General features: G+C 45.8%; 13 protein-coding genes across 24 annotated transcripts in view; 2 read left to right on the top strand and 11 right to left on the bottom strand.

Moving 5' to 3' along the window:
- The window catches only part of LOC139201244 (myoblast determination protein 1 homolog), a 2,785-nt gene extending 630 nt beyond the window's left edge, over nt 1–2,155 (top strand). Inside the window, exons 2-3 of one of the 2 annotated variants that reach the window (XM_070830517.1) lie at nt 479–545; nt 1,068–2,155. In XM_070830517.1, coding sequence (XP_070686618.1) covers nt 479–545; nt 1,068–1,282 — 282 coding nt within the window. In that variant the 3' untranslated portion in view covers nt 1,283–2,155. Of the gene's footprint in view, nt 1–478; nt 546–1,064 lie in introns of both variants that reach the window. The other variant, XM_070830516.1, reaches the window with a different exon arrangement.
- Nucleotides 2,156–2,969: 814 nt separating this feature from the next.
- On the bottom strand, nt 2,970–13,288 carry LOC139201982 (troponin T, fast skeletal muscle isoforms-like). 4 transcript variants are annotated; one of them, XM_070831439.1, is made up of 13 exons: nt 13,135–13,288; nt 11,920–11,960; nt 11,687–11,697; nt 10,559–10,723; nt 7,981–7,999; nt 7,838–7,883; nt 7,630–7,746; nt 7,403–7,480; nt 7,183–7,296; nt 6,884–6,996; nt 6,655–6,745; nt 6,241–6,281; nt 2,970–3,307 (listed from the first exon to the last, which is right to left on the bottom strand). In XM_070831439.1, exons 2-13 carry the CDS (start codon nt 11,937–11,939, stop codon nt 3,271–3,273), a joined length of 852 nt encoding a protein of 283 aa, XP_070687540.1. In that variant the 5' UTR covers nt 11,940–11,960; nt 13,135–13,288; the 3' UTR covers nt 2,970–3,270. The 4 variants fall into 4 exon arrangements, with proteins under 4 accessions (XP_070687540.1, XP_070687541.1, XP_070687538.1 ...); XM_070831440.1 differs by lacking the exon at nt 10,559–10,723 and having other exon boundaries at nt 13,135–13,287; XM_070831437.1 differs by lacking the exons at nt 11,687–11,697; nt 11,920–11,960; nt 13,135–13,288 and adding an exon at nt 11,148–11,211.
- Nucleotides 13,289–14,561: 1,273 nt separating this feature from the next.
- Nucleotides 14,562–21,142, top strand: prr33 (proline rich 33). Its single transcript, XM_070830201.1, has 3 exons — nt 14,562–14,678; nt 14,938–14,982; nt 17,955–21,142. Exon 3 carries the CDS (start codon nt 17,970–17,972, stop codon nt 20,880–20,882), a length of 2,913 nt encoding a protein of 970 aa, XP_070686302.1. The 5' UTR covers nt 14,562–14,678; nt 14,938–14,982; nt 17,955–17,969; the 3' UTR covers nt 20,883–21,142.
- Nucleotides 16,946–35,394, bottom strand: lsp1a (lymphocyte specific protein 1 a). Its single transcript, XM_070830202.1, has 13 exons — nt 35,242–35,394; nt 31,191–31,301; nt 30,215–30,593; nt 29,311–29,444; nt 28,458–28,698; nt 27,722–27,856; nt 25,012–25,055; nt 23,957–24,038; nt 23,684–23,809; nt 23,226–23,321; nt 22,387–22,473; nt 22,120–22,225; nt 16,946–17,491 (listed from the first exon to the last, which is right to left on the bottom strand). Exons 1-13 carry the CDS (start codon nt 35,298–35,300, stop codon nt 17,469–17,471), a joined length of 1,623 nt encoding a protein of 540 aa, XP_070686303.1. The 5' UTR covers nt 35,301–35,394; the 3' UTR covers nt 16,946–17,468.
- A 7,633-nt stretch (nt 35,395–43,027) lies between these two features.
- Nucleotides 43,028–47,123, bottom strand: LOC139200863 (troponin I, fast skeletal muscle-like). Its single transcript, XM_070830004.1, has 7 exons — nt 47,026–47,123; nt 46,057–46,089; nt 45,699–45,735; nt 45,235–45,363; nt 44,347–44,436; nt 44,092–44,265; nt 43,028–43,389 (listed from the first exon to the last, which is right to left on the bottom strand). The coding sequence occupies exons 2-7, from the start codon at nt 46,062–46,064 to the stop codon at nt 43,312–43,314; spliced, it is 516 nt and encodes a 171-aa protein (XP_070686105.1). The 5' UTR covers nt 46,065–46,089; nt 47,026–47,123; the 3' UTR covers nt 43,028–43,311.
- Nucleotides 47,124–49,960: 2,837 nt separating this feature from the next.
- On the bottom strand, nt 49,961–54,294 carry LOC139200861 (troponin I, fast skeletal muscle-like). Of its 2 annotated transcripts, none has more exons than XM_070830000.1 (7): nt 53,742–54,294; nt 52,505–52,536; nt 52,310–52,349; nt 51,665–51,793; nt 51,260–51,349; nt 50,774–50,947; nt 49,961–50,312 (listed from the first exon to the last, which is right to left on the bottom strand). In XM_070830000.1, exons 2-7 carry the CDS (start codon nt 52,510–52,512, stop codon nt 50,235–50,237), a joined length of 519 nt encoding a protein of 172 aa, XP_070686101.1. In that variant the 5' UTR covers nt 52,513–52,536; nt 53,742–54,294; the 3' UTR covers nt 49,961–50,234. The 2 variants fall into 2 exon arrangements, with proteins under 2 accessions (XP_070686101.1, XP_070686102.1); XM_070830001.1 differs by lacking the exon at nt 53,742–54,294 and adding an exon at nt 53,659–53,675.
- An 868-nt stretch (nt 54,295–55,162) lies between these two features.
- Nucleotides 55,163–58,314, bottom strand: LOC139200860 (troponin I, fast skeletal muscle-like). 2 transcript variants are annotated; one of them, XM_070829999.1, is made up of 7 exons: nt 57,843–58,314; nt 56,450–56,480; nt 56,277–56,316; nt 55,998–56,126; nt 55,810–55,899; nt 55,428–55,601; nt 55,163–55,335 (listed from the first exon to the last, which is right to left on the bottom strand). In XM_070829999.1, exons 2-7 carry the CDS (start codon nt 56,455–56,457, stop codon nt 55,258–55,260), a joined length of 519 nt encoding a protein of 172 aa, XP_070686100.1. In that variant the 5' UTR covers nt 56,458–56,480; nt 57,843–58,314; the 3' UTR covers nt 55,163–55,257. The 2 variants fall into 2 exon arrangements, with proteins under 2 accessions (XP_070686100.1, XP_070686099.1); XM_070829998.1 differs by lacking the exon at nt 57,843–58,314 and having other exon boundaries at nt 56,450–57,030.
- A 2,731-nt stretch (nt 58,315–61,045) lies between these two features.
- Nucleotides 61,046–68,821, bottom strand: LOC139200862 (troponin I, fast skeletal muscle-like). 2 transcript variants are annotated; one of them, XM_070830002.1, is made up of 7 exons: nt 68,711–68,821; nt 67,379–67,417; nt 67,183–67,219; nt 64,592–64,720; nt 64,090–64,179; nt 61,454–61,627; nt 61,046–61,362 (listed from the first exon to the last, which is right to left on the bottom strand). In XM_070830002.1, the coding sequence occupies exons 2-7, from the start codon at nt 67,384–67,386 to the stop codon at nt 61,285–61,287; spliced, it is 516 nt and encodes a 171-aa protein (XP_070686103.1). In that variant the 5' UTR covers nt 67,387–67,417; nt 68,711–68,821; the 3' UTR covers nt 61,046–61,284. The 2 variants fall into 2 exon arrangements, with proteins under 2 accessions (XP_070686103.1, XP_070686104.1); XM_070830003.1 differs by having other exon boundaries at nt 68,715–68,789.
- Nucleotides 68,822–78,208: 9,387 nt separating this feature from the next.
- LOC139200859 (troponin I, fast skeletal muscle-like) lies at nt 78,209–85,301 on the bottom strand. Of its 2 annotated transcripts, none has more exons than XM_070829995.1 (7): nt 85,192–85,301; nt 81,293–81,328; nt 80,609–80,645; nt 80,412–80,540; nt 80,229–80,318; nt 79,728–79,904; nt 78,209–79,129 (listed from the first exon to the last, which is right to left on the bottom strand). In XM_070829995.1, the coding sequence occupies exons 2-7, from the start codon at nt 81,301–81,303 to the stop codon at nt 79,049–79,051; spliced, it is 525 nt and encodes a 174-aa protein (XP_070686096.1). In that variant the 5' UTR covers nt 81,304–81,328; nt 85,192–85,301; the 3' UTR covers nt 78,209–79,048. The 2 variants fall into 2 exon arrangements, with proteins under 2 accessions (XP_070686096.1, XP_070686097.1); XM_070829996.1 differs by having other exon boundaries at nt 78,209–79,123; nt 85,192–85,298.
- A 1,377-nt stretch (nt 85,302–86,678) lies between these two features.
- Nucleotides 86,679–88,848, bottom strand: LOC139200858 (troponin I, fast skeletal muscle-like). 2 transcript variants are annotated; one of them, XM_070829993.1, is made up of 6 exons: nt 88,821–88,848; nt 88,593–88,629; nt 88,178–88,306; nt 87,974–88,063; nt 87,518–87,694; nt 86,679–86,881 (listed from the first exon to the last, which is right to left on the bottom strand). In XM_070829993.1, the coding sequence occupies exons 1-6, from the start codon at nt 88,826–88,828 to the stop codon at nt 86,786–86,788; spliced, it is 537 nt and encodes a 178-aa protein (XP_070686094.1). In that variant the 5' UTR covers nt 88,829–88,848; the 3' UTR covers nt 86,679–86,785. The 2 variants fall into 2 exon arrangements, with proteins under 2 accessions (XP_070686094.1, XP_070686095.1); XM_070829994.1 differs by having other exon boundaries at nt 86,679–86,875; nt 88,821–88,844.
- Nucleotides 88,849–93,778: 4,930 nt separating this feature from the next.
- Nucleotides 93,779–97,825, bottom strand: LOC139201546 (dual specificity protein phosphatase MPK-4). Of its 3 annotated transcripts, none has more exons than XM_070830890.1 (4): nt 97,385–97,825; nt 97,225–97,305; nt 96,262–96,446; nt 93,779–96,023 (listed from the first exon to the last, which is right to left on the bottom strand). In XM_070830890.1, the coding sequence occupies exons 1-4, from the start codon at nt 97,473–97,475 to the stop codon at nt 95,169–95,171; spliced, it is 1,212 nt and encodes a 403-aa protein (XP_070686991.1). In that variant the 5' UTR covers nt 97,476–97,825; the 3' UTR covers nt 93,779–95,168. The 3 variants fall into 3 exon arrangements, with proteins under 3 accessions (XP_070686991.1, XP_070686994.1, XP_070686992.1); XM_070830893.1 differs by having other exon boundaries at nt 97,225–97,334; nt 97,413–97,825; XM_070830891.1 differs by lacking the exon at nt 97,225–97,305.
- A 3,914-nt stretch (nt 97,826–101,739) lies between these two features.
- Nucleotides 101,740–105,779, bottom strand: syt8 (synaptotagmin VIII). The gene is made up of 8 exons (XM_070830365.1): nt 105,668–105,779; nt 104,987–105,159; nt 104,209–104,304; nt 103,780–103,947; nt 103,339–103,506; nt 102,875–102,992; nt 102,401–102,534; nt 101,740–102,130 (listed from the first exon to the last, which is right to left on the bottom strand). The coding sequence occupies exons 1-8, from the start codon at nt 105,777–105,779 to the stop codon at nt 101,894–101,896; spliced, it is 1,206 nt and encodes a 401-aa protein (XP_070686466.1). The 3' UTR covers nt 101,740–101,893.
- A 5,702-nt stretch (nt 105,780–111,481) lies between these two features.
- On the bottom strand, nt 111,482–120,193 carry dldh (dihydrolipoamide dehydrogenase). Its single transcript, XM_070831147.1, has 14 exons — nt 120,085–120,193; nt 119,317–119,392; nt 118,391–118,470; nt 118,006–118,074; nt 117,687–117,756; nt 116,182–116,282; nt 115,950–116,093; nt 115,115–115,216; nt 114,630–114,820; nt 114,387–114,557; nt 113,480–113,669; nt 112,482–112,619; nt 111,939–112,028; nt 111,482–111,654 (listed from the first exon to the last, which is right to left on the bottom strand). Exons 1-14 carry the CDS (start codon nt 120,121–120,123, stop codon nt 111,589–111,591), a joined length of 1,527 nt encoding a protein of 508 aa, XP_070687248.1. The 5' UTR covers nt 120,124–120,193; the 3' UTR covers nt 111,482–111,588.
- Between the last annotated feature and the right edge of the window lie 12,307 nt (nt 120,194–132,500).

The raw sequence follows: 132,500 nt of genomic DNA, 5'->3' as shown, positions 1-132,500 counted from the left end.
GGGGGGCTGGGAGCGTCCGGTGGCGCCTCCGGTGCGTCTTTACGCACGGACTCCGGTTCGGTTTAATCCCCACTAGAATGTAGACACAGTGATTGATTTATTGATCAGCTGATCGGTAGAGCTGCAGAGTTACTGATTTATTGATCTGTTGATGGGTTCAGATCTGAACTGTTTCTTTTCAGAAGTTTCGTTTAGTTTGAGACACAGAGCCGCTGAGCGGAACGGAACTCTGAATACTGAGGGTATTGATCATATTGAGGGTATTGATCATATTGATAATTATCTGCGGTTTATTTAAAAAACGAAAGGAAGCTGAAAGTTTGTCTGTGTGATGAACTTTAGTCCACACAGTGTGTGTGTGTGAGTGAAGATGGAGATCAGAGATCAGGTCAGGTTTATTCTGGGGGGGTGAATGAAGATGACTGTGGGTGTTAAACGGTGTTTCAGGTTAAATTAAGTTTGTTTTTCTGTTTTCCAGGATTTGAACTGTCAGACCGACAGGAGGAGGAGCTGCAAACTGAGCCAGAAAAATAACAAGGGCAACGGTGAGAGACCGAGATCAATAGTCAATAATAATGATGATGTCAATATAATATTCTAATTGTTCATGATGGTGTGAATAAGCACAGCCACAGTAATACTAATAATAGAAGTAGTAAATTCTTCAAAACCAGGAAACAAGAAAAACATTTAATAAAACTGCTTTAAATTTAAAACAGCGTGTTTGTTCAGTTATCAGGAAATGATCCGTTTATCATCAATATGAATGAACATCAACATTATTATTGTTGTTATTGTTTAACAGGACTAATTCATTAGGAACCTGCTACTAACTAACTAACTAACTAACTAGGAACTAAATTAACTGGATCTCAGTTCATAATTTAAGATTTTCAGTTTCAGCTATTTGATTAAACTGAAACTCCCTAACTAACCACTTTAGGTCCAGTTAACCTCTGGTCTAGTAATCCTCTGGTTTAGTTAAAGTCGGTTCTAGTTAACCCCTGGTGTTGTAAAATCTGGTTAAACCCCCCCCCGTGGTTAACGGTCTGTCTGGTGTCCAGCAGGTGGTCTGCAGACGGACGGGGTCTCGGTGGTCTCCAGCCTCGACTGCCTGTCCAGCATCGTTGAGCGGATCTCCACCGACATCAGCAGCCTGCCGCCCGCCAACAGCCTCACCTCCTCGCCGGCCGCCGACCTGGAGAAGGTGGGGACCCCGGGGCCCATCGGGGGCCCCTCCCCCGCCGTCCAGGACCCCAGCCTGATCTACCAGGTCCTATAGACCCCGACAGCTTCCTGTCACATGACCCAGAACCACATGACCCAGAACCCCACCTTCAACAGGAACACGTACGGAGGCCCAGAGCTGCCACAAGGATAAAACTACTCCCAGGATAATAATGATAATCTTTCTGATGACCACTCACTGACCTTTTCCTGAACTTTCTACCACTTCACACAGTCTTCATCTGGATGGAGTTCGATTAGTTTAATAATTTATAGATTTTATTGTTACTGTGTAGACTTCATGCGCTGATGAAGACCATGAGGTACAGCTGAAAGCTGTGGGCCTGGAGGTTTTAATCTGAATTCAGTCTAAATCCAATAAAACTTTACTAGATAATAATTACAGGTTTATCCTCCTGGTCCGTCTGAGCCTCTGAACCTTCAGCGTATCTGCTGAGTACACAAGCTCATTTTAACCACTTGAATTGTAGTTTGACTGAACAGGAAGCAGTTGGTCTATTTTTGTTTTAACTTATGAAATCTGATTTTTTTTCTGTCTTTGAGTCTGTTTGAAGGACGGAGGCAAACAGAAAAAAACATCCACCACATTCCTCCATTTCCTCAAACTGACGTCCTGAACGCCAAAAACCGCAGCCAGACACCATCGAATACTTCTGTAGAAGTACTGCAGTTTTCTGTAGAAGTACTGCGGTTTTCTGTACAAGTACTAGTTCTAGATGAGAGAACCCAGAGGTTTGTCGTGTCCCGTGAGAGAAATGTTTGCTTTGTGTTCGCTGACGCAGGAGGACCAGTTTTATGTTTCTGTACATATTCTGTAAATAAGTGAAAGTTTTAATTATGTATTTAATGTTTAGTTTGTTGTGAAAATGTTAAACTTTATATTTATACATCTGAGATCTGAGTGAGAATAAACAACCTGCTTATTTATATTAAAAATATGACGACTCCTGTTTATTTAAAAAAACTATTCAGGAGTATTCAGACACTTTAACATTTTACTCAGAGTGAAAAAAACTACAAGACCTGACAGAACATTTTAAAATCATTTCCTGCATAAACCTTTAATTTTTACAGATGGAGGTTTTATAGCTGCTTTGATGGAACTCATTTAAATCCGTGCAGCTCTGCTTTAACACATCTGTAATCTAGTTTAGCAGCAGCTCAGAGCTTTTATTCTGTGAGTGAAGGTCAGTTTAAAACAACGACGTCTGTTTAAAATACAGAAACGGCGCCAAAATAAAAGTCTGACTTTTATTCAACCTGCTGAAGCGCAGCAGCGCCGCCGCCATGCAGTCACTATGGAGAACTGCAGCTCCTGTGGAACCTCCTTCCAGTTTGGGTTTTGGGGGCAGACACCCTCTCTACATTTAAGAGTGGGCTAAACCCTTTACCCCCCCTCAACCAACACGACGGACCCAACAGAACCCCCCCCAATAGATTGATCGATTGATTACCTCTGCTGGTCATGCTTAACCTACCAGCTATGCTGAGGTAACTTAACTTAACCTGTGGAGCTGAGTTGGTCATTTCTGTTTAGTTCATCAGCACCATCACCTCCATGTACGTATCCTCCTCTTCCTCCTCCTCCTGCTCCTCCTCTTCCTCCTCCTCCTGCTCCTCCTCTTCCTCCTCCTCCTGCTCCTCCTCCTCCTGCATTTTTCCTGGTCCTTACAACGTAGTGAATGAATAATATCATAACAGTTGACCTCAAACAAACCGTCCACAGCTAAAACACTGAACTTTATTGTTTTCTGAATGACAGCAGATCTACAGACACGGCTGGAGAGTCACTTTATTTACAAAAACACGGAGAACCAAACAGGAAGCGTGGCGGCGGGCAGCTTTCTACTGTTCCTTCCTGCTGACGGCAGCTAACGGCTCCAGGTTGGATGTTTGAGGACGTGGCTGATGGCGGCGGAGTAAATCTCGGCATTAGCCTTTGAGGCTTCCTCTGAGCGGCCTTCCTTCAGGCGTGAGGCGGTCGCAGTTTGGCTCCTGAGCGGCGGCGGAGGCCGAGCCACTCTACTTTCTGCGGCGGGCGGCGGCTCCTTTCTTGCTGCTAGAATACGAAACAGGAACAGACAGAAGCTTGTCAGAAGAGTTCGTTACACACCTGAGCTTCCAACAGAAGTGAACATTTAGTTCATGTTTGACTAACGATACTGAAACAGGAAGTAGCCTCCACGGCGCTGACTCCTCCTCCTCAGTGTGGTAAACATTAAAGCTTGTTTTATTCATCACACTAGGAGACGACACAGATGTTTAAACTGAAAAATAATCTGACAGAAAACGAAGAGCTCAAATATTTCATTTCATGAAATCCTATTTTTGGTTCATCAGAAAACAACATGAAATATTAAATGTTTTCAAGCTTCATGCAATCAGTCAAATGTCAGATGTACAATGTTACATCATCACATCACGCTCACTCATGCGGCGCTTACCTGCAGAACAGGATGGTTACTGAACACCTTCAGGGTTACCGCGGTAACGGCTCTCACACAGGTAGAGTTTCAGGATGAAGACGAACGCACCATGTTGGGACGTAACCGCATAAAACGCTTTCATCCGTCAGCCCACAGAGGACACCAGCCTCCCAGACCACGTGGTCACATGACATCAGTGACACGCAACATCAGCTGGTCGTGACGTCAGACTGATGATGTCACTAAACCCAGCAAACGCTTCGGTAACATTTTCTCTGAGCAGGCGGTCAAAGCCTCTGCTCGGTTTATTCGTCGTTAACTTTTTGTTTAAAATCTGTTCTGAGGGCTTTGGGGTAAAAACCGTCCATGAGTCGTGCGGTCGGCGCTCTAGTCAACCTCCCCGAGGAAAGGACCGAACACAGCGGCGCCTCTGTAGAGACGGGCGACGGCAGCAGCTTCAACATATTCATATATTTACATCAGACACTAAAGACCCGTTTTTATGAGTCAGAGTTGAGTCAAATGTTGCTTTTAAGGTTTTAACCTGCTGAAGAAAATAATATTTCCGATTTAAGTCAGAGGACGGTACACCTGCAGGTCACCTCCGGACAGGTGACCAGGTGACCAGGTCTGAGTCTGAACGGTCGCCGGTGTGTTAGTGAGAGTTTGGTGTTTGTGGCTGTTTACACAGAAAACTGACAGCTGTTCAGAACGCCGTCGTCCTGAACGTCTTTGTGCCATAAACTGACGTGAGCCGTCCTTATTAGTCAGCCATGTGGGGGGTTACTGGGTGTCAGTGAACACATCATGGAGTGTTTACATGCACACTGGTATCCTGGTCATGTTGTCCACGTAAACGTCACGTCTTGGATCAGAACCTGGACAAAACCTCACCCTGGTCTGGAATCCAGGTCCGAGTCTGTGACCCAGATAGAAACGGGGATGCCTTTATCATCTGATACACAGAGACACTAGAACCAGGTCCCTCATGATCCACGTAAACACCACATCCGGAATATGACCACAACCACAACAGGACCAGGATGTGGGAACCGGATGTGGGACCAGGATGTGGGACCAGGATGTCGGCGTGCATGTGAACGCCTCGGCGAAGGTACTTACTACTTCTGTAACTGGTCGATGCGGTTCCTGTACGTGAACACCTGGAAAACGACACACAGCAGCAGCTTTAAAACACACCTGGACAGGTTTACCTGGAGGAGGACCGTCTCCCCTCTGCTCCCCTGACCTCCACGGGTTGCAGGACTGAGGCATCATGGGAAACCGGGATAGGGGGGTGATGGGAGTTTCTCTGGTTTCACTTCGGTCTGAACCAGAACAGCTGATTGTTTTCATCTGAATGAGTCAACGGATAAAACTAAAGACTGAAGGTCAATGGAGTCTGGAACCCTTATTGATCAGACGCTTATCGATCAGACCCTTATCGATCAGACCCTTATCGATCAGACGCTTATCTATCAGACCCTTATCGATCAGACCCTTATCGATCAGACGCTTATCGATCAGACCCTTATCGATCAGACGCTTATCGATCAGACCCTTATCGATCAGACCCTTATCGATCAGACGCTTATCGATCAGACCCTTATCTATCAGACCCTTATCTATCAGACGCTTATCTATCAGACCCTTATCGATCAGACGCTTATCTATCAGACCCTTATCGATCAGACGCTTATCTATCAGACCCTTATCGATCAGACGCTTATCTATCAGACGCTTATCGATCAGACCCTTATCGATCAGACGCTTATCGGTCAGACCCTTATCAGTCAGACCCTTATCGATCAGACCCTTATCGATCAGACGCTTATCGATCAGACGCTTATCGATCAGACCCTTATCGATCAGACGCTTATCGATCAGACCCTTATCGGTTAGACGCTTATCAGTCAGACCCTTATCGATCAGACCCTTATCGGTTAGACGCTTATCAGTCAGATCCTTATCGATCAGACGCTTATCGATCAGACCTTTATCAATCAGACGCTTATCTATCAGACCCTTATCGATCAGACCTTTATTGATCAGATCCTCATTGATCAGACCCTTACAGTCAGAGGAATTGGTCACTGATGCCATCTGGTTTCACGGAAACAAATGTGAACAGAGAGGTTTGGCTCTGAAACCTATACGGGCTCTGACTTACCTGTTGGATGGTCACTTTGGAGACTTTGGTTCCAAAACAACATCGTTAATAAAAACTGAACCATCAGAGGAAGTGAATTTTTTCTCTGACTACAGCATCCTGATCCTCTGATCGTCATGGTACCTGTGAAAACGCTAACGGTGTTTGCGATAAAGATAATGGACACGACAGTCTGATCACAGTGTGTTTGAAGCAGTTTTAGCTCCTCTGGTGTTCTGCCCTCTGATTGGTTGTTTGTCACCTTTGGAGTCGCTGGAGACCCTCCAGCATCTCTCCGTTGCTGCGTCTCTGGGGTCGTGTCCTGTGGCGGCCAGCGGGGGCGCTCTGCCGCTCTGACCTGCCATCATGCTAACATGCAGCTGACCTAAAGCCAAACGGCGGCTCAGCTCTACTTACAATTTACTGAGCTCCTCAACTCTCTTACGCAGGGTTGTAACCTGGAGGGAATCAGAGAGCACGTTCAGATGGGACAGGTACACTCAGATGACCCTTGGGTACGCCCAGGTACACTCTGGTACGCCCAGGTACACTTAGGTACGCCCAGGTGACCCTCGGGTACGCTCAGGTGACCCTCAGGTACGTTCGGGGTAACGTTGGCCTCCAACACAAACACTGAGCACAGGTCACCTAAGTTCAGGTCAGCTGATACTAACAGCCGGTGCCCAGGCTGAGGATCAGTGGGTCATCTGTTGTGTGATGTCAGACAGGTGTTGTTTCTCAGCAGTAAAACCAAACTCTGCTCTCTAAAAGGAAGCTGTTAAATGTTTAAACAGAAGCTATTTAAAAGTTCCTATTTCATAAAAACCTCACCTCGTATTTCTGCCTCTTCAGTCTCTCCATGTGGTCGAACTTCTCCGACTCCAGCTGAACCATCCACTCATGGAGCTCGTTGATCTTATCCCTGAACAGCCGAAACAAGGAAAATCAGCATCAGCATAAAACCATAAAAAACATAATTGGTGATATCAATACTGCTGCTTATAACAATAAAGTTTCATAATAAATAGGCGTGTTTCAGCGTTTAGACGCTGCGTCGTACTTCAGCTTGTCTTCGTTCAGGTGGTCGATGTTGAGCTGTTTGCGTCTAGCGGCCAAAATCTTCTTCTTCTTCTCTCTCTCAGTCTCTTTCTTTCCTCCTCTCTTCTGGTCGGCCTGATGGGCGACACACAGGTTACCAACCACAGCAAGGTTACACAAGTACACTTGAGTATCTATGAATACCCACAAGTACACACAAGTACCCATGCGTACAGACTATAGAACTGTGTAGTACCGATTATAATACTGTATTTATTCTGTAGTACTGTGTGTACTGACTGTAGTACTGTGTGTACTGACCCTCTGCAGGTGGCTGCTGTAGTTGGAGCCCATGCTGGACAGAGCTGACTTCTTCTTGGCTTCCTCGTCCGCCTTCTTCTTGGCATCGCTCTCCTCCCTGATCCGTCTCTCCTCCTGGTTCACACAGACCAATCAGAGTGAGACCTCCCAGTCCTCCCAGTGACCCCAGTCCTCCCAGTGACCCCTTGGCATGGTAAAGTAAAGATGGTGGTGTGCTGACCTCACGCCTGGCCTGGCGCTCCTTCTCCTTCTCAGCACGAACCCTCTGCTGCTCGGCCCTCTCAGCACGACGCTTCTCCTGCAGGACGCCACACACACACACATATCACACACTTTATTCTGGACTACATCACCCAGCTAAAAGTCTAAAGTTAACGCTAGCAATAGCATAGTGAAGCTGAAGCCAAAGGTGTGATGCTTAAGGTGTAACACTGGCTGAAGACCCACAATCCTCTCTTTGAGGGCGATCAGCTCCTCTTCCTCCTTCTTCCTGCACTCAAAGTGAGCATCGATCAGGCCCTGCAGCTCCATCAGATCCTTGTTCTGACGTTTCTTCTGGATGTCCTGCAGGAAGTCCAGGAGACAACAGTCAGACAATCAGAAACTCTCAGAAACACCGGGGATGTGGTCATGTGGTCGCGGCAGGTCCACTTACATCAAAGTCCACCTTCTCGCCATCGGGGATCTTGGGAGCAGTGGGCCTGGGGGGGAGATGGCGGGTTTATTAGATTAGGATGCTGCTGTTTGTTGGCTCACACAGAAATGATCAGAAGTCACATGACATGAGAGGACACTCACTTGAACTTTGGCTTCTCCTCTGCAGGTTAGGAAATGAAGAGGGGACAAGTACATGTCATCATCGGGTTAGAGACAGAGCACATTATTTCATGTCAAACTGCATGGAGACAAGTTAGACTAACAATTTATGATTAAAGGTTAAAGATGGCGTCTGTGGCCTAACAGCTGAATCCTGTCAGAAAACACGTCAGTTTCCATCAGCCACAGCACCTCTTCATCACTCTGTTATCATCATCATCATCATCATCATCATCCCTATGAACCTACGACGTGTCATGTTTCTTTGGCTTGACCCCCAACTCATTCAACTGAAGCAGGACTGAGCCACCGTCCTGTCTGAAGGGCGGAGGCAGCGGCGCCATGCCATGCAGGAGACGACAGGTGTAGCAGGTGTGCAGCAGCGGGGTCGCTGCACTGAAGCACAGGTTAGCTTCTCATATTCCTTTACCCTTTTCTCCACTAACACTTTCATTTCTCAGTAAACGAGTGGGTTTCTCAGCAGGTTTGGATTTGAAATTCTCTGAGCCAATCGGGTGGCAGCGCTCCTGGATTTTTGACAGACAGGTTGAATTTAGACAGAGATGTTGCAGGCGTTCCCGAGTACAGACGTCAGACCTGGACTCTGCAGTCCTTCCAAAACCAGAATGACAGATTTCAGATTGGTCAGGAGTGTTTGGGTCAACATACCTTCCTCTTCACAGGCGTCTGCATGCAGCAAGCATCCGAAACAGAAGCAGAACAGACAACAGCGTTAGCGGCAAACAGTCACAGAGACACATTATCAAACGTCCGCAGCTTCAACACGTCTAAATCCTCAAATATCCGTCAAACAGCAGCAGCCAGCAACACAGAGTGAACGCCGGCCGCCGCTGAACCTCACAGACCAACAGGATCCGCCACTTCACAGAAAACATAAACTGGAAGTGAAGTGGCTCACTACAATAAAGCAGACTGGAGAGGGTTTCAGTTAGAGGCCAGAGTTTGAGAATTTAGAGTCTCAGTGTGTTGAAGCTTAAAAACATTTAGCTCTGCATTCATGGACAGTTTTAACTTCATCAACATGGCAGAAAATCACTGTTTATTTAGCAAAAGTTCATCAAGCTTTATACAGTTTGGCATTAAATCACAAATAAGAAATTTAATGGCATCAAAATTCAAAGCACAGCTTCTTTCATAACACGCAAATCAGCATTTAATATAATATAATATAATGGTGATATTGTCCATCAGGTGTGTTTAAAAAAAGATGAGCACAGTCCACCTTTTTCTCTCCTTTTTATTGGTTCAACATGATTATTTTCTTGCTCAGCAGTAAATGTTATTCTAAATATTTCATATGATGTTAACCTTCAGATACCAAAGTAATGAAAAGCAGTCATGTACGCTAAATACAAGTACTCAGAGTACATGAGTGCAGTAGTATAAGTAGGGTAAGGCTGATCAAAGAGGCCAATATTTGTCTTTTTGATTATTATACCCTCTAATCATCTCTATAAAATATTATTCATCGGTTAGCACACAGCATGACTGGCTAAGGCGCTAACGCTAATGAACTGTGTTTAAATGTAAAGATGTTTCCTTGAGGACAAACAGTGTCTCTTCTTGTTGGACTTTAACCCTTTATCGGGCAAGGGACCATATTTGGTAACTGAAGTGGGAGGTCAAAATGCCCCCCCCTTGCCTCACCATGAGGCAGCAGAACTACCAGACCTGTAGACAATCAGGCTCCATGACAGACCGGCAGGAAACCATTATGGTGCCTTCACTGACCCTGATTTTCACCATAACACTGATTCTTTTTAAAATCTCACAAAAGTAAAACAGTCTTGTAATGACCACCAGTGATGGTCTAGGGTTGAAATTTAGATTTTCTAAAGTATTTCAATGAGTGCCCTATGAAGGGTTAAATATAGTTTGTTTGCTTCTAAAATGATCCTGTGGGATACTGTTAGCCTCTGATGCACTTGCTGTATTATACTGTATGCTAACATGTTAGCATGAACACTGGACAGATGTTACTACAGAGACTAAAAGCCAATTCACCTCAGATGTTTGACAGACCCCTACAATACGTCTCAGCTTCTCAGAGATGTTTCATGAATAAACGGAGGGTTTAATGAATGTGGGAACAAAACTAACAGGACAGAAGTTAACATGCGAGAAGCTAACGGGAAAGAAGCTATCGGGACAGTAACTAACAGTAACTAAGTAACTAACTTAAGTAACTAACTTAAGGGAGAAAAGCTAACGGGACAGAAATTAACAGGAGAGAAGCTAACGTAGCAGCAGGGCAGGACTTGGGCTCTTTATATCAACCTAAAACTTTTCCTCAAGTCACAGATTAGTCAGACGGTGGTCAGATCATGTCAACATATCTTTATATTTCTACACAAACCGTGTCCATGGAGATTAGGACTTTGTCCAGAGGTGAAAAGAAGGTAGCATTAGCATTAGCATTAGCATTAGCAGACATGGTGGACATGACCAGGATTAGTGGGGTCTGGCTGGCTGGCTGGAGAGCACCTGTTGCCTGGGAAAGGATGATAGAATATCCCCTACCCCCCTCCATGCCACATACCTTCATACTCAGGCTCAGGCTCTGGTTCTGGTTCTGGTTCTGGTTCTGGTTCTACCACTGGTTCTGGCTCTGGCTCTGGCTCTGGTTCTGGTTCTGGTTCTGGCTCTGCCTCAGGTGCCGCCTCAGGGGCCACCTCTACCTCCTCTACTACCTCCTCTTCTACAGCTACACAACATGCAGCGGATCATAAGGGAGAGGAAGGACGGTGAGAGGGTTAATGGAGGCGGGAGGGGAGAACAGGTGAAGGAGGTCGGGGTGAGTGGATGAAATATGAGGAGGTTCATTACGGAGCAGTTTGCCACCAGATGGCGCTAAAGCAGGTGAGACAACAAGCGGTTAGAGGAGGAGAAGGTCAGTGATTGGTGGATGGAACGTGATGGAGTCCCGAGACGCCTGCACTGCTGGACAAAGACAGTGAGAGACACATCCTGTCCTGGGGGGGGGGACCTGAGTCCTGTGGTCGATCTCAGACCTCAGTGTTAGTGTGTGACCAACATGCCGCAGACAGAACATGTGGAGAACAGAGCACACGTGTCCAGAAGGGACCGACAGATTAGTACCAGTGACAGGAGACCACCCGGAGTCTTACCATCGTATTCTTCAGGTTCGCCCGGGGGAAGAAAGGAGCAAAAGAACATTATCAAAAGATCCCATTTGTACCCATTTTTGACAGAAAACACCAAAGCAAAATGTGGGTACACTGGGGATCCATGCTAAGCATTCACAGCAGGGTCGTCCTGGCGCGCACATTAAAGCGGCCGCTCTGGAGTGGGCGGCTTCTTGCTCAGGACGACACACAGTCATGCAGAGCTACAGGACGCGCTGCCAGCAGGTCACCGCGGGTCAGTCCGATTCACGGCGGATACATTTAGCTTTTCCCGCACAGGGCAGAGTGTCCTGAAGGCAGCGATGTCCTGCAGCCATGCAACATACAAATGCTAACAAATGTACAGCTTCTGCTTTATTACACAAGTGGAATCTGGAGGAGTCAAGCCAAACGCACCAATGCCTCTACAGGGGATGGAAAATCAGTTAGATTCAGAGAGAATAGTGGGATTTAGCATGGAGCTCCGGCCTCTACCTGGACCTCATGTGGGCTTTTATTTTGAAAAGGCAGATTGAACTTACCCCCGGCATCACTGTAGGACAGAAGGACAAGAAGAAGAGATTTAGACTTCAGGATCATCAACGTACAGGGTGAAAACTCACACTGGTGGAGTCAGACTAAATAACCTGAACTCAAGGTCCTTTTCCAGAACTTTCAGCTGACCTCAGATCAGGTCTCATCGAACCAACAAAAAGCCAGTAAGTGGACCTTGAGTTGAGATCAATTTATTTAATGTGTGAAAGAAGAAACTTACACTTCCTCAGTGTCAGACATGGTGACGGTGGACGATACAACCTGGAGACGAGAAGAAGAAGAAGAAGGAGTCAGAGTGAGTGGCTGTATTTAGAGCTCAGGATTGAGTCACACATGTCTGAAATATTTGCTGCAGCCCCACCCTCACCAAACCCCACCCTCACCAAACCCCACCTGCTGGCATATTTCTCACACATTCACCACCATTCCGATGAAATAGTAATTATTTCACTGTATAGAGTTGCCCCCCCCCATCCTCCTCGTCTGATTGGTGCAACATGTTGCCGTTATAATTAGCGTGGAGGCGTTGGGGTGAAACCGGAGCCTCGGCCTGAATCTGCTGCTCTCATCAGGAATCTGTTTCAGCTGCTGAGGACGGAGGAAGTGGTCCTAAAGGTCGACCTCCTGCTGCTTCCCATCACTCTGTGCCCCCCCCCCCCCCCCCCCCCCCCCACGGGATGTTTTATCTTTAGAAACCCACAGAGCAGCCCCCAGCGTCTCCAGTCACACCTGGACTGAGTTGCAGCCACAGACACCCTGAGCTGAGTTTGTTCTGACCCTAATCTGGCGTGCTACCGGGTGGGTTAGCACCCGTTAGCCTCACTAGCCTGACGCCCCCCCGAAGGCGTCCTGACATCACAACTATTTCAGCAGACAGCTGCAGATCTGGTGTCAGTGGACCTGATGCTGAAGATTGGGTTCCTGCCCCCGGACCTGGACCTCCTCCCATGTTTCCTCCAATCGCCCCCCCACATCCCCGCTCTGGATTAATATAAACTGAGGGTCAAAGGTCTGAAGCCTGGAGCTCAGTCTGGCCCCCCAGCAGACCGAGGACCAGCAGCCAGGGTCAGTTCTGTATGTCCAGTCTGAGGTTCTGACTCCTGTTCAACACACTAAAGTGTTTATCCCCCCCACTATGAGCCCGTCATGCCACACGTGCCACGCCTGCTCAGACCTCAGAGGCTTCAGCCTGCTGTAAATCCCTCAGGTATGAACTCCCTCAGGTATGAACGTCGGCTGGACGCTGACCAGACGGCACCAAAACAACAACAGAGACCTGACGGGAGCCTCAGACGTCACAAGCTTTGCCACAAACTCTGGGAGACTCAGACTTAAGAAGCCCCCAGAAAGCAGAGGAGCAGTGGTTTGCTGAGCCGTCCTCAGACTGCTGCTCTCTGCCCCCCTCCCCCCCCGAGCGTCCTCTCCCCCATCTTACCTCAGAAAGCTGGAGAAGCGAGCTGCTGCTGGCCGAGACGGGCTGTCAGGTTCTGCAAACTTGCCGCGCTGATTATGTCCTTCTGTTATAGTGACACGCGATCCGCTCGGCCTCCCCATTGGCCAAGGAGTCGGCCTGGAGGCGAGGCCGGCCTGTGGAGGGGGGGGCAGGGACCGGGGCCCCTTCCCCCTACCTCCACTGGTGCTCAATAAGGAGATGGAGGGCCGAAGTCTGAGGAGGGAGGCTCAAGTTTGGAGACGGAGCAGCCAAGACGCCACGATGCTATTCTGGGGAGGCTGCATTAGGCAGCACATTTCACATGAGGGGGGGCAGCTGCCGATCCCTCCAGAAGCTCTCACAAACATAATGTGGAGGATGGACGATCACGGCCGTGGTCGACCGATGTGATACAGACGCACCTGGAAAACAAACAGTTCGCTGTGACACTTGAAGTCTTTGTGAGTCAGTTTGAGCTTCATCTGACTCCCCATTCGTTTTGACCCCCCAGCAGTGATGTAGTGCTCAGGGACCCTGAATGGCCATCTGATGTCCTCCAGGGGGCGCCACCGCAACACATTACAGAGTCTGACTGTGGGCTTGTGGGGGGGCGTCAGAGGTCTCGTGTCACAGAGACTCTAACAGACTTCACAGGTTTCACTGGCTACTCGATGAGATCAGACTGTGGGAACAATGAGATCTCTTCTCACTCTGTCTGATGTTTGACTGTGTTGTGTGTTTATTTGCTCCATAAATAAATCTTTATATATTTTTTGTACATCTTTTCTCGTGTTGGCGAGTTTAGTGTCCTGATAAACCACACAGACATGAACATGTTCCCCTACTGAGCCCAATGCTGCCTTCAGGGCACATGGGCTGTGTGATTACAGAGTCGACATCCCTGAAACTCCTGCGGCCATGTTTGTTTCCCAGGTACGTCTGTATCACATCAGCTCCAGTCTCCAGGAGCCACCACGACTTGGATGTTTTGAACATATTTTAGTTGGAAAGTCGTCACCATGAACTCTGGTGCGGCATGAACGCATCATAAGAACTCCAAACCACCCATGACCCCCACCCACACACACACCTATAGGCTGCGTTCACGTCACATCGGACGTATGAATATCTGACCTGGTACTTATGTCACAGGCCTCTGAAAAACAACAAATATGGCCGCAGCACGCCGGCCAGACCTCGGACTCATGGAGAGGGTGTCCGGTGGCTCCAGACCTCCAAAACCACAGACACTGATCCCTGGTGCCCCCTGTCGGCTGGCCCCCCTGTGGCCCCCAGTGGCCCCCTGGCGGCCCCCGTAGCACCCTTTCTGAGCCCTGAGGGGAGGGAAACCTAAGGTCCCGTGTCCCTCTGCTGTCACTCTGAGCAGCCCACAGGGCTCGGTTATTTTTGGACCGCCATGGCGTCTGATCCTTCCATTTGTAGGCAGGGGGGTCGAGCTGGGCTCAACATGAAGCTGCCGCTCTGACACTCCGGGCTGGGACAAGCAGGCAGCAGCCGGCCGGCGCCCCCGAGCAGCCGTCACACAGGTAAACACGCCACAGTTATGCCTTTTATTCTGCAGGTAGAGGGCAGAGGGCTGTTTGCAGCGTCTGGGGGGCAGCTGTTGACGGCAGACCCCCCCCCACCTCGGCAGCCCGGGACTAGATGTGTTGGGGGAGCTGTTTGTCCTCAGACTAACAAGGGCTAAGTGTTAGCATCTGTTAGCTCTGTTTCTACTGCAAAAAACAGTTACCATGACAACCACATGTGTCCTGCGGGGGTCTGATGTGTTGTCTCTGTCTGCAGGGAAGCTGCCTGCAGCTCTGACCAGCAGCACCAAGACTTTACCTGGTACGTCGCTTCATTTTCCAACTAAACTCAATGTCACTGTGTGTGTGTGTGTGTATTTGTAACTTTACGGAAGAAAAGGACTTTTTGGGCCTGATTCTTTGCTGGGGGGTCATTGTGGAGCAGCTTGTCTTTTATTACACAGCTATTCTTACCCTTTCCTGTTTTGAAGCTGCGTGCTGAACGCGCTCCAAATAGCAAAGCTACCAGAGCCTTAAAAGGACGACCAAGCTCATGTGTTGGTGGGGGGGGGGCGGAGCTGGCCTGCATTTCACTGAGGTGACACACAGCGCAAGCTGAGGATATGAAACAGTTGTTTTGGGCTCCTTCATAAATTGGCCGACTAGTATTTTCAGCAATAACGTTATAAAGTTTCGTCATGCTCGTCTTCTGTTTAAAGAAGAAGAGGGGAGGGCTTGGGGTGGGGGGTTTGCGTGGGGGGGCTAGACATTAAAAACCCACTTATCCATCCATTTATGTTGGACTGCTGTCCTGCCATGGCATTGGCTGTCCACAGTGACGAAGCCCAATCCTGTGTCCCCGGCCTGTGATGTCATGAGGTCAAACGCTGTGCAGTCACTTTCCCTCCAGCTGATATTTATATTTGTCTATACGAGCGTGTGTTTATGTGCGATGCCGGGACGTCACAGCTCAGCCTGCAGATATGTGACGTTTGATGTCCTGATCAGACACTCTGTGCTACAGTGCCACCATCGGGGCAGTAGATTGGTTTGATGTTTTCTAATTGTGTGATCCGTGTCCCCAAAGGATGAACCGTGTGCATGGTTCTCAGGCTCCTCCCTCACGATAGGCCTCTGTCAGAAACCGGGAATTAAATCAGTTAAGGTCCCAAACAGACTGTCTGTTGTCTGTTGGACAAAATGAAACCTTAAACGGATCATTATTGTGTTGAAGAAAAGAGGCGGCAGACGCTCCGTCTCTGATTTATTGTTTTGGGGAAAGTGATGCAGTCTGCAGAAAGCCAGGAGTCTTAAAAAGGGCAGCAGGTGATTGGCCGGCCTCCTCTCTGCCTTCAGACTAAAATTAGGTGAAGTGAAAGATCCCAGTAACATCATCCAGGAAGAGCTTGACTCTCTGAGCGGAGTCTTTAAAACCAGCTGAAACACACTCAGGACACATGTGTTCGCCGGCTTCATGTGTTACACACCTGACAGCACCTCAGAGCTCCTTCGTCTTTACTCTGAGCTTTTACTGCATTTGTTCCACCCTTAAATTTAATCTTTATGCGATTCTATTCAAATCTGGTCTAGAAGATTAGATTCATATGGAACTCCTCAGAGAGACAACAAAAAATACAGAACAAACCAATTTCATCTTTAAAAAAGCCTGAAAATAAAACAGAAACAGCCGGCCCACTGACAGGCTGCAGGACACTTTAAATTAAGAGGCAGAATCAGCCTAGAGATTGAACAGCAGCTGTGTGCAGGTGAGCTTCAGGTGAGCAGCTCTCAGCCCCCCCCAACACTTTAGTTTAGGACAGACGTTCAGTCTGAGGATCTTGCCCTTTAGCTTCTCTTATTCTGCTTTCGCTGCTGAACATACACACAGTTCTCACTTTATCACATCAGCAGGTTAAAAACTGATAAACACGATAATCTTGTCTTTTTTTGTTTCTGATGAATTCAGAATTAAAACCCTTCAGGCATCTTCATGTTTTTCTCATCCTGCTTCATCCATGAGCAGATCTGACTCATGCAGGACCTGAACCATGAGGTTTGTCCTCTGAGGAGCAGGAATGTAGTTAGGACGCTGATAGTTCCCGTGGCCGGATGATGGCACTGCAGGAAAGTTCAACAGGTCACCAGAATCATTAGTGATCATCGTCTGGGGACCATGAATGTTGAGATATTTGGCGTTGGACCACTGACTATTTCAGGAGTGAAATGATAAAATGTGTTCAGGCTGCAGCAGTTTGATCATTTTTAGGAGAGTAAATCACATGAAGTGAAGGAAACATAGAAAATTAATTTATTTAGGAAACAGAAAACACGAGGCTAAACGGATCAGCTCGGTGAGATGGAACAAGGTCCTCCATTTCATGAGCCAAAACACGATCAGAGTCAGTGTTACCATCATCATCATCATCTTCATAACCATTATCAGTGAGAACTCACATTGTTCTACATCAGAGCTGAATCATGTGCTCCAGTCATCCTACATGACTTTAAACTGAAAACTTTTCTATTTCAAACACTTTGAAGTTTTCCCATCAACCATAGTAACCATGGTAACCACGGTCCAAACACAGACTGACATTCACAGAAACATGAAACACTGCAGGGGGAGGATAAGAAACATTAAAGTTACATGACAACAGAGAGAGAATGACAGAGAACAGAGTCAGAGAGGAGAACATGTGATGATCAGATGTTCTGGTGTGGAATGAGTCAGAAAAGGGTTAGATTGGATATAAATGAAGCACTGAATGTGTCTTTACAGGCAGCAGATGACTGTGTGACGACACCTCCTCAGTGATCACCATGATACAAATCTGCAAAGAAAGACAAGGAAAACATTATAAAGGTTTAGTTTCCTCTCAGACTTCAATGAAATGAAGCCTCTCTGTTGGTTTGTGTTTGTTCCCTGTGAGCTGATGACCACTACCAGAGTCACACTTGAATAAAATATCCTGTTCATGGTGCGAAAATAAAACAGAAACAGCTGACCCACTGACAGGTGTTGCAGGACGCTTAAAGACCTACCAGTCACAAAAAACACATTTTCAAACCTAATGAACCTGAATTCAAAATGAGTTTAACTTTATAAAAATGGAGCCTAAAGACTTAAACAGAACACAGATGGATGGACCGATGGTTGAAGTAAACTTTCAAGTTCAAGAAACAACGTGAAGCTCTCCAGTTTTAGTTCAGATCGTTCAGACATTATACCTGACCGATGCCCTGACTGTGACTCAGTGAAACTCTTTCCTGACTGGTTTATTTTTTCATCCACAGGGTGCTGAAGTGCTCATGGCTGTCGCTTACGGTGCTGTGGCCTCGCCAGGCCTGCTTTCCCAGCAGTACCCCCCGCCCCTGCTACCCAAGCCTGGAAAGGAAAACGTCCGGCTTCAGAAGCTGCTCAAGAGAACTGCTAAGAAGAAGGCCGCCGCTCAGGCATCACAGACTGCCATGCCTTTCCGCTCCAGCCTTTCCCCTGTGAACGAGGCAAGCCCCGACCTCGAGCACAGCGACCACTCCACCCCCCCCAAGACTCCGGAGACGCCATTCAGCCTCTACAGCATCCAGCAGCCTCCACGCTTCACTGTCAGGCCACTGTACCAACACGTGGCGTCCCCATACCCACAGCGAGCAGCTTACGGCAGAGCAGCGAGGTTCTCTCCTCAGACGGTGGCGATGCCATCGTACTCGTACTCGCAGCATGTGACCACTGTTTCTTCATACTCAGCATCCACCCTCTCTGGAGGCTTGTCAGCTCCGGGGACTAAATCATCTCTGCCAGCTTCAGCTGCGCTGGAGACAAGAGCAGCTGAAGGGAAGACGCCAGTGTTTAGCACATCTGCTGAAACACCTGCCGGTCTGACATCTTCTACAGCTGCAGGACCCCCCCAACCAAAACCCTCCAGTCCTTATCCAGCAGCAGGGAGTCATTCTGTGGTCCGTCCTCTCACCGTATTGACTCCACTCAACAAATCCAAAAGTCCACGTCCAACATTTAAAGCAACCGAACCCTCAAGATCTCCCAAACTGATGTTCGATGTCCCTCAAATCAGGATGTACACGGCAAGCACGTCGTACTACGAGACATCCAGGACTCCACCGGTGTACGACTCAGCTGGACTGACCGCTATTGGCAGTGCAGTACCTCAGAGTAAAACAGCGACAGACACAAAACAAGATCTGATTCCAGCATCTGAGCTCAGAAGAGGAGCAACTCTGATGGCTCAGTCTCCTTCGTTTGGCCCCAATCCTCTGACACTGACTGCAGAAGCTAAAAGAGGAATCACACCAACAGCAGAAATAAATTCAACCAGAACCTCGACACCTGAATCCAAAAGAGCCACTCCGACACCTGAAACCAGAGTTAAAACACCAACGTATGACTTCCAAACACTGAGGACGTCAGCAGGACGGCCAAAGACTCCGGCATACCACATGAGTCGGGCGGCAACACCAGTCTTTGAAATCTCAAGGCCAAACCCTCTCTTGTTTGCCGTGTCGCCAATCACTGTTGAGTCTGAGAGATCTAAAACACCCAAAACAGACTCTGCTACAATGAGTTTTCCTGCTTCTCAAGGTGTGAAGACTGCCGAGCCGCAGCTTTCTGAAACCGTACCAAACGGGGACATCCATTTAGATGTGACCCCTGCAGTTAAACCAGTTCAACAGAGTGTTGTGAAGTCTAAATCAGAGCCCAACCTGAGCAGGGAAAAGGTCCAAACTGCTCCAGCCGCCTTCCAAAGACTTCAAGCTCCCACATCTGCGCCAACAGCACCAGCAGGGACTTCTTATGGTTACCAGAGGCCCAAGACACCAACATATGAGGCATCCAGACTCATGACAACATCACCCGGCTATAAAAGACCAAAGACGCCGACATACGGGGCATCCCCCTCTGGTGCATCACCTGTAGCCTTTCAGAGACCTAAAACCCCAACCCAGGTGGCTCAGAAGTCAAACTCTGCCTACCGCGGCCTGACTCCAGCTGAGTACGCTGCTTATGGTGGAATTAAAACCTACTCTCCAACATTCGGTATCTCCGACTCTATGATGCAAACCGAGGAGGGGGTTAAAGCTACAAAAGAGGCATCAGCAGAAGGTAAAACAGCCAGCCAAGAACCTGTGGGGCGGGGGCGATCTAAGGCCGAGGGCTCTAAAGAAACCCCCAAAGACATAGATAAACCCTGTCAGAGAGAGGAGGAGGCTGTCAGCACCCCCTCAGTCCCTCTTATCATCGTCTCACAAGCATCTGACAGCTCAGGAACTACGATAGCACGAGAACCAAGTACAGTGTCCAGTCAGGATTCAGATAAACAAAAACCAACAATTCAAGAGACACCAAAGGCTAAAACTCCAACAGCGGAGGGGAGAAGTCCTGTGAAACAGAAGATGGAAACAGCAGAACCAAAGACAGAAACCAGAGGTGATGAGCTGATCGATCCTCTGAGGGCTGTCAGAAAACTTTTAGGCAAAGATAAAGTCCAGACGGCCAAGCAGACAAACGCTGATGCCTCAGATCAGAAGCAGCCAGTAAAACCTGCTGCTGCCGCCAAGACTAAAGCTGGAACCTCCATACCGAGAGCTGCAGCACAGAAATCAGCAGGAAGTGAAGACAAAGGAAAAGATTCAGCAGGTACGTCTGCACCTGAGAGGAAGGACAGCGACAACGCCTCTCTTACTGTCCCTCTGAAGCCAAAGGGACTGAAGCCCAAACTGAGTGGTTGGTCCCGACTCAAGAAGCACATGGTGGTGGAGCAGGAGGAACCGAAGTTTCCAGAGGTCAGCCCTCAGAAGGAGGTAACAGGGCCTGACCACAGTGAGGAGAAAAAGGCCAGTGAGAAAGCCGGCACTCAGGATGAGAACCAAAACAAAGACGCTCCCAAGGCAATGAAGATGTGGGATGCGGTCCTCTTCCAGATGTTCTCCAGCAAAGAGAACATCATGCACCAGATCGAGCTGAACAAGAGCGAGCCCGAAATGAAGGAGGACATTAAGGATGAGCTCAAAGAGATCCCGTCGTTTGCGTACCGGCTGCCCGTGCTGCTCTTCAGTCCGAAGTTTGACGCCAAGCGACTGAAAGAGGCGGCGTCGAGGCCGGTGACAAAGATCTCCACTGTGTTTGAAATGGGTCTGATTGGACGGAAGGGGAAAGAGGAGGAACCAAAAGACTTTAACAGAACCGCGAGGGGGTTCACTGCTACTTAAGCTATCGTATAAAACATAATAATAATAATAATAATAATAATAAAAGGTGTAAAGAAAGAGTTCTGATACATGTTTGATGTCCAGGAGCAGTTAGCGTGTTAAACCAGCAACGTTGTAGGAAACTCAACTGAACTTTATACTTTTGCGTTCGTGTGACTGTCTGGTTGTCTGGATGTTCAATGTTTGTGTTTGTGGATTCTACATTTGTCTTAAAGTCATTCAGACATCACATCAGATTAAAGCCGTCATGTTTTAAGTAACTTCAGAGCTTCACGTTTGTTCATTTATTCATGTGCAGCAGCAGACTCAGCATTTAGCTACACACGATGAAAAGGTGTTTTTATAAAAAAAACTTCTTATAATATTTCGCGTCTGTACAGATAGAAAAACATGATCTAACTGTTTGCTCTTCTTGACTGTTGGTCCTCAGGATGAGACTGACGGTGGACGTCTCTGAACACAGCAGTTTATTTTTACAATAAAGCAGTATTTATACACTTCCTCTTCAAACAGGAACACCAATCATTTGTCAAAAAGACAGTCTGATTGGATGAGATTGGACAGTGAAGAATGACAGATGAATGGATGAATGTTCAGAGTAGTGATGAAATCCTTCGGTCCCTGATCACTTCGTAAAGGTGCCCTGCTCCTGAACTGTGATTGGTTCTGATGTACCAACAGGAAGTAGGACATGAAGAGGACAAATCTATCAGATTCATCAGTCTAACAAAGACTAAAAGCTAAAGGCTAAAAACTAAAGGCTAAAGATTAAAAGCGAAAGGCTAAAAACTAAAAGCTAAAGGCTAAAAACTAAAAGCTAAAGATATAAGCTAAAGGCTAGCATCGGCAATGATGGAGGTCAGGTAGAATGGGACTGAGGGGTCAAAGGTCGAGACGCTCAGACTGATGACAAAACTAACAGGTGACGTTTTTTCATGTTTATTATTTATCCAATGTACACTGGAGGTATTGATTAATATGATCAATAACTGATCATTTTTGATTAATTATTTTTGGAGACTCTCTCAATTACCGATAATTAACAATCATTAACCAATCAGTCCAACCAATCAAAATGAACTTCCTGGATTCTTTTTTGTTTTCTAGCTTTGGACTGAAAAACGAGAAAATCACAGAAGAGAATGTCAGCACGATTGATTGATTGATTGATTGATTGAGGTGTAAAAATGTTCTCATGTTCCCGTGGCGGGAAGTGTGACCATACTTTCTGCTTTACCTGACTTCCTGTCAGTGAGCCCTCCTCCGTCCTCGCTGGCCACGGCGACCTTCTCGTACTTTCCGTGACCGGTGACGACGAATCTGTACTTTATACCAACTGCAGCCTGAGGAGGCAAAAAGAGAGTGTCACCAAAAGTGTGTGTGCGTGTGTCTGTGTGTGCGTTTATATGTGCGTGTGTGTCTTTGTGCATGTGAGTCTGTTTGTGTGTGTGTGTGTCTGTGTGTGTGTGTGTGTGTGTGCATGCGTGTGTATGTGTGTGTTCACCTTGGCTTGTCGTCCAGGTGACGGTGAAGAGTCTCCGATCACCTCCCACATGTTCTTTTTGTGCATCACATCTCCAGACTTCACATCCTGACACATCAGTCAATTATGTCTAATCAATAATCAATACATAGTGGAAACAGTGACATCAGATAGCTTAGCTTAGCATTAAGACTAGAAACATGGGTGAACAACAAGCTTAGCATAAAGAATGGAAACAGGCAGAAACAGCCAGCTTAGCACGAAGAGTGGAAACAGACAGAAACAGATAGCTCAGCTTAAAGTCTGCCTCCTGAAGTCTTGTCGCAGTGTAGTTGCCAGATTTGGTAACCCACACATCACAGAAGTACAGGCGGATGGATACACTGTTGTTTGTCAAGATATAGTGCCAGCAAAAGAGACGTCCTACCTTTAAAAACTCTGATAACTTTAAGAGCTTTTGTCTCTACAAGTTAAAATATTTCATTTCAAAGAAGAAAAGCAACAAACATTCAGAACAGTCAGTGAAAGCATGTTCGTCCCTTAACATTCTTCTGAAGCTACTTTTTCTTTTCCTAGAAGTTGTGAAAGAGCAGATGTTTGTTTCTCGTCCCGTTTATTTTCTGGATGGAGGAGAAACGCTCACAGCAGGAAGCTCCTCTCACGTTGTTGTTCCTCTTTTCTCCACAAGAGGGAAACCTCACATGTCCTACTGTTAACGCTACACCTCAACACATCATACTACTATATTAGTCCAGAGGGGCAAACCTGAGGGTTGGGCTCCACCAGAGGCCCCCAAATACACCCTGAGGGGTCGCCCCATGATTAACAGGAGAGCAGAAGAAGAAGAGGAGCAGACTCACGGAGGCTCTGCAGGGCAGCGGCCTGCTACCGTCTGTTGGGCCCTTCACCCACTGTGTGATGCGGTCAGCCACGCCCACCTTCAGCCCGTCAGCGTCCTGAACACAAACAACACAAACAACATGCTTCACCGGTCTGACTGACACAAACCGGTCTGAAACGTTACTGACAGTAACATCATGAGCAGCAGCAGACTCTTCATCCGTCTCCAGTTCAGATGCAGACCCAGGACTAATGATGATGATGGTGATGATGATGACAATGGTGTCTATGGGTCTGTTTGGTTCTGTGTTACATTTATTCTCATCTAATCTCCTCTGTGTTCGTCTCATTCAGCCACCCAGAGTCTGCAGAGTGTGAAAGGTTGTTAGGACCAGGTGATCCTGGTCCAGGTGGTCCTGGAGCAAGTGGTTCTGGAGCAGATGCAGGAAGTGATCCAAGACTCTGGGGGTGTTCTTACCTTGCAGGTGATCCCCCTTGTGGGACTCCAGGCCTCTCTGGCTTCAAACAGGTTCTTCTTGGAGGCGATGGCCTCAGGTGAGCCGGGCAGGTCGCTCAGCGCCGCCTTCACTGACTGCGGAGACGTCTGCAGCACCACCACAACAACAGCGTCAATACAACAACAAAGTCAACAACAGTCAAGATGAAAAGACGAGCCTATCAGTGTACAGTCATGAAGTCATGTGACAGCCTGTGTCAGTGTGCGTCAACGTGTGTGAATGTGTGTTCTGACCTCCACAGCGTGGGCGTACTGCTCCATCTTGTCATCAATCTTTGGCAGTAGGACGAGCGTCTTTGTCTTCTTGAGGCTGTTACTGGACGACACAAATAAAACCAGTTCAGACCAGTTCAGACTGGTCCAGTCTGATGTTTTGTTATTGATAACCTGGCAGATCTCCAGTAGAACCTAAAATAAAGTTAGTTCTGACCCCACAGCTCACCTGTCTGACTCCAGGAGCCCCACCCCCTCCTCTGCTACCTTACATTCATCGCCAGTTTGAACACGCCTGGGTTTCACCTCGTGGCGTCTGACTGAGGGAGGGAAACAGCTGGGATGATGTCACGGTGACTTCATCTGTCTGGATCCAGACTGTGACGGTTTTTATGAGCTTTACAGTTTTTATGGGGCTTAAAGTCATACAACATTCAGAAATATAAAATAATTAATCAGGAGTGACGCTCAGTGCCCTCGGCAGTGTTTGATCTCCCGATCAGATTCATGTTTCGTTCACTTACCTGTTCAGTGTGCTGGAGAAAATGTGTGTGTGTTTTAGTGTGTTCTGAACTCTGAGCCAATCACAAGCTTGTCAAACATTTGGGGAAAAGTAAAATTTAAAGAAACAATAGTTAAATTTTTGGAGAAAAGTTTAATCTGACTGAGTGTCTGCAGGACCAACACCTGTTACCAACATGCTCCTCATGGAGCCTGGACACACTGGACAGACCCATCACCTGACCTCAGTCTGATCACCTCACTTCAGTTCAGTGGCTGTGACTCACAGGTAGAGTGGGTCGTCCATCAATCGAAACTAACCCAAAGTCAGCAGTCGAAGTGTCCTTGAAACCCAAAGAACAGTTTCCTCCTGAATGAACGAATTAATGTGAACGAGTGTATGAGGATGTGAAAGTGCTTTGAGTGGTCGACGTGACTAGAAAGGAGATAAACAGGTGCAGACCATTTACCTGACCTCAGTCTGATCACCTGACCTCAGTCTGAGTGTATTGATGAGAAACTGATGGGTGTGTTTGATAGATTAGAGTATCAGTGAGGGTATTGATGATGTTCACCTTTTCTTCAGTGAGCGGTTCAGTGACTCCGTTCTCTCAGTGATCTGAAAAACAAGAAGTTAAAGGTCATTACTGTTCTTGGAGGAACAGTAAGTTTTCCATGTTGCTGCCGCAGTTCAGAAGCGTGTTGATTGCAGCTCGCTCTGCTCAGATGACTCGATGCTGCGTCGGCTGGCGTCCTTCAGACTGTCCCCACAGCAGCATAGCATGATGGGACACGGAGCACACAGCTCAATTCTCTATTTTCTAGTGAAAATAAGAGTTTTTCAGCTTGTTGTTGGGACCTGAAGGCCAGGACGTCAGGACGTCAGGCTGCAGTCCAATTTTCCTCCGTCCTCCATGAGGCTTCATCTCCCATCAGGAGCGTTTCTCCTGCTGATCAGTGTTCCTGCTCAGGTTCAGCTGATTTGGTCCTTAAACTGATGTTGGAGCTTCTAACAGGATCAAACAGGCTGCGTTTCTTCTTCTGCTGCTTTAAATGTGTTTCTAACAAGATCAAACAGGCTGCGTTTCTTCTTCTGCTGCTTTAAATGTGTTTCTAACAAGATCAAACAGGCTGCGTTTCTTCTTCTGCTGCTTTAAATGTGTTTCTAACAGGCTCAAACAGGCCGTGTTTCTTCTTCTGCTGCTTTAAATGTGTTTCTTGGATGTACTTCCTGCTTTGTTGTGCTGCAGCTACAGACAGCAGCTAAAGTCAAAGTCAGTGTTTCTCCATCCCAGATGAACCTCTGGTCGTCATGGTGTTAAAAACCCTCTGAGCGGCTGACGTCTGGCCTGGTGCCCCCCCCCATTAGAAAATAATACTGATGTGCTGCTGGAATATACCACTGACAGTCTGCACGGGGGCTTTTATTTTGAAATCTGACCAGAGACGCTTCTGAAATGCACCACAGCAGATTTGATGTGTTAACTACAGGGGACGCCCCCTGGTGGGGTGGGGAGCCACACATGCATTTAGTGAAATTACATCAGCAGGACGAGCCGCTGAACATCTACACTACACCAACAAATTATCATCTCCAAACTTTTCCATCGAATACAGTCACATTTATGAAACCCGTCTTTGTAAAATCCGATGGCGAGCAGCAACACGTTAAAAACAACCAACTGGATATCAAACATGCAGCATCAAAGACATGTCATGGAGGAAACTGTGTTTCAGACTAATCCTGACTTTAAACTTTAAAAGTGGCCCGAGTAACGTCTGTCTGTCTGTAAACGTTCAGTTTGATGGAGGTGAGGGGAAACGGTGCACTGTGACATCACAGAGGCATGCGGCGGCGTGCTCATGAACATCCAACATCAGCAGGTTAACGTCCACACAAAAAACAACTAATACGCCCCCCCGTCAAAGCAAATCATAAAAAAACATGAGAAAACACACAGCATGCACACACACACACACACACACACACACACACGTACACACACACACACACACACACATGCAACTTACACGCTGAGCCTGAACCAATCAGCTGTGAAGACAACACACAGTTCATTTAAAGTCAGATCATCAACGGACAAGCAGTTAAACCAACGTAACTAACTTAACTAAGTAATAGATCACAGTTCATCCAGAAAACACCCAGACCAATACCCTGGTGACCAATACCCTGGTGAGTAATGCCCTGGTGAGTAATGCCCTGGTGATTATTGCCCTGGTGACCAATACCCTGGTGACTAATACCCTGGTGACCAATACCCTGGTGACCAATACCCTGGTGACTAATACCCTGGTGACCAATACCCTGGTGAGTAATGCCCTGGTGAGTAATGCCCTGGTGATTAATGCCCTGGTGACCAATACCCTGGTGACTAATACCCTGGTGACCAATACCCTGGTGACCAATACCCTGGTGAGTAATGCCCTGGTGATTAATGCCCTGGTGACCAATACCATGGTGACTAATACCCTGGTGACCAATACCCTGGTGACTAATACCCTGGTGACCAATAACCTGGTGACCAATACCCTGGTGAGTAATACCCTGGTGACCAATAACCTGGTGACCAATACCCTGGTGAGTAATACCCTGGTGACCAATACCATGGTGACCAATACCCTGGTGACCAATACCCTGGTGACTAATACCCTGGTGACCAATACCCTGGTGAGTAATGCCCTGGTGATTAATGCCCTGGTGACCAATACCATGGTGACTAATACCCTGGTGACCAATACCCTGGTGACTAATACCCTGGTGACCAATAACCTGGTGACCAACACCCTGGTGAGTAATACCCTGGTGACCAATACCATGGTGACTAATACCCTGGTGAGTAATACCCTGGTGACCAATACCCTGGTGACTAATACCCTGGTGACCAATACCCTGGTGAGTAATGCCCTGGTGACCAATACCATGGTGACTAATACCCTGGTGACCAATACCCTGGTGACCAATACCCTGGTGACTAATACCCTGGTGACCAATAACCTGGTGACCAATACCCTGGTGAGTAATACCCTGGTGACCAATACCCTGGTGACCAATACCCTGGTGACTAATACCCTGGTGACCAATACCCTGGTGAGTAATGCCCTAGTGATTAATGCCCTGATTAACTAATACCCTGGTGCACAATACTCTGGTGATCAATACCCTGGTGACTAATACCCTGATGATTAATGCCCTGGTGACTAATACCCAGAGACTAATGCCCTGGTTAACTAATACCCTATTGTGATGCATGCTGGGATAGCAACCTTGTGTGTCGGCGCTCTGGGACTGAAAGGACTGCCGTCTGTGTCCGTGTTGCTCGATGTACTCAGGCTCTTCATCCTCTCTGCTGCCTCCACCCTCCTCCTCTCAATGTCCTCCGTCATCCTCCTCCTCTCCTCCTGGGAGTCACATGACAAACACACGATTAGCCTCCGCCGCCTTTAAAGGTAACACAGTCAGTTCTTTAGCCACTAGAGGGCACAAGAACGCCAGCTAATCATATTAGCCAGCATGCTAGCAAACAGCAGCATCACCCAATCAGAGAGCCGTTTATGTCACCTGACACTGTGTCTCTGTTATCTTTGGGTTTGGTCTCCACCTCCTGCTGCCCTGCTTTCTGTTTGTTTGGAACCAAAAGGGGAGCTAAAAGAGGCTCAAAGAGGTGCTGATGATCTGTGGGGTAGTAATCACAAGTCTTTTTTATTTTACATGTTATTTGATCAGCTGTTAATATCGAACTATTGATTAGCTGTGTTGCTTAGCAACCATACTTATAGTTAAAGACCCTGATGTTGTAACAGGAGCCTCAGACGTGTCTGTCAGAGAGGATCTGGTGTCTGGAGGAGCTGCTGTGCCTCATAAACTCTTTATGAATCTTTCTGCTTTTGTTCCTTTAAATTTCACCAAAGCAGACCTGACAGACTGGTTTTCTTAATCCTGTCAAGGTTAAATATCAAGGACCTCCACATACAGTTCAAGCCTTCACTAGGGTGTGATCACCTCCTCTTTGGCCATCCGTTGCTGCCCCTCCTCCTCCCTGCGACACTCCTCTTCCTCGCGGACTCGGCGTCTCTCCTGCCTCCTCCTCTTCAGCTCCTCCACCTCCTGCTCGGCCTTGGCCTGTCGGCGTCTCAGCTGCTCCAGCTCCTGGCTCTCCTTCAGCTGGAGACTCTGCCGGATCCTCTCCAGACACTGCTCCGTCTCCAGGATGGCCTCCGCCTCCTCCAGCTCCACAGAATTGCTGCTGCATGCACCAGTCACATGTTACTGGGGAATTCCCGTTTCTCCCCCTGGGTCCTCTCTGTGTTCACATCCTGGTGTCTGAGTGACTGGTAGGTAGTAAAAGTGTTGGAACTGGTCCAGTAGATCACCTCAGCCAGCAGCCACCAAACGGGCTGCAACGTGATCCTTTGGGACAACTGCACCTGATCACAGTAGGTCCACTAAAAGAGCTTGTTTTTTTACCACTGACCCACTTTGATCAGGTGGCTGCTGGCTGAGGTGATCTACTGAACCAATTCCAACACTTTTATTGTTAAAAACACTTCTAACCCTTTTCTGTTGGGTGGACTCCTGTCAGAACAAACTGCCCTCGCTCAGTCAGCTGGTGCTGACAGTTTCTATGAATGTTTGATATGTTCTGACACTTTGTTTTGTCCTGAGTCTTTGCGACCATTAGAGTCCACTGTACACAATGAGGCCAAAACTATGTGGACGCCCCTTTAGTCAAAGTCGAACTGAAACTGAATACTAAACATACTTATTATATACTTATTATCTACCACCATATTGGCTGATAAGAGTTAACACAGATAAGAATTCACCACAGCCGTAAATAAAACACACTACACACCCTTTTGTCTTGCTGCTCATGTATGATGTCACTTCCTCTTTGGTTGCATCGCCATTGGCGTTGCCGTGTTTTGGCTCTCGGTGAAGGAAAACCTTGGACGTGCAGGAGATTTTAACTTCTTTTCTTTTCTCCACCTGAACATGAGAAGTTGGACAGAACAAACCCTGTGGTCATACGTGTGGTGTGACACATTTAAGAGCTTGATGTTTAGAGTCAGTTGATCTCTAGCGTCTTAAATAAGGCGAGACTGAATATCATAATTCAACCTCAGTCAGGATTTTTTTTTACTAAGTGTTTTATTCATCTTTAGGTGTGAAAAACAAGGTCTGGACTTTTTATTTTCAACCCATATTTTATACAGATATATTTACATGTCCAGTAGTTCAAATATAGCTAGTGATGCATGGTGTACAATTCAGTGGACATGTGATTGATCATAATTTCCTCCCAATATAAAATCAATACTTGGAAAATGTAGCAATTGCATGTCTCCTTAGATGTTACTTGATGTCCCCATATTTTTCTTACCTGCAAGGGTCTCTTTATATAGAAGGTTTGAACAGAAAAAAAATTAGCAACTTGGTGTTTCTGGCTGTCTGTTGGCCATCTTGGCTTCCCACTGGGTAGCAGTCAGTGTATGAGATGATGCAGTAGCTTCCACTGTAGTGGCTGATGTGCAACTATGCCATCAAAACTCATGCATATACAAGAAAACAGCTTCTGAATAGCTGAACACTGTAGTGACCTCTATGCATGAAAGGGTTAAGAGAGAGCAAGACACTTTGAAGGACTTGAGACCTGGTGTGGACTCGTCTCTGATGTGTCTCAGAGGATGAAGGACGTGTATTCACATGTTGGACTCTGACTCGTTCGAACTGATTTGACACGAATGGAGTTCGCTTACCTCTGAACTCATGGTCATCACCTCCTCTGCCTTCCTCCTGTCCTCTTCCTCTTCCCTCTCTTTCTTCCTCCTCATCCTCTCAGCTCGAATCTCCTCCTCCTCACATTCCTTCCTCCTCTCTATCTCTGTCCTGCTTCTGTCAGTCTCATCCTGCTCGTGTCTCTGGAGTTGCCTGGAGGTGGAGGCCTGGGGGGTCTTTACAGGTACTGCTTTGTTTATCAGCACCTCCTCTTCGTACTCGTCCTCATCCTCGTCGCCTCCCTGGTTGAGTTCCTGCAGGCGCTGCTGTCTCCGTCTCTCTTGGCGCTGAGTCCAGTCACTAAAGCCTTCGTCCTCCTCCGGAGACGTGGAGCCGCAGGGCTTCAGGCTGCCGTCGTACCTGAGGAGGAGACGGGACAGACACACGTGAAGCAGCAGGTGTTCAGGTGTTCACCAGACTTAATGAACAACCATGTTTTTAATGTTTAAATTGCACCCTCAGCAGAATTTAGTGTAAAGTGCATCACAATGGCAGAGATAATACAGAAAGAAATTATTAATAATTACTGCATGGTGGGAGTCTCTGAGGGCCTGAGATTATTAAGGCCTGAGTACTGGTCCAGCTGGACAGGTCCTAAACTGGTAATAAACTGGTCCTAGACTGGTCCTAAACTGGACCTGGACCAGTCCTGAACTGGTCCTAGACTGGTCCTAAAGTGGTCCTGGACTGGATCTCAACTACTTCTGGACTGGAACTAAACTACTCCTGGACTGATCCTGGAACTGGTCCTGGACTGGATCTAAACTACTCCTGGACTGGAACTAAACTGCTCCTGGAACTGGTCCTTGGCTGGATCTAAACTAATCCTGGACTAGATCTAAACTACTCCTGGACTGGAACTAAACTTGTCCTGGAACTGGTCCTGGACTGGATCGAAACTACTCCCGGACAGGAACTAAACTGCTCCTGGATTGGTTTCAGTCCGTTTGAACTTACGTGCTCTCCTCTGCAGACTCCTCACTGGTCTGGCGTGAAGCCTGGCGAGCTCTTCTGCGGCGCTCCCTCTCCACCTCCTCTGCGTCCTCGATGCTCCTCTGAGCAGTCAGCCTGGGGGGGGGGGAGTTTTTCATGAGTTTTTGCTTGAAAACTGAAACAATTAATCAGTTAATAAACTGGCTGGAGGTTCATCCTCTGATGATCGACTGAAAGAAGTTTAAAAACTACAAATGTGCAAAAGAAACATAATGAATTCCATTTTTTATCACCATGACGACACCTCGTTAACAGATGTTAGCTAACAAGCTAACTGTCCATGCTAATTCAGGCCATAGTGAGGTGAGGACTGTGGAGACGCCAGCTGCCATCACAGCTTCTCCTTTTCCTACCTCTACACCTGATGAAGCTTGGCTAGCAGGGGGGGAGGGCGCATCATAGCTGTGGACAGCAAGAGACTGGACAAGTTCATCAAGAAGGCCCTAGCTCTATCCTGGGTTTCCCCCCCGACCCAGTGATCCATGAGACAGAACGACCCCCACCCCCATGTAGGACACTAGAGAGCTCCTTCGGTGACAGACACACACCCCTCAGTGTGTAAAGGAGTGACACCACAGGTCCTTCAGCAGCTGCAGACTTTAGACCAGCACTGCTCCCAGTAGACCTCACTGCTCCCAGTAGACCACAGTGCTCCCAGTAGACCATCCTGCTCCCAGTAGACCACCCTGCTCCCAATAGACCGCAGTGCTCCCAATAGACCGCAGTGCTCCCAGCAGACCATCCTGCTCCTAGTAGACCACCCTGCTCCCAATAGACCGCAGTGCTCCCAGTAGACCATCCTGCTCCCAGTAGACCACCCTGTTCCCAATAGATCACAGTGCTCCCAGTAGACCACCCTGTTCCCAATAGACCGCAGTGCTCCCAGTAGACCACCCTGCTCCCAGTAGACCTCACTGCTCCCAGTAGACCTCACTGCTCCCAGTAGACCACACTACTCCCAGTAGACCTCACTGCTCCCAGTAGACCTCACTGCTCCCAATAGACTGCAGTGCTCCCCGTAGACCTCACTGCTCCCAGTAGACCTCACTACTCCCAGTAGACCTCACTGCTCCCAGTAGACCACAGTGCTCCCAGTAGACCATCCTGCTCCCAGTAGACCACCCTGCTCCCAGTAGACCACAGTGCTCCCAGTAGACCACCCTGCTCCCAGTAGACTACACTGCTCCCAGTAGACCTCACTGCTCCCAGTAGACCACCCTGCTCCCAGTAGACCTCACTGCTCCCAGTAGACCACCCTGCTCCAAGTAGACCACCCTGCTCCAAGTAGACCGTAGTGCTCCCAATAGGCCGCAGTGCTCCCAGTAGACCACACAGCTCCCAGTAGACCACCCTGCTCCCAGTAGACCTCACTGCTCCCAGTAGACCACCCTGCTCCCAGTAGACCTCACTGCTTCCAGTAGACCACCCTGCTCCCAGTAGACCACCCTGTTCCCAATAGACCGCAGTGCTCCCAGTAGACCATCCTGCTCCCAGTAGACCACCCTGCTCCCAATAGACCACCCTGCTCCCAGTATACCACCCTTCTCCCAGTAGACCTCACTGCTTCCAGTAGACCACCCTGCTCCCAGTAGACCACAGTGCTCCCAGTAGACCTCACTGCTCCCAGTAGACCACTCTGCTCCCAGTAGACCTCACTGCTCCCAATAGACCACCCTGCTCCCAGTAGACCTCACTGCTCCCAGTAGACAACCCTGCTCCCAGTAGACCACCCTGCTCCCGGTAGACCTCACTGCTCCCAATAGACTGCAGTGCTCCCCGTAGACCCCACTGCTCCCAGTAGACCTCACTGCACCTAAACTGATCATAACGGCACAGCTGTTGACCTCACTGCACTATGTGCAGAACTTTCTTAATGTTTTTTTTTTTAATAATCCCCCCATGTATAATATATTGTTGTTATTTTTCTACTTCCTCTGTCTTAGTGCATATTTTTTATATCTCTTCCTGTCTGCTGTGACATTGAAAATTTTCCCTTCGTGGGACTTATAAAGGAACATCTCATCTTGTGCTAAACTAAGCTAAGCTAGCAGGACGTACAGAGATGAACCTGACGTCCACCTTCCTGTCTGACTGTGGAAAGAAGGGAAATGAATGGTGTCCAAAGTGTTGGACTGTTCCTTTAGTTAGCAAACAGTTTCAGGGACGATGGGATCTGTAGTTCTTTGGCTGATAAACCAGAGACTCAGATTTATTCACAGATTTATGTTTCAGAGAAACGAGTCTTCAGCTCGATGGTCGCCAACGTCAGCAGTCACAGTCAGAGGTCACACGTCATTGTCTCTTGCCAGGCGTCAGAGTCACCAGGGCGACTTTTGGTAAGAACGGACTCAGTAATAACATGTTTCCTGTCAGAAAGCCCGCTGGGCTCAGTGGGACAGACAACGACGATGGGAAGACGCTTGTGAGATGAAGTCACCGCTGAAACAAGTCAGGACGGCGGCGGGCTGACTCATTCTGACACAACACCAACAACACGGAGGCGCCACTTCCCAGAAGGAAAGAAGAAAGAAAGAGAAGAAAGTCAGAAAGTCGCTCAACGAGTTCTGAGGACGGGGCCTGTCATATCTGCTGCTGGGCTAATGAGGGCCATGTTACCCCGGCAACCACTATACTACTACCGCAGTAACTGTACTCTTGTTACAGTGGTAATGCAGCTCCATATTCCCACCAGTTAAAGACTGTTTACTTTCCCTGTGGCCTATTAATGCAGACAGCCTGTGGAGGGGGGGCCATCACTCATCAGCTGACCCCCCCAGAAACATTCCTCAGCCTCTTATCTCTCCGTACCGTAAACCCACCGACTCCCAGCCATGTCAGGGGCAGTCAGGGGTCACAGGTCGCAGCTCTCCGTTAGTTTTGAAGCAGGTATGTTTCTGGGGGGGGGGGCGTTCTGCTGCCATGAACGTCACATGGTCTGATAACAACATCAAGCCAGAGGCCCCAGCATGACGCCATCAGATACACACAGTACTGCAAATACCGTAAGTACAAAGTACTGCAAATTCTACAAATACTCAGTACTGCTACTGCACAGTAATGTGCTGTATTGAACTGTATGCACAACACTGGATAGTCAGGACTGTGTGTAATCAGACCAACAGACGAGAGAATCAAACTCTGAGGTTCTGTTTGTTTAATAAGTTTGTGAGTTCAGTCATCAAAGCAGCAAACTGGAGGAAGTCTGAAGTCAGTAAAGTACAGTAAAGTACAGATACCACATGAGGAAACCCTGAGTCTGGATAAAGTCAAATTTCAGGTGTGAGAGTAGGACGCCGCCTCCTCCAGCTGTTATCTACACACAGACCGACCTCCTCCCATTGAGGTTTACTGCAACTCAACCCCCCGACCAGCCATCTGAGACAGACCCAGGATCGGATCCTGGAGTCAGTCTGACTGATCACCTCGATATGTCACAATGAGTGACAGCAGCAGAACCAGTGAGGAGTCCGACTGGATCCAGGATGAAAAAAAAACAGACGCCCTACCACAAAACAAAAGAGTGCCTCAGGTGACCTTTGACCTCTGACCCCGGCCAGCAACACTACTTCCCCTCTGAGAGAAGCCACCTTGGGCGTCCAGCTCACTGCGAACCTACCAGTTAGGGTTCCCAATGGAAAATAACTTTTCGTGCTAGATTTAGCTCATGTAGACGCTAATTAAAAATGCTCCTAACTGGGCTTTTTACGGGAAAATAATAAAGATTACTGAGTGAAATTCAGTTTTCCTGCTGTTCCTTTGTTGTGATGAATTCATGTGAGTGCAGGTAAGTCGACTCAAAACCAAACCCCAAAATCCCCCCAAACCCTTCATGACCCACAAACTCCCAGTAATCCCACTGTTCCCATTCACACAGAGAAAACACTCTTTCACACCCTCTTCTTTGTCCTCCTGAGCCAGAAACACATTCACATTTTAACACTGACATAGTGTGTGTGTGTTTGAACATTAACCTGAGCTGCTCCAACATGAACAAACAAACACATCGACCACGTACCTCATCAGGTTCTGTAAACCCTGTTTACTGGAGTTTCTCCTCAGAACAGCGTTGGACATGTTGGCCTCCTCCTCCTCTTCTTCGTCCAGTAGAAACAGTCGTCCTCCTCTTCTTCTTCTTCGTCCAGTAAGAACAGTCGTCCTCGTCGCTGAAGGCAGCTGCTCAGAGCTCTGATGACTGTAAGCCGAGGCTCTTTCTGTTGTGGATCACACACAGTTTCCTCCCCTGCAGCGTTTGTTGGAATGAGCTCAGAGTGACTCCCCCCTCTCTGCCTCGGAGCCCCCCCCGCCAACCCCTCCCACTGTCCTACATGTGGTTTTCATTGAGGAGCTCAGAGCAGCGGGGCCCAACATCTCTCTCAATCCTCCATCTTTCTTTGCTGCCTTCCTCTGTTATGCCGGGTCATGTGGTCTCCCCTGAGGGGGCTGAAAGACGATATCCCCCCCCAAAAAAGAAAAAAAAGAAAATTCACTACTGAACCATCCCGCCCCTTCCCTCTGATTACCAAGGCAGCAGATAAACAGAGAGCAGCTGGAGGAGCAATGTACAATTCTCCAGCATGTACAAGTACTTCAAAAAGGTACTTCATATAGAAATACCATCAGCAATAAATGTACTGCAGTGTCTCCAGGGGAAGTCAGTCTGAGTGTTCAGGTCAGGGTTCAGAGTCAGAATGTGGTTAGCCTAGCTTAGCATAAACACTGGAAACAAATGGCCTGGCTCTGTCCACAGGAACTAACAACACCACAGTGGCTGTGGCTCTGAGGTGGTCGTCCATCCATAACTCCTCGTCAAAGTGTCCTTGGAGACACTGAACCCAAACTTGCTCCTGAAACAGCTTCAGTGTGTCAAAGAACAGTTTCCTCCATCTTAGATTCCATCTGTATAATGATTTGTGAATGTAAAGGTGCTTTGAGTGGTCGAAATGCCAAGAAAGTAGATAAACAAATACAGACCATTTTACCACGCCCAGAAACGCATCAATTGTGTTTCATTAGCCTGCACAAACAGGAAATAATGCTACAGCCACAAGTGATACAGCTTGACCAGGTGTTTCATGTGTTACATGACGACAAGAGGTCAGTGGAGTTACAGATGTTCCAGGAAGACCAGAGGTTAATGGTGTTACTGTATTGGGAGTGTTTAGGACCCAAAAGCAGCACAAAGTATCGGTGAAGCAGCAGGTCTAGAATCAGGTGAGTGCTGGGAGAGACAGATGAGCCGGGAAGGAGCAGGCGGACAGTCAGGAAACCAGCCGGGGAATCAAAGCAGTCAGGAACAGACTGTTATGATCTTGGGTTTAGTTATTGTTGTCTCGTCTCATGTCGTCTTGTCACTTCCGGTTTTATTTTGAAATACCCTGTCTTCCTCTCGTTTCAGATATATTTACTTCCTGTCCTCCTGTGTCTTGTCCTCTGTGATTGTCTGGTCCCGCCCTGATTGTTTCCACCTGTTCCCCATTACCTTGCGTATTTAAAGTCTGCGTCTCCCCTTGTCCTGTGCCAGTTCGTCATGTTCTCAAGCTTTGTCTTGCTCTTTTTGTTGTTACTTTGTACGTAGATTAGTCTGATATTTTTTCTTTGTTCACTTTGTTTCTCATTCTTGTATAGATTGCCTTTGGCCTGAGTATTTTGTTCTATGTTTTTTCGCTTCTGCTTTTACGGAGTTGTCTTTTGTTACCTTAGTCTTAGCTTATTGCCACCGTGCTTGTTTATTTTGTCTTTTGGTTAATAAAGCTTATTTTGATACTTTATTTGAGTCGTGCGTGTGGGTTCTGGTCCTGTTCGCCTCCAGGGACAGGCCGGGTCGGGCAGTCCAGGAATGAGAGCTAGAGAGTTTCATCAAGGAGCGAAGAACAACTTAAAGACTGACTTAATGAGTGATCAAGAACAGGTGAGGGGAACAGGTGGCTGATTGGTGACATGTGACAGAGAAGTCCTCTGTCTGATGCCATAAGGAGGTGGTTTGTAACCTTCACCAGTGTCTCTGTGCTATGGTTCACTCTAAAACCTGACTGAAAATCCTCTAATAGACTATTAGAGTTCAGAAAGTTACACAGCTGGTTGGCTACTCATGAGGTCAGATTATACATCTTCAGCTCTCAGAGCGCACTAGCAGCACAAAGGCTCTGTGTTCACATCCAACACGCTGCTAATGACCATAAATTATGGAACATGTATCACGTAGGTATCATTCAAAAAGGAAAACAATCACAATGAATGTACTTCCCAAATTTCTATATTGTTTCAATGTATTCCACTTTATCTTCCCAAGTCTTTCTTTAAATCTATTGATAGGGCTTTCATTTCATTCATGTGGAATGGCAAGAGACCCAGAATACGGTTAGATTTACTGCAGAGACCCAAATTGCAGGGTGGCTTAGCTCTTCCAAATCTCCTTCACTACTATTGGGCCACAAATGTTCAAAAAATCCTCTATTGGCTCCATGCTCCTGATACAGACTGGTGCTGCTTTGAAGCCAGATCCTGCATCTCGACATCCCTTAATGCCCTGGTCACGTCCAGTCTTCCCCTGTCTATTTTTAATTTTACTAGTAATTCAGTTGTTATAAATACAATCAAAATATTGATCCAACTTAGACAGAGCTTCAGGTTCAATAATTTTCTTCACGTCAGTCCTATTTGTAATAATCATTCTTTTCCCCCCAGCTAGATTAGACTCTGAATTTTCTCTTTGGCTAAGACAAGGCATTTTTAAATTTAAAGACCTGTACATAAACGGTCTATTTGCTAGTTTTGATGAATTATTACATAAATTTGACCTTCCATGATCCAGCTTATTTCAGTATTTCCAAGTCCGCCATTTCCTTCAGTATAGTGACCCTAACTTTCCGGGTTTAGATGATATGTTAGATATTTCTTTTAACACAAAAAGACTCATTTCAAGGATCACTGACTGTATAACTTATCTTAACAACAAATCCCTTTTAAAAATCAGGGAGGACTGGGTGGAGGAGCTGGGGGAGGACATAGAGGAGGATGTGGAATCGTGCCCTACAAAGAGTAAATGATAGCTCTTCCTGTGCAAAGCTAAACATAATACAATTCAAGGTTGTGCATCGCGTTCACTTTTCCAAGGCAAGACTGTCTAAATTATTTCCTAATATAACTGCAAGTTGTGACAGATGTCATAATGCCCCAGCTGACTTAACCCATATGTTTTGGTCATGCCCTGTTTTAGCTCCCTATTGGTCCGTTATTATCCGTTTCAAAGGCACTTAATATTGATTTGCAACCCAGTCCAGCAGCAGCCATATTCGGTGTTATAGAGACATTATGCAATATCAAAAGGACATGAAAATATAATTGCTTTTACAACATTACTTGCATGGAGAAGAATACTTTTACATTGGAAATCCAAATACCCACCTAAAGCACCTTTGTGGTTGAGTGACCTCATGCGGTTTGTACAGTTGGAAAAGATAAAATACTCACTCAGAGGTTCTAGAGATAAATTCTTCTCCACCTTTGGATGGACTCAAAGTTCTGCCTAATACAACCTAGCAGTAACTCCTGCGTATTTTCCATCTTATTTACTTATAGTAGTAGTAATAATAATAATGATAATGATTGTTGTTGTTGTTTTTTTTTTTCCTTCTCTTTCTTCTTCGTGCAAGCTACAGTATGTCCACTCAATAATAACACTGGGTATAACATTATTTATTAATTTTTCTCTTATTATTCTGTACTTATATTGTCACCTTCATGAATTCTATGTTTGTTGGATCTGTAAGTGTCAGGTGTCAAGTACTCTATCTGCTAATCTAGGTGAGGTTCCTCCATGTTTCTTTTACATGCAGACGCTGTGACGCTACGACCAGACGATAAGTACTGATTTAGGGTACCCACAGCCCCCTCAGACGTACCCACAGCCAGCACAGACGTACCCCACAGCCCCCACAGACGTACCCACGGCCCCCACAGACGTACCCACAGCCAGCACAGACGTACCCCACAGCCCCCTCAGACGTACCCACAGCCCCCTCAGACGTACCCACAGCCCCCTCAGACGTACCCCACAGCCCCCTCAGACGTACCCACAGCCAGCACAGACTTACCCCACAGCCCCCTCAGACGTACCCACAGCCCCCACAGACGTACCCCACAGCCCCCTCAGACGTACCCACAGCCAGCACAGACTTACCCCACAGCCCCCTCAGACGTACCCACAGCCCCCACAGACGTACCCCACAGCCCCCTCAGACGTACCCCACAGCCCCCTCAGACGTACCCACAGCCCCCTCAGACGTACCCCACAGCCCCCTCAGACGTACCCACAGCCAGCACAGACGTACCCCACAGCCCCCTCAGACGTACCCACAGCCCCCTCAGACGTACCCCATAGCCCCCTCAGACGTACCCACAGCCCCCTCAGACGTACCCACAGCCCCCTCAGACGTACCCACAGCCCCCTCAGACGTACCCACAGCCCCCTCAGACGTACCCCACAGCCCCCTCAGACGTACCGCACAGTCTGCAGGACTGAGTCCATGACTACAGTGACAAGTTGGCGAATCTGACACAGAGAAGTCTTTGACACTAAGTTACATTACAAACACCCGTCGCTGAGTCTGCTGTAATGAATAGAGCCTGTGTGTTCTGCCGTGGGAAGAAAACTCAACACTTGTACTGGAAGGAACCGTAGACCCTGACCAGAGGAGGAACCGTAGGCCCTGACCAGTGGAGGAACCGTAGACCCTGACCAGAGGAGGAACCGTAGGCCCTGACCAGTGGAGGAACCGTAGACCCTGATCAGAGGAGGAACCGTAGGCCCTGACCAGTGGAGGAACCGTAGACCCTGATCAGAGGAGGAACCGTAGGCCCTGACCAATTCAATTTTTTTTTTTTCAATTCAATTTATTTGTATAGCCCAATATCACAACAGAGTGTCTCATAGTGCTTTACAAAGTTCACTGAAATAACAAGTGTAAGCGAACAAACAATCTAATAAAGAGTCCAGCAGTCGATGAGGCCAATGGATCAGTCCGGTGGATCAGTCCGAGGCATCACCTGCCCTTTATGACCCTCCTTCTTCGGGAAGGAAAAACTCAAAAAACCCAGTGGGAAAAGAGAAACCTCCGGGAGCACCACAGTGAAGGAGAGATCCAGCTCCCAAGGATGGACAGGCTGTAGCCTTGGACAGACGCACATCCATTGGCTGGTGGAGAACCACATCAGCGGGACCAGGACCAGGATCCATAGGAACCAGGGAACCACATCAGCAGAACCAGGACCGGGATCCACAGGAACCAGAGAACCACATCAGCGGGACCGGGACCAGGATCCACAGGAACCAGAGAACCACATCAGCAGGGCCAGGGCCAGGACCAGGATCCACAGGATCCACAGGAACCTGAGAGATGAGAAAGCACAGAAACGCTCCGGGGAAGATAGCAAGTTAGAGGCAGACATTTGACTGACATGAGACATAACGATGGAGAGGAAGAGGAGGATAGAGAATAGAGGAGCTCAGTGCACCATAGGAGTCCCCCGGCAGTCTGAGCCTATAGCAGCATAACTAGGGGCTGGTCTAAGGCCTGATCCAGCCCTTAAATATATGCTTTGTCAAAAAGGAAGGTTTTTAGTCCACTCTTAAATGTAGAGAGGGTGTCTGCCCCCCTGAACCCAAACTGGAAGGAGGTTCCACAGGAGAGGAGCCTGATAGCTGAAAGCTCTGCCTCCTGAACTACTTTTGGAGACTTTGGGAACCACCAGTAGACCTGCATTCTGGGAGCACAGTGCTCTAGTGGGGTAGTACGGTACTATAAGATCTTTAAGATATGATGGGGCCTGACCCTTAAGAGCCTTGTAGGTGAGGAGAAGGATTTTAAACTCTATTCTAGATTTTACTGGAAGCCAATGAAGAGAAGCCAGTACAGGAGAAATGTGGTCTCTTCTTTTAGTTCTGGTCAGAACAGGAGCAGCAGCGTTCTGGACCAGCTGGAGAGTCTTTAACGACTTATTGGGGCAGCCTGATAATAATGAGTTACAATAGTCCAACCTAGAAGTGACAAATGCATGGACCAATTTTTCTGCATCATCAGTGGATATGATGGGCCTGATTTTAGCAATATTACGTAGATGGAAAAAGGCAGTTCTAGAAATCTGTTTAATGTGGGAGTTAAAGGACAAATCCTGATCAAATAAGACTCCCAGATTCCTCACAGTGGAGCTGGAGGCCAGATTAATGCCGTCCAGAGCAGTTAAGGTAGTGGAAAAGCTGTCTCTGAGGTGTCTGGGGCAAAGCAAAATAACTTCAGTTTAGTCTGAATTTAGCAGCAGAAAGTTGCTGCTCATCCAGCACTTTATGTCCTTAAGGCAGATTTGAAGTTTAACCAACTGATTGGGTTCATCTGGCTTTATTGATAAGTATAATTGTGTATCATCTGCATAACAGTGGAAATGAATGGAGTGCTTCCTGATAATATTACCAAGAGGAAGCATATATAAGATAAACCAGTGGAGGAACCGTAGACCCTGACCAGAGGAGGAACCGTAGGCCCTGACCAGTGGAGGAACCGTAGACCCTGACCAGAGGAGGAGGAACCATAGATCCTGACCAGAGGAGAAACCATAAACCTTGACCAGAGGAGGAACCATAGGTCCTGACCAGGTGGGAGGCGTTAGGTATGAACAGGGGCGGGGCTGTCAGCGTCATGCTATGAGTTGGCTTTGGGTTCAGTTTTAGATTTGTTTGGTCCTCTGAATCTCATGGCCTCATTTGAACTCTCAGATCCTAAGAAACAACAACTCTTCTGTGCTTTAGTTCTGTTTTAAACACAAACTGAATAATTTATCTGGAATATTCGTCAGAAGAATCTCATCTCAAAGTCCTGCAGTATGACTTCAGCTGTGGTGCTTTCTGTTTTATCAGCAGATGTTTGCTGTAGAATAAAAATGAAAGTCTTTCACGTGTATGATTTTCTCGGCCTCCTTAATTAATCATGTGTTCATCAGGTTGTGTTAATGATGTTCGGTGTCCCACAGGCTCCTGTTTGAACCTTTAAACCCGACCGGCAGCACAGGAAACAACCTGATCCAGATTTAGCTCTGAGGTGTCTCCTCGCATTCCTCCAATGGGATAAAGTTAGCGGCAGAGGAAACTCTAGAGGCCCGGAGCCTCAGGCCCCAGCAGGCCAATCATCAGAGAACAAACTGATCAAACTATTGATCCGTGATCAGACTGAGACACTGGGTCTGTCCAGGTCAGACTCCTCATCATCATCTGAGCTTCCTCTCAGCGCCACCATCAGGACAAAAGACAGACATTCAAACGCAGAGGCAGATGTGACTCATGTCATGTGATACCTGTTGCACGTGACAGGTGTGATGTCCTGTAGTCTTTGATCTGTCCTGTTCACTGACATTATGAAGTGCACTGACGTACATTAATGAAGGTGTTTTTATTGATTCGCTCACACAGCATTGTGTGCTGATGTCGACATGTGATTGAAGGGAGTGTTCGATGTTTTAAGTCAGACTGTAATTCTGTGGTTTTATTGTCTATATGACAAACACACTGCAGGGATAAATGAGGAGAATCAAATCGTATCCAAGGAACATTGTGACTCTTCTACCAGGACCATAATGCAACAGTTTGTCTCTAAACACTTCATCACTTTGTCAACATTTTATTAAATATATAATAAATACATGGTTGAAACATGTTTGGAATAAAAGTGAAATGATTGTGCATGACTAAAACTTGACTTTGGTCAGTCTGACCTCCGGGTGATGGCCTGTTAATAAACACGACTTCACACCTCTTTTCATCCACATTTGACTTTATTTTTTCAGTTGAACATGGTTCAGTTTGTGTGAATGTTTTCCTGAATGTGTGGAGTTTAAGACTTGATGTTGTGTGTTAGAGACTCTCCACCCCCCCACCCCCCACAGACAAACAAAGTGCCAACAAAAAAGAAAAAGAGGCGTTAATGTCCAGCAGAGACTCCTGTCAGACAAGCTAACATGAAGCAGTCGTGTGGTTTCACCAACACACAGAAGACACGCGGAGTTCATATAAACACAAGGACACGCAGCAGCGATACATTTAGGAAGTCTCGAACATCTTCTTCCTGTCAGCCTTGTCCTCGATGTTCTTACGCCAGTCGCCCACGGCCTCCGTCGGCTGCAGACAGACACACAGTCAGTTTCTCAGACCAGGTGCTCTCATTACGACACGGTTTGTTTTTGGATAGAAAGAAACTCTCTTAACTAAATCAAGGAGGTAAAATAATAATTGTTAAGTTAGTTTTAATATGTTTTTCTGAGTTTTAAGTCAGAAAACAAAAACTCAGTCAGTGAAGCACATGACGCTTGCCGTGTGTTCGGCTGGAGTGACCTCATCACATTATACTTCATATTCAGATAGCAATAATATTGAAATACAATTTTTTTTTTTCTCTCTTAAATTTTTTATTTCAAAGAATATTCAAGGTTTTTTCTCGTACATTTTTGAGAATTTTCTCATAAATGTACAACTTAAATCTTCAGATTCCCATCTGGCTCTGTAATTCCTCTCTTTGATCTTACATGGCCCAAAGTGCTGTGATGCTTCCTGTATTAATGTTCAGCTGCTCTTTCAGAGAGAAGAAACCCGTTCAAAGTGTTGTTCCGTCTGCTGTCTCATCATAGACACTTTACTCAGTGACAAACTAACGTTATTATCATATTGTTATTCACTGAGTTGTTCTGACAGCATGAGCATACTGAAGCTCTTTCACAGTCGATCAAACATTTAGCTCAGCTAGCATACAACAGCAAAGGTTCATTCTCACAGGAAGATGTTCAGTAGCTGACTAATGAAACGAATAAAAGCAAGTGGACTCACCTCCTCCTTCACCTCCTTCTTGACCTGCTTCAGGTTGGACCTCAGGTCCATGTTGACAGTGTGTTTGGAGCCCAGCAGAGCCTTCAGCATGGTGTCAGCGGACATACGCACCTTCTTCAGGGCGGGCTTCTTCACGCCTCTCAGATCCACCACTTTGATCTTCAGGTCTTCGATCTGTCACAAGGAAAAAGGTTAGACTCCAGCTTCCTGTCCTGAAACGTCCTGATGGTCCTGATTGTGTCAGACGGCCTTTACCTCTTTGTCGGCCTTCTGTACTTTGGCCTCGATGTCGTACCTTTCCTCATCAATCTTGTCTATCACTGCTTGGAGCTTCTTGCAGACTTCCTGTCGACATGTAAACAAACACACCTCTCATGTTACACACAGGTACAACTAATAATATCTACTACAGTTTGCACCACTTTACACCACAATTGGGTTCATTTCATACATGAGACACATACGCGTCAGTGCCACTAACAGTGATGCTTACAATGTTAATCATGGTGGCAAAATGCTGTAGGAGTGCTGCTAACTCTTCATAAATGCTTGGAGAGCTAAGCTAAGCTAGCTTGTTGTCGCTTTTTCAGTTCCACAGGTTAATTCCTCAAATGTCTTCAAGTGTAACCCATAACCTATAACTAAATAATGATTGTCAGTCACATTTCATATTGTTTAAAATAAAACAGAACTGAGCAGGATGCTAACGCCGTTAGCCCAACTTAGCTTTGGCCAGTAACTGCTAAAAACTAAACCTCATACCTACCTGTGAAAGCATATAGTTGACTTTTCATTTAAATACAAATCAAACAGGTCTGTTGGGTTTGTTGGAAGATGTATTTTTCTCTTTTGGTAGTGTTAGGCTAACAGCCCTTCCTGCTTCCAGTCTTTGTGCTAAGCTAGGCTAAACATGTGAAAAGTAAACAAGAAGAAAATTATTTCAAGAATAATTAGGATGTATGCCATAAAATGATTTTCTTTTTGACAGTTCTTCAGCTAGCCACATTCCTACATTTCCCTTGAGTGCCTTTTAACAAAATTAGGGGTGTGAACTTATTCCTCTAGTTAAAACTGGGTGTGACTGCATTAAAGCCAACTGTTCAGAGACCCTGTATGGTATGGGGGAGTTTGAGCGCTGCCCACCATTAGGGCGGCCTGGTCTCCGCTCAGCTCTGGCGCCGGACAGTTTTGGGCCATGTAGGCCTCCTTAGCTGCCACGTTGTCCTTGACCTCCTGATCGAGCCAGTTCTGAGCGATCTGCAGGATCAGACTCTGCAGGACAAAGAACAGGGAGGGAAACGTGTCACTCAGGTGTGATGCTGATGACTCAAACGTGGATTCATCCTCCGCCGATAGTAGTCCCCAACTACTGCATTATTACCTCCTGTTGGTCTGATAAAAACTACAGCGAGCAGCTGTTGGAGGAAATCACTGAACCTTTAAACATGAAACTACAGATTCACATCTTCAGGAGGAACCAATGGGCTGAGAGCCTCAGACAGGAAGTCAATCCAAAATCCATTAACGGACCGACATGTTGATGGATTTTGAAATTTGTCATACTCCCTAATTTCAGAATGTATAAATAAATAATTAAGATGTTTTACCTTCAGGTGATGCCTGCGGCTGGAAGTCATCTTTTTCCTGTTGGGAGGAAGTCGTCTCAGATTAACGTGAAAAAGAAAGGAGTTTTAATATTTACTAACTAATAATTTAATAACTAATCTCACTAACAACAAGAGGAAACTTGATGTTGATGAAAGATCATTTCAGATTTGTACTGTTTGGACTCAGCATCTTGAAATAGAACACATTTCTGTCCTAATTTCACCACCTTAATTCCTGAAAATAACTTGTCACTAATGATGTTTTTTACACCAGTTTTCAGGAAAAAGTGACTTTGGGCTCCATAATGAGATGATGTTTGAACCCTGAGGCAGGTGGATCGGATCAGACAGTACTTACTCAGACATCTTGCAGTTTTTTGCAGTTCACAACCTGCATGAAGACATGAGAGGAACAGTTTGAGTGTTTTTGACCTCTGCTGAATGCCGTAGTCGTTCAGGTTCTCTGAGATCAGCATCTTCTGCTGCTCTGATGGACAGACGGGAATTTTTGTGCCGTAATGCGATCCGAGACCACAGCTGAAGCCACGTCAGTAGAACTAAACTGGGATGTCGGGATCGGGTGTCGCCTATTGGCTGTTTACGACTTGTTCATGTGAGGGGTTAATCAGAGACAGCGGTCTTTGGTGGAATCTCATTAAATAAAGTGAAATGACCCTTTAATGACCAATTGGCATCCCAAATGTGGGATTTTGTGGTAATGTGGGAAATTTCTGACTTTCTTCCATACTCCATTATCTGTTTGTTTTAACAGTGAACAGTAATGATAACCTACACACCTTTAAAGATTAATAAAGTCAAGCTGTTCACCGTATTGTTGAGTCCTGCAGACAAATGATTTATTTCCCCTGCATAAGATCATCAGCCTGATGCCTGGGTTACTGAAGCACTTAATTAAACACCAAGTATCATGAAATCTTTCCAGAGACAATTTTACAGCCAACAAGCATCAGACAACTTTTTGACTCCCTCCGTAAGAGAAACAGGCTGAAATGTGAAGGACAGTGTCTAAAATGAATAATGAGCTCTAATCAGAGGCAGTGGTGGAAACTCTGTAGGCAACAGATTCTCTACAGCTGAGCTCATAAAAGACAGGCAGCTCAGTCAGGAAAAGGTCAGATGTCAGAACAAACATGTAGAAAGTGAGTTGAGGATGTCAGACGGGTCAGAGGTGGACGGACCAGTGACCCTGTTAAAAGAGGACTTTTAGGCAGAGTCTGGTCGAGAAGCAGCTGCTCTGAATAAAATAAAAGATTCTGCTGTCAGAGAGGCTGGAAGATGCTGCAAAATAACTAAGAAGATTTCTCACCTGTTAAAAGGAAGAAGAAGACGAAGAGACCCGCCGGGTGGAAGAAAAGGAGACACCACCAAAGCCACCACCAGAAACATGAAATAGGGTATATATGGTGGCTTACGATGCCTCAGCAAAAAGCCCAGATCCTCTTTATGGAAATGGATCCTGGCAGACCAATAGGCCGACGAGCTCCTGAAATACACCCGGCCCAGCCCTGCTCTGCAAACCGCCCCCCCGGTGCACCACTGCAAGGGCTCGATGGGGGGGGGGGTATAAAAAGAAGCACTAGCTGGACAAATGGTGGCCGTTCTGAACCACCTGAAAACCTCCTGAGCAGCTTTAATGGGTTTCTAATTAATTTACTGAGGTTTCCTCCCTCTGTAATCTTTAAAAGGAACAGTTGAACATTTGGGGGACTACAGAGTGAGAGAAGAGGGTCTCATTGTTAGCTTAGCTTAGCATAAAGACTGGGAGCAGGTGGGAGTAGCAAGTCTGCGTCTGTCTAGTTAGTTTGTGTTCAGTTTAAACAAACTGAGCCAGGCTAGCTTTATGCTAAACTAAGCTAAGCTAACCGCTGAAACTGATGTGATCCGTAGCTCCCTTAGAGAGGAAGATCAACACTGTCACCACTGGAACTGTCCCTTTAAGACAGCACATGGCATATTGACAGATTTTAAGGATCAATAACAGATGCCAGCTATTCATCAGTAACATAGCAGTTATCGATCAGTAACAGATACCAGCTATCGATCAGTAACAGGTACCAGTTATCGATCAGTAACAGGTACCGTTATCGATCAGTAACAGGTACCAGTTATCGATCAGTATCAGGTACCAGTTATCGATCAGTAACAGGTACAGTTATCGATCAGTAACAGATACCAGCTATCGATCAGTAAAAGGTACAGTTATCGATCAGTAACAGGTACCAGTTATCGATCAGTAACAGGTACCAGTTATCGATCAGTAACAGGTACCAGTTATCGATCAGTAACAGGTACAGTTATCGATCAGTAACAGATACCAGCTATCGATCAGTAAAAGGTACAGTTATCGATCAGTAACAGATACCAGTTATCGATCAGTAACAGATACCAGCTATCGATCAGTAACAGATACCAGCTATCGATCAGTAACAGGTACAGTTATCGATCAGTAACAGATACCAGCTATCGATCAGTAACAGATACCAGCTATCGATCAGTAACAGGTACCAGTTATCGATCAGTAACAGGTACAGTTATCGATCAGTAACAGGTACCAGTTATCGATCAGTAACAGATACCAGCTATCGATCAGTAACAGGTACCAGTTATCGATCAGTAACAGGTACAGTTATCGATCAGTAACAGATACCAGTTATCGATCAGTAACAGGTACAGTTATCGATCAGTAACAGATACCAGCTATCGATCAGTAACAGATACCAGTTATCGATCAGTAACAGGTACAGTTATCGATCAGTAACAGATACCAGCTATCGATCAGTAACAGGTACAGTTATCGATCAGTAACAGATACCAGTTATCGATCAGTAACAGGTACAGTTATCGATCAGTAACAGATACCAGCTATCGATCAGTAACAGATACCAGCTATCGATCAGTAACAGGTACCAGTTATCGATCAGTAACAGGTACAGTTATCGATCAGTAACAGATACCAGTATCGATCAGTAACAGGTACCAGCTATTGATCAGTAACAGGTACCAGTTATCGATCAGTAACAGGTACCGTTATCGATCAGTAACAGGTACCAGTTATCGATCAGTATCAGGTACCAGTTATCGATCAGTAACAGGTACAGTTATCGATCAGTAACAGATACCAGCTATCGATCAGTAAAAGGTACAGTTATCGATCAGTAACAGGTACCAGTTATCGATCAGTAACAGGTACCAGTTATCGATCAGTAACAGGTACCAGTTATCGATCAGTAACAGGTACAGTTATCGATCAGTAACAGATACCAGCTATCGATCAGTAAAAGGTACAGTTATCGATCAGTAACAGATACCAGTTATCGATCAGTAACAGATACCAGCTATCGATCAGTAACAGATACCAGCTATCGATCAGTAACAGGTACAGTTATCGATCAGTAACAGATACCAGCTATCGATCAGTAACAGATACCAGCTATCGATCAGTAACAGGTACCAGTTATCGATCAGTAACAGGTACAGTTATCGATCAGTAACAGGTACCAGTTATCGATCAGTAACAGATACCAGCTATCGATCAGTAACAGGTACCAGTTATCGATCAGTAACAGGTACAGTTATCGATCAGTAACAGATACCAGTTATCGATCAGTAACAGGTACAGTTATCGATCAGTAACAGATACCAGCTATCGATCAGTAACAGATACCAGTTATCGATCAGTAACAGGTACAGTTATCGATCAGTAACAGATACCAGCTATCGATCAGTAACAGGTACAGTTATCGATCAGTAACAGATACCAGTTATCGATCAGTAACAGGTACAGTTATCGATCAGTAACAGATACCAGCTATCGATCAGTAACAGATACCAGCTATCGATCAGTAACAGGTACCAGTTATCGATCAGTAACAGGTACAGTTATCGATCAGTAACAGATACCAGTATCGATCAGTAACAGGTACCAGTTATCGATCAGTAACAGATACCAGTATCGATCAGTAACAGATACCAGTTGTCGATCAGTAACAGGTACAGTTATCGATCAGTAACAGATACCAGCTGTCGATCAGTAACAGGTACCAGCTATTGATCAGTAACAGATACCAGCTATCGATCAGTAACAGATACCAGCTATCGATCAGTAACAGGTACAGTTATCGATCAGTAACAGGTACCAGCTGTTGATCAGTAACACTTCCTTTCGACTGTGTCTAAGACTGAAGTGAATTAAAATCAAACAAACCTGTTCCGTGTTAATAAACGTAACAAACAAATTAATCCTCATTTCAAAACATTTATTTCTACTGACGCTGTAGAAACATTATTATCATTATTGTCTCTGTGATCTATAAATAACACGTGTTATTATTATCTGAAATATGTACCAAATGATGAAATAATGTTTCTGTCAGACTTTTAGCTGAACACATGATGACGTTACTTCACAAAACAATCAAAAAGTGTTTGAACTCTGGTCCTGAGTGTCTCGTTCAGTCTCGCAGACCTTCGACGGACACCTTTCCTCGCCACCATCCTTGCCACCACGGGAAAGTTTTAAGAGGTCTCAAACATCTTCTTCCTGTCAGCTTTGTCCTCGATATTCTTACGCCAGTCGCCCACCGCCTCTGTGGACTGCACAAAACACACAGACAGAGCCTGTTTTCAGCCTGTTTTCTGTCTATTTTCAGCCTGTTTTCAGTCTATTTTCTGGCTGTTTTCAGTCTACTTTCAGCCTGTTTTCAGCCTATTTTCAGCCTGTTTTCAGTGGAGGTCAGCGGTGGCTCGCTATAACGCCATTACGTTTCTGCATCCATCCGTTAGAGATATTATTAAATGACGTGACTGACCACCGTTGCACCTACAGGGGGCGCTACACTACAGTTAAAAGTCAAAATGTCGATCAAGTAACTGAATTTTGACTTGATTTTTGTCATTTCATTTATTTCTTCAATAAAAAGAGCATAAACTCTATGACAGCTTTGGTTACTGGTTACTTTACAAAGGACGGTTCCACCACAAACAAAAAAGGACAGAGCAGGTTGGCTCTGTGTCATGTGACTTTACCATGTAACTCCGGTAGTGCAGAGACTCACCTCCTCCTTCACCTCCTTCTTCACCTGCTTCAGGTTGGCCCGCAGGTCCATGGTCACCTTGTGCTTCCCCCCCAGCAGAGCCTGCAGCATGGCGTCAGCTGACATGCGCACCTTCTTCAGGGCAGGTTTCTTCACTCCGGCGAGCTCGACCACCTTCAGCTTCAGGTCCTCGATCTGCAAACATGGATACAAACACTCAGAGTTCAGTTCCTGTTTCCTTTGTGGTGCTGAAATAAACCGTAAGTTCACCTGTTGGACCCTCAGTCATGACCCACCTGAGACCTGTTCCAGTTGAGACCATCACCTAAGACCATCACCTGAGTCCTGAATGGCCTGTGAGCTGATTCACCTTAGTCCAGATCTACTTTAGTCCTGACCCACCTGAGTCCTGATTAACCTGAGTCCTGACCTACCTGAGTCCTGACAAACCAGAGTCCTAATCCACCTGAGACCATCACCTGAGACCATGGAGTGACAGAGTCTCACCTCTGCATCGCTCTTCTGGACTTTGGCCTCGGCGTCGTACCTCGCCTCGTCAATCTTGTCGATGACCTGTTGGATCTTCCTGCACAGTTCCTGGAAACAAACGAAGCAGCTGTAATGGAGTACTAATACTACAGAGTAGAGGTACTAAAACAGAGTAGATGTACTCTGGTACAAATACTGCATTCAGAATTCACTGTAAGAACTCATTCAGGAGAATAATCTGATCATTATTGATTGTAGTTACTGATCATTCACACGTTCATCAATTTAATTGAGCAGCTGATCAATATGGAGCTCATGTAATCACCTTATGTACTGTGGTACTTTATCTACTGTAGTACTCATATACTGTAGTACTTTATGTAATGTAGTACTACGGGGCCATAGGCCAGACCAGGGGCTCACCATGAGGGCGGCCTGGTCTCCGCTGAGGTCGGGGGGGGGGCAGTGCTCGGCCATGTAGGCCTCCTTGGATGCCTCGATGTCCTTCTTCTCCTGCTCGATCCAGCTGGCAGCGATCTGCAGCATCAGACTCTGTGGGGGCAGACAGACAGGCAGAGAGAGAAAGACAGGCAACGAGAGAGACAGGTAGAGAGAGTGAGACAGGCAGAGACAGACAGAGAGAGAGACAGGTAGAGAGAGAGAAAGACAGAGAGACAGGCAGAGAGAGAGACAGGTAGAGGTAGAGAGAGAGAGAGAGAGAGAGAGAGAGAGAGAGACAGGCAGTAATGGAACATTAAAGGGGCAGTCCATAGGATTTAGATCAGATCACTGTGTGTTCAGTCAGCTCAGAATCAGCTGTTATATCCACACAGTCCACCATGTTGTTTCTACAGGAGCCCAGAGGGACAAACTGAACCATTTGTGTTTTTACTTTGACTCTGGGGGTGTGACAAATGGAGGATCAGACTGATTATGTCCCAGAGGGCCACCGTAGTTTCCCCTCAGGGAGGCGTGAGGTGGGAGGGTTCTGCTGGTTATCTGTAAGCTGACCACTAGATGGCACTAAGTCATACAGAGTGGCCTTTCAATGGTGCCTCGTTTACTGACCTTCAGGTGATGCCTGCGGCTTGATGTCATCTTCTTTCCCCTGTGAAACCAAAAGATCAGAGATCCATCATGTGACTCCTGTTTTCTGTCTGTCTGTCTGATAAAATATACTGTGGGACCGTTCCTTATAGAGCCAGAAATACAGAAGGAGAAGAAGAGGAGGAGGAGGAGGCAGTAGCAGGGTGGGGTACTCACTCAGACATGTTGGCGGTCGCTGACCTTCACACCTGTTGGGGACAGAAAACGGTCAGTTAGCGGAGAGCCGACATGAAGCACAGCTGAGATTTGCTACCGATCAGCGACCTTTGACCCTCAGCAGAAACATGAGATGCCTCACTGCCATGGAAAGTGACTGCTGGCGGCCACAAACAGGCTAATTTGGGACGGGCGGGGTCAGATGGCGGGCCATCTCCCCTGAAGACATTCTGCCTGGAATTTAACGTCTTCCAGTGAGCCAAAGACTGGAGCACGAAACACTGCCACACAGGAACCAAATGTGGCGCTGAGAGCCGTTAACAACGAGCCAACATCCTGCAGGCACGCAGAGCAGCAGCTGTGCCTGAGGGGGGGTCCACAGACCAAGGACTACACCATCACACCACCAGACCACCAAACCACCAGACCGCCAGACCACCAAACCACCAGACCACCAGAAAAAAAGAAAACACTACACCATCAGTCCCTCCTCAGAAGGTTCCTCCTAAAAACATCCAACCTGTGGAACTTTAGAGGAGGCCATAAAAACAGTAGTCAGCCAAAGACTGAAGGACCAAACCAAAGCGTTCAGGGACAGACAGTTTATTCCACGTGTGTCACTGAGAGTTTCCCTCAGAGATCAGAATCCAGTCAGCTCACTGAGATGAAGAATCACGTTTACAGGAATGGCCAAATGATTGACACACACATATCTACATGTTTAAAACAAGCTTTTCTTTTAAGGAATTACATCATTTTTTCCAGGAAATGATTATGAAATCACCTGGATTCATGATTTTTATTTAAGAATGACAGAAGAGAAGATAAAGCTCCGGAGCTTTGGCATCTCTTACTTTTGGGCATTTCTCCCAGATTACATGAAACAAAGTGCTGCTAAACCTGCAGACCTGCGCCTGCGACAATGACATTCACTATTTTAGACATAAAACCTGAATATGTTAGAAACAGCGTGCAAACTGAGCGTCTGGCGTGACAACACGCATGACAAACTGATTTAAAGACAAAATACAGCAACAACATGACCTGAACGTCCTGTGCTCACTTTCATCAGTGACCCCAATAAGTCTCCTCTGTCTGATTCTCCCTGCAGACACCTGAACGCAGCTCAGAGGTCGCAGGTCACACCTGCACACCTGTAAACACCCGACGAAGCCCTACGTCCACCTGATGACCAGACTTCAGTGGACCACTTCCTACCGGCTGCACAGACTCTCACCTACTGAACGTGATGAGGAAGACGAGGACGAAGAAGGGAGGAGACGCTGCCAAGTCCAAACAGTAAAGATTAAAGGGGGTATATAGGGTGTGAAGTGCTGGCTCAGCAGGACCGTCCGCCCTCTTTATGGTAGCAGAGCCTGTCAGACCAATCGGCCGGCAGTCTCCAGAAATACCTCCACAACTCTCCCAGGAACCTCGTAAATTCTGCTGGAGGACAGATCAGGTTCCTCCGCGGAGGAAGGAATGGATGAAGCGATTGTTACACAACAGTCGACACGATTAATGCTCTCAGGTTCTGTGCGACCAGCAGCGTGACAGCCGGGCGGCGGGCGGCGAGGTCACAGCTGGGAGGCTTAAAGTTCAGCTCGAGCTAAGGAGACGCTCCAAAGACGGATTCAGGTCTGTGGCCCTCAGATGGCCTCCCATCAGCCCTGGTGTGGACAGGACGTCGACTACAGACACGCTGGTGTCACTGAACTCTTCGTGGCGCCATTCTGTTGTACAACCATGATACACAAACGCGTTCCTCAACAAAAAACAGGGAAGCAACAGAAAAGCTGCTTCAACATGTGGATTCAGAAAGCAGTTTAACGTCACTTTGAAATGTGTCAGAGTGAAGCAACATGAACCTGACATTTATTCCATTTTAAATAAACCATTAAAATGTTAAGAAACTTAAAGCTGGTTTGTCAAAATCAATACAATGGATTCTATTACAGATAAAAACATTAATTACTCATCAGGTGGGACTGATGACGTCCATCATTACGTGTTAGAGAAAAGCAACTGTGACTGACTCGACTTCTATCATCATCTAAACAAACCCTAAACTAACACGACCAGCTGATACATGGATCTGACCTACGAGTGTTTAAGGCAAGTTATTAGAATAAAAACAAACCAACGTGAAACCATGAGAGTTCCAGCTTTTTCAAAGCGTGTTCAAAAACACGTTCAATGAATTTCTCTTCGTTTCACTTCCAGAGCTACCAAACCAGTGAGGCTCTGTGTGTGTGTGCATGTGTGTGTGTGTGTGAGAGAGAGATGACATTAACAGTAAAGTGAGGAAAAAATCAATTTACTCACCATTTGTTGAACTTCATGACAGCGTCAACAAAGGCTCTCTGCTGACACCTGCTGGTTTGTCAACACTCCCAAGACCAACGGACACCAAGACCAATCTTTCTATCTGCTGTTGTACCACAAGTTAAAATAAAAACCCTGGAAGCCGTGACTGGACTTAGGGTCTCTGTTTGTGTGTAATTGGAGCTTCGGGCATCTCTACTTAAACAGCAGGAGGAGAACGTAACAGGTCTTAGATTAAAAGAGAATCAAAGCAAAGCCAAATCCCAACTAGAAACAACCTCTTTCCCTCTAAACTTCCAAACATGGTCTGGAAAAAACTGCAGTATGACAGCATTGCCTTATTCCAAAAACAATTTAATGGCACGAGTCCAATTCCATGAAAAAGGTGAGATTAACAGTGGAAAGAGCTGCAGACGCCCAGAAAGTCTTTAGGAAGTCTCGAACATCTTCTTCCTGTCAGCTTTGTCCTCGATGTTCTTACGCCAGTCGCCCACTGCCTCTCCGGCCTGAAGGACGAACGCATCAGATCACGCATCCGACTTCACACAGCTAACAAATGTTCATATGTTAAACGTGTGCTCGTGCAGACTAGACTCACCTCCTCCTTCACCTCCTTCTTCACCTGCTTCAGGTTGGACCTCAGGTCCATGGTCACCTTGTGCTTCCCCCCCAGCAGAGCCTGCAGCATGGCGTCAGCTGACATGCGCACCTTCTTCAGGGCAGGTTTCTTCACTCCGGCGAGCTCGACCACCTTCAGCTTCAGGTCCTCGATCTGCAAACATGGATACAAACACTCAGAGTTCAGTTCCTGTTTCCTTTGTGGTGCTGAAATAAACTGTAGGTGTTTATTATCCAGGACAACAACGCGCTGACGTCTGCTGCTGTTTCCCCATCTACCACAAATCCATCAAATGATGGAGGGAAAGTTCACAGATACAAGACAAAGGGTTTCTCACACATCCACACAATACTCTTCACACCTCTTTGTCTGACTTGGCCACTTTGGCCTCGGCGTCGTATCTGTCCTCGTCGATCTTGTCAAGCACCTGGTGCAGCTTCTTGCAGATTTCCTGTTTGTGAGAACGGAGAGGCGTTTTCAGCGGCTCGTTTTGACCTTAGGAGTGAACATTGGGCTTAGATTTGATCGGGCCACTTTTGGGCTTTTTACCATCAGAGTTGCCTGATCGCTGCTCATGTCGGGGGCGGGGCAGTTCTCCGCCATGTAAGCTTCTTTGGCGGCTGCGATGTCTTTGGCTTCCTGCTCCAGCCAGTTAGCAGCGATCTGCAGGATCAAACTCTGCAGGACAAGGACGCGGTGACTCATTAGACCTCGTTACCACTACAAAAAGGTTTCTTTTTGCTAATGTTAGCTGTTTAGCTAACATGTTAGCATGTGACGTTCATTAATGTTTATGTCCAGAGGAGGAGACAGAAATCTGGTTCTTACTTTGAGATGATGCCTGCGGCTCGATGTCATCTTCTTTCCCCTTTAATTCATGCAAGAGTCAAATTAATGTTAATAACGTATTTCTTTGAAGAAGTTTCTGAGAATCAAAGAGATGGAAAAGATGATTATTGGATGATTACTTTAATGATCCAACAGAATAAAATCAAACTTACTCAGACATCTTGGCGTCTTCTTAGTTTCAGACTGAAAAGAATCAGAAAAACACAGTCAGTGAAACCCTGGTTCAGTTACTTTGTAGACACTTTGACTGATTTATGATACAAACAGACAAACACTATTTACTGAATTTAATCTGATAAATTCATTAGACATCTTCCCTTTGTAACCCCACAATCAGCTGAACAAAAAATGTTATATTCAAATTATTTTTTAAGTCTGTAATCAAGAAAATCTTCAAACCAATAACATTTGATTTCATTAGTTTGATTGATAATCTTCTTCATTCTAATATGACTATTTTTATTTCTCCCTTATTAAATTAACTAGGGGCCTGTGGGGGTCTCGTGTCTCTTTGGTCATTTCCCTGTTTTAAAAATAGGAACTTCAGCGCACAGTATCCATGTTATTGACTGAACACCTGAGCCAATCAGGTCAGAGCTAATCCTGGCTGCAATTCAAAGGTCAGCAGTGACAGTCAAGATGATTTCTTTATGAGCAAGAACACGAAGGAAAGCCAATCTGACCACCAAACTCCATTAACACTTGGACTGATTTTATCTCAGCTGACTCACTGCTGGATAGCTTAAACACTTATTTACCAAAAAACGGATTTTAGAAGGCTCACAATAAAAAAATATAACAATAATAATGATAAGCACTCAAACTCTGATTTTAATGTTTTTGCCATTTAACTTCCCTTCAGGGTTTAATAAAGTCTATCTATCTATCTATCTATCTATCTATCTATCTATCTATCTATCTATCTATCTATCTATCTATCGTCTACCTCTCAGTTCTCTGCCTGTAATCACTTGTCGGCAGTAATGTGACATTTAATTGTTTTTACCAGCAGTTTAATGAGACAGAAAAAGTAGATCTGAAGTAAACAAAACACATTTATAAGTTCTGGATATTAAAGAAAAGCAAAGCATCCATGAGTCCTGCACTCGGTTACAGAGGAGGTCTGACTGAGAGCCAGAGAGGCGTCAGATATTTAGAAGATGAACTTTACTCAAACCTTACAACAAATGTTCACTCTCATCTTAAAAGCTGCTTTTCAATTCAGGAAAACATGTTTGAACCCTAACCATCTAATTATAAGGCTTTGTGAAATTTAGATTTCTGCTCATGACACAATGCTAAACTGCACAAGAATCAAAACTATGGGGAACAGAAGGCTGGGAGGAACAGAGTTAAAATGTCTTTTCAAACGTCATGCTATGCATGACATCAAACTATGCTGTGACATAATGACTCCAGCTGAGTCACAGATGTATAAAACAGGACTGTCACATGAACACAGAGAAGCCGTTTTGCTGATTAAAGACTGTACTGAGCGTCACCTTCATTCAGCCACTGAATCCACACAGAAAAAGAGTTTCTCACCTAGAGAGTGACGATGAAGAGGGCAGCAGACACTGACTGAAGGACAGTGAGGGAGTCCCAGACTGAAAGGTGAAGTCTAGAGGGGTATATATGGGAGTGCGGGGGGGGGTCAGAGGTTCCTCTTTATGGCCACGAGGAACTGTGAGACCAACCAGGCCAATGAGCTCCTGAAATACCTTCATCCTTTGACCCTTGTAAATCGTCCAATAGTGACGGTTGAAGGGTCTGAGGTGATCAGCAGTCCTCACTGGGGCCCAGAGACAAATATAAAGACCTCAGCGACACTTGGGCCCTCTCACGGTCACAGAATAAATGTGGAGGTGGAGATGAATCCTCACATAGAGTATCATTAAATCTCCTGTTTCATTAACACAGTTCTGAATGGAGCAGCAGCTCCTCTCTGATCCACTGCAGCCACTCAGGGAAACCTCACACTGGATCATGTACACAAACCATATATGGCTTAAGTCAAGTTATGTTGTCATGTGATTATAGTTTATAGTAACACGTCACGTGATTGTAGTTTATACTAACATGCTGTCACGTTTATAGTAACGTTATGTGTTTATGTTTTGTAGTAACATGTCGTGATTGTAGTTCATTGTAACATGTTGTCGTGATTGTAGTTTATAGTAACGCGTCACTTGATTATAGTTTATAATAACATGATTATATTTTATAGAAATATGTTATGTGATTATAGCTTATAGTAACATGTTATCTGATTATATTTTAGTCACGTTATGTGATTATATTTTGTAGTAACATGTCATGTGATTATAGTTTATAGTAACATGTTATGTGATTATATTTCATAGTCACATTATGTGTTTATATTTTGTAGTAACATGTTATGTGACTGTATTTAATAGAAACATATGTGATTATAGTTTATAAAAACATGTTATGTGATTGTGGTTTATAAGGACATGTTGTCACGTGGTTATAGTTTATAATAACATGATTATGGTTTATAATGGTGTGATTGTAGTTTATAGTAACACGTCACGTGATTGTAGTTTATAGTAACACATGATTATATTTTAGTCATGTTATGTGATTATATTTTGTAGTAACATGTCATGTGATTGTAGTTTATAACATGTTATGTGATTGTATTTTATAGAAACATGTTATGTGATTGTAGTTTATAGTAACATGTCACGTGATTATAGTTTATAGTAACATGTCATGTGATTATATTTTATAGTAACATGTCACACTGGATCATGTACACAAACCATATATGGCTTAAGTCAAGTTATGTTGTCATGTGATTGTGGTTTATAGTAACACGTCACATGATTATAGTTTATAGTAAAATTACTCAATGAACTCTGTAAAGCACTGTGAGACAACTCTGTTGTGATATTGGGCTACACATAAATTGAATTGAATTGAATTAAAATGATTATATTTTATAGTCAAGTTATGTGATTATATTTTATAGTAACATGTCAAGTGATTGTAGTTTATACACGTTATGGGATTACAGTTTATAACATGTTGTGATTACAGTCTATAGTAACATGTTGCGTGATATATTCTATAGTAAGATGTTGTCATGTGATTAAAGTTTATAGTAACACGTCACATGATTGTAGTTTATAGTAACAGGTCACGTGATTATAGTTTATAGTAACATGTAATGTGATTATATTTTTCAGAAGAATTTCTTTTTTGTAACTTCGGCTCACTGTTGATATGAAACAGGAATCATAAGCAGGTCGTCCAAGACATGAGCAGGACATCAGTGTGAACACACTCTAGCAGAGGTGGTAAAAACCTGAGATGTTCTTCTGAGAAGGTTTAACAGGAAATGAGCCTCATGTGTGGCTGTACTCTGAAAACACAGAAGGAAACAGAAGTTTAGCTTTAAGCTCCAGAACATCTGCTGTGAAGAGAAATAGGTGAACAACAGAGACTGAAGTCGCTCACCTCCGGCTGGGTCCACCTCTGATCAATACACCTCTGATCAATACACACACATACACACACCCAGTCGTCATTGAGACTCTCACTGTCCAACAGAGATGTGACGAGGAGTTTGACAGGAAGTCCTCTGCTGACACCGTGTGGGCGGCATGGACCTCTGCAGGAGGCAGCGCTTCTCTCCTTAAAAACTTCACTGCAAGAACTTCATAGATGTTAAAACAGAAAACTTCATGTCCTTCATAGAAGTATAATATCAGTCCCCCTGTGTAAACATACATGTTCACTGGCTGGCAGACACAAGGTTAAACTAACAGCTGTCATCATATGAAATAAAGTAATATAAAATCTATTTATCCAAATAATGATCAAAGTCTGCTTATTTATACATTTAAGTCTTAAAAACCATTTACTCAGTATTTGAGAACCGTTTCTAAATGCTAGATTACTTCCTGCCGTTTAAATACAGAAACATATTAAAGTAGAGCCCTAATTATTTCATAAAAAAAATATAAATACCATCACCATTTCTACTTACTGATGCAAGTTACAGTATATTATTCCTATTATTATTACTGTTGTTGTTGCTGCATCATTTGTTAAAGGTCTAATTAAATTTGAATAGAATCAGATTTTCATACATGGTCTCTATAAATTATTAAAAATATATTCAAAAAATGTGAAAACTTATGTGTGATAACATGTTCAAAAGAGACAGAACCTTACGGAACCATTATTACATGACCTAAACTTTCGTCATGGAGGGTGTCTGAAGAAGATGGTGGGTGGGGTTGAAAGCTCTGGAAAAGCTAGCAAGTGAACATTGAGTTTTGCGCATCGTGAAGCGATTGTCATCATGAAGGTATCCTGAATCTCTGAAGTGACACCAAGTCTCATGATTCATCAATGTTCACAACACGTAAGAGACACTCAACATGCCCCCGTTAACGAACCCTTAAAGAGCTCATGTTCAAAGAGCTGTTTAAAGCTCCATCGCTGCGTCAAACAGAACTCCCGTTCGCTGGTCAGTATTGTCCATCTGGTCAAAACCTCTTCTTAGTTTTCAGATTGGTTTCTAACTGATCTTGCATCAAATGTGAATTTCCAGGAAACATTTCTGACCCACAGACAGTGAGTGAGATGTTCAGTTTGAACATCAGAGGAGCTGAATGACGATGGTGTGAACTTTTAGTTGTAGTTTTTTTCTCATCACTCACGCGTGTCATGCGTGCTGTGTCACTTAGAGACAGAATACCTCATGACAGCAGATGTAGGAAATAAAACATTTATTACAAAAACACTAAGAGCAGGAAGTTGTCAAATGTGAACAAAAAGGAAGTCACACTGCAGAGTAAAAGAGGGCCGTGAGATTCAAACCATTCGTTGTACAGATGTACAGTAACTAACAGCTTTAATGAAACAAAGGGGGTTTCAATTAAAAGAAAAGTTCCATTGCTTCCATAAAAAGCACGAACAGCCCAGAGCGACTATGGGAGCGCAGCTTATTTCTTTAGGAAGTCTCGAACATCTTCTTCCTGTCAGCTTTGTCCTCGATGTTCTTACGCCAGTCGCCCACCGCCTCTGCAGGCTGCAACACACAAACAGTTCCCCGTCAGCTGGTGTCAGCAGTGTATTAATGGTGTGTGAGCTCCGTGGATGCAGCTCCTGCCAACACTCACCTCCTCCTTCACCTCCTTCTTGACCTGCTTCAGGTTGGCCCTCAGGTCCATGTTGACCGTGTGCTTGGAGCCCAGCAGAGCCTTCAGCATGGCGTCAGCCGACATACGCACCTTCTTCAGGGCGGGTTTCTTCACCCCAGCCAGGTCAACCACCTTGATCTTCAGTTCATCGATCTGAAAGCAACCAAGCAGTTTAACATCTGGAGGGAGACGTCTTCTCGCTAACAGCTGCTCACAGGTCTCACAGCCGATTCATCTTCCACAACACGCCAGTGAGCTGCACTGCTGCTCTGGGTCACATGTTCCTTCATCATCACCAATACACACACTGGAGTTTATTTACACACCATCCTGCTGCTAGAGCACCACATGGGGATCCACCTGCTGCTGAAAAGAGTCCACAACAAATGCACAGTTTCCCCACATTGCCTGATAAAAACTAAAGCGAGCAGCTGAAGGATTGTAATGCAAGGAGTTAGTAAAGTCCTCTAAAGTAGTGATGGAGCCAGAGCTTTCAGCTATCAGGCTCCTCTCCTGTGGAACCTCCTTCCAGTCTGGGTTCGGGGGGCAGACACCCTCTCTACATTTCAGAGTAGACTAAAAACCTTCCTTAGTGATAAAGCCTATAGTTCAGGACTGGATCAGGTCTTGGACCAGCCCCTAGTTATGCTGCTATAGGCTCAGACTGCCGGGGGACTCCCATGATGCACTGGGCTCCTCTCTCCTCCTCTTCCTCTCCATCCTGATGCTTCATGTCTCTTTAATGTCTGTTACTAACTTGGTATCTTCCCCGGAGCCTTTCTGTGCTTTTCTCATCCCTCAGGTTCCTGTGGATCCTGGTCCTGGTTCTCCTGCTGTGGTTCTCAGGTTCCTGTGGATCCTGATCCTGGTTCTCCTGCTGTGGTTCTCAGGTTCCTGTGGATCCTGATCCTGGTTCTCCTGCTGTCGTTCTCTTGTTCCTGTGGATCCTGGTCCTGGTTCTCCTGCTGTCGTTCTCTGGTTCCTGTGGATCCCGGTCTTGGTTCTTCTGCTGTGGTTCTCTGGTTCCTGTGGATCCTGGTCCTGGTTCTCCTGCTGTGGTTCTCTGGTTCCTGTGGATCCTGGTCTTGGTTCTCCTGCTGTGGTTCTCTGGTTCCTATGGATCCTGGTCCTGGTTCTCCTGCTGCAGATCGTCAGCCACCGACACTTTTTACTGAAATTAGTTCTGTTAATATTATTCACACATTAACTATTGTCATGTTTTTACCTGCTACCACATTGATCAGTATCACTCTCTCTCTCCTACCTCCACGGACCCTGACAGAAAGCCCCCCACCTCTGAGCCTGGTTCTGTTCGAGGTTTCTTCTCGTTCTTCCCGTTAAAGGGGAGTTCTTCCTCCACTGTGTCCTAATCTAATCTCTGAGCTGCTCTGTAGGGATTCTTCAATCCTTCCTGTTGAATTCCTGAATCTTTGGTCTCTGAATTAAAGAGTTTGTTCTGAGCTGCTCTTTATGGAAACAGTCTGAGAGAACACTGCTATGAACTGGTGCTGTAGAGATAAAGACTGATAGATTTTTCCAAATTGATCATTTTTGAGGGACTTAAGGTACTCGAAAAGTTACAAAACTTCATTCCCTGACAAAATTGAAATTTGAAAGTCCCAAAGTTAGGTTTGACCCACGTGTACCAAACTTGGTAGACACGAGCCATACTACCACTGATGCCATGATATGAATGCCACAGGGGGTCGGCCATTTTGGATTCTTAGTGCATTTTTTTAACTTGAACAGAAAAGTCTCAACACCTTCATGATGCTCAGTACTGATGCTTTTGAGTATTGTTGCTATAGCGATGTGTTGTTCACCATGAAACAGGACGCTTTTTTAAAGAGGGGCTGGGCATGCTTTAAGACTTACCGAATTTGGCACGTTTGGTTCATGTTTGGTTCTTGGGCTGGAGTGAAAACAAGGTTCAATAGTGCCCCCTACAAAATGTCGGTAATAGTTCTCATTGCATGGGTCACCCACATGTACATAATTTGGTAGACTTAGACAACATCTAGGAACACTTCCTAGTGGGCTGACCACATCAGCATAGTGTAAACACCTTAATGATGCTAAATTGTTATTTTTGTTGTCTAGTGCCACATCGTGGACACAGAAAGTAAACTTTAACTCCATCGTGCAGTGTCAAAAAGCATGAAAATTCAGAGCTGTGTCGGTCAGTCTCCATCTAGTTAGTCTGTGGCTGCCGTATGTGACATCCGAAGCCCGGTCATCACTAGTGGCAGCTTTCATTTAAATGTCATACTTCATATCTGTTTTTACAGATTAGCGTCTTTAGTAAGGACTAATGGGCTTTGAGCAGACAGCCACAGAGACAAAATCAGAAAATAATACATTACTGGCCTTGGTCTCTTGATTTGGAGACAATAAGAAATTTGTAACATAAAATAAGTTTCAACTTTAACAAAAATTGGAAAAGAATTGTTTCTGAGTCTGAGCTGAACACACAATCCACTTCCAGCTGACATCTTTGTTCTACGTTCAGACATATTCGTTGTTTGAGGAGTATTAACACAGACTGCAGTTTTTTTCTGTCATTCTGCTCATGAGGAGAAAAGCTCACAGGCTACACAGCACAAGATGAGATGTACCTCTTTATCAGCTTTGCCCACTTTGCAATCCAGGTCGTACCTGTCTTCATCCACTTTGTCAATGAGGGCATGTAGCTTTTTGCAGGCTTCCTAAAGACACAGACAGAAATTGTGTTTACTGACTGATCACACTTCACTAAACACTTCATTGATGGATATTACACTTCAAACAGCTGCTAATATTCCTGACAGGAAGTTGCTAAAAACATCCTCTACAGGTACAAAGCACCAGACTAGCAGTGCTGGTCGATTGCTTGGTCCAGACTGAAACATCTCAACAACTGTTTGATGAATACTGATGATGAATGTTGATAACAGTTCATCCAGAGGGGAACATGAATGTCTGAACCACATTTCATCACAGTGTACCTTGAACTGTTACCACCACAAATATGGCGGCTCAAGTTTTTGGATAATTAGGATAAATTGCTTGAGTTCAGGATAATGCAGTCTGATGAAGTAGGAATGATGAAGCTGTTCATGCCCAGCAGATAGCTCTCACCATGAGGGCGGCATGGTCTCCCCCCAGGTTGGGTGCAGGACAGTTCTGATCCATGTAGGCCTGTTTGGCTGCTGCAATGTCCTTCGTCTCCTGTTTCAGCCAATTTGCTGCAATTTGCAGCATCAAACTCTGTAGAAGAGACCAAGAAAGAGTCATCAGTCAAAAAAATACCTCTGAACATTATTTTCACATTTAAATTGATGTGTCAAAAACAAAACAAACGTTTGAGTTTACGTGTGCGTTTTCACACGTGAGTCCAGTACGACTTCACGACCAACAGCACATGCAATATGTTAGTGTTTATGTTTAGCATCTCATCTTTAGCATCAAAGTCACGGTTTTCATCGTTACATGATTGGAAAAGAAGCACTTGATCTTGTCTGGTGACCAAGCTCAGGGTTTCCCTCCTCACTGACAGCTGCTTTTATATTGATGAAACACAAACCAGAGAATTTTCAACTAAAAACGATTTAATTCAACTTAACAGCATCACACAGATCAACATGGTCCTGAGTCAGTAGAGGTTCTAACAGGAAGAACCATTAACAATGAAGCGCCAAGGCCGACGGTCCAGTCACAGCACAGCCACAGTCTAGATCTACTTCCAAAACTCAGTTTTGTCAGAAAAGGTTTTGTTATACGTGGCAGCACACCATTCAGTTTGCCACAGATAGGAACACAGATATTATTGCTTGTTCAGATGTGCTGGATTCTTCTTCAGCTCCCCTATGACCTTCTGAGTCAATCTGCCAGTAGTTTCTCTGTAATCCTACTGACAAACAGAAGAAACGGCACTAAAGACACGGCGGCGGTCAGCAAACATCATCCTGAATTTCATAAAGTCAACAGCTCCGACATCAGACGCCTCTTTAGCACAAAAAACAGCTTGAAACAGAGCTCATCACACACACGCCATTCAGCTCTTCCTATTTAGCTAAACATTTTTTAGGTTTTATGTCTTCTGCACCGTCTTCATCACCACCATTATTTTTATTCTTATTATCATTATTAGTAGTAGTAGCAGCAGCAGACATCTTCCCCAATTCAGAGCATCTCACTTAAACTTTTATATATTATATTATACAATCACAGAGCAGTAAATCTCTCTTCATGTCCCGATGGAGGATATTAACAGTAAAAAGCAAACAGTGACATTTGAAGTTCGCGCGCTTAAATTCATTTTGAATGTGTTTTGTGTTTGTTCTTCCTGCTCTGATTTACATGTAGAAACATAACTGTGCTGCCATTTTGGCTAATACTCAGAGGAGATGCTGGATTTTAGATAAACATTACATTTCCTGTCTCTGCTTTTTGAACCATCCAGTCTTCAGCAAGTGGTGCTCAGAGCTTTAACCTTAACGCTTCCAGAAAAAGTCCAAAACATCATCCCTGCTCCTGTTTTAACATTCTCACAGTCTAAATCACATATGTCAAACTCAAGGCCCGCGGGCCACATCCGGCCGACGGTACAATTATATCCGGCCCGCGAGATAATTTCATGTGACTATTAAGAACGGCCCGTCGGTAAACAGCACTCCCACCTCTAATACTACAAATCCCACAATGCACTGAACAGCTGCCGCGCTAGTCAGGACCCGTGCAGCAGCCCCTCCTCCCGCAGGTATAATGACACACCGATCAGCGGATCAATGCATCGATCAGCGCTGTTATAGCGACACTTATGGCGCGTTTCCACTAGAACCTACTCAGCTCTACTCGGAGTAGGTTCTAGTGGAAACGAGCCATAAGCCCCCCCGAAATAAATGGCTAAACGGAAAGTGGAGTTTGAAAACAGACTTTCAAAGCAGGTGGGGGGCGGAGTTTTACCTGTTTGTCTGTCGGAGGTGAACCTGCGTGTCTTGTTTGTGGAGCTGATGTGACCATAATTAAAGAATATAAATATAAGACGACACTATGAGACAAAACATGAGGATAGTACAGAAAATAAAAAAATTATTTAAAATTCTATTTATTTTATTGAAGAAAAGTTGTTGAAGTTTGGCTGTTTACATTCATATTTCTGGATTATATATATATATATATTTATATATTGAGTTTGACACCCCTGGTCTAAATCCTCCTCCAGGCCCCATCACATCACCAGACCCTCCACAGGGGGGCGCCCTCAGCCCCCACTCAACACCATCTGCCAGAGTCGGCCAGCAGCAGCGACTCTTGCCTCCTCCTCCTGGACCCTCGCCTCCTCCTCCTCCTCCTCCTCCTCCTGGACCCTCGCCTCCTCCTCCTCCTGGACCCTAGCCTCCTCCTTCTCCTCCTCCTGGAACCTCGCCACCTGCTCCCGTGTCTGACTCAGGTCTCCTGGACCCTCGTCTCCTCCTCCTCTTCCTGGACCCTCGCCTCCTCCTCCTCCTCCTCCTGAACCCTTGCCTCCTCCTCCTCCTCCTCCTGGAACCTCGCCACCTGCTCCCGTGTCTGACTCAGGTCTCCTGGACCCTCGCCTGCTCCTCCTCCTGGACCCTCGCCTCCTCCTCCTGTTTCTGACTCCTGGACGGGGCCGACTGAACTCTTAAAGATAACTCGTTAATCAGAGAACAGACTGCGTCAACCCCCCCCCATGTGTGTCTACAGACCTTGAGATGATGCCTGCGGCTGGACGTCATCTTCTTTCTGTAATGATCACAAACATCAACGTCAAAGTCTAAAAAGTCAATTAGTCCCATTTACTTAATGAAGATAAACAACAGATACACTCATCAATACAGTGATCAGACATTTATTGATCAGTTTCTAAATGTTTGCTGTAGAGCTATGATGAAGAAAACTTACTCAGACATGATGACAGCTTCTTCTCTTCGGCTTCACAAGCTGGAGAATGAAGAGGAAGAGGAGGAACAGGAGGAAGAGGAGGGAGAAGAAAGGATGTTACAGTGCTCTATGAAATACGATCCATTATAAAACAGAGCTGATGACAGAACTAAGTTTGAACTAAAACTAAAAATCCTCCAGCAGTTTAAACTAAATATCCTCCAGCTGAACATCAGACAAACACTAAAACTAAATTCACTCAACATCAAAGTTTTTTTCCCCTCTGAATTCCCAACCCAAAGCTCCAAATGTGAATCAAATTTCACAACTTTCCACATCAAGTGAGAGTCATATAATCCATCAATGCTCTGGTTTGAATTAAAGTTCTTTTTGAAACGTACAGAAATGCCCAGTCCAGACGTCACATTTCTTAGCCAACCAAGAGTCCAAACTAAATCTGAAACTCCAGACTAAACTACCTTCACGGAGACGCCCTTGATGGTGGAATTTGAGACAGAAGGACCCTCCAAGATTAATTTTCTTTTAAATCAATAAAATCTCATACAACCAAAGACGAGAGTGAAGGAATCATCAGTCAAACCTTCAAGTGATTCCAACCATTCAGTCAAAAAGATTCACAGGCATCAGTCCAACATCCACACCCCCCTAACTACAGCCAGACTACAGCTAAACTACAGCCGGACTACAACCGGATGAAAGCCAGACTACAGCTAAACTACAGCCGGACTACAGCCGGACTACAGCCAGACTACAGCCAGACTACAGCCAGACTACAGCCGGACTACAACCGGATTACAGCCAGACTACAGCTAAACTACAGTCGGACTATAGCTAAACTACAGCCGGACTACAGCCGGACTATAGCTAAACTACAGCCAGACTACAGCTAAACTACAGTCGGACTACAGCCGGACTACAGCCGGACTACAGCCAGACTACAGCCAGACTACAGCCAGACTACAGCCAGACTACAATCGGATTACAGCCAGACTACAGCTAAACTACAGCCGGACTATAGCTAAACTACAGCCGGACTACAGCCGGACTATAGCTAAACTACAGCCGGACTACAGCCGGACTACAGCCAGCTTCAATCTTGAGTCAGAAGATCTTTAAAGTCTCAGTTTAAACACAGTATTAACATTTACATTAACAGACCTCAGAGGTCACGACCTTCAGCTCCAGCAGAACCAACAGAACCAGCTGAACCAGCAGAACCAGCTGAACCAGCAGAACCACTCTAAACGACTGCACCAAGTTTGTATTCATAGGTTCAGTTCAGACATGCAGAAAGGAAAAGAACGAGGAGGAAGCAAGGGAAACTGGTCTCACCTACGTAGAGACAGAGAGTCGTTGAGGAGGAGGGCAGCAGTGGGAAGAGATTATCCCTGGGGTGTTTATATACGGGGCTCGGACATGGATATGGAGCCCCTGTTTATGGAAATGCAGGATCCTCAGACCAATCGGCCGTCCAGCTCCTGAAATATCCTCCTGTTCCACTGCCAGCCTCAGCCTGTAAATCAGGCATCACTGAGGAGGAGCCTGATATCACTTTAGGACTCGCTCAGTGCCACCAGGACTCTATAAAAGGGAGGAAAAGCACTATAAAACCAGCAGGTCCAAACGTTTCACCAGATGAGGACGGGACTGGGGGGGGGGGGGGGGGGGGGGGGGTTGATAAAGAGTTGTGCTGGCTTCCACTGCACATATTACCATGGACACTTTAACACCTGGAGTAAAAGATGTTTTTCTGTAGATCAGGATCAAAACCTGCTTTTGTTAAACTTAAACTTGGACAGGAGTTATGGACGTTTTAAAAAAGGTCCAATCAGAAGCCACGAACACCAGCTTCAGCTTCATGATCTGTGAGCTCATTTAGCCATTAGGAATAAACAAAAATAAGCCTCATTAACGGACTGGGCCTACTCCGGTGTCTTCAGGGCTCAGCTTCTAATTGGACCCAGGATTCTCATGAAGGACTTGTCCTTTAAAAATGAACTCAGATCCCAGCACCTCCCGCCGCCGCCTCCACCTCCACCTCCAGCTCTCAGCTATGGTGTTTGAGCTCGGATGGTTTTCCCCAAGGAAATAACCGGAACAGCTGCCGACAGCAGGCGAAGACGAAGCTAACGAAGAGTCGCACCAACATTTTAACAGCAATTCTTTGACATATGCATCAAATGAAGAGGAAAAAAGTAGTGTCTGCTGTCTCACGTACCGACGTTTTGCAATCATCGGAACAATCCAGCAGTCGGCAGGTGCTGGCCTTTACCTCTCTGAGGGCAGGATGAAACCGACGTGGAGCAGGAGAAAGCCCATCTTGGATTTTCTTGAAGCACTTCTTAATATTGCTCTGAATGAAGTGCTGAACAAGCTCACATTTCTGCATCTATAAATATCATGTGATCGCCAGCCAGCGGGTTAATGTTTCATCTTGGACTGCTAATCTGACCTGTGGATGTGCCATCAGAAAGACTTCCAGACCTTTCTCTGGCCACTGAGGGCCCCTCTCATATTAACACTGCTGCTATAAAAATGAGCGGGCATGATGACAGGTAGCCAGGAAGGCAGATTTTCCATGCGGATAACATTACACCACCTCTCGCCCAGGAAAGACTTCTCACTTAATTACCTCAGATTCCTCTCAGAGGGGATTTACCTGAATGTTTCAAACACCTGAGTGTGTTCAGATATTTGCCTTCTTTATCACTAAATAACTTCCAGAAGTCATTCTCAGGAGAGTTTCCTGACCTCACGCCTCTATGGTGGAGTTTAGTTAAGATTAGTTAACTAAAGGGTCAAGATCACAAGTTAAGGGGGTTCAGGATCAATTTATCTGTCCGTCTGTCCTCCACTTTGGTCCAGACAGACTGAAATATCTCAGCACCTGTTAATGCTCACTGCCAACTTTTGTTCACTCACCAGGAGTTTTTTCTGATTATTTGGACTGTTTTTTTCCTTTACAGAAATTCTCAATGTGACAGAAGAACCCTTCAGTCATGCTCACTGTGTCCAGCTGCCTCAGTTCAGCCACTGTCATGTGATCCATGTGTGGAATCAACAGGAAGTCACATGATGCTACCTCAATGGGTTAGTTGGATTTCAGAGGAGTGAAACAGCAGCTTTAATCAGGGGGTTAAACTCAGGAGAAAGGTGAGGGGTGTCTAGTCTGAGCATCAGATCAGCGTTCAGCACCATAGTGCCGTCCAGGACCTGATCCCGGACACCGGACCCTCAGAACCAGAACCAGCAGAGGGAACAGCTTCTGTCCTCAGGACATCAGACTTCTCAACAAATAACACCCACATGTGCACAAAACACACAAGTTAATTCCACGTTGTATATCAATCAATCAATCAATTCACAACAGCGTTATCTCAAGACGCTTTACATAAAGAGCAGGTCTAGACCAAACTCTTTAATTAGAGAGAGACCAACGATTCAGGAATTCAAAATGAAGGATTCAAGAATTCCCACATGAGCAGCTCAGATATTATATTGAGCAACAGTGGAGGAAGAACTCCCCTTTAATGGGAAGAACTCTCGAACAGACCCAGGATCAATGTGGGCGGCTTCTGTCAGGGTCCGCGCTAGGTGGAGGTTGGACAGAGACAGAGAGAGACAGAGAGAGAGAGAGAGAGAGAGTTAACCCTAACCCTAACACAAACAGCAACCAACGTATTAACAGTGACTATAACACTAGCAATAGGAATGTGACTAAAAGATTAGCAGTATGATATTATTGAAAAACATGAGTGGCCGACGATCCGCAGCAGTGTATGTATGTATGTATGTGTATATACATCTACACCTCTAGTGTTGAGGTGCTGCTGATCAACTGTTAGGTGTCGTCTTGGTCTCATGATGTCAGAATGTGAACAGCAGGATGAGGAGGACTGTTTAAATACCAATTCTAACTGAAGCAGGAAATGTATTGGTGGATTCATGGATCAAACCTGTTGTGAATGTTGCTGTAAAGCTTCTTGTTAGAGAACAGCAACTTGTGCAAAAAGTACTGAAACACTGAACAGTTGGACATGTGCATTCAAAGGTTTAGAGAAGGTCACATTAAGTTCACCTGGAAAGGTTAGAATGCATTTTAGGTTCATCCTGAAACTTCACCTGAATATCCCTAACTTTTTGTGAGTAGAGTGTGTGTGTATGTATATCTCTTGAATCAACCAAACAGAGGAAAAACACACATGAGACCAAGTGCTTTAAAGGTACAGAGATATAGAGTGAGAGCGAGAGGGACACTTAGTCTGGCACATGCTAACTAGCTGTGTTTTTGTCTGCTAATTTAAAGAGCTAATGCAGGAGCTGATGCATAAAAGATGAACTGGAATAATTAGCTCCGTCCTATAGGACCCCATGTTTTTAAAAGGCCTGGTCTTGTGTCTTTGAATGAAGTACCTGGGCAGGTGTAGGAATGTCCTTCTCATGTCTTCTCATTAACTCTTCACCAGTGATCCCTTCACGCCACCAACAGGGAGGGGGGGGGGGGGGGGGGTAGCAGAGCTAAAAGCAGTTAGCGGGGGGGGTGATGACAGGTCTGAGTGAGGTGCAGACAGCGGAGAAGATGGAGGCATGCTGGGAATGTGGTGGTGGAGGGTGATGCTGGGGGTCGGGTTCACGGTTCTGATTGGCTGACAAGTCGAGGAATGTTCCGTATACGTTTGAGGAGCGTGTGGCCTTTCCTCACTATGTGAGATCATCGTGTGCACGCTTCCACAGATTTGATTCATATCCTGAGGTGTAGCATTAGTTTGTTTAGATCCATTCACCACCTGCTTGTGTTTGCAGCGTGGACCAAGTGTCACACTCGGATTCGCTGCTCGTCACTAAAGTTCATTGAAATATTACAACACGGAAGTCAGACACAAGCAGAACCGCAGTGACTCAGTCTGACCAGTTACTCTGCAGTCGCCTGGAGAGGGATCACGAGAAACTGAGTACGGTTACTCAAGTAAAAAGGGAAAAATGTTCAAGTAATTGTACTTTACTTTGGTTTATTGATCACAGGTGCAAATTCACCAACCAGCCAGCAGTATATAAAGTGAACAAGCTCAATCTTCATCAGCTGAGACAATAAATAGAACACACTGATGATCAATAATTAGAATCCAATTATATCAAATAAATGATTCTGACATTTGTGTTTGTTTGAATATAACACATACACATGTTATATTTGTTTAAATGAAAAGCACACAAAAATACCTCTGAGGTGGGAAAGTGGGATAAATGACCAAGATCTGCATAGAAATAGAAATATGATAAAGACACCTGAATTTGGGTACGGACACCTTTTTTTGGCCCAATTCAGACACTGGCTTTAGGTATATCTATATCTCTGCTAGATTTCCACGACTGCTTTACGAAAGTAAAATGTCCAGTTTATCCACATTCAGGACACAATGTAAAATCCAAACCCAGCTCATGAACTGCAAGAGTTGAAGTGTGGCACGTCTCCATGGTGCACTGATCGTCCAGCATGTTAAACGGTTAAACCTCATTCACACATCAGTCATTCAGGAGGAATCTAAGATGGAGGAGACTGTCCTTTCACACACTGAAGCTGCTGCAGCTGGTTCAGTGATGAAACCGACGACCCACTCTTCCTTTGAGCCACAGTCGCCCCAACATCAATATTCTCCTCTGGGGAGTTTGTTGGCTGAAGGTAAAGCTTGTGAGTGCCCATTAAAGCCAGAGGCTGCTCAAACTGGGCTGTTACGAGTGACTGGAAGTGCCAATCAAAGACAGCCTCTTCCTGTTATTGGCTGCTTCATTGCCTCTCTTCTGCCATGCTTCAACGTCAACAGGATCTAAAAATCAACATGAGTGGCTCGAAGCATCCATATTTACATAAATATTATATTGCAGCGTCGTGGCAGGAGTTGTCTGACCCTGAGCCTACATTCATTACTTTACTAGTCCCTGCACATCACGAGCTACAGCTGCAGCGAACATTAGTGCCTCACAGCTACGGATGTTCTGCTGGTTCAGACCTGATTTTCATCTGAGAATCCTTTAGAGGGCGTTGGGTCTGAGATGTTTATTTTACAGTCATCGGGATGAAGGCTGAGGTTCAATTGGCATAAAGCCTTGCCAGTCAAGCAGACACCCCTCAAACCTACAGGACCTTTAATAAAATGTGGAAAAATGTGTTTCCATTGTGTTTGTAAGTGCTAAAGTGAGTCAGAGTTTTGGAGCTTGAAGCAGCATCTAGTGGCCATTTGAGGACCTGCAGCTGAAGACTTGACTGATTCAGCTGTGACAGCTGCTGTTCACTTCATACTTAAGCATTGTTGGCTGCTCTGTGTTTGCTGGCTCGTCCACAATAATAGGTAGAAAATACAACTGATGGGTAGAGACATATTAGCTGTAATGTAAAATGAGACCAGCAGCGTCCTCTGAACAGACTAAGAGGATTCAGGACTCAGCAGCTGCTGTCAGAGACTCCCAGCATGTGTCTGGGGTCAATTTCCTCACTTGCCTTCTTTGTAACCTCCTCTTTTCACTTCGGCACATGTTCTTCATGAGGTCGGTGCTGCCAGCCAGCGTGCAGGATGTCCACAATTCACTGAAATGTAAATACAATTACTTCAATGAACATGACTTTAAATGTTTATGATCATCTAAACCCCTCAAACATCAGCCAGGGAGTTAAATTCACAGACAAAATACTGAAAGAGAAAGCTTTAAGATGAATAAATGTTTCCATGTGAAGAAGAAACAAACCTAATAAAAATAATAAAAGTGTCACACACATCACATCGAGGAGTTTGACAGTTACTGGATGTGTCATCCAATAACTGTGGACACCAGCACTCTTCACATGTGGTTTTAATTAGAAGTGCTAAAAGATGTGACAGTAAGAGCTGATTTCTCTGATTAACAACCTTCATTTAGAGCGGATGAACGAATGCTAGTGTCAGACTGGAACACAAACCCACCACACCTGAGGAATGTAAGCACTGCTGAATGACCTCACCTTCTGGACATCAGGCCACAGGATCACCAGGCTTGGAGATCTGGCATAATGTGTTGAGCCTCCAACAACATGGTGGAGATTCTTTGTCTGTTGAACAAAGGGCTCCTTTTCTGAACTCAGTTTCCCAGAATCCTCAGGATTGGACCCAGCCTCTTGCCACGATTGGTCGACGTGTGGCACATGACCCCAACATCCTCGGACAGTAAAAGCAGAGCTGCCCCATCGTTTTCTCTCAGCTGGGATCTTCAGCTCCAGCTCTGCCTCAGTGTGACCACCTCCCTCATGGCAGCGAAACAAACTCCTGCTCATGTGCGTGAGCACATTTAAGATCGACAAATTTAAGAATTGGCGCAACCCTAACATTTAGAGGATGTCCCGTGTGACGCACTAGTCTACCACTGAAGTACATGTCCAGCTGTCAGTCAATCAATCAATCAATCGATCGATCTTTATTTATATAGTTCTCTCAGACTGTTTCCATAAAGAGCAGCTCAGACCAAACTCTTTAATTCAGAGACTCAAAGATTCAAGAATCCAACATGAGCAGCATCAGAAATTATATTAGGCAGGAAGAACCAGGCCGGGGGGGGGGGCTTTCTGTCGGGGTCCATGTTGGGTGGACGTCGGACAGAGAGAGAGAGAGAGAAAGAGAAAACAAACAGCAACCAAATATATAGTATAGCACTGACAATAGGAATATGACTGATACTGATCAATATGGTAGCAGGTAAAAACATGACAATTGTTAATATGTGAATAAAATAAAATAATAATAACAGGGTCAAGCCAGAGTCATATTCACATTGTCAGCACTACTGTCACATTGTCAGCTGCCAGCAGTTACCCCCCCGTCCAACCTCGTCCAACCTCCACCCAACACGGACCCAGCTGCTCTTTACATAAAGCGTCTTGAGATAACACTGTTATGAATTGGTGCTGTGTAAATAAAGATTGATTGATTGATTGATTGATGTTGGTGGGCCTCAGCAGTATCACAGTGGGCTCCCCTTCTGTTGCTTATGTCTAATTGTGGCTGAGGTCTAAGTGGAGAAGCAGCTGTTGTCTGAGGATTGGATCCAGCCGTCAGCAGGTCAAATATAACCTGCAATAAGTCTGAAGAATGAGATGCCAAATGCACGACATTGTTGAGGCTGTCAAGTGTTTACAGTTCAGAGAGATGAAGTTCACAGTGAGAGCCGTACAGCAAATAAGTTTCCCAGTGAAGCTATAAAACAGGCATGCACATCAGAGCCTGATCAGGATTATTACAGGACTCAAGTGCTGCTGCATCACTATACATTAAGCACTCCACATGAGTACAGTCTGGTGTCGCATGTTTTTTCTCCTCCCCTCTCTCTCTCCTCCTGTTTCTCCCCTACTCCCCCCCCCACTGTAAAATGGAATTTCTCCCCTTGGGGGGATCAATAAAGGTGAATTGAATTGAATTGAAATACAGCTAGTTGCTTATCTTGACAATTTCATATTTTATTATGTAAAACATATTGTTTCCTGCTGCCACATATCATTGACATGTAATCAAGATTTGATTCTCTTTGAGGAACCAGAAACAACTGCAGCTCGCAGAGCAGCTGAAACTGAAACCAGGACGCCTCATAAATAAACCCACACGAGTACCTTTGTTTTCTTTAAGTGAAGTCAAACTATGAGATGGGCTTCAGATTTCTGGTGTAGTATGAGCACAGGATCCAAAACGAGGGGGTTCATCTGAAACTGGATGCATCCATCTTCTTCATTTAAAGAGGAGAAGAACAATTTTACCAGAGACCCACTCGGACACACAGCACCTGTTGACATGCATTATCTGTGAAAGATGATCTAAGGCTGTTAGGGGTTCGGTGCCTTGCTCAAGGCCTTGGCAATACCCAGGAAATGACATGGTACCTACCATACCACACTCCGTATGGTGGTCCATGCTAGACTTGATCCGGCCCCCGTCCAGTTCCCAAACCCATAATTATTATTATTATTATTACTACTTATCAACAGTTGAGATTAGCACTGGTGCCTCACAGCAAGGTTCGGATCCAGGTTTTAACCTTGTTCTTGTGTGGGTTCTCTCTGGTTCTCCAGCTTCAGCACAGTTCAGAGACATGCAGGTTACCTGGAGACTCTAAACTGACTGCAGGTGTGTGCGTGTGATTGGCTGCTGACCAGTCCAGGGTGACCCCTCCTCTCACCCAAAGTCATCTGGGATTGGCTGCAGCCCTCCCGTGACCCTGCAGGATGGATGATAAGCCTCACCCTCTTCATCAGAGCCCCTCCTCTGTTCATCTGCAAGACAGAGAGCAGAAAATCTAGTAATTCATGTGAAGACACTTGACTGAATAACTCAGCTCAGAGGCCTCAAACAGCAGATATTAATATATAACCGCTATAAATCACCTGACCTCAAATTATTCTTTACTAAAAAAAAAGACTTTTACTACCTCAATGATTTAATAGCAAATCTGTGAAATAGCCTTAGTATGCCTGTAAGAGTTTTAGGATCCTTTTTACATTGTTGTTTAAAGATTGTCACCAAAATCATTTCTGTCTTTAGACAGAAATCTGTTGGCTGCATTATTATTATGATGGCCATTATTCACAAACCCCAAAAGTCCAGCAAGTGTCCCACTGTAAATAGCTTCCTAGTCTTTTTGACCACTCACCACTCATTCCCATGCGGATGGCTCATCAGTAGGAGACGAACCATCCACAACGAAGTGCCGATCTTCTGATGAGTGGACGACCTGTTCCACCACTGAGACGTGTGCAGTTAAATCACTTTAAACATTGAGTGTGAAGTCAGATCGTAAATTAAGGGCCAACCCCCCCCCCCCCCCGATCAGCACCATGGACCGGCCCGTCAACAGCTGCAGGGGGAGGAGGCACTTCAGGAGCCACGGACGTTTGTTTTCAGGGTACGGGCTGTTGGACAAATGTGGGCTCAGTACAATGGGACAGTTTCCAGACTCTTGGGGTTTCCCGATAACAAGCCATTGAAACCCAAACCAGGGTTAGGTTTCAGCTGTAGCCAAATAAACCATCAGGACGGTTTGATATGGAGACCCGAGAACTCGTTCATTTTAAAGGACATTTAAATCTTTCTCATAAAGTGACTCATTAGCTTGTGATTAGCATACAGTTAGTGTTAGCATGAAGAGTAAAGATTTGCAAGAAGATAAGTTAAACTTTCACCAGCTGTGTCCATAGCCACGACTCTACCTCACGGCTTTTCAGGCTTTTTCTGTAGCTGGATAGAAGTTGTAGCATCTTAAAACATTAAAGTTTGAATGAGAACAGTGAGTTCTGGCCACAGTTGCATTTCTAGTGTTGATGAAACAGCAAAAAAACAGAGGATGGAGAGTTTGGAGCTGTCGGCTGTGCAATGTGACAATTCGTTTGTTGGTCTCTTCTGAGTAAATGTTAATAGTCAGCTGTTCCTCAGACAAACTCTCTTCACAAAGTCAACCAGCTGACTTCTCCACAAGCTGATTGACTGCTGAAACAGGTGCCTTTTGTTCTAAATCCAACCATTGGTGACCTGAGCAGCTGAGTCGAGCTGAGACGGACCAGTTCACATCGGTAACATGTGCCTGCCCCGGTGGCTGAATCTTTGGTCTGAGCTGGGCTTTAGATGTAGAGGGAAAAAAGCAGACATGACATTTCCAGTGCAATCTTTTTCTTAGCAGTCATCGGCTATAAATATCGAATTGCTGCTCATTGCCTCACTGTCGGCGTCATGCTAGTGGCGTCTGTTGTAATAATGGTTGGTGAGTTTAAGATGTAAATTTAAAGCACAAGTGTTCACAAATTCAACAAGACGGTGGAAAAGATGAACATGAAGCTTTTGTTTTTAATGTGACAGCAACAAGATGAGAAAATACATCACGTTTAAAAAAGAGGACCTGATGTTTAGTACAGGCTGAATTCTACTTCTGTTTCTCTCAGTCAAACGTAGGACATAATCATACATGTTTCAGGTAACACCACTTTAATAAAAACTGATCATTCATTTTACAGGACAAAAGGTGTTCCACACTTCATCTGTTGGGGTGGACTGGTTTTATTGTAAGACACCTGATGTATCGTCTGTGGTAAGAGTCTCAAAATCAAAGTATATCCAAACAGTGCAGCATGAAGTTAATGATGAGAATCTGAACCATGAATGTCAGTTAACACAGCAAAGTGAGCGAAAGTGAGGTCAGGGAGGCTTTAGGTGGAACATCATGTCAGACACAGAAGTATTAGTCAGCCTTTAACTCACCCACATCAGTACAAACAGTACAAATACTACATCATGGTACACAGTCCATACAGGCAGAAGCAGAAGGCAGCTTGGATTCAAGCAAAGAGTTTTGTTCCAAATAAATGTATCCACAAAGTGCCTCAACCTGCCTCGACTCCCCCGACTCCCCCAACAGAGTTTCTAAGAAACTCCACTCATCTTCTAGGTAAACACTGGGTACACTCCACTTTTAACTAAATCCACATCAAACTAATGAGTGGACATGGATGAATATCATTTCTGTTTCCCTTCTCATCACCTACTGAGCCAAACTAGAGCTTCTTTCCAATCAGTGTTAGCGGCTAGGTGAAGTTCATTGTGGATACGCAGCATTTTGGAATAAAACTCTTCAGTTTTGAACTCAGACCTGAAATCTGTCAGATCACATTTAACTATCAAACATCTTCTTCCTATCAGACTTGTCTTCGATGTTCTTACGCCAGTCTCCCACGTCACGCAGCTGCTTGTCCTGTGAACACACACAATATTTCATTAGTTCCACGAGCTCAGCTTCCAGCTGGGGGCGCCATGCTGAGGCCTTAAAGGAACACACGGCACATCAACGTTAAGAATCAACAAACTCTTTGGGTTATAGAAGCTAACAATCCCTCATTACAGCAGAAAATTGCGATGGACATTTACAGCAGACAGCTTCATCGTCATCATCTTTTACTTGAAAGGAATCAAATGCAGCTGTAAAACTGAGCGTCACTGACAGTCTGCCTGAAATGTCAGGTTGGACTCATGTTGACTGTTTTTGATCACAGTGACACCATTTTGAAGGATTTCATTCAGACATTCAGAACAAGAGAAACAAGGTGCTGAAACAGGTTCTATTACTGCTGACGGATCCTGGTGGTGGTTAAACTCGTCTGATGATCTGACTGCTCGTTCTTCGTGTCCTGTAAGACTGTTTTAGAGCTGAACGTGGCACCACAGTGAGACCTGAACTGATAATAAACCACATGAATCTGCCTGCTGCTGGAACAGAGAATTCACCCTAAAAAGGCGGACTGTCCCTTTAAGGTGTGTGGAGAAGGTGGATGTTGGTTGTGAAGCAGCCTCACCTCCTCCTTCACCTCCTTCTTGACCTGCTTCAGGTTGGCCCTGAGGTCCATGTTGACGGTGTGTTTGGAGCCCAGCAGAGCCTTCAGCATGGCGTCGGCCGACATGCGGACCTTCTTCAGCCGGGGCCTCTTGAACTTCCCCCTCAGATCCACAATCTTTATGTTGAGGTCTCTGACCTGCAGGACGAGTCAGGACAGGAGGAACCATGACAGGCTCGTTTGATAGGTCACATGATCAGATGTCATCACATCGTTAAACAGAAACTGTAGAGAGAAACGCTGGAAGTGTCTGTAGGACGCAGTGACTTTTACTGGCTGCAGCGTCCGACTGTTTCAGTCACAGGCAGAAGAAGACGGCAGCCTTTCATTACACACACACCCACACACACACCCCTCTTAACATGTTCTTAACATGTTCTTAACGTGTTCTTAAGCATATTGATAACATAAGAGAGACAGACAGGCAGGCAGACAGACAGACAGACAGACAGACAGACAGACCTCGTTCAGGACCATGTTCAGTTTGAACTCGATGCAGTATCTCTCCTCTTCACTGATGTCAATCTCCTCATGAAGTTTCTTGCAAAGTTCCTGAGGTGAAAACAGTATTTCAAGGTTTGGCTTCAGTTGTTTTACATCTGACAGAAAATGAATGAATGATCACACAGGGTCTGTATGTCTCACCATGAGCTCGTCCCTGGAGTACGGCAGCTCCAGAGGAGGACATTTATCTGCCAGGAACTTCTCCCTCTCCTTGGTCTTCACTCCTGCTTCAGCGTCCAGCAGGGTATTGGCCACAACCAGCATGCAGCTCTGTGGACCACAGTCAACTGTCAGCACAAAGCTCAGACAACCAGAGAAGAAAATGACTGGTCTCTTACTTTCAGAGTGTGCTTACGCCGCGCTGAAAGTCTTTTCCTGCAGGTGAAGCACAGAAACGAGACTCAAACAGTGTGCCAGAAAGAAATCCACAAGTCTTCATCAGGATTAAATGTGCAAATGATCAGACGGGTCAACAAAATCAAGATTTTGACACAGCTTTCGCCGTTCTGCACACTGGATGCCTAATAAATAGACTCAGTGCCTGATTTGGATTGAAAAAGGTGCCAGAACTCTAGTTCAGCAGATATGAGCATCTCAGCATCTCAGAAATACGTAAATGTATTTCTTTACATATGTTGGTCACTCATCCGCCTTCAGATGTGTTTTTATGTGTACGTCATTATGAAGCCAATCATTTTCCTTGCAGATGTTGGTCCCTTGTCCAGCAGTCGGGTGCTGCGCTCAGTGCTGCAGCTAGCAACAATGTGTGAGTTGTTAGCATTGAGCTAATAACAGCGTGGTTACAACAGCAGCGTTCAGAGATGAACCCCCAGTCAGATGCTTAAGTTTCCTCCTGATTCTTTTCTTTTGGCGTTTCAAATCCAATTCAACATGTAAACAAGTCACCCCTAGCAAGTAAGGGTGCTCATGTGGACCAACATCAGTCATGGGGGGCCTCAGTGTCTGTGAGGTGTTCTACAGCTGCTCTACTGTCATCACATTGGTGTGAGGTGTGAACTCACTCGGAGGCCATCGTGGCTGCAGGATCCCGCTGGAGTCTGGAAAAGAAACGACAGAAAGACATCAAGTCACACAAGAACCTGCTGATGTTCAATCAAACAGGAAACACGTGCCGGATCAGATCGGACGCTTTAATGTAACAGACATAGAGGACGACTCCCCTCTGCTAGTCAGCTTGTTAGTTAATCAGTAAGTTAGTCAGCTAGTTAGTTATTCAGTTAGTCCGTTTGTCAGTCAGTTAGTTTGTCAGTCAATCTGTCAGTTAGTTAGTCAGTCAGTTAGTTAGTCATTCAGTCTGTTAGTTAGTTCTGTTTATGTCTTTAACCTCTTGACCATCCAACCATTCACATCCTGCTTTCTGTTGGTCTGATGGTCACACTGTGAAAATATGAACACACTTTGGTGATCATCATCGCCACCACAATAGTTTCTAATGAGAGAACCCAGTAATGTGACTTCAGAGTTCAAAGATCTGGAAGTTTCACTCGGTAAACTACAACAGCTCACAAGTGAAAGGGTGAAGTTAAAGTTAACAACTCATCCTCCTCCTCAGCCCTTCCTTGCCTGTCTCACATTTCATGTTGGGCTCATGTTAATTCTATCTTAAGACTTCGGGTTAATTCCAGGAAACCTCATGGAACTGAGCCGCTTTAATGCCTTAAAGGACCCGGCTGCTATTTTTAGCAGCGTGGCTCTGGGGACTGTAGTCCGACTCTGGGCTGAAATATCTCAACCGCCGTGAAATGTGGTTCAGACATGTCGGATCCTCAGAGGACAACGTTTAAGATCCTCTGACTGCTTCTTCAGAACCACCAGCTGGTCAAAGTCTGCATGACTCCATGACAACATGCCAATTAATGACTGAATGCCTTTCAGCCTAAGCTGAACTCTACCTCTGCTGTTTTCTGGTGTGTAATTATTAGCCAATATTAATAACCTGTCCTTGGTATTCATGCTGACCATCCCCCACAAGGTTTTATATGTTTTCAGTGTGATTTGTCCCTGTTAAGGAAGCTTCTGATTTTGTTTCATTATGTCATTCAGTACGAAACTCAGACTTGCTTGAGAAGTAAACTCCATGTCTGCTGCTGCTATTGTCTGATATTATTAAATTGTATTATTGTTATATTATCATTATATTAATATCATTGTCTCATTGTTGTGTTGTTGTTATGTTATTTTTACATTAAATATCATTATTACATTATTATTATGCAGCTGTTAGGTTCATCTGTGCTGCATCTCCACACAACAGTTCATCATTTTTAAGTCACCAAACGTGAACTAAACAGTGTCTGTGTCCTCTGATTGGTCGGTATCAGTCTATATAAAGAAGTGTCCTCTGATTGGTCGGTATCAGTCTGTGTAAAGAAGTGTCCTCTGATTGGTCGGTATCAGTCTGTCTAAAGAAGCGTCCTCTGATTGGTCGGTATCAGTCTATAAAGAAGCGTCCTCTGATTGGTCGGTATCAGTCTGTCTAAAGAAGCGTCCTCTGATTGGTCGGTATCAGTCTGTAAAGAAGCGTCCTCTGATTGGTCGGTATCAGTCTGTATAAAGAAGCGTCCTCTGATTGGTCGGTATCAGTCTATAAAGAAGCGTCCTCTGATTGGTCGGTATCAGTCTGTATAAAGAAGCGTCCTCTGATTGGTCGGTATCAGTCTATAAAGAAGTGTCCTCTGATTGGTCGGTATCAGTCTGTGTAAAGAAGCGTCCTCTGATTGGTCGGTATCAGTCTGTATAAAGAAGCGTCCTCTGATTGGTCGGTATCAGTCTGTGTAAAGAAGCGTCCTCTGATTGGTCGTATCAGTCTGTGTAAAGAAGCGTCCTCTGATTGGTCGGTATCAGTCTGTATAAAGAAGCGTCCTCTGATTGGTCGGTATCAGTCTGTCTAAAGAAGCGTCCTCTGATTGGTCGGTATCAGTCTGTATAAAGAAGCGTCCTCTGATTGGTCGGTATCAGTCTATAAAGAAGCGTCCTCTGATTGGTCGGTATCAGTCTGTATAAAGAAGCGTCCTCTGATTGGTCGGTATCAGTCTATAAAGAAGCGTCCTCTGATTGGTCGGTATCAGTCTGTATAAAGAAGCGTCCTCTGATTGGTCGGTATCAGTCTGTGTAAAGAAGCGTCCTCTGATTGGTCGGTATCAGTCTGTGTAAAGAAGCGTCCTCTGATTGGTCGGTATCAGTCTGTATAAAGAAGCGTCCTCTGATTGGTCGGTATCAGTCTGTATAAAGAGTGTCGGTGTCCTCTGGGTCTGAACAGTGAAGCCGATGCTGAAGAGCCTTAAAGCTGCATCCTCTCTAGTGTCCAGTGAGGTGGAGCAGCCTCCCAAACCCCAGAGCCAGAAAGCCAACAAACAGGCGCCATCTGGAAACCAATAATAGGTTTGGGGGGGGGGGCATAACAAACATAACAACATGTTGCTCTGGAGATGGAATAACATCTGCAGGTTAAATTTGGGCCATGATCTTGAGTATGTTTGAGTGTGTGTGTGTAGGGTGGGGGGGCTTCACAGTAACCCAACACCACAGAACATCAGTGGGCCGACAGTTAAAGCGAATCACAAAAATAACTGTCTGACCTCAGACCAGTTCATCTGAAGGGACGACAGCGTCTGAGTGCTGAAACCCAAAAACTAAAAGAGCCACTGCACCAAGGGATGCTTGTTTTTCACAGACATCAAACTACATGCTGTATCATACTAACCACTCAAACACCTGGGGGGGGGGGGTAAATTGGAGTTTTAAGTCAAGGTTTAGACCAGGTTTCCCTACTGAGTGTGATTATCTGAGAAGCCTATTGAGAAGAACCATCACATCTCTGCTGCAGGATTTCCTCGGGACTTTGTAAAAGTGGAAATAGAGAGGTGAGCCCCCCCGGTGGACCTCAACTCTCCATACAGCTTCAAACCTGTGAATGCTCGGGAAGAAAACAGGTTACATTTGGAGTGTAAATTGGAGGCGGAGATTAGAGGAGGGTTTCAGTGCTGACAGGAGGATAAACACTGGCGGATTGATTTTCAGCTTCGTGTCATGTAGTGGTGTTGCCTTTCAGCCACATCACCAGGCCGTAAATCACCAGGCTGTACACCACCAGGCTGTATACTACCAGGCCGTAAATCACCAGGCTGTACACCACCAGGCTGTACACCGGCAGACTGTAAATCACCAGGCTGTACACCACCAGGCCGTAAATCACCAGGCTGTACACCACCAGGTTGTACACCGGCAGACCGTAAATCACCAGGCTGTACACCACCAGGCCGTAAATCACCAGGCTGTACACCACCAGGTTGTACACCGGCAGACCGTAAATCACCAGGCTATACACCACCAGACCGTAAATCACCAGGTTGTAAATCACCAGGCTGCACACCACCAGGCTGCGCACCATCAGGCTGAGCACGACCAGGCTGTACACCACCAGGCTGTACTCCACCAGGCTGTACACCACCAGGCTGTACACCACCAGGCTGCGCACCACCAGGCTGCGCACCATCAGGCTGCACTCCACCAGGCTGCACTCCACCAGGCTGTACACCACCAGGCTGTACACCACCAGGCTGCGCACCACCAGGCTGCGCACCACCAGGCTGCGCACCATCAGGCTGCACTCCACCAGGCTGTACACCACCAGGCTGTACATCACCATGACAGTAACAAGAATAACCAGCGGTTAACCAGAGTAAATGAGAAAACGAAACTGCAGAGAAACTAAATGATGTCATGTTACTACAGTTACAGCATCCAACACCAAACAAACATCAACTGACAAACACTCAATACAAAACTGACAAACGTCAGATCCTCCAAAGAGAGCAAACGGTGACCAGAAGGAGTTCACAGCTGCTGTCAGGCCGAAGAGGAGGAGCAGAAAACAACTGCAACAGAGAAGAGTTCTTACTGAGAGGAAGAGGAGCAGAGCTGGTCTACAGTAGGAGGAAGAGGAGCAGAGCTGGTCTACAGTCCCACACCACTGAAGTGTTCAGAAGGTATATATTGCAATCTGTGATCGCCCTCTAAATCCTCCATGTTCTCTTTATGGAAGCGGATTACTGGTCAAACCAATGAGCTGGCAAGGTCATGAAATACGGTACAGTGTCAACTGTCCCCCCCACCCCCACCCCACCCCCGCCTCGCCTCATTATAAATAACCCGCCCTTTAGGATTGTTATCTGTATTATCATCCAGCTGAAGACAGACAGGAGGAAAGTGATTAAACCAAACACACATTTCATATGTACAGCAGAGACAGTACAAATACACAGAGAAGACAGTACAAATACACAGAGTAGACAGTACAAATACACAGAGTAGACACTATGTATAGAGAGTATCCAGTAGAGCGACTGGGCCATGAGTCAGTTCAGAGAAACTTGGTGAGTTAATGTTGTGTATTTTACATTCTAGTTGAGGCTCAGACGTGTGAACAGCTGTGAACGTGTCAGCAGGTCTCTGTGATGGAGGACAGAACAAACTTCATCAGCTTCATCTGTTCATCCCACCATTCAGTCTTCCAAAGTCACAAACTCTGTCAGGACTAAATGATCCGTCCTCTACTCCATCTGGTGGAGACTCCACCTGCCTTCACCTCCACAGTGGGGGGTTTCCTTCATGCCACACAGATAAACATACAGACTGTTCTTTTAATGAGAAGCCTGAAGGAAGCTGAACTGTGAACTGAACTTAAAGCCAAAAGTCAGTATCAGAATCACATCACTGTACAAACGGTAAACACACTAACGGTATGATTAGTAAAAGGTTTAAGACGGTTTCTAAGAGACTGTGAGGATGTTTCCATGACAACATCTATTCATAGAGCTGGGAAACAGATAAACGCTCCAGATTATTTCTGTGTTAGAGTCACCAGCAGTCAAACTTTCATGTTGGTATGAATGCTAACAGCTCACTGTGCTAAAATCTATGAGAACAACATGTTAAAGAATAAATGAAACGTACCTGAGACGTGAAGGCTGAACCCTGACTGGAGGTTCAGGTAACCACAGTAACCAGCGCAGGATGGAGACACAGCTCAGATTTAAAGGAGTTTCATTTGTTTGGAGTCAGATGTCTGTCTGACACCACGTCGACCAATAGGAGCACAGAGCTGCTCCTCACCTGTAAAGGTAGCGGAGTGAGGGATGATGAAGGTGGAGCTGCAGGTGGGGCTGGAGTAATGCTCATTCACTTGTTGTATTCAGCCTTTAGTATCCCATGCCATGTTTGATTCCTTCTGGACTTCATGAACCTGATAAAACCATTATGATATTCAGGCCTGTTATTTAGAGGTTTGATTTAGACCTAGTTCATGCAAAGGTAAGACTCAGACATTCATGACGTGCTGGCATTCAGCTGGAAGTTTGACACAACATGTGCAAATACAAGCTTCTTTATTGGGTCAAAGTTTCTTCAGAATACAGACTAATTGAGAAACTAGATTTCAGCTCTCTGAGTGGTTCTGTGTTGAAAACAGTCCACAGGGACTTGGTGGGTTGGATTTAAGCCTCGGCTTCAAACATCTTCTTCCTCCCATCCATCCCAGATTTGTCTTCAATGTTTTTACGCCAGTCGCCGACATCACGGAGTTCCTTGTCCTGAAGCACAGAGACGACCAACTGTCAGCTACCAATAAAATACTGAGTGCTTCTTGAGGTGCTGCTGTCGCTACAGAGGGATCAAATAAATGGATCACACCCTTACAGTATAAGAGGACAGTATGCAGAAAGTACGCAGTATTTACAGAAATACCTCACTGTGACCTAACCCCACCCTACCGACGTTCCCTGCAGTCACTTCACTGGATCCTGAGCTACAAAGTCACCTCGTTTTTAAACCACAGCTTTTAAAGAAACATTGAAGGACACCTGAAAAACCACATGGAGGTCGGGATGCTCATTGATGTGGCAGAGTCACTAAAGTTCGACCTCATTTTTCTAATCTTTCTGATGTACTGTGAATGGCTACCGTTTGGCTGACAAGGATGTCCTGTGGAATAAATGAGGACGTGACGTCCCTACAGCCGTCTCTGACATCAAGGTTTTAGCAGTAATGAGGGTCTTTTAACATCCAAACTCTAGTTTTCTAATCGGTGGAAGTGGTTCTAAATCAGTGGATCTAATCAGGCCCACCATTGAGCCCCCCCCCCGCCTAAGTCCTGAAGTTACCTTCTGTCAGGAGAGGTGTGTTTCCCCCCAAACAAAGACCAGGTTTATGACCTGCTGGCTCCTCACCTCCTCCTTCACCTCCTTCTTGACCTGCTTCAGGTTGGCCCTGAGGTCCAGGTTGACGGTGTGTTTAGAGCCCAGCAGAGCCTTCAGCATGGCGTCAGCCGACATGCGGACCTTCCTCAGGACGGGCTTCTTGAACTTGCCCATCAGGTCTTGAACTTTGATCTTCAAGTCGTCGATCTGGACAGAGGAGGCATTTGATGGGCGTCAGGGGAGGGATATCTACTCTTAGACTCTTAAACACTGCAGGGTCTGATTTTAGACACCTGACAATATCATTTCATTACATTGGAACAATCCTTTTTTTCTGACTTCCAACCCAAACCCGGAGCTTAAACATTGTTTGTGGGGGCAGAGGAAGCACAAGGGCTCTTCCTCTGGGAACAGCGATTTAGAACAGCATTTAGAGAGCAGTATGCCACTGCAGGCTCTGCACGGCTTCATTCCAACATCATCTACCTCTTTGTTGCTCTTATTAACTTTCATCTCCAGGTCGTATCGCTCCTCATCGATCACGTCGATCTTGTGGTGGATCTCCCTGCACAGCTCCTGAACACAAACCACAGTGAGGAACATGGAGGAACATAGTGACCGTGTTCCTCCACGTTGTGTCACATGTTATAAGATGTATATAATATAATATAACATGTTAGAAGAGCACACCTGCAGCTCCTGCATGGTCCTGGGCATGGACACCGGAGGGCAGCTCTCAGACATATACCGGCTCCTCTGCACCTCCCGCTCCCGCTCCTCCTCCTCCAGCAGCCCTTTGGCGATGGACAGCATCAGACTCTGCAGCACAGCAGCCAGAGGTGGACGTCAGGTGACCGCTGAACACCTGGAGCACCTGAACTATACTGCATGTATAAAGACTAAGTACTACAAACAGTAAAACTACTACTGCACATATGAAGACTAAGTACTACAAACACTAAAACTACTACTGCACGTATAAAGACTAAATACTACAAACAGTAAAACTACTACTGCACGTATAGACTAAATACTACAAACAGTAAAACTACTACTGCATGTATAAAGACTGAAGTACTACACTAAAAACTAAAAAAATCTTTACCTTCAGATGATGTTTGCGACTTGAAGACATCTTTTTCCTGAAGAGTTGGAAAAAAGGGTTAGGGGTTATAATGAATCTCTGTTGAAAAAGAAACATTTAAGATGTATAATTAACATATTTAGATGTATAATTAACATATTTCAGATTCATAACACAATATGCAAAGAAAACACGATTCTTGTTTTTGGTCCAAATGAAACGAGCATGAATGTGTGGACGATCACTCACTCCGACATCTTGGCCTCTGTTCAGCTGCAGAAATGAAAGCATGAAACAAAAATCAGAAAAAAGCACAAAGACTAATGGCCACATGGGGGGGGGTCAGGGTCGGGGGGGGTCTAAGAAATAGACCCTCCCCCCGGCTTCTCATCATTATCGGACCACGTGGCCCGTCCTCTGCTGCGACAAACATCTCTGATATGGCGGAGACTCCAGCAACGGGAGAACAAGAATCCAGATCAACAACTGCCGAGTCCAGCATGGGACCGATGTAGAGACGCTCCAACTCCGCCCCAGCGACCCAAACCACAGTGACCCAAACCACAGTGACCCAAACCCCAGCGACCCAAACCGCCACAATGACCCAAACCCCAGCGACCCAAACCGCCACAATGACCCAAACCCCAGCAACCCAAACCACCACAATGACCCAAACCAGTGAACCAAACCCCAGCGACCCAAACTGCTACAATGACCCAAACCACTACATTGACCCAAAACACCACAGCGACCCAAACCGCCACAATGACCCAAACCGCCGCAATGACCAAAACAACCACACTGACCCAAACCGCCAGAATGACCCAAACCGCCAGAAACACTTGTTGAAATTGTCAAAGCAAAACAGCATAAATCAATAAATCAACAACACACACACACATATAAAACAACAATCACGTTTGTCCAGTGACTGGAAGACCCGCCCACCTGTCCTACAGACAGCAGAACAGACAGTAATATATCTACAGACACTCTCTTCAGACAGTAATATATCTGCAGACACTCTCTTCAGACAGTAATATATCTATAGACACCATCTTCAGACAGTAATATATCTACAGACAGGACCTGGATGTGAGATGTTTCAGTGCTGGTGTTGGGGACATGCTGACTTTTCTTCTGTGAATACTGAGTGTATAAACCAGTGTAAATAGAGTTGTCTATAAACCAATGTAAACAGAGTTCAGTATAAACCATAGTAAACAGCGTTGACTATAAACCAGTGTAAACACAGTTGACTATAAACCAATGTAAACAGAGTTCAGTATAAACCAATGTAAACAGAGTTCAGTATAAACCATAGTAAACAGCGTTGACTATAAACCAGTGTAAACAGAGTTCAGTATGAACCAGTGTAAACAGAGTTGACTATAAACCAGTGTAAACAGAGTTGACCATAAACCAGTGTAAACAGAGTTAACTATAAACCAGTGTAAACTGAGTTGACTATAAACCAGTGTAAACTGAGTTGACTATAAACCAGTGTAAACAGAGTTAATTATAAACCAGTGTAAACAGAGTTCAGTATGAATCAGTGTAAACTGGGAACAGCTCTACTTGTACAAATTGAAATCTTTCCCATAATCCTGACACTTCAGATTTTTTTTAGAGCTGCACACTTTCACACCCCATCTTCTCCCCCAAATCACCCACATCAACACCCAAACATCCTGCAGCGGCTGTTTCTAATAAGCTGCTTCGTTCGACCAGCTTGATCTGAGGAATCGACCTCGAACCTTCTCAACATCACAACAACACAAATCTGCATAAAAGACGAAGATTCTCACCTTCCAGTCACAGTTGGAAATGGCGCAGCCACAGATCTGGGTATCAGAACTGTTTAAATGGCTTTCCCCAAAGACAGAGGAAAGCCTCTCTCTCTCATTATGGAAGTCGTTTTTCTCAGAGACCAATGGGCTCATCGGCACCTGAAATATTATATCTGACCCCCAGTTCTCCTCCTCATCTGGTCATTACTTATAATGGGCCGATAGGGAGTTATAAATAACTCTGTCCTTCTAGATTGTTTCCCTGATTGCATTATACCTGAAGGAAGGCGCTCCTGAGCCATCGACATATTTACATATATTTACGATACGTCAGAATGGCTCACAGATCAAGAAATAAAAGGCTGGGTCCGGTGAAGGAGGCCGGGGAGCAGCAGTGATGAAAGCTGAGGGGACGGCAGGTGGTTCCAGACATTTCAGACTCGCTAAGTGGAAGCTTTTAAGATGCTGTTAACAGGAGCTGTTCAGCCGGAGGGAAACTTTCTTCACGACCATCCCCCAAAAAGAACAACTGCGACTATAAAAAGGTCATGAACACCTGACGTCACAGAAGTCTGAGGCCTGAATCATTCCCACAGTAGGAGCACTAGGATTTAATAAATCACAACTGAATAAGTGTGTGTTGATTTATTGGCTTGAGGATGCTGCTGGAGGCCAAACTGAACCGGGAAATACCACAAAGAGCTTGTTTTAATTCTAATACTAGACAGTGGTAGGTGAACAAATGATGCAGGAAGGTGCCTTCAGTAAAAGTAAGGTACTGCAGTCATGGGAAAAATAGCGTATGAAAATATGCAATAAATACATAAGTTCAGTAACAATGTCATAATGTACTTGTATAATGACAGAAAGACATAAGCATAAATACAAATGAGCAGCAGTGTTAATTTATCCTGGTAAAAGATGAAGTGAGCAGAAACAAGCTCATGATTTAGTCAGAGTTCAGATTAAACAATAAAAACTCTTCATCACTATAAGATCAATTATGTCAATAATAACTCTCTATAGCACTTTGTGAAAACAGTGTTTACTCAGAGCTCTACAGCATTTAAAAGTAACAAATGAAGGCTAAACAGGTCAAACACACACACACACAAAGAACTGATGAGTTGGGGGGCACTAAAATTACATTAAAGCCTGCCTTTTTGAAGGATTTAAAAAAAAAAATGACACTGGCTTCAATGCCAAACGTCCTCAGACAGCTGAATCCTGAGTCCAGACCTCAGTGTCTTTGGACTCAGGCTGCATTTAGGCTTATGAAGATTTAAAAAGGTCTACTGCATCTGGGAGCTGCACCTCTCTGGGCTTTGGATGTCTTCACAGTCTTCGGGGACCCTGGCTAGGCTGATGTGGTCTCGTGGGCGGCTGTGGCTCAGTGGTAGAGTGGGTCATCCCTCAATCAGAAGGTCGGAGGTTCAATCCCCAGCTCCTATGGGTCAACATGTCGAAGTGTCCTTGGGCAAGACACTGAACCCCAACTTGCTCCTGAAGCATGGCTTCAGAGTGTGAATGAGCATGAAAGAATAGTCTCCTCCAAATTACATTCCTCCTGTATGATTGATGTGTGAATGGGTGAATGAGGATGTCATGTAAAGCGCTTTGAGTAGTTGAAATAACTAGAAAGGCGCTATACAAATACAGACCATTTACCATATGTTTAAAGGTCAAGATGTTTGAGTGAGGCAGGTACACAGAGAGCTGCAGTGAGTCCAGATAAGATAGAATCAAAGTGTGAAATACCAGCACGAGTTTTAAAAAAAAAGATTTGAGACACATTTCTCTGTTGGAGGAAACATGATTATTTGAGTCTTTTTTTCTCTGCTCCTCCACAGTCAGGTCACTGTCAAACAAACACAGGCTCGATGGTATACAATAAGTCATCTGCATCAGGTGAAATCACTTTTTGTGTTGGGCTGCAAACATATAACTGTTTCGGTTAGTGAGGTCCAACACTTGATGTCCTTGGGACAGTTTCTGAAGTTGTTACCAGAGCTGGGATCATTATGTGGTGAAGGTGGGTACACCTGAGTGTCGTCAGCATAGCAGTGAATATTATATACGTACACCTAAGTGTCATCAGCATAGTGGTGAATATTATGTGGGTACACCTGAGTGTCGTCAGCATAGCGGTGAATATTATGTCGGTATACCTGTGTGTCATCTGTGTAGCGGTGAAGTCTGCGGCCATATGGAAGCAGAGGAAGAACAGGAGGGAGCCCCGAGTGGAGCCCTGAGGTCCCTCATAGGTGACGATGAGGACTTCCTGTTGTGCCAGAGAGGTTCCTGTCTAATTGGTCGGATTTAAGCTGACTGAGCACTCCATCTGAGATGTCGACCCACTCTTCAAGGCTCTCAGTTAAAATAATGCGACTCAGAGTGTAGCATTTTAATTTTCAAGATACCATGAGGTCATTCATTGGCCTTCTGTTTACTTAATTTTTATTCACCGTGACACTCAGACATGTTCCTTGAATCTGTCACAGGAGCTCATGCTGAAGTTGCCAGCTTATTGCTTGGTTGGATGCTGAGTTTCCTAAAGCAGCAGCTGGTCACTATACAGTTTTAATAGCATCTGGGGTGACCTGCTTGGCCTTCTATGATAATGTGGAGTTATTTCTCTAATTTTTCCAAGACACCAACGCCAGCATCAGGTATGTAACTGTACTGTGATGGTATTTTATGTCACTATCGGAAAGTACCCAAATGCAAGTACTGATTATCATAAAAAGTGGTATCGATGCGTCCCTTGTTTTCACATCTCTACCCAGGACAAAATCCAACAGAACCGGATCCATCAGGTCCTGTCTGCACTGAGAGGACGCGACCAAAATAGATTTTAGCTAATGAGGTGAATGACACACTCGGAGCAAGACTCTACAGGTCTGAGGGACCCTGAGGGATCTGAGCCCTGACAACCCCAAAAATAAATGTAACCCCCAGTCAGTCAGTTACTCATCCAACAACAATCACCCGTCCGCCATCAGCGAACACCTTCACCAGCACCTGGAGTTTCCAGCTGAGAGTTCATCATAAAAATGGGGGTTCAAAAAGAAGTTCACATGATGTTTCTTCCACCGACAAATTGGTCAACATGTCAAATTTCAGCTGAGTTGAACTTGGAGACACAACATGTTTACCGTCTCTGGCTCATCAGGACACACGTGTGAAATTTATTTGGCTGGAGCTCCTTACAAGTAGATGGTTATAAAAGTAAGACAAAGATCTGTATAAATCTAAACAACAGAATATGAGGTAATGAGGTATGGCAGCAGCAAAAGGTAGAAATGCAATAAAGATGCATGGTTGTATATTTATGTCAAATAAATGTAAAAATACTAAATCTCAAGCAGCCAAACATCACATAAAAAACAGAATAAAACCATTAAAGTGTTTCTCTGGTCAATGAAAAAGGTGCCGGTACATTTAGTCAGTTTATACAAAAATTACACGGGAACAAAACACTCAACGTCTGACAGCTTTAACGCTATGACTGACTACCCAGAAAAGCACTGAAGTAGTTAGATTAAAGAGTATTTACAGGCAGTGCAGAGCTCACAGCACGGTGCCATCTTGGACTGATTACATCCCAAAGACGTGGGTGGATTTACTTTGTCTCTGCGGCATCAAGCAAGTTTGATAAAAGCAAAACATGATATAAACTGGTGTGACTCAGACGTTTATCAGACACCTCCATCAGTTTTGACTTCCAACACATCTGTCGGATGGTTTGGACAGTCACAAAGACTGTAGGCAGTATACGGATTACTTAAGTCAACACCAAAACTGTTCTGTACATACTTTAATATTTGACCAGTACAAATGATATCTGACATAAAAACATGACGAGAAATACATCACTTCACATTTCCGAATATCATAATCACCTGAGAACGAGTTCGAAACCTGTTCAGTTTGATGTGACGACTGACGATGCACCAAACTACGAACACCTTCTCCTGCTCCAGTCCCTCTGGTGAGCAGTAGAGTTACATCCTCCTCCACGACATCACTGCACACCAATGACAGCAGATATATTACAGCAAGGACCACCTCTTACACACACACAGTTCACTCTTCTGCTCAAAATAAAACTTCCAAAAAAACATCAGTTACATCGGATGGAAAGCAGTTAACGTCCTTCAAAGTGTGCAAATGTCACTGTACGTTAGTCCAAACCAAGGCATCGGCACTTCATCCTCCCACTGCTGCTGTGACACCACGTCAGGACCTCTCCAAGCTTCATCCTTATTAATAAACCTCATCATCATACAACTGCTTCTCACCTCAAGCACCCACACATGCAGACCCACTGCGACCTTTACAGTCAGCTTTCAGTCTTGTTAAACTTTTTTGGACTCATGTCTTGGCCTGAGTCGTCTTTACTCCCTGATGTATTGTTAGTGTTGGACTAACGTGGTTGAACGGTTTCTCTGTCTCTTCACTGACTGAACAGCAGACGAACGGTCAGCTGACCACAGCGTGAACGTTTCCCAGTAAACTGAAGCGTTGGCCAAACTGAACCAGAACATGACCCACAACTCTGATACAGCTATTACCTTTCCCACTTATGTTTGGATGGGGCCAGGGGCCATTTACAGAGACACTGACGCAGAGGGACGGCGGGGGTTAACCAAGCCATCTTTACAGGTGTGAACAGGAAATACATCACTGAAATCAGGTGGGGACGACAGCTCCCAGCTGATCAGTCTCGACTGTCTTCAGAAAACATCAAACACCACAGGAGGGTGAACGAATGAGGAGAGGGCACTGAGCATGACAGGAAACGGAATCAGGTCCACGCCACTTTACGTGAGATGGCCTGTTTGAAGTCCTCAGGGTCGATGTTGCCCCCGGGCCTCAGCGCCCTCTCCAGGCTCACAAGCACATTCTGGTGGCACTCCCTGATGTTGACTGGGTACTTGGCCCTAAGCAGCTCATAGGCAGCAATAAGCCTCATGTTTTGTTTGACCATCAGGTACTGGATGATGCACGTCGGCGCCAAAGAGAACCCGTCTCGACAGTGGACCAGAACACGCTTTCTCTTTTCGGTGGAGGCGTTAATACACTCGTTGATGTCTTCGAAGCAGCGCTGCTTCAGAGCTGGGCCGTCGCCCAGGGCGTCCGGCACGTCTCCAATGTCCACCTTGAGGCGGGACCAGCTGTGGCGAGCGCCACGAGAGCAAGTGCATGGTATGATGCTGAGGCTGGGGCCCGGTTCTCCCGGCACGCTGCTCATATCGATGATGCTGTCAATGTTGTTGCGGCACAGTGTGCGCCCGCTGTATGCCGCATTCAGGTTGCCGATATAGATGTAGTCTGTCACCTTGGAGATGACGGGCTCAGAGTACTGGAAGTGTTCTGGGCCGCCTGGTTTGGGCTCAGGTGTGTCGGCGGCCCTGGCACCAGCCGGCCCCGTGGCAGCCCTCCTGCTGTAGTTCCGCAGCTTCTTGGAGCCGGAGCGGGACGGGGGGTTGGAGTCGGACTCCGAGCTGCTGTTCCAGGGAGGAGAGAAGAGGGAGAAGCGGCTGGAGGATTTGCTCTTGCTGAGGATGTCCACGGGGCTGGACGCCGTGGTGCAGAACAGGGATGCTCGCTCCAGAGAGCCGGTGCTGCTGGCAGCTCCTGCACTGTGGGCCTGCTCCATCTGCAACAAACACACATGTCTGAGAGGGGGGCAACAACCTACTGACATGATCCTCATACTTCACTGGAGGTGACCCGGGTACCCAGCGGGACCAGCAGGACACCAGGTCTGCTCCGCAGTAATCTTTACTGGTTGAGGGAATGAGTAGTGCACCTGTGGTCTTAAACCCCCCCATCCTGGGACTGTGGACAGGAAGGAGTACTTCCTGGAGAGCTGGCAGGTGTGTGTTTGGATGTACCTGAGCTTTGAGGTTGTTCTTCCACTCCTGCGTCTCCAGAGCTTTGAAGCGTCCGCTGCTGTCGGAGGACACCGACATGCAGAGGGGCCGGTGAGCCCGGGGGGGCAGCTGTGGGGTGAGGGCCACAGGGGCGGGCCTCGCGGTGACGTGGTCACTCCTACTCATCATCAAGTTTGGACAGGAGCCTGCATCAATAAATCAATCTTTATTCATATTAACAGTGTTAACCAAACTCTTTCATTCAGAGACCCAAAGATTCAGGAATTCAACAGGAAGGATTCAAGAATCCCCACATCAGCAAACATCAGGCAATAAGTCACACAGGAGCACAGTCCAGGGTGGATGATGATCTACTGTGAGGTTTTGTACATTACTGATCAATGCTGTTCTACAGTTGGAGCAGCACATACAGTGAACATATGAATGAACATGTGAGGAGCTCCTCCTACAGGCCGGCCTGCCGCTCAGATGAACAACCTTGATGACTTCAGGCCCGGAAACAGGTCACATGTCACTATGATCACGCCTGGAGAACAAAGCAACGGCATCTGCCTGGTGTGACCACTAGAGTGTGAAAAATAAATCTGACCTGCAGTCAGTTTAAGTCAGAGACTCTCACAGAAACACAGACACACCTGGCGACAGGTATGCTGCTCTGTAAAAGGTCAACACATCCATTTACCACTCAGTCAGTCAGTCAGCTCTCTGCACTTCAGATATCAGAGCCTTCCTGTTAGAAAACAGTCAGTCAGTAATCTGCAGAAGAAGAAGACGGACAACTTCTTTCTCAACCCATAAATAGTAAATAAGTCTGAGGTGAAGGTTGATGTCCAGATTTACTGAGAGGCTCTGATGACTACAGACCCTGAAGGCTGCACATGAGAGGACAAACCCTGGTCCAGGCCTGCAGTCCAGCTCTCAGCACAGTGAGGAGGTGGGCGAGTCCCGGAGGACTGGACTTACCGGCACATTCTGGGCGGCTGACGGTCTGAATCTGCAGCGTGTTGCGGGTCTTCAGAAGACTGTGGAGGGTTCTCACTAAACCTGCAGAAAAGAGATCGGCTTGCAGGGAACTGAGCAAACCAGATGGATGATTTATGAGATGAAAAACAGACAGACTCACCGATCCGTCCATTCTGCCTGCAGGGCACCTTTTTATCCAGCAGCTGTGCGTGTGCACCCAGGTTTCTGGTCCACTCCTCCTCGGCCTCCATGGTCCTCCTCCTGCTGAAACACGCACAAACACCAGCTTAGACGGATCGACATCTTTGGCAAGCCGAGAAACGCTTCAGCTCCATCGGACAGACGTGACTTCAGCTGCTCCGCAAACGCTACCAGCATCTGCTAGCGGCAGGCTAACGCTAGCGGCAGGCTAACGCTAGCTCAGTGTGTGTGAGTCATGTTGCTGAGCAGCTGGAGGCTCGAGCCGCCGGTTGTTTCTGCTCCGAGAACCAAAGTCACGTTACGCCACGAGGGCCGGACGGCCATGTTTAACGACCGCGAGCTACCCGCCGCTAGTTAGCTGGTTAACATAACTAGCTAGCTGGTTAGCATAACTAGCCGCTTCACCACATAGGCTAAAGGCGGCGGCGGCCACCACCTCCTCTTCCTCCTCCTCCTCCTCTTCTTCTTCAGATTAATAGCGGCGGCCCTTACCTTCAGGTTTATTGGCGCCTCCTGCTGGTTCGGAGTGCGCCCTGATTCCACCTCCAGGTAAAAAAACACTGAACTCTATGAACCAGTTTGTGTTTGATTTTCTCCTTCATCCACGACAAAACACCAGAGCTCCATGTTCAAATTATGTTCATAACATGTTCCCAACATGGTCATAACATGTTCATAACATGTTCCCAACATGGTCACGACATGTTCCCAACATGGTCATAACATGTTCACAACATGGTCATAACATGTTCACAACATGTCCCCAACATGGTCATAACATGTTCCCAACATGGTCATAACATGTTCCCAACATGGTCACAACATGTTCACAACATGTCCCCAACATGGTCATAACATGTTCCCAACATGGTCACAACATGTCCCCAACATGGTCATAACATGTTCACAACATGGTCATAACATGTTCCCAACATGGTCACAACATGGTCATAACATGTTCAAAGCATGCTCATAACATGTTCCCAACATGGTCATGACATGTTCACAACATGTTCCCAACATGGTCATAACATGTTTACAACATGTCCCCAGCATGCTCATAACATGTTCCCAACATGGTCATGACATGTTCACAACATGTCCCCGACATGTTCACAACATGTCCCCGACATGGTCATAACATGTTCCCAACATGGTCATGACATGGTCATAACATGTTTACAACATGTCCCCAGCATGCTCATAACATGTTCCCAACATGGTCATGACATGTTCACAACATGTCCCCGACATGTTCACAACATGTCCCCGACATGGTCACAACATGTCCCCAACATGGTCATAACATGTTCCCAACATGGTCATAACATGTTCATAACATGTTCCCGACATGGTCATAACATGTTCACAACATGTTCACAACATGGTCATAACATGGTCACGACATGGTCATGACATGTTCCCGACATGTTCCCGCCATGTTCATAACATGTTCCCGCCATGTTCATAACATGTTCACAACATGGTCATAATGTGTTCATAACACGTTCACAACATGGTCATAACATGTTCATAACGTGACACTCATGAAGCACATGATCTTAAATCTGGAACTGAGCAGCAAACATCCTTTTTCCATCAGAAAAACTCGTTATCAGGTCACATGTTCATGTTACCAGAACAACATGTTTATAGCACTCACCTTCTGGTTCCTGGTTTTGCTTCTGGTCTCTGGCTTTGGTTCTGGTCTCTGGCTCTAGTTCTGGTCCCTGGCTCTGGTTCTGAACTCTGGTTCCTGGCTCTGGTTTTGGTCTCTGGTTGTGGTCTCTGCTTCTGGTTCCTGGCTCTGGTTTTGGTCTCTGTTTGTGGTCTCTGGTTCCTGGCTCTGCTTCTGGTCTCTGGGCTCTGGTTTTGGTCTCTGGCTCTGGTCTCTTGTCTCTGGTTCCTGGTCTTGGTTGTGGTCTGTGGTTCCGGTCTCTGGCTCTGGATCTGGTCTGTGGTTCCTGGCTCTGGTTGTGGTCTGTGGTTCCTGTCTTTGGCTCTAGTTCTGGTCTCTGGTTCCTGGCTCTGGTTGTGGACCGAGGAAGCGGCTCTGTATACTGTTGATCTTTAGCTGATGTGAAGCCTGTGTGTGTTTTCCCTCTGCTGGCATTTGATTGGACGGCGGGCCTCTCCAGGTTTCCCGGTAACCTGCTGATGTCACAGCTCTCCATATTGAAGGGTGAGCTGAGAGGAGGAGACGCGTCATGTGACCATAAACACTCTGTTCAGCAGCAGCATTAATGAACCGGAGGAGACGCTGCAGCTTTGTGAAGCCTGTGAAGTAATGAAGGTGCTTTTAAGGGTCTGATGTTAACAAATGAACAAATGGATTGTGGTATTTTTAATGAATCGTCTACAACATGATTTAAAGGTTGTAAAGGCATAAATTAAAGGTGAAAAATTTATGGTATTAGGATGACTATTATATATATATATATATATATATATAGATATATATATATATATATATATAGATATATAGATGTGTGATCTTTCTTAAATAGGATGAGCCTTAGACAGGACGAGGCAGCAGCTCTGCTCAAAGAACGCTTTGCTAACCATATGCTGTCATGCAGGTCATGTGACCACCCTCATCACTACGGACCGTAGGTCACATGACCTGCCCCCTCATCACTACGGACCGTGGGTCACATGGTTCTGAGTGTGAACAGGTGAGTGATCAGTGTGAACAGGTGAGTGTTCAGCCTGAAGACGTGCAGTGTTTCTGCTGTCCTGACGATCAGGCTGACTGGGCTCACCTGTCTGTCGCCATGTGACTCACTCTGTTTGACCTTTTTCGTTGATGATGCACCAGCAGAAGAAGAACTAGGAGGAACACCTGGACACAGGATCAGACGACTAGCTGAAACAGTCAGAAAGTCTTGCCGTGTAACATGACGTTAAAGAATCTAAACTGAGTTGATGCTACAAAATCAAATAAATTAATACTTTAAATGAAGAACGTGAATAAGTATTGATCACCTTTGCAGGTGAAGCAGTTTGAAGGAGTGAGATATTGTGGGTGTGCCTCCTGGAAACATGATCATCTCCTACAGGTAAGATGAGATCATGTTTCCTCCTTCAGGGACAGTGGAATGAAGATGAGTCTGATCTCTGGAGGCCTGAAGCAGCAGAAAATCACCTGCTGAACTCACCTGGTCACCTGATTTTAGACCGGCATCCAAGGAGTACTCCTGTCCTCTGATTGGTTGCTATCACAGTCTGTTTAAAGAAGTGTTGAAGAGAGTCATCTGTTGGCCACCACACATGTTGAGTTTGACATTCATGTTGGTGTGGTTTAGGTTGGGTTGGTTTTGCTTGGGTTGGTTTGGTTTAAGTTGGGTTGATTTGGTTTAGGTTGGGTTGGTTTGGTTTAGGTTGGGTTGGTTTAAGTTGGGTTGGTTTGGTTTAGGTTGGGTTGGTTTGGTATAGGTTGGGTTGGTTTGGGTAGGTTTAGGTTGGGCTGGTTTTGCTTGGTTTAGGTTGGGTTGGTTTTGCTTGGGTTGGTTTGGTTTAAGTTGGGTTGATTTGGTTTAGGTTGGGTTGGTTTGGTTTAGGTTGGGTTGGTTTGGTATAGGTTGGGTTGGTTTAGGTTGGGTTGGTTTAAGTTGGGTTGGTTTGGGTGTGTTTAGGTTGGTGTGATAATTGCTTGTCACTACTACAGCTATCTACATTGTACTGTCTTCTCTGTCTGCTCTGCACTTATAAACATTCCTGTCTGTAAGGTATCTGTTATGGCGTGGGGGCTCCTCTGCTCCCTGAGATCCTCCTTTCTGCATCACATAAAAACTCCTGTGTTACAATAAGATTCTGTCTCACTCTCTGCAGACAGCTGTGCACTCTGTCCGATCGTCTGACCGTCTTTGCAAAGAATAAAACTTTCCAATGTCTTATTTCAGTTCTCACCAATAGAAAAATTCCACAACACTTGGTTTGGGCTCAGGTTGGTCTGGGCTCAGGTTGGGTTGGTTTGCTAAAGTGAACCTGGGGAGGCAGAGTGATGAATTCATGTGATCATGAATTATTGAAGTGCAGTTTGTGATGATTCCACCTGATGGAGCCGTTGTAAGACATTTTTAAATTCTCCGGTATTTCTACTTTGTTGTCACTTCAGAGAAATAACATTTGATATAAGTCAGTGAAGACGTCCTGATCTTAGACACAAAGTCATGACAGCTGGAGATAACAAACGTTTAATTACATCAGAAATTAGTTTTCTATGAAACAGTTCATAAAAGTGTGTTCAGGTTTGAAATTAAAATATAATTCAAACATTTAATTCAATAACAAAATATAATTGTTAATCTTAATGTAAAATACAAAGAAATCAATCAACTTTAAGATTTAAGAATTTCCATCCCAGAAGAGCATCTGAGGAGTGATCTTTAGAAGGTGTACTATGCTTCATATTTAAACCTCCTTGTTGTGATATATTGGTGCCGTTTCCCTGTCGGACAGACCCCCATCAGAAGGGCAGTCTGCTGGAGAGGGGGATTTTCTTTTTCAGGGCCAGGGTGGAGTTGACCTGCTCAGCCGACAGCAGGATGTGCCACTGAGCGACCGGCCGCCGCGGGTTGGACAACATGTCCGCCCAGTGCCTCAGCTGGTTTCCCGAGGCGTCGCAGCCCAAGAAGATCTTCCCCATGGCGTCGTTTCGGGTCACGGCATCGTGGTCCCACACCGAGATGACCAGGTTGACCCTCTGTGGGCGACAGGACCATAGTCTTTAGTCTAAGAGTCCCTTCATTAAATCCCTTAGTAACATTACAGGGACCCGCAGACACTTTTACTGTAATTGATTCATTCACAGAAAACGATAGTTAACGCGTCCCCTGACTGCTGACCACAGCACTGCTTTACAGCTTTCACCTGTCCTCATGTGTTTACATTCTCCTCTATTCACCGCAGCCACAATCAAACTGAGTCTATTATTTTATTTGTCACAGCCGGCCTTCCATCTGTTCACGCTCACCTGGATTTGTTCAAACGACACGTCAAAGGTAAAGGACTCGTTGTAATAAGGGTTCAGCGTCTTCTTTTTGACAGACGTCTTCCTTTTCTTCCACTTCCTCTTGTCCAGAGCCAGCTGCACCTTCACGTAGGGATCTGCAAACAGCAAAGGGCTCGTTAAACTGGAGCAGAACGAGCCACACTGGAAAAAAAGTGAAATGTGTTCAAAAAGATGAAATATCGCAAAAGTCTTTACTTCTCTGGGGAGTAAAAGTGGTTGTAACTACAATGAAAAACAGGAAATATATAATTAATATATGAATACGATTAGAATTTTTTTTTTAAAGTTTGTGATTTACAGGAAAAAAGTAATGAAATATATGAATAATAATGCGTTCAGCCTGTCAAATGTGATTGAGGCATAGTGGCTTGGAGCCCTGAGCGTTAGATCTGACCCTGGATCAGGTCAGCAGTAGAGATCTTGGCTCAGCCTGACCTGAACTCCCTCCGATGTCCATCCTCTTCAGGTTTTTGGCCTCCAGGATCACCACGGTCAGTTTGCTGGCGGTGGGAACGTAACGCAGAGAGATGCAGATCTCCCCGAGGTTTTCATCCTGCAGCACAGACGAGCCCATCAGCCAACAGGTCAATAAAAGACAACAGGTAATGATTCTGCTGTGGTTCTGTCAGGGAACTCGCAGTCACATATGAAAACACGAGATGGTGGACAGTCACAGTGACAAACTGCAGGTGAAGTCACCTGATGACAAGTCTCTTGGTTCTGATTTAATTAAAGACCTTTGTCAGAACATGTTTGATCCCGATGGCTCATCGATTCTTTGCGGACAGTTCTGTAGGTGTGAGAAACGCGACCCGGGCTCACAAAGGACAGATGGTCCAAACTACAAACGTGAGCTCTGCCTGCTAACGTGGCATGAAGAGGAAACAGAAACGTAGAACCTCAAACTTGGCGGGCTCGGCGAGGTGCTGCCACTCCTCTATGACGTGGTTCCAGTCCACGCTGCTGAGCGGCAGCCGCAGCTCCCCGATGATGTTGTGTTTGGAGAATCTGTTGAAGTCGAACACCTGCATCACCACAGTGGACTTCAGCAGGGACGACTTGGTTATCTGGAGGAAACGGACGCCAGTTAGAAGCATGTGGTTGGCTTTACGCTCACTAAAGGGGCAGTCCACCTAAAACACAGCTGCTCACAGCCTCACACACATTACATATACACACACACAATATACACACATCTATACACACACTATATATATATATACACACATATACACACACTAAATATACACACATCTATACACACACACATGTACACACACACATATATTAAAACACACACACGTATGTACAGACTAATTTGGGGTTTCTGTCCATCGTACCTGGAAGCTGAAGTGTTCGTTGAAAACAGGGTTCAGTGTGTTTCTGAACACTTTGGTCTCACAGGTTTTGGATTTATCTGGGCAGATGTAGACTTTGACATACGGGTCCGAGCTTCCTCCCAGGTCCATGGCCTTCAGGCCATCAGCCTGTTTGATCCCCACAATGAGCTGAAAAACAAACACAACGCACCTTTGGAAACACTGAAAGTCACATCAACCTGTTTCCAGGTGTTAGGGAGTTCTACAGCATAGTTGAAAAATGTCGTATTAAAAGCAGCGTAGAGATAATATGAAAGCAGCATCTGTGCTCTGCTGACTTTCTGTTCTCAAACGTTCTGCACTGAGTCCTCCAGTCCAGTAGGGGGCAATGTGGAGGTCAGAGGTCAGACCTGCTGCCCTGTGACCAGCTGGACTTCCAGGTGGACTCACCTCAGACTGAGCGGCGTTGTAGTCCAGAGAGTAAAGCAGCTTCCCTCTCTGCTGTTTGGTTGAGCCATAGTCCACATCCACCACGTCAGGCTGAACCTGTAGCAGCACAAGACCACATCCATCCATGAGACCCCCCAGACAATCTGGGACCTCCTAGACCACCAGACCATTAGGGACCCACCAAACCATCAGGGACCCATCAGATCGTCAGGGACCCATTAGAATGTCAGACTGCCAGACCGTCAGGGACCTGTCAGACCGTCAGGGACCCAACAGACCATCAGACTGTCAGGGACCCATCAGACTGTCAGACTGCCAGACTGTCAGGAACCCAACAGACCACTAGGGACCCATCAGACCGTCAGGGACCCATCAGACCATCAGACTGTCAGGAATCCATCAGACTGCCAGACCACCAGGGACCCATCACACCATCAGGGACCCATCAGACCGTCAGGGACCCATCAGACCACCAGGGACCCATCAGACCGTCAGGGATCCATCAGACCGTCAGGGACATATCAGACCATCAGAGTGTCAGGGTTTTGAACCCCTGCCCGGTCTGCTGGTCTGTGGTTTGTTTGGACCTCCTTCCTGATTGAACCGGTAGGTCCACTCAGCTCCTGCCTCATCCTTCCTCCTGTTCCCTGTGGACCTGGAGTCTGTCAGATGCTGCCTGCTGGTTTTGAACCTGTCCGACCTGCTGGTCTGGGGTTTGTCTGGACCTCCTTCCTGTTCCTGACCCTGACCGTGATGTGAGGGAAGCAGGTGGACTTACCAGAGCTGTGGTGGTTTTCCCGTTGACTCCGTTCGGGTTGATCTTCTCATCCTTCTTTTTCTGATGCTTCTTCTTCTTCCCTTTGCAGCAGCACTTGATGCAGATACACAGACAGCCAACCAGAAGCAGCAGAGCCCCGCCCACAAAGATCATGTAGACGGCCCATCGCGGCACTGTGGGGGCGGGACATGTCAGTTAGCACATACAAGAATCCAACACACCTGGGTCAAGGTCTCAACGGTCCTGTTACTGCAGTACAGACAGGATTGATACTACTGATACTACAGTACAGACAGTACAGATACTAATGGTACTACAGCACAGACAGTACCAATACTACTGGTACTACTGATACTACAGTACAGACAGTACAGACAGTACTGGTACTACAGCACAGACAGTACCAATACTACTGGTACTACTGATACTACAGTACAGACATTACTGATACTACTAATATTGCAGTACAGACATTACTGCTACTACTGATACTACAGTACAGACTGTACTGATACTGCAGGAGTTTGGAAGTAGGATGAGGAAGAAGAGGAGAATGAGGAGGAAGTTAGAGAAGGAGTAAGAGGTGGAGGAGGAGGAGGCAGAGAGGGAGGAAGAGGAGGAGGAGGCAGAGAAGGAGGAGGAGGAAGAAGAGGAGGAAAAAGCTGACGCTGGGGGATTTACGTGGGATCTGGTCCAGCAAGTCGTTGAAGAAGTGTGCAGCAGCGGCGGCGATGGGGTTGGCGGTGGTGTTAGTGGGGGTGGGGGTAGTAGAGGTGACCAGGTGAGCGGACATCGGCAGGGACGCTGTGCTGGGCGGAGCCACTGATGAATGTGATGAATTCATTGGTGCGGGGACGGTTGGCATGAGGAGGAGGACGAGCTGTGGAGGTAAGAAGACTGATATAAACAGGATTTACTGAGACATCATCGATTCACCGTCAGCCCTCAGTCCAGAGCTTCTGACTGACTGTCTGACTGTCTGTTTGACTGTCTGTCTGTCTGTCTGTCTGACTGACTGCCTGACTGTTTAACTGTTTGTCTGTCTGTCTGACTGTTTAACTGTTTGTCTGTCTGACTGACTGTCTGTCTGACTGACTGTTTAACTGTTTGTCTGTCTGACTGACTGTCTGTCTGACTGTTTAACTGTTTGTCTGACTGTCTGTCTGACTAACTGTCTGACTGACTGACTGACTGACTGTCTGTCTGTCTGTCTGACTGACTGTCTGACTGGGACCATGACTCTGCTGTCAGACTCTTTGTGGCCTGAGAGATGAACCAAGGTTGAGATCAGGACTGAACGTGTTCAGCGCTCCGACCTTTGATTGTCTTGGTCAGACTGAGGCGGTAAAGTGAGGAGAAGGATTGAACCAAAGAGCAAACGGTGAAGGACGCTCTTCCGACCACTGGGTCAGTCAATAAGAGGCCTGAGGAAGAGGAGGAAGAGTGAAGAGTTAAAGCTCGGCATTGTGCTGTGAGGTCTCCAAACAGAGGTGGACCTCCGCCTGCAGACTCCACCCTGAACAAACAGCAGCAGCACATTAACCTCGTCTAATATCGACCCGCCCTGAGGCCCAAGCCTCTCAGATGGTAAAACTCCGTTTGGACCTGTCACTCCCCCCTTATACCCTGAAGCCTCTGAACCTTGTGAAGAGTCGTGGACCAAACAAAACTTCCTCAGTCTTCCAAAACGTACCTCTCTCTAAAAAAAACCTTTTCCAAAGGTCGTTCTTTTCCAAAATGGGTCCTCACACAGGACAAACTGGCAGCAACCTCCTCCAGCAACTTCAGGAAGTCCTTCATCCTGTCTGAATCACAGCGCTGCCCTCTGGGTCTGGACCGCTTTTAGAAGTCTGTCAGACTGTTTCCTGAAAGCCTTCCTGTATTTAGTTTCTGAAAAACTTTGGGGGGAAACATTTGTTAACTGTGCGTCCTGGTGTTTCAAAGGGAACCAGAGGTTTGAGTCCTCCACAACATTGGAGGACTCAAACAAAACACATTAAAACGAGAATCGCTGAAATCAACAGGTCCTGGAGACATACAGGTTTTGAGAGCTGGAGGTGCAGCTGTTGGTGGGAGGACTGTTACTGGTCTGGTGGTCTGGTTGTGTTTCCAGCTTCACCTGCTGCCTCCTGTCAGACAGGAAGTGTGTGATCCCCCTGCAGGTGGACTCTGAGGAGTCCAGGTCCTGGAATACGATGTGCAGGGCTACGTTGACGGGTCATCTACGGACCTGTTGGCTTGGCAGGGGTTCTGCAGGGTGTCCAGGAGGCTCAGTGATGTCTTCATCACCACAGCGGTCTGTAGTCCTGTTCTTTGTTCCATCCATCATGTCTCACCAGCGTCTCTGCTGTGGACCAGTTTATATTCACACAGCTCAACCTGCTCCTGAAGCAGCTAAGAGCAGGAGGAAGAGGAGGAGGAGGAGCAGAAAAGGAACAACAGCCTCCTCCTGGATGAGGATGTGATGTAAAAGCACTTTGAGTGGTTGAAATTGATGACTAATTTAGCATTTTACCGTCTCACAATCTGTCATGTCTCTCTAGGAGATCATTAAAGGAACGCTTCTGTTTCTGTGGTTTCTGGACAGAAAAAAACACGACAGGTTAAAAACCTGGAGGAGGAGAAGGAAGAGGAAGGAGGAGGAGAAGGAAGAGGGAGGGAGGAGGAGAAGGAAGGAGAAGGAGAAGGAAGAAGGAGGGGGAGGAGGAAGGAGGAGGAGAAGGAAGAGGGAGGAGGATGAGGAAGAGGAAGGAGGAGGAAGAGGAAGGAGGAGGAGGTGATGTCCTACAGAGAAGCTGAACCCAACTCCAAGTACTTTATCAGAGACAGGAAGCGTCTCCTCCCTCCATGTTTTCACGAGGCTCAGCAGGAAGCAGCAGTCATTAACATTCACTTCCTGTTCGGACATGTTAACAGTGTGGCCCCACCCAGTGGGATGATGTCAGTGACTCATGGATAACTGACAGTCAGTCTCAATGCCGGATCATCAGCGCTTTGGTTCAGATTTAGGCACCAAACCTCAGTTAGCATTATTTTATCAACCCCCAACCCCTGACCCCCCACCCAAACCCTGACAGAACCTTAAAGCTGTGATCGTTTAACCTGAACCAACCCTAACCCTGACCCTGACCCAGAGCTAACCCACATGCTAAGCTAACCCTGACCCAGAGCTAACCCACATGCTAAGCTAACCCTGACTGTTTCATGGCTGCAGTTCCTCCTGGGAGGAGATAACAAAGATGAAGAACTTCAGAGACTCTGAGTGAACTTTTCCTTCTTTTATTTTCTGAGGAAACGTGGATGAAAAACAAGTTTGACAAGTTTCACTGGAAGTTTAGAAACAGCCAGAAGCTGTTTACACTGTTTACACACACAGACGTTAATGATGAAAAGCACCAAAGAAGAGAAGGATGGAAGAGGAAACGAAACAGGAGGACAAAGAGAAGAAACATGGGAGGAAGAAAAAAATAAAAACAGGAGCAAATGAGAAAATGGAGAAAACAAGACTAAGTATAAATCCTGAAACCGGTGAGAAGGACGGCGGCGGAGATGAAAGACGAGAAAGAAGACAGCAACAAAGATGGTTGAAACAAGCGGAGTCTGTTCACATGTATGTGACTATGGATGGAAAAGAGGAACACCTGTGGAACACCTGAGGAGTACCTGAGACCAACGACCGCGTCCGTCACAATGTCATTTCTTCTGCGTTTGTTCAGTCCGGCGTTAAATCTGCTCGTCTGTCCTGCTGCCGTCTTCATCAACTTCATCGTCAAGGTGTCAACTTCAACCTGCAGTGGACGCCACGCCTGCTGAGCACACACACACTAAAGACACACAGGTATGTGTGTCGTCAGTGTTCAAACAGAGGTGGAGTCACTGAACTGCAGTTATTCAGACGTGTCATCGTGTGAGGAGGTTCCATGTGGATTAGGGTTAGGGATCAAAGATAGCTGCCAGATTCCTCACAGTGGAGCTGGAGGCCACAGTGATGCCATCCAGAGCAGTTATGTGGTTGCAGAGGAGAATAACTTCAGTTTAGTCTGAGTTTAGCAGCAGAAAGTTGCTGCTTATCCAGAACTTTATGTCCTTAAGGCAGACTTGGAGTTTAGTCAACTGATTGGATTCATCAGGCTTTATTGATCAGTATAATTGGGTATCATCTGCATAACAGTGGAAATTAATGGAGTGCTTCCTGATAATATTACCCAGAGGAAGCATATATAAGGTAAATAGTATCGGTCCAAGCACTGAACCTTGTGGAACTCCATGTCTAACTTTAGTGTGGACAGAGGACTCATTGTTAACGTGTACAAACTGAGATCAATCTGATCAATAAGACTTAAACCACCTTAATGCAGAGAGAGAGAGAGAATGCAGGCCTACTGGTGGTTCCTAAAGCCCTCTAAAGTAGTGATGGAGCCAGAGCTTTCAGCTATCAGGCTCCTCTCCTGTGGAACCTCCTTCCAGTCTGGGTTCAGGGGGCAGACACCCTCTCTACATTTAAGAGTAAACTAAAAACCTTCCTTAGTGATGAAGCCTATAGTTCAGGGCTGGATCAGGTCTTGGACCAGCCCCTAGTTATGCTGCTATAGGCTCAGACTGCCGGGGGACTCCCATGATGCACTGGGCTCCTCTCTCCTCCTCTTCCTCTCCATCCTGATGCTTCATGTCTCTTTAATATCTGTTACTAACTTGGTATCTTCCCCGGAGCCTTTCTGTGCTTTTCTCATCCCTCAGGTTCCTGTGGATCCTGATCCTGGTTCTCCTGCTGTGGTTCTCTGGTTCCTGTGGATCCTGGTCCTGGTTCTCTTGCTGTGGTTCTCTGGTTCCTATGGATCCTGGTCCTGGTTCTCCTGCTGTAGTTCTCTGTTCCTGTGGATCCTGGTTCTCCTGCTGTGGTTCTCTGGTTCCTATGGATCCTGGTCCTGGTTCTCCTGCTGCAGATCGTCAGCCACCAACACTTTTTACTGACATTAGTCCTGTTATTATTATTCATACATTAACTGTTGTCATGTTTTTACCTGCTACCACATTGATCAGTATCAGTCAGTACTATAGTTGCCGCTAGTATTTTGGTTTTCTTTTTTCTATTTTGGTTTCTCTCTCTCTCTGTCCAACCTCCACCCAACACGGACCCCAACAGAAAGCCCCCCCACAGCCCGGTTCTGCTCGAGGTTTCTTCCCGTTAAAGGGGAGTTCTTCCTGCCACTGTGTCCTAATATAATATCTGAGGCTGCTCATGTTGAATTCCTGAATCTTTGGGCCTCTGAATTAGAGTTTGGTCTGAGCTGCTCTTTCTGGAAACAGTCTGAGAGAACGCTGCTATGAACTGATGCTGTATAGATAAAGAATGAAATAGCCAGAACTGTCGTGATCACGATTGGAGGGATGATAAAGGGCATTATATTTTCTTTTAATTTCATTTGAGCGTCTGAACTGTGAATGTGACCTTCTTCTCTATTATCATAAATAATTCACTGTGGACATCAGGACATGAAGTCAAACACTGTAGACTTATTCAACTGATGTTGCATTTATTGGTTTAAATGGTGAGATAAGCAAGTGTAGGCAAGAGCCAATCACAGTGAAGTAATCAGAGCAAGAAGCGGTTACCTAGCACCTATCAGCAGGTCTTCCCCCCACTGAGTGATGTGATCCTCTAAAGGGTCCAAACACAGTCAAGTTACTCAAAAACCTGCAGCTGCTGTGGGCACACAGGTCTCGCCCACATCAGTGACGTCACAGCAGGCATCGGCCTATAAGGAGCCCCGAGAAGTTTAGGATTTAAGGTTAACCCCTGTACATTCAGCGTTTCTCATATTAGATGCAGCATCTTCTTCTCTGCCACCTGCTGGCCAGTGTGAGACACTAACCCACTCAGATCCAGAACCAGAAGCGCGGTTCTGCAAACTCTGCTCTGAAAGCCAACATGTAGTCTGGGAGGAACTCTTCTGATCCGTCCTGCTGTGAATTTCTTTTCTTCCCATCTGTTGTCCACAGTGTCTCAACACACACCTATTTAACTATCTCTTTCGATTCCTATCAAATAAAAAAACAATTTTAAAGAACACTTCCTGGCTTTTTCTGGAGCCGTCAAACACGCGTCAGTCTTTCTGGTCACCTGTGAGGACTGAAGCGCCTTTGAAGGTTCTGGGAAAAGCTGAGCAGTGATAAATATCATGACAGGGATCAAACTCTGTCCTTTAAACAATTAGAACATATATCAAGCATTTTTCACAGCACATATGAATCAATAATATTGATAAATTAAGACACCTGCTATGACATCAGAGGGAGGAATCGCTAAATGTTTGAGCCTCAGAGAAACAACAGCTTCGTGCTCTGATTACTGATCCTTTTTGTCCTGTTGGATTCTGTCAGTCCGTATAAACCAGAAACAACGTCTCCTGAAAGCTGCTGCTGCAGCCCCCACACCATCCACATTACACTCTCCTCGCTACGCTGAGAGTTTGGAAAGCAAAAGACTGATCAGAGTTTATTAACCACCCAACCCCCCCATGGTTTATTCACAACATTTAAATAACAGTGGAACTACATGTGGGACACTCCTCCGTTATGTACAGCCACGGGCCACGGGCCAATCAGAAGTTGATGGCTTTGCCGAAGGAGGCGGCCAGGTTGGCTTCTCTGAAGGCCTCCGACACCGTCTGCAGGGAGGAGAGGATGAAGCACAGAGGACACAGCCAGGGAAGTCATGGCCAGTTAGTTATTATTAGTTACAAGTAATTACTTAGTCTGGTGTTGTTCTCCTTCAGATTGATGTGTTTAAGAGAATTTTCTACAAGCTCGAAGCATCAAAAATGCTCAGAGATACAGAAAAACAGTTGAATCATGTCTACAGAGACAGACATCTGACTGGACCGCAGCTAGTTAACGAACGCTAGTTTAAAGAGAGGGTGTGAGTGTGTTTGTGTGGTGCAGCAGGACATACAGGATGGGCGTGGCAGACTCTGGCAACGTCCTCACAGGAAGCACCGTACTCCATGGCCAGAGCAGCTTCATTGATCATCTCTCCTGCCCCCTGCAGGACACAACAGCTGTGAGCCAACGAACACTTTGGCCTCACAGTTAGCATGTCTGCAATGATACTGATGTTTAGCCTCACAGTTAGCATGTCTGCAATGATACTGATGTTTAGCCTCACAGTTAGCATGTCTGCAATGATACTGATGTTTAGCCTCACAGTTAGCATATCTGCAGTGATACTGATGTTTAGCCTCACAGTTAGCATGTCTGCAGTGATACTGATGTTTAGCCTCACAGTTAGCATGTCTGCAGTGATACTGATGTTTAGCCTCACAGTTAGCATGTCTGCAGTGATACTGATGTTTAGCCTCACTAGACTAACTCAGCAGAAGTAGCAGCAGCAGTTTTCGGCTCCATATCAGCAGGTCTCCTGCTGCCCACTCACTCTGATTACAGACTGTTGGTGATTAGTGTGTGTGCTCTGTCTGATGTTGGGGATGGAGCTTACAGATCCCAGGATGTGAGCTCCCAGCATCCTGTCTGTCTCCTTGTGGCTGAGGATCTTAACCATGCCATCAGTGTCGGCGTTGGTCTTTGCTCGGCTGTTGGCTGCGAAGGGGAACTTGCCGACTCTGTACGGGACACCCTGAGGAGGAGAGGAGCAGAGTCGGACTGTGAAACAGACTAGGATGTTAGTCATTCATTCGATCAGCTAACTCAGGTTCAGCTGAATGTTGATTTAGGATTATACATTTTCTGAACTCCTGTGACTGTTGCTGGCTATAGAGACGCATCTTTACTTAGTATGGAGTCTATTGTCTCTAGAGCTGAAACAGTTAATCAGAAAATCAAAACTGCTTTAATAGTCAACAGTGTGTGTGTGTACGTACACACACACACACACACACACACACAGACACACACACACACACACACAGTTTCTCCGCTGTAGGCAGCCTGTTTACGTCCCGGGGGTAGATTCATAGAAGAAGTAGATTGTAAAGTAATTTAAAATTAATGTATACCTTAAGGAAATAAAAGAGGCCTTTAAAAATGAGTGCTAATAATCATGGGTCATCAGAATCATCCGTGACGACAGAGGGGCTGCAGCCACATAAATATCGTTGTTCAACCATCATGTCGTCCTCACCAGTTTGTTTCTCATCCTGTGAGTTCAGACAGTCATCCTGTACTTTGAGGACTCACAGCGAAGACGACAAAGCTTCTGTGAGGTAGTTACTGAATGCTTTGGTCAGATATCTTTGTCTGTCGTCTTTTGGTGAATCACTGCTGTCCGTCATACCCAGAGTCCCTTTTCTGCATATGCTCAGTGCAGAGCAGCAGCAGAGGTCAGAAATTAATGACAACAATGACACACGAACAGACTTCAGTAACTTCAGTCACAAACAGCAGCAGCAGCAAGTGTTCAGCACGTTGAATGGTCCTCTGGACACACTTCACGTCGCTACCTGTATCTGCAGCACAGATAATCACTAGGACGCTCACCTCCTCTTTGATCTGCTCTTCGGTCTTGCCCACCCAGGCCACCTCGGGATGAGTGTAGATGACGGAGGGAACACAGTTGTAGTCGATGTGCACGGCGCCGCCGGCCATGCCCTCCACGCAGATGATGCCCTCATCCTCGGCCTTGTGGGCCAACATCGGCCCGGCTACCACGTCGCCAATGGCATAAATACTGGGGGGGAACCAAAAAGTCACTGTAAAGTCTCATTTAGGGTGGATATTAGTGGATATTCCAAGTTTGTTATGCTTAATTCATTTATTTATGCTATCAAATAAGAAAGACAAATATGGCAAGTCTTTGTCATCCCAGGTTCCTTCTGCCACCTCATGTAAAATCCCAGGACTTAAACAACTATCCAAAATGACATTAAAACTTCCAAGACCTAAAATTAACCTTGATTTCATGATCACAACCTCCAACTATCATGAGTGTTGGCTAGAGGATGACATCAGCGTCAAACTGATTGCTACTTATGGTCGGTGGTCGTCCACACATTTTTAGTGGGTTTCACTGATTCTATCGATTTACTTAGTGAGTGACACTTTACTGGAATTTCCTTTCAGCATCAACCAACAGCTTGACCTTAACCTACCGATGCTACAGATTAGCGTTAACTGACAGTTTGATGTTAATGGAACTTTTACCTTTTCCTCAAATGACTCATGACTCCAGAAAGTTTAAGTATAAAGAAACTGGACCAAAAGTTGCTTGATAATCAGTAACTGACGATGTATTGAAGACAGACTGTCTTAGCTTCGTTGTATCATCAATAGCTGACTGTGCAGGCTTGCCCACATTACTTCAGGTCAGATGAAAGTTAATATCTTGTTTCAGAGATGCTAACAGGTCACACTGCCTTTCACACAACTGTTGGTTACTTGTTGGTACCTGGGTACTTTGGTCTGGAAGCGATTGTTGATGGGGATGCGGCCCCTGTTGTCCAGCTCGATGCCTACAGAATCCAGACCCAGGTTCTGGGTGAAAGGTCGTCTGCCGATACAGACGAGCAGCACGTCGCACGTTAGAGTCTCGTTCTTCCCTCCGGCCGCCGCCTCCACTCTGAAACACAAACATGTCAACACACGACGACACTCCTTACTGGATCCCCACATTCAGGACTGCTTTACTCACGCCACATCGATTTTGCCATCAGGCCGCTTGGTGGCGCCCATGACTTTGGTGCCGAGCTTGAACTTGAGACCCTGCTTCTGCAGGATACGCTGGAAGTTCTTGGAGATCTCCATGTCGATTCCCATGCCGCCCACGTGGCCTAGGAATTCCACCGCTGTGACTTTAGAGCCCAGACGCTGCCACACTGACCCCTGCGGGAGGGAAAGACACACCAGGAGTCAAAGCTGGGACGGTAACATTTGGGCTGTTTCCACCAACGAAAATTTCAATAAATTACCCCCTTCTTTCCCCCGAGCAGGGTCTGTTTGACATGACCGATAACTGTCAAAACCAAACATATTTCAGTTCATTCCAACCACGGTGAAGTTTGTTTCCTGGTACAATTATGAAAATGTAAAATAGAGGCTTCTATTTAAGGCTCTTTAGTAAGTGGAACTGTGGTTTCCACTTCTATTACTTTAGGACCAGACTGAAGAGATGCTGACCAGCTCGACTCCGATAACTCCTGCTCCGATCACGATCAGCTCCTCAGGAACTTTCCGTAGGGACAGAGCTCCTGTAGACGACACAACGCTCTCCTCATCGATCTAAAATAAAAAACACACAGATGCACATTTCATTTGTACGTTTCATGTGAACCTTAATACACGCAAGGCTTTACCAATGCATGCTGATGTAGATTTTGACGAGCCAACATTTAGTTGTGCCTGTCCCTGTTAATGAAACAAATCATCTGCAAATGTTTTAGTGAGAAACAATGCTAAACACTCTATATGGTCAGTGGGTAACAAAACTGTTTCTTGTGGTGACGACCACACATAGAAATAACATTTGACTCTGCAGTTTAGCATCTTTCAGCTTATTGTTTTGCCTCCAAGTTTAGTGTATACTTAAAATAAACTAGTTCTACAACATGTAGCCCACATAGGTCTGAACATGTCACACAAAGGCAGGTTTTCCACCAAGGGTTAGGGTCAGGTACCATTAAAACACCACAGAAGAACAAGACACAATGAGATGATGTCATTAGAAGAGCTCCAGTCAAAGCCGAAACCACAGAAAACCATGTACGTGAATATAAAAACTAATGTCCGCATCAGGGGTTTTAGCGTTACATTAGCGACTCGAATGGAGCCGTACCTGGATCAGACACTAGTATCTGGAATAGAGCCGTACCTGGATCAGACACTAGTATCTGGAATGGAACCGTACCTGGATCAGACACTAGTATCTGGAATAGAGCCGTACCTGGATCAGACACTAGTATCTGGAATGGAACCGTACCTGGATCAGACACTAGTATCTGGAATGGAGCCATACCTGGATCCCCGGGAAGGGCGTGACCTCGGATCCGGTGGCAATGAGGATGTTCTTGGTGTTGATGACCTGCTCACTGCCATCTACTACCGTGGCCGTCACCTGGTTCTTCCCCGTCACCCTTCCAAAGCCGTTGACATGGGTCACCTGAGGGCAGAGATAGCGATTGTGTTTTAAGGTCGCTCACTCTCGTCTTCTGAAGACTCTACACCAGAGAGAGAGATCGAGGCCTCACTTTGTTCTGCTTGAAAAGATGTGCGATTCCTCCGGTGAGCGCTTTGACAGCCCCGCTCTTCTGAGCCATCATCTTCTCCAGGTTCAATGAGATGCCTGAAACTGTCAGACACACTTAAGACTTCCTAATGCTTTAAAACAGCCAATAGAATCTTACAACTTAATGACTAAAACGCCAACTAGGGTTCACTAACCCTAATCAATTAACTTCTACACTATAAATGTGTTTTGGCACAAATGTAGGCTTAATGTAGGAGAGGTCACAAATGGGATTATCAAATGTATGTTCACTTCCACTGTCACATCATAAAAACTCATTTTGTTGAGTCTAACTAAGCTCAGACTAGAATCTAAATCAAACATGTCTCTGGATCACAGCTGAAAACATCAGTTATTAGTTCTACTGACAGGACAGTGATCAGTGATGTGTCCTTGTGTGTCGAGTAATCCAGGAAGATGTGTGTGAAGCGCATATCGCTTGTGTTGATGACATATGTGGTGACGTTCGAAGCCGGCCGTACCACGTGACTGATTCAGGAAATGGTTCCCGGGTTTGGTGTGCTATTCGAAATACTGTATAAGTGGCAGCGAAACACAATGGAGATTTTCCCCTGTCTGGGAACATTTTGAGCTGATCTCTCCTAATAAGGTATGCACATAGTAATAACTAGCGTAATATAAATAAATGTGATAACACAACGTACCCCTTGTTCTAATTTCTTTCTTCTAATTCTAAAAGGTGAACTGTCTGTTGTGTTCAAAAGAACTTGGATACAATAACGGCACCTCATCTATGCTGAGGTCTTATAGAGCCCTGCATGAAAACAAGGAGACCAGCCAAGGTGGACCAAGCTCAGGTGAAATGGCATGGTACGTTTGTATTAGACAACATTAATTCAGATTTTAAATCTGTAATTGAATACTGCATTTTTTTTGTCATCAGGAGAGAAGAATGATGTGGATGAGGCCTTGGTCAATATGTGGATTGAGGATTCCCAGCCCTTCACTATTGTGGAGGACAAAGGGTTGAGAAAGCTTGTTAAAGCTTTGAACCCTTCCTATGTCCTCCCCACAAGGCAGGTGCGTATGTGAGCACATGATTTTCCCCCCATTTCCCCATATTTGCCATTTCAAGAGAGTTCTCTTCTTTCCTTTAGGCTTTGAAAGCTATGGTGGAGGACTGACATAAGGAATCCAATGAGAAAGCCAAAGCCACGCTGTCATTATAATCACTCTGCCTGTTTTACATTTCCTGTCCATTGATGGCACAGTAGAGCAAATGAAGCACCATGAAGCTTCGGCCCATGAGTGAACCAGTTGGCTGGAAAGCTTCAATGCTTCATGAAGCTTCATCTCGCCATCACTAATAATCAGTTCACTGTTTTCATTGTTATTTATCCATCTAAAAAGGGCCAAATGTTGTGCTGCTCCTCTTTGTCACATTATAATAAGCTGACTGTTTGAAACTGTTATAGAAAGATAAAAGTCAAGATTGGATCCTCTTACTTTCGATGCCTCTGCTCTCAAAGTCCTTCCCATGAGCCATGTGGTACAAGTAGGAGTTGTTCAGCAGAGCCTGCGGACACAAAGCATCATCACTATTTCTATCACAGTGTCTGTGTCCCATGGGTCTCTTATGTTCCATGTGTGTCCTGGCTGGAGAACAAGCTCCTCTGAACCAGCACTGCCGCACTGTGACTGATAGTCCATGTACCTGGAAGTCTTAGCTGATTTTCAGTCACAGTTAACTGCTGAGAAGCACAACAACGTTTCTGAACCTGCTCACTTTAACAGAGACTTTACTGATCTCAGCCGAGCCGATTACCTTTGAGGGGATGCAGCCCACGTTCAGACACGTCCCACCCAGCGTGGCATTTTTCTCAACACACACCGTCTGTCAGGGAAAGTCACATGATTTTTATCTCCAAAAGGAAGCCAAGAGATGCTCGTGTAGAAAAACTGTTCAGGCTGAAGGTATAGAAACATCATGTACACAGTGAGAAGGTGCAGACTGATGGTACATCTGTCAATGTGCAGCATTCACACAACCCCTGCTGCTCTTTATGGAAACAGTCTGAGAGAACACTGCTATGAACTGGTGCTGTAGAGATAAAGACTGATTGATTGAAGATACAGTTTACATTTTCTCCAACAATCAAGCTTTAATTATACCCCCTCGCCCCTAATCAATCTCTCTGAGGGCAGCTTACCTTGAAGCCGAGCTGGGCAGCTTTGATGGCGGCGACATAGCCACCGGGCCCGGAGCCCACCACTGTGACGTCTGCATCGACTACAGAGAGGACACACAGCACCCGTTATCGTTATTGTTATCGTTATCATCATCATCATTCTCCTCCTCCAGCTCAGACTGTCAGAGACTAAAGGTCAGAAAACAGCCTGAACGTCTGCTTCACCTCCAAACAGGAATGCTTCAGCTAAGCTTTTATTCTGAAATAACCACAGGAAACAGGTAACAGTCATCATCTTGTTGATGTGTGACTGAAGCCAACGCTCCAGGACGGACAATGAACTATTCCAGACCAGACCCCCGTCCTCACTGGGACCAGACCCCCATCCTCACTGGGACCAGACCCCCGTCCTCACTGGGACCAGACCCCCGTCCTCACTGGGACCAGACCCCCGTCCTCACAAGGGACCAGACCCTCGTCCTCCAGACAGACATGGTACCCACTGCCCTGCATGTTTCAGGTGTTTCCTGCTCCAGATGAGGGGGTTGTTATCAGGCTCCTGCACAGCTGATCACATGAACCATGTGAGTTGGAGCAGGAAACATCTAAAGCATGAAGGGCTGAGGGCCCCCAGGACCAGGAAACACTGTTGTAATGTACCAAAGGAGAAAATCTGTCTCCAGCTGTGACGCCTTGACAAAGGAAGCTGAGGATGACTGACTGAATATTCCCTGTTCCAGGTGGTCAGGTGTCATCACAGACTAATACAATCAGAATCTTCACAAGGCTGTGGTGAACAGAGTATTTGTAGATTTTACTTCACATGATTTCAGAAATATATTTCCACTTTAGATTGAAGTGATTCTATATTTCTGAAAAGCTCTGCGCCCCAACCAACCCTAGCGGTCAGAGGAGCAGTGGCAGTGATGCAGACTATGTTATCTTACTTGCTGCTTTATCTGCATAGGTCCTGACCGACAGAACTGCAGCTCCGTGCAGTTTACAGGGAAGGTGGTGGCTCCGCTGTGAGGTGAGAAGACAAGGAAGGAAATGAACAGTCAGCTGTCAGCGCCGCCAGCACAACAGCCAACATTTGGCCAACAGAGGGGAATCACTTGGTGACACTTGTTTAACTGACAGTCACAAGGTGTAGAGCCTCTGACATGAGCTGCATTAAGAGTGAGTGAGTGAGTGAGTTAGTGAGTTAGGTAACCACTGCTGCCTACTTTAGCATGCTAACATGGTGTCTATGGAGACATAACAGTAGAGCCTCATTACACCTTTCTATACGCACCATAACAACTTAAAAACTCAAAAGCTGTAGAATGTGTAAAGGAGAAAGCTAACATTAGCTACAAACACGGAAGCTACAGAAGTAAAGTTACTTTTGGTAGTATATTTATATATTCTATAACTACTTTTGTTAGTTAGAAAACGGGACAATAAATCAAACACATATTAAATACATATTAAGCAACATATATATATTCGCCAGTAACCACAGCGGGTCTGAATTACTCGTTCTCCCAGCGGAGTCTGGCGCTACGATCTTACCAAACCATTTCACCGGAGCAGAGCTGTTAGCTGACCCGCTAGCCAGGCCCGGGCCGCGGCTATGACAGCACCGGAATCCCCGGGACCGACAGCCGGTGAGACTAGCTGGAACCCGTCCCGGTCAACTCGCTGGTTAGTGGGTGAATAAAGTCGGTGCTTACCGTGGCCAGAGAGCGGTATAACTGCGTCCAGCTCTGCATGATGTGCGTGTCCCACGAACAGGATCCGTAACCTACAGCAGGCCGACCAGCCAAGGACTCCTGTCATTGCGCATGCGCAGTACCAGTGCATGAAAACACGTCGCATCTATATGACGTTTGCGATGGTGAGAGGGTTTGTTTTTTTTTAAACTTAATGTTACAAACATTGCAAACAGTGTATTGTAACATTCGGCAGGATGGTGGAATAACGAGCCCAGTTATTAGTAATGTGATTTATTACTAATCTTCGGTGACTGTCGGCCGTAACCACGCCAACATAAAAATAACAAGTACCGAAACACTTGAGCAGCTCTCTCACTCTCCAAGCGCGCCACCAAGAGGACGACACCCGCACACACCACACTCAAGCACACACTCTCGCCCCGCCCTCCTCCTACTCTCAGCCACTCACATGCCTAGCTCAACACATTCAGGAACAGTGGGACTTTTCAGAACAGCATTTAACACAACAACAGAGATGCTACAGTATTATAATGAAAAGACACCATGACCCACTTAAGCATGGAAAAGGATCATTTAATAATAATAATACATTTTATTTATAGGCGCCTTTCAAGGCACTCAAGGACACTGTACAACACACAATTACACAGTTAAAAGTTACCGGCGAGCAGCGGCAGCAAGTCGCGGCAGCAAGTCGCGCCAGCGTTCACTCGACCGGAAGTGACAGTGGGGGGGAAAGTGGGGAGGAAAACAGGAGGAGAGAGAGGGGAGGAGAAAAAACATGCGACACCAGACTGTACTCATGTGGAGTGCAGTGTGGGACTGGTAAAAAAAACCTCAGCACGAATTTTTAGCACATCACATGACAATAACAACATTGCAACAGGGGAGGGGAAAAGGGGAGTGGAGAATTTCCAGCACCGCAGGAGGCAGGCCGCTGGCTACAGCCCCGATAGGCGAACCCTTGGAACACGCCCCTCGTACTGGAGGGGTGGAAGCTGGCGAAGGCGTTGGATGTAGGGCAGGAGTAAGTCCTGATGTGTTTGCTCATCAGTTCCCAAAACCCGCCTCAGTTCATTCGCGGTCGTCGGCGATAACATGGCGGTTGCCATGGAGACGTCCCTGGTCTGGTTCCAGACAAGCCAACAAGCACCAGGTGGATGGGGGTGGGATGGGGAAGAGCGTCCCAGCTGCAGTGAACTCAGAGGGGAGATTGTTCCAGCAGTGACCTTGGCCAAGGCCACAGTTTAGGGGAGGCCAATTCAGATTAGATTATTTGGGTTAGAGCGAGACAGCCGTATTCAATAGACTTGGCTTACTCTATTGTCCATTCTGGTCACTCAATCGATCCAATCCTTTTTGCAGAGCCAAACGCTTCTCCAAGATGTTATCCGTGCGGTTGAGAACCGCGGCCTGAGCCCTGCCTAAGCCCTCAATCATGGTCGGCAGCGGTGTGGGGCCCTTGACTGCTGCCACCGTCTTCCAGTTTTGATGATACATCAGTGCAATGCGTAATCCAATCAGCAGAACACCTATTATCATGGTTCCAAACAGATAAACATCTTCCACGTCCTCAATGGACACATGGTCCTCCACTTATCCCACGAGTCGACCATGTAGCCAGCTGGAAACATTCCTTGAGGGCATGCCGGTTCCCCAGGCACCGCTCATCTCGTGCTGAAAATTTTATCAACTGCATGGAGAGACCAGTTAGCTAATTCCATGGTTAAGGTTTAGAGTTTTAGAGAACAGTGCAGAGAGAGGCTCCTAGTCAAGACAAGACTGAGAGCAGAGCAGGAAAAGATAAGGGAAGGAGAGAGAGGGGAGAATGCGGCGGCCTTCGTCAAGAGCCAAGGAAGAAGGAATAAAGCATGAAATGACCACAAAATGACTCCTAAATAAAAAGGAGAGTTCTATGAATATATGGGTGGGATCATTATCATTTAGCATGACGAATGGAGCATTTAGCTAAATTTAGAAATACAGTGTCTTAATAACACACCAACATGAGGCCTAGGGAATACTTGAGGCGCTTCCTCAATCAATCAATCAATCAATCAATCTTTATTTATATAGCGCCAAATCACAACAGCGTTATCTCAAGACGCTTTAGATAAAGAGCAGGTCTAGACCAAACTCTTTAATTAGAGAGAGACCAAAGATTCAGGAATTCAAAATGAAGGATTAAGTTCTGGGTCTTCCCAGCGCCCCCGAAGGTGTGCACTGGCCACAGGGCTGGCCCAGTCCTTGGCTGCTCCCCGGAGGCCTAGGTTTTGAAATAAAATCAGCCTACATCGGCTTCTTCAGAGAAAACACACAAGGGAGAGCCCCAGCACCACTGGGGGTTTAAATTTTAAAATTGGAGGGAATGCTTCTGATAGGTCAGCTTTCCCATTGGTCCTTTTTTCCCCTCCCATTTTGTTGTTATTTCCTTTGTAGGATACCACAGCCTGTGCCCCCTTCCGCCCCCTGTTGGTGCGGAGTTCTTATGGCCTCTCAGGTGTGTATATATTTTATGGAACATAAGTTTTAGGGGTTAGGTGTTAGAAATTCTCTCGATGACTCCCCCCACCTCGTCTGACGACTTGGCAGTTGAAAATGGGGAGCCAAAGGCAGGGCACGGGCCTACGCACGTCGCAATATCTCTCTTTTCCCGTCTATTTTTCCTCAACAGGTTTGGTAAGTGTATTGGTTTCTTTCTCTTTCTCTTTTACAGGTTTTTGGTTTTCAGGTGAGTATCCTTACTTTCTTTTCTCCCTTATAGGTTTTGGTTTTCAGGTAAGTATCGTTATTCTCTTTTTCCTTTTCAGGTTTTTGTTCTTCCGGTAAGTGACGTTATTTATTCTATTTTTCTGGTAAGTAACGCTGTTTTTTGTTTAACCTTCTTTATCTAGGTTTAGGTCTTAAGGTAAGTGGAGATAATTATGTCTAATCTGAAAAATTTCCTTTGCTTTACGGGTTGGTATAAACGTTTTTTTTCCTTTTTCCTTCTTTTCCAGTTGTGGTTTTTCCGGTGTGGATTGACGTTGTGATTTCTCCTCCGGGCTAAGGTAAGTTTTCAAGGTAAGTGATATTTAAAGTTTAAGGAAACGTTAGGGTTTAGGTATGCATAAGGGTTGGTTTGGTTAGGTTAAGGGCAGGTTCCTGACTTGGCTTTAAACCCCGAATGGTTAAGGTCAGGGCTAGGGTGGGGATAGGCTTAAAAATTGGTGATTTTGACGGTCAAATAGGGTTAAACGTTGGAGAACGAAGTGGTTAGGTTTAGGCGTTGAAAAGGGTTAGGGTTAGGGTTAGGGTTAGGTAAGGGGGGTAATAACCACGATCATCAAATTTGATGGTCCTGTTTTTGGGTGATAACTCCCGAACCGTTGGAGGTAGAGAGCTGAAAGTGGGTGGTACCCCCCCATTTCCATAGGCTGTCTTTCGTTTGGTGGGTCCCCCTAGTGGCTGTGAGGTCGGGAAGTGGGCGTAGGGTTAGGGTTAGGGTTAGGGTTAGGGTTAGGGTTAGGTAAGGGGGGTAATAACCACGATCATCAAATTTGATGGTCCTGTTTTTGGGTGATAACTCCCGAACCGTTGGAGGTAGAGAGGTGAAAGTGGGTGGTACCCCCCCATTTCCATAGGCCATTTGGAGTGGATTGGGGGGTGTTTTGTAGGGTGTTTTGGAGTTGATTGGAGGGTTGTCTGGGGGGTGTTTTGGAGTGGATTGGAGGGTTATTTGCGGGGTGTTTTTTGCTAGGGTTAGGGCTGCACTCAAGGAGTGTGGTTAAGGTAAGGGTTTTGTAGAGGGTTAGGTTCTGGGTCTTCCCAGCGCCCCCGAAGGGGTGCTGGGTATGCACTGGCCACAGGGCTGGTGCAGTCCTTGGCTGCTCCCCGGAGGGTTAGGGTTAGGGTTAGGGTTAGGGTTAGGGTTAGGTTATAGGATGAAAACTGATATCATCCACCCGGATGATAATCTTCAAGAGGGTTAGGGTTAGGGTTAGGGTTAGGTTATATGATGAAAACTGATATGGGTACCCCTACCCATGAACTTCATGAGCCGATAAGTCCAGATAGGAGGGTCCTAGAGTTCTGGAGTTGGTGCCTACCCTCCGTACCCATGGCATGCTGAATCGATGGGTGGCACCCCCTAGTGGCTGTGACGTCAGGAAGTGGGCGTAACTGCGAATTTTTTTTTTGTTTTGGCTGTATCTCCGGAAGGGAAGGTCGTAGAGAGACGGGACCAAGCCTGGCGTGTTCAGAAGGGCCGAATTATGGCAGGCAGAAGTAGTTTGCAAAGCGCTAGGAGGTCGGGTTGGGAAGTTATAGGCGTTTGAAAATTCCCCATAGAGTTGAGTGAGGTGAAATTTTTGAGGTGAAAGTGTTTTTTTGAAAAAAGTTCCCCCAGAAAGTGTTTAGGAGCGCGTTTCAGGCCATTTGGAGTTGATTGGAGGGTGTCCTGGAGAGTGTTTTTTGGAAAAGTGAGTGAGCAGTAGTTGGCGCTGTGGAGCTGAAATCCTAGGGTGGAGTAGCTTGGGTAAGGGGGAGCCTAGGGGTGGTTGAATGGTGTTGGTGGGACATTCCTAGGGCGAGTTATGAGGAAAAGTTGCATTGACTATAGTGGTTGAAAATTTGCCCAAGTGTTTTTTGTCCCTAGGTGTTTCCAGGAAGTGCCTAGGGGTGCATTTGAGGCCATTTGGAGTGGATTGGGGGGTGTTTTGTAGGGTGTTTTGGAGTTGATTGGAGGGTTGTCTGGGGGGTGTTTTGGAGTGGATTGTAGGGTTATTTGGGGGTGTTTTTTGCTAGGGTTAGGGCTGCACTAAAGGAGAGTGGTTAAGGTAAGGGTTTTGTAGAGGGAGAGCTTAGACCTAGGGTTAGACTCAGGATTAGGATTAGGATTAGGGTTAGACTCAGGATTAGGATTAGGGTTAGGGTTAGGTGAAGGGGATTGAACCGCCTCCCTAAGGAGACGGAGGTGCACGGTCCTTCAACACGGCAAGCCTGCTGGGACGTCCTTTTTGACTTTAATTTTCCTTTTTTAGGCTTATTTCTCATGGTTTTTGTTTTCCTATTGTCCTATTCTTAGGTTCTTTTGGTCTTTTAATTTGAAATTTGAAATTTTTTAAGTCCAATTAGTTAGGCTTCTTTTTCTTTAATTAGTTAGGCTATTTTTTTATCCCATTTTGGGCTTTGTTATCCATTATTTAGGTTTTTAATTGTTTTTATAAATTATTTATTAAGTTATTAATACTTCTATTAAATTAAATTCAAATCAAATCAAATTTAAATTAAAACAACTCCCCAAATAAACCCTGTGCCTCTTGCGCGACGTTTCGGGTTCTTTTACCCTTCTTCAGGCTAGGCACATCTTAAAAACCCAACAAATTTAGCTCTGAGATGTTTCCACCTCAGAGATCCCCGGCCGAATGAACAACTAAAGCTGCTTCCCTATTTATAGGTTCCGCCTATTTTGGCTTTTTAGAAACTCTTTTTAGTTTATCCAATTTGGCTTTTAGTTGTTTTAACCCTATAAATGCTGCTTGTTTTTAACTATGAACTATTTTAGCCTATTTTTACTCTGTTTTTAAATATTTTAAGCCTATTTATTAATTTATTAATTAAATTTTAATGTTAATTTAATTTTTAATTTTTAACTTAAGTAAATTAATTAATTAATTAAATTATATGGTTAGGGTTAGGGAAACTTAAAGGGTAAGGGTTTAAGATTAAGGGAAGGAACTTAGGGTTAGGGTTAGAAATAAAATTAAGTGGTTAGGGTTAGGGCTAGGGTCTGGGTTAGGGTTAGGTTTAGGGAAAAGGGGAATGGGCTAGGGGTAGGAATGGTTAGGGTTAGGAAAGGGTGGGGTTAGGCATAATTAAACCGTAAAACCCAAATTAAGTCAAAAAATATTAATAAGTATCCAAATTAGGTCCAATTAGAATTGAAAATTTAGAGTATCCAATTATCATTCATAAGTGGGCTCCCTATTGGAACCCCATTCCAACCCACTGACGCTTTTAAACTTAGGAAGGAAATCAAATAAAAATGACCATGCCTGGTTTCAATCCGTTCCATTTTAGGTTTCCCCCCCCGAATTAGATTCTTTGCATCCTTTTTTGGCTCTCATGGCTCACGGACGACTTAATTTCTATAAACCGGCTTTGTACTGGGACTGACTTGGCTCCGTCGATTTTTCCTGAACTTAACCTCCCCTTGTTCAAATTCATCCTTCCAAACCTATCCTTCCTTCTTCTAATCTTTGTCTTTTCTGTGATCCTTTTGTCTTCTTTTCTGTGATCCATTTGTCTTCTTTTCTTATTCAAGTCTTCTTACTTTTGTTAGTACCCTTTTGGTCTTCTTTATTTCTTTCTGTGATCCTTTTGTCTTCTTTTCTGTGATCAATTTGTCTTCTTTTCTTACTTCAGTTTTCTTACTTTTGTTAGTACCCTCTTGGTCTTCTTTTCTTACTTAATTTTGAGAGTGTCCCAGCAGGCTTGGTAGTCCGTGTGAGGCACTGGCCGGTTAGGTGAAGGGGATTGAACCGCCTCCCTAAGGAGACGGAGGTGCACGGTCCTTCAACACGGCAAGCCTGCTGGGACGTCCTTTTTGACTTTAATTTTCCTTTTTTAGGCTTATTTCTCATGGTTTTTGTTTTCCTATTGTCCTATTCTTAGGTTCTTTTGGTCTTTTAATTTGAAATTTGAAATTTTTTAAGTCCAATTAGTTAGGCTTCTTTTTCTTTAATTAGTTAGGCTATTTTTTTATCCCATTTTGGGCTTTGTTATCCATTATTTAGGTTTTTAATTGTTTTTATAAATTATTTATTAAGTTATTAATACTTCTATTAAATTAAATTCAAATCAAATCAAATTTAAATTAAAACAACTCCCCAAATAAACCCTGTGCCTCTTGCGCGACGTTTCGGGTTCTTTTACCCTTCTTCAGGCTAGGCACATCTTAAAAACCCAACAAATTTAGCTCTGAGATGTTTCCACCTCAGAGATCCCCGGCCGAATGAACAACTAAAGCTGCTTCCCTATTTATAGGTTCCGCCTATTTTGGCTTTTTAGAAACTCTTTTTAGTTTATCCAATTTGGCTTTTAGTTGTTTTAACCCTATAAATGCTGCTTGTTTTTAACTATGAACTATTTTAGCCTATTTTTACTCTGTTTTTAAATATTTTAAGCCTATTTATTAATTTATTAATTAAATTTTAATGTTAATTTAATTTTTAATTTTTAACTTAAGTAAATTAATTAATTAATTAAATTATATGGTTAGGGTTAGGGAAACTTAAAGGGTAAGGGTTTAAGATTAAGGGAAGGAACTTAGGGTTAGGGTTAGAAATAAAATTAAGTGGTTAGGGTTAGGGCTAGGGTCTGGGTTAGGGTTAGGGTTAGGGTTAGGGTTAGGGTTAGGGTTAGGTAAGGGGGGTAATAACCACGATCATCAAATTTGATGGTCCTGTTTTTGGGTGATAACTCCCGAACCGTTGGAGGTAGAGAGGTGAAAGGGTTAGGGTTAGGGTTAGGTAAGGGGGGTAATAACCACGATCATCAAATTTGATGGTCCTGTTTTTGGGTGATAACTCCCGAACCGTTGGAGGTAGAGAGCTGAAAGTGGGTGGTACCCCCCCATTTCCATAGGCTGTCTTTCGTTTGGTGGGTCCCCCTAGTGGCTGTGACGTCGGGAAGTGGGTTAGGGTTAGGGTTAGGGTTAGGGTTAGAGTTAGAGTTAGGGTTAGGGTTAGGGTTAGGGTTAGGTGTTAGAAAATTCTCTCGATGACTCCCCCCACCTCGTCTGACGACTTGGCAGTTGAAAATGGGGAGCCAAAGGCAGGGCACGGGCCTACGCACGTCGCAATATCTCTCTTTTCCCGTCTATTTTTCCTCAACAGGTTTGGTAAGTGTATTGGTTTCTTTCTTTCTCTTTTACAGGTTTTTGGTTTTCAGGTGAGTATCCTTACTTTCTTTTCTCCCTTATAGGTTTTGGTTTTCAGGTAAGTATCGTTATTCTCTTTTTCCTTTTCAGGTTTTTGTTCTTCCGGTAAGTGACGTTATTTATTTTATTTTTCTGGTAAGTAACGTTGTTTTTTGTTTAACCTTCTTTATCTAGGTTTAGGTCTTAATGTAAGTGGAGATAATTATGTCTAATCTGAAAAATTTCCTTTGCTTTACGGGTTGGTATAAACGTTTTTTCTTTTTCCTTCTTTTCCAGTTGTGGTTTTTCCGGTGTGGATTGACGTTGTGATTTCTCCTCCGGGCTAAGGTAAGTTTTCAAGGTAAGTGATATTTAAAGTTTAAGGAAACGTTAGGATTTAGGTATGCATAAGGGTTGGTTTGGTTAGGTTTAGGGCAGGTTCCTGACTTGGCTTTAAACCCCGAATGGTTAAGGTCAGGGCTAGGGTGGGGATAGGCTTAAAAATTGGTGATTTTGACGGTCAAATAGGGTTAAACGTTGGAGAACGAAGTGGTTAGGTTTAGGCGTTGAAAAGCGAGTTGGTTAAGTTTAGGCGTGGAGAGCGAAATGGTTAGGTTTAGGGCAGGTTCCTGACTTGGCTTTAAACCCCGAATGGGTTAGGGTTAGGGTTAGGGTTAGGGTTAGGGTTAGGGTTAGGTTATATGATGAAAACTGATATGGGTACCCCTACCCATGAACTTCATGAGCTGATAAGTCCGGATAGGAGGGTCCTAGAGTTTTGGAGTTTGTGCCTACCCCCCGTACCCATGGCATGCTGAATCGATGGGTGGCACCCCCTAGTGGCTGTGACGTCGGGAAGTGGGCGTAACTGCGAAATTTTTTTTTGTTTTGGCTGTATCTCCGGAAGGGAAGGTCGTAGAGAGACGGGACCAAGCCTGGCGTGTTCAGAAGGGCCGAATTATGGCAGGCGGAAGTGGTTTGCAAAGCGCTAGGAGGTGTGGTTTTAAAGGGTTAGGGTTAGGGTTAGGGTTAGGGTTAGGTAAGGGGGGTAATAACCACGATCGCCGAAACGGCGATCCTCAGACTGGCCGGTAACTGAAGAAGCTTGTGAGCTAGAGAGTTGAGGTTTTTAGGGTTAGGGTTAGGGTTAGGGTTAGGGTTAGGGTTAGGTAAGGGGGGTAATAACCACGATCATCAAATTTGATGGTCCTGTTTTTGGGTGATAACTCCCGAACCGTTGGAGGTAGAGAGGTGAAAGTGGGTGGTACCCCCCCATTTCCATAGGCTGTCTTTCGTTTGGTGGGTCCCCCTAGTGGCTGTGACGTCGGGAAGTGGGCGTAAGTAGCGAAAAAAAGTTTGTTTTTGTTGTATCTCCGGAAGGGAAGGTCGTAGAGAGACGGGACCAAGCCTGGCGTGTTCAGAAGGGCCGAATTATGGCAGGCGGAAGTGGTTTGTAAAGCGCTAGGAGGTGTGGTTTTAAAGTTATAGGCGTTTGAAAATTCCCCATAGAGTTGAGTGAGGTGAAATTTTCCTAAGTGTTTTTTTGAAAAAAGTTCCCCCAGAAAGTGTTTAGGAGCGCGTTTCAGGCCATTTGGAGTTGATTGGAGGGTGTCCTGGAGAGTGTTTTTTGTAAAAGTGAGTGACCAGTAGTTGGCGCTGTGGAGCTGAAATCCTAGGGTGGAGTAGCTTGGGTAAGGGGGAGCCTAGGGGTGGTTGAATGGTGTTGGTGGGACATTCCTAGGGCGAGTTATGAGGAAAAGTTGCATTGACTATAGTGAGTGAAAATTTGCCCAAGTGTTTTTTGTCCCTAGGTGTTTCCAGGAAGTGCCTAGGGGTGCATTTGAGGCCATTTGGAGTGGATTGGAGGGTTGTCTGGGGGGTGTTTTGTAGGGTGTTTTGGAGTTGATTGGAGGGTTGTCTGGGGGGTGTTTTGGAGTGGATTGTAGGGTTATCTGGGGGGTGTTTTTTGCTAGGGTTAGGGCTGCACTAAAGGAGAGTGGTTAAGGTAAGGGTTTTGTAGAGGGAGAGCTTAGACCTAGGGTTAGACTCAGGGTTAGACTCAGGGTTAGACTCAGGGTTAGGGTTAGGGTTAGGGTTAGGGTTAGGTAAGGGGGGTAATAACCACGATCATCAAATTTGATGGTCCTGTTTTTGGGTGATAACTCCCGAACCGTTGGAGGTAGAGAGCTGAAAGTGGGTGGTACCCCCCCATTTCCATAGGCTGTCTTTCGTTTGGTGGGTTAGGGTTAGGGTTAGGGTTAGGGTTAGGGTTAGGGTTAGGTAAGGGGGGTAATAACCACGATCATCAAATTTGATGGTCCTGTTTTTGGGTGATAACTCCCGAACCGTTGGAGGTAGAGAGCTGAAAGTGGGTGGTACCCCCCCATTTCCATAGGCTGTCTTTCGTTTGGTGGGTCCCCCTAGTGGCTGTGACGTCGGGAAGTGGGCGTAAGTAGCGAAAAAAAGTTTGTTTTTGTTGTATCTCCGGAAGGGAAGGTCGTAGAGAGACGGGACCAAGCCTGGCGTGTTCAGAAGGGCCGAATTATGGCAGGCGGAAGTGGTTTGCAAAGCGCTAGGAGGTGTGGTTTTAAAGTTATAGGCGTTTGAAAATTCCCCATAGAGTTGAGTGAGGTGAAATTTTTCAAAGTGTTTTTTTGAAAAAAGTTCCCCCAGAAAGTGTTTAGGAGCGCGTTTCAGGCCATTTGGAGTTGATTGGAGGGTGTCCTGGAGAGTGTTTTTTGGAAAAGTGGCCGTCCAGTAGTTGGCGCTGCGGAGCTGCAATCCTAGGGTGGGGTAGCTTGGCTTAAGGGGAGCCTAGGGGTGGTTGAATGGTGTGTGTGTGACATTCCTAGGGCGAGTTATGAGGAAAAGTTGCATTGACTATAGTGAGTGAAAATTTGCCCAAGTGTTTTTTGTCCCTAGGTGTTTCCAGGAAGTGCCTAGGGGTGCATTTGAGGTCATTTGGAGTGGATTGGGGGGTGTTTTGGAGTTGATTGGAGGGTTGTCTGGGGGGTGTTTTGGAGTGGATTGTAGGGTGTTTTTTGCTAGGGTTAGGGCTGCACAAAAGGAGTGTGGTTAAGGTAAGGGTTTTGTAGAGGGAGAGCTTAGACCTAGGGTTAGACTCAGGATTAGGGTTAGACTCAGGATTAGGATTAGGATTAGGGTTAGGTGTTAGAAAATTCTCTCGATGACTCCCCCCACCTCGTCTGACGACTTAGGGTTAGGGTTAGGGTTAGGGTTAGGGTTAGGTTATATGATGAAAACTGATATGGGTACCCCTACCCATGAACTTCATGAGCCGATAAGTCCGGATAGGAGGGTCCTAGAGTTTTGGAGTTGGTGCCTACCCCCCGTACCCATGGCATGCTGAATCGATGGGTGGCACCCCCTAGTGGCTGTGACGTCGGGAAGTGGGCGTAAGTAGCGAAAAAAAGTTAGGGTTAGGGTTAGGGTTAGGGTTAGGGTTAGGTAAGGGGGGTAATAACCACGATCGCCGAAACGGCGATCTTCAGACTGGCCGGTAACTGAAGAAGCTTGTGAGCTAGAGAGTTGAGGTTTTTCCTACCCCCCCATTTCCATAGGCTGTCTTTCGTTTGGTGGGTCCCCCTAGTGGCTGTGACGTCGGGAAGTGGGCGTAAGTAGCGAAAAAAAGTTTGTTTTTGTTGTATCTCCGGAAGGGAAGGTCGTAGAGAGACGGGACCAAGCCTGGCGTGTTCAGAAGGGCCGAATTATGGCAGGCGGAAGTGGTTTGCAAAGCGCTAGGAGGTGTGGTTTTAAAGTTATAGGCGTTTGAAAATTCCCCATAGAGTTGAGTGAGGTGAAATTTTTCAAAGTGTTTTTTTGAAAAAAGTTCCCCCAGAAAGTGTTTAGGAGCGCGTTTCAGGCCATTTGGAGTTGATTGGAGGGTGTCCTGGAGAGTGTTTTTTGGAAAAGTGGCCGTCCAGTAGTTGGCGCTGTGGAGCTGCAATCCTAGGGTGTGGTAGCTTGGGTAAGGGGGAGCCTAGGGGTGGTTGAATGGTGTGTGTGGGACATTCCTAGGGCGAGTTATGTTGAAAAGTTGCATTGACTATAGTGAGTGAAAATTTGCCCAAGTGTTTTTTGTCCCTAGGTGTTTCCAGGAAGTGCCTAGGGTTAGGTTAGGGTTAGGGTTAGGGTTAGGGTTAAGGGTTAAGGGTTAGGGTTAGGGTTAGGTGAAGGGGATTGAACCGCCTCCCTAAGGAGACGGAGGTGCACGGTCCTAGGGTTAGAGGGTTAGGGTTAGGGTTAGGGTTAGGGTTAGGGTTAGGGTTAGGGTTAGGTAAGGGGGGTAATAACCACGATCGCCGAAACGGCGATCTTCAGACTGGCCGGTAACTGAAGAAGCTTGTGAGCTAGAGAGTTGAGGTTTTTCCTACCCCCCCATTTCCATAGGCTGTCTTTCGTTTGGTGGGTCCCCCTAGTGGCTGTGACGTCGGGAAGTGGGCGTAAGTAGCGAAAAAAAGTTTGTTTTTGTTGTATCTCCGGAAGGGAAGGT

The sequence above is a fragment of the Pempheris klunzingeri genome, chromosome 5 (genome assembly GCF_042242105.1).
Source record: "Pempheris klunzingeri isolate RE-2024b chromosome 5, fPemKlu1.hap1, whole genome shotgun sequence".
Lineage (NCBI taxonomy): Eukaryota > Metazoa > Chordata > Actinopteri > Acropomatiformes > Pempheridae > Pempheris > Pempheris klunzingeri.
This window is presented reverse-complemented; position numbering and strand designations above follow the sequence as displayed.

What these genes read in the sequence shown, in the direction of transcription:
- syt8 (XM_070830365.1), bottom strand. Translation starts at nt 105,779, where the DNA reads ATGTCCGCTCACCTGGTCACCTCTACTACCCCCACCCCCACTAACACC. An exon ending in ACAACGCCGCTCAGTCTGAG is followed by an intron (nt 103,948 to 104,208) that starts GTGAGTCCACCT and finishes TTTGTTTTTCAG; the next exon opens with CTCATTGTGGGGATCAAACA. An exon ending in ACGAACACTTCAGCTTCCAG is followed by an intron (nt 103,507 to 103,779) that starts GTACGATGGACA and finishes CGTTTCCTCCAG; the next exon opens with ATAACCAAGTCGTCCCTGCT.
- LOC139201546 (XM_070830890.1), bottom strand. Translation starts at nt 97,475, where the DNA reads ATGGAGGCCGAGGAGGAGTGGACCAGAAACCTGGGTGCACACGCACAG. An exon ending in CAGGCAGAATGGACGGATCG is followed by an intron (nt 97,306 to 97,384) that starts GTGAGTCTGTCT and finishes TCTTTTCTGCAG; the next exon opens with GTTTAGTGAGAACCCTCCAC. An exon ending in CAGCCGCCCAGAATGTGCCG is followed by an intron (nt 96,447 to 97,224) that starts GTAAGTCCAGTC and finishes TTATTGATGCAG; the next exon opens with GCTCCTGTCCAAACTTGATG.
- LOC139200863 (XM_070830004.1), bottom strand. An exon ending in GAGACCAGGCCGCCCTAATG is followed by an intron (nt 44,437 to 45,234) that starts GTGGGCAGCGCT and finishes ACATGTCGACAG; the next exon opens with GAAGTCTGCAAGAAGCTCCA. An exon ending in TACAGAAGGCCGACAAAGAG is followed by an intron (nt 44,266 to 44,346) that starts GTAAAGGCCGTC and finishes TCCTTGTGACAG; the next exon opens with ATCGAAGACCTGAAGATCAA.
- lsp1a (XM_070830202.1), bottom strand. Translation starts at nt 35,300, where the DNA reads ATGTCCAACGCTGTTCTGAGGAGAAACTCCAGTAAACAGGGTTTACAG. An exon ending in GGTTTACAGAACCTGATGAG is followed by an intron (nt 31,302 to 35,241) that starts GTACGTGGTCGA and finishes CCCCCCCCCCAG; the next exon opens with GCTGACTGCTCAGAGGAGCA. An exon ending in TGATGACCATGAGTTCAGAG is followed by an intron (nt 29,445 to 30,214) that starts GTAAGCGAACTC and finishes TCTCATGTTCAG; the next exon opens with GTGGAGAAAAGAAAAGAAGT.
- LOC139200862 (XM_070830002.1), bottom strand. An exon ending in GAGACCATGCCGCCCTCATG is followed by an intron (nt 64,180 to 64,591) that starts GTGAGAGCTATC and finishes CTGTGTCTTTAG; the next exon opens with GAAGCCTGCAAAAAGCTACA. An exon ending in AGAAGGAGGTGAAGGAGGAG is followed by an intron (nt 61,363 to 61,453) that starts GTGAGTGTTGGC and finishes TGTGTGTTGCAG; the next exon opens with CCTGCAGAGGCGGTGGGCGA.
- LOC139201982 (XM_070831437.1), bottom strand. Translation starts at nt 11,196, where the DNA reads ATGTTCTTTTGCTCCTTTCTTCCCCCGGGCGAACCTGAAGAATACGAT. An exon ending in AGCGCCAGGCCAGGCGTGAG is followed by an intron (nt 7,297 to 7,402) that starts GTCAGCACACCA and finishes TGTGTGAACCAG; the next exon opens with GAGGAGAGACGGATCAGGGA. An exon ending in GTTGAGGAGCTCAGTAAATT is followed by an intron (nt 3,308 to 6,240) that starts GTAAGTAGAGCT and finishes TTCGTATTCTAG; the next exon opens with CAGCAAGAAAGGAGCCGCCG.
- LOC139200860 (XM_070829999.1), bottom strand. An exon ending in GCCGCAGGCATCATCTCAAA is followed by an intron (nt 56,127 to 56,276) that starts GTAAGAACCAGA and finishes CTTGTCCTGCAG; the next exon opens with AGTTTGATCCTGCAGATCGC. An exon ending in TGGCCAAGTCAGACAAAGAG is followed by an intron (nt 55,602 to 55,809) that starts GTGTGAAGAGTA and finishes CCATGTTTGCAG; the next exon opens with ATCGAGGACCTGAAGCTGAA.
- LOC139200859 (XM_070829995.1), bottom strand. An exon ending in TGAACATGGTCCTGAACGAG is followed by an intron (nt 79,905 to 80,228) that starts GTCTGTCTGTCT and finishes CTCGTCCTGCAG; the next exon opens with GTCAGAGACCTCAACATAAA. An exon ending in AGAAGGAGGTGAAGGAGGAG is followed by an intron (nt 79,130 to 79,727) that starts GTGAGGCTGCTT and finishes GTGTGTTCACAG; the next exon opens with GACAAGCAGCTGCGTGACGT.
- dldh (XM_070831147.1), bottom strand. Translation starts at nt 120,123, where the DNA reads ATGCAGAGCTGGACGCAGTTATACCGCTCTCTGGCCACG. An exon ending in TGGGCTGCATCCCCTCAAAG is followed by an intron (nt 117,757 to 118,005) that starts GTAATCGGCTCG and finishes TTGTGTCCGCAG; the next exon opens with GCTCTGCTGAACAACTCCTA. An exon ending in TGAGAGCAGAGGCATCGAAA is followed by an intron (nt 116,283 to 117,686) that starts GTAAGAGGATCC and finishes TGTGTCTGACAG; the next exon opens with TTTCAGGCATCTCATTGAAC.
- prr33 (XM_070830201.1), top strand. Translation starts at nt 17,970, where the DNA reads ATGGCTGTCGCTTACGGTGCTGTGGCCTCGCCAGGCCTGCTTTCCCAG.
- LOC139200861 (XM_070830000.1), bottom strand. An exon ending in GCCGCAGGCATCACCTGAAG is followed by an intron (nt 51,794 to 52,309) that starts GTCAGTAAACGA and finishes CTGCCCCCACAG; the next exon opens with AGTCTGATGCTGCAGATCGC. An exon ending in GAGACCAGGCCGCCCTCATG is followed by an intron (nt 51,350 to 51,664) that starts GTGAGCCCCTGG and finishes GTTTGTTTCCAG; the next exon opens with GAACTGTGCAGGAAGATCCA.
- LOC139200858 (XM_070829993.1), bottom strand. An exon ending in GTCGCAAACATCATCTGAAG is followed by an intron (nt 88,307 to 88,592) that starts GTAAAGATTTTT and finishes GCTGTGCTGCAG; the next exon opens with AGTCTGATGCTGTCCATCGC. An exon ending in GGACCATGCAGGAGCTGCAG is followed by an intron (nt 88,064 to 88,177) that starts GTGTGCTCTTCT and finishes GTTTGTGTTCAG; the next exon opens with GAGCTGTGCAGGGAGATCCA.